The 121896-nt window shown below is 36.3% G+C and overlaps 1 protein-coding gene and 1 pseudogene across 1 annotated transcript; both read right to left on the bottom strand.

Annotated features, from left to right (window-relative positions):
- Positions 1–3815: 3815 nt before the first annotated feature.
- Positions 3816–77669, bottom strand: MTDH (metadherin). Its single transcript, XM_074200457.1, is given in 14 exon segments — positions 3816–5588; positions 6466–6622; positions 8631–8771; positions 10545–10664; positions 26031–26152; positions 32661–32756; positions 33225–33320; positions 34747–34989; positions 36136–36201; positions 37903–38079; positions 38798–38882; positions 58233–58397; positions 77200–77307; positions 77310–77669. Coding segments are annotated over 14 exon segments (1938 nt in total). The 5' UTR covers positions 77601–77669; the 3' UTR covers positions 3816–5517.
- LOC141497691 (cyclin-dependent kinase 2-associated protein 1 pseudogene) lies at positions 26159–32651 on the bottom strand (annotated as a pseudogene).
- Positions 77670–121896: the final 44227 nt, after the last annotated feature.

Here is a 121896-nt window from a genome sequence, read left to right as displayed (position 1 = left end):
CTCTATTAAACATAAAGGTCTTCCTGCTTGAATGAAATAAAAATGTCCAATGAGTTGTTCTTCAGATAGCTATATAGTAATTAAATAGTTGGCCCTTGAGCTCAGGTCATTAGGACCAAATGAGCTGTATGTTAAAAAAAAATTAACTGGCAGGTGAGCCACTGGTTGGTGATCCTTAAGATATAATGGAAGACTACAGAAAAGCTAATGTCCCAATTTAAAAAAATGTGAATGAATCTGCAAAGTATAGGCCAAAAAATGACTTCAATCTCTGGCAAAAATTCCACAACATATTATTAAAGGAATGGTTAGCCAAAATCTACAATGATTTATGGAAAACAGATTAATCGCATTTCCTTTGGTAGGATTACTCAAACTGGAAGATATTATTAGAATGACATAGATTATGTTGTTTTTCAGAGAATTTGACATTCTATGACATTATTCTCCTGGAAAAGATGGAAAGATGTAGGATAAATGACAGATAAATGTGTAAATATTTGAAAGAACAGTCTTTAGCAGTTTAATTTCAAAATTGAAGGTCCACAGTAGCCTAGGAGATCTGTTCTTTACCTGGTGCAGTTTAACATTTAAAACAATAATTTGTATAAAAGACAGTAAGACACTTATCAAATGTTGCAGGTAACAAAGCTGAGAGGAATATAGCTAACTTACTGGACTGCAGTTGGAATCCAAAAAGGTCTCAATAGAATAGAAAATTGAGTTTTCAAATAATATAAGTCTTTCCCTTAGATTTAAAAAAAAAATCAACTTCATAGGTCTAAGATGATAGCCAGGTCAAAAACAGAAAAATTATTTCAGGTAAAAATCTCTCCAAATATTAAGGGAAACCAGGAAAAAAAACAATCCGAATGCTAGGGGAATTCTTAACTCAAAGTTATAAAGAAAACTTTCAGTTGTTTTATGTTTAAAACATGACAGTGCTTCCTAGTTATCAAGATGAAGATTAAAGACTATCACTTTAGAGAACTATACAAAATATGGACTCATATTCATTTTTTAAACCTAAATAATTTCAAACCTAAAGAGCCTGTTATCTGTAACCTGCCTTTGAAAGTTGGAGGTAGAGTTCTGATTGCTTGTTAATGGAAAGTTATATTCCTAGGGATCTCTTTTGTGCATTTTCCAGATGGCTCTTAAAATCTTTATTTTTCTTGTATCCTTGCTGTTTGACAGCAATAATTAATAATTGGAAAAGGGAAGAAAAAATAAAGAATGCTATAAAAATACCACCCCCGGTAATTAATCCTAGAAGAATAATAAAGTTTCCCTTTTTCAATTGAAGCAGGATGCTGTTGTCCTTAATGCAATTTGATGCTTCAGATTTTTGAGCACTCCGAAGACATAGTTTTTGTCTTTGTCTTTGAAGTAAGAGATTTAGAAGTGTATGAAACTTCTGATTGAGGAAAATGGCTAACATATATTTTCTGAAATATCTATGTTCTTTTTTATATTTACCAAAAATTTTGTGTTCAATATAAAAAAAGACTAATCCAAAGTTGAATACTGTATATTCCTGGTACCTAAGTCAGTTTGGGGGAATAATGTATTAAATATTTTCAGAACCAACTACCTTGCTCTGATCACTGGTAAAAAGTTCAAGACTACAGCACTATAAATCAAAAGATGTAAAAAAGGAACAGTAAGATAGTAAATACTATTTTTTAAATTAGCATTAGGGTCAACTGAGTCAGTTAACATATTAAAATAGTTGCCCTTGACCTTCTAAAGGTAACTATAAATTGTATGCTGTACTAAAATTCTGGTCTAACAGGAGACAGATTCCATTTTTCTTCAATTTATTAAAAAAAGATCTTAGCTTCAGATAAAAAGTATTTACCAAAACAATCTACATCTTAAAAAGTACCCAATATTTAAATTCTTTTAAAATTGTTGTCTTCAGAAAGTCCTTTTTATTGACATTTTGAAAGAAGTATGCATAACTTACTCTACTGATTAAGAATTAACAATAAGAGGGGTGGCTAAATGGCCCTGGAGTCAGGGGTACCTGAGTTTAAATCTGGCCTCTAACCGGAATAATAATTACCTAGCTGTGTGGCCTTGGGCAAGTCATTTAACCCCATTGCCTTGCAAAAAATACAAACAAAAAAAGAATTAACAATAAGAGTATATACTTAAGGTTAATACTCTCTGGGTGGGTACAAGTTAATATGGTGCATAGGCTAACGATTTAAATCCTGCATAAAATTTAGATTCCAATCCATACTTACCATAGAGGATGAAGTCCACACCCCACTGCTGCTCTCTGTGAAAGCTGATAAGACATCAAGGTTTCCCTGAGCTCTCCTAGTTTCTGCTGATGAAAGCAAAGCTGACAGGTGGCAGAAATTCCCCAGCGCCTGTCTATTAGCACTGGGAGCTGGGGCATTTCTGCTGCCCATCACCTGCTACTCTGAACAGCAGCCAACAGGTAGGAATGGGGGCTGAGATGATCTCTGCTGGTCAGCAGTAGCTGGTGTGAGCAGATGGGGGATTTCTGGCACCTGTCAGCTGCCAATGTACCCACTGTAAATTAATTCCTATTTTGAAGATTTTCTTAATCTTAAAGGTCAACTTATAGTATGTTTTCTTTATGGTACTTAGCATAAACTGTGGTGGTGAAAAGGTCAAGTTTCTCAAAGAAGGTATGGAAACTAAAACTTGTCTCATAAGGACATTTTAGGAAAGCTCTGTATTTTACCTTTAACAAGTGGTACTTAAAAGCCCAGTAGCTCATTAGGCCTAAAGTTTGATCGCAAATTTTAGTGGTTTCATAGCCACTTTCTTCCTTGTTTGGCAGTTTAAACCCTGATCTCTAAGTCTGTGTATATAATTCATGTTTGAGCTGATGGACCATGAATCTTCCTAAATATCACCATTTTCATCAAGTCATTCCCTATTCAAGAATTATTCTATTGTTTCTGATGTACTACTTAAACTCTTAATTTTAATAATAAAATAATCCTGAATGCAAATATGGCTGAGAAAGCATATGTGTGTGTGTGTGTGTATGTATGTATATATGTAATTTCCCTCCTCATCAATAAAAGCAAACAAATTTCTGGCAGAAAATGCAACAAATATCACCCAGACTTTGGCATAACAATCCATGTCAAGGAGAACTGGACAATTTTTTTTTCTTTGAGAAAAGGTTTTTTAAAAAAAAGGAAAGGGGGAAAAAAGGAGGCTGCTTTATTGATAACAAGCAAAACATCTTACACAACACAGCATTCTTTAAGTCTCTTTGAAAAGTAGCTCTATGTATACACTGAATTTACACAAACTTTGAAACCATCAAACCATAATGAAACCAAATGGAAGTACTGGGTAAAAAAAATTTAGATTTTATAAAACATTTTATGCTGTATTAACAGATTTTTAATTAAGAAAATAAACAGTATGGACTTAAATATTGCTCTGCAGTATCTACATACAAACACAGAACCAATTAGACTATAAAGTAAAATTTTTCATTAGATAATAAGTGCCTAAAGAATGACACGTATTATTACCAAAAATGATAAATTTACATTTCAGTAACTGACACCCAAAATATTCCTTTAAACGAAGACCTTTTGGCACACTTCTTAATTACACAGGCTCTTTTACTTTCCCCATACTCCCCCTCGGGAAAAAAAAAAAACCTATGAGAAATTCTGGCAGATAAACCAGGATCCTTGAGTCTTTGAGGAAATATTAAGTTTAAAATTAACCAAAGAAAATAATTTTTGAACAATTCAGTATCACATTAGTTATCATTTACTCCCCAAAAGCAAAATAAAACAAAACAAAGCTATCATTTGCTCAATTTATTTAAACAAATCAACTTAGAAATGTCACTGAATTAAACAAAACTCTGAACATGTAAACATACTGCCATGTTCCTGAAACAGATGTTAACACCTGTATAAAAGTTAGCAATCACTACTAGGAAAGCAGATCATTGATAAAAGCCAATCTTCAGCAAAACTAAAGTAATTTTGTTTCTCCACTCTTCCTAGCATTCATAAGTCAATACTAACAAACTGCAGTCAAGTAAAATAAGACAATATTGGATGGTTGGATCAGTACCATTGGTTACAGCTGTTACAAACAATTTCTCTGAGCACATAAAAACAACTAAGCCAGTCTCATCAAATAATTCATGGCTTTTTTTTTCTTGATCACAATTCACTAAGGGATGTTAATTATGGTCCTTGTCAAACACATTTGGTAAAGGCTATTTACAGTGTACATGGCTGAGCATGCACTATTTATAGATACAAAGATAGATACCTGCCAGTTCATTACAATATAATTACACAGTGCCTGAAAATGGAACATTTCACACATCATTTTAATCAATACATTTTCAAGTGGGAAATGTTCCTTATTTAACTACAACTGTAATACTTACATGAAAATTCTTATAAAAACACTAATTCCCCCCTCAAGAAATTTAGATGCATATTCTACACACTACAGGTTAAGGCAGTAAAAAAATGTATTCCTGATAACTGGAGTTCTTGACAATGTCAATTAAAGCTGTCTGATTTTAGTCTTCCATCCTCCATCAAAACTTTGATGTCTTGTGTAACTAGTGTGTGAATGATTTCAATTTTAAAGTCAAAAAACATTTTAGCAACAAAGAAAACAGAATTGAAGCTGGTAAAAATAATTGCTTGGGAAAGGGAAAAGGTGAATTAAGAGTTTGACTAAAAGAGTTCACATCATTAAAAACGAGCAATTAAACATGAGAATGAAATTCTAAAAAGAAACAGAAACAAGACCATATACACATAGTTGAGTTTTTGTAATAATTAAAAATATACTGCACTTTGAAGAATTCAAGTAATTTAAGACTATCAAAAATAACTTCATGAACCATACTCAAGTCAATTGCATTTCTGATCTTTTAATTTGAAAGCATTTTTTCTTTTAACTGTTAACTAAACCATAAAGGCTCAGTGAATCAAATGACAAAAAATGATTTTGTATTTGCACTTGTGACTCCTTTAAAACACACTGCTACCAAAAAATATGTAAAATGTGGAAGATTATGCAATTAATCAAAGCACTTTGATTTACATGTGAAGCAAATTCAAATGGTAGACAATCTGTGAATCAAAGATGCAAGAAATACCCACTATTTTATAGCCAATCGTTTCTCTAAACACTCTAGTCCTCAGCTGCAGATGAGACAGAACACAATCTGTTGTAAACAGGGCACTGTTGTAAAACCAGGAGATCTATATTCTTAAATTAAGATAGTTCATAAAATTGAAAGAAACTCCTAAATGTCTTCCAGCAATGTAGCATGTTCTGCTGAGCTCTTAATTTTGCAAATTAACTTTCCTTTGATTCCATTTTAATGTTGGTTGCATTCACAGCAGTTTTGTCTTTAAAAATCAGTTGAAATTTATATAAAATTCTGTACATGTTCACAAATTATTGCATAAACAGCATAATCTTCAAGACAGTGTCTGCGCAACACATGTCCAATTCAGGATAAAACATTCACGTTTCTCGTCTAGCTTTTTTCTTCTTTTTTACTTGTTTGGGAGATTCCCAGCTAGCTTCAGACTTGGCTAAAAGAGTAGGCAAAACATAAAAGAAAAAACTTAGATAAAACACCTCTCCATGCTTTATAAGAGTTACAACAATATAAAATACAATAAAATCCTCTTTTAAAAATTCTCTTTTGTGATATTTTACCAAATCTATGTTCAATTTTTGGGTGCTATGTTTTCAATATTCTATTTTCCCTATGATATGTTTTTGATATTAGAGATTTTTCAGGTTGCCCTTTTAAAAGAAAAAGTATAGTAATTGGTTCCAGTCCAATAGAAATAAGCAGTGCAAATTTTAATACTGAAACCATTTTGGGGAATTCAGTATTCACTGAAATAAGAAAACCTGTACTTCTCTTGTAACATTATTCATACTTATCTGTCCACCAATATGCAGAGAAAGCAAGAGTAAGGGATGTGCTCATCACTATGAAATTTACTTTAATAATCTTACTCTCACCTCTGTCTTTACCAAGAACTGCCCCAAATTATCATCAATCTTTGGGAAGACTGGGCATTCACTCAAGAAAAAAAAATGGGTTAATGCCCCATGTGTGCCAGTAAACTATTATTAGGGAATCTTTAAGAAGTTCACAGAATAATTTTAGAGCTGGAGGGACATTAAAATGAGGTGCAATTTACTGTGCCTAACAGCACCAGGATTGTCAGTAAGAATCCCATAAATCTGGTCAGCTCGTCTACTAAAATTAAGAACAAGGGAAACTAGGGTTGATGTGTTCTGAATCTGATTGATAATCTAATTTTTCCTACCTAGTTTTCAAAACTATAAACCTTTGAAAATGTTACTGAAATCCTGGCAATACAAAGGAGCACCCAACCCCTCCAATTGCTTGTCCCCGTTTCCCACCTCCCCCCTTTCATAAGGATTACTCACTCTGAGAAGGAGGCACACTATTCTGCTTAAGATTAGGCTTGGAAACAGCTGTCTCTTGTAGAGTCTGGGGCACTTGGGAAGGGATCTTATCTGATTCATTTTGTGATAAAATTACAGATGGCTCGGTAGAAACAGCAAGTGGAAGAGTTTTAACAGGCTATTTTGAAATACAAAGTTAAAAAAAAGATTTATTGGGTATTACAAAATTAAACACTCAATTTTCAGAGAATTTTCTTAGTAATGCATGCTAGCAACTGATCTTAACAAAGCTATAGTGATGACTTCATCAATAGAAGCGCAAGCAAAATTATTTTTGTCCTTTAAGTGAAACAAATGAAAATTAGATCTTATTCAAAGATCCAACTGGCTGAAATTTAAATTTAAAGATCTTTATAACATACAGGTATGATGAATTTAGTCAAGAACAGAAATTTTCCTTAATTTTTATTAACTTTAAATTTTAGTTAATTTATATTCTCTCCTCCCATTGGCATAAAGTTCCCTCAGCACTGCATACTATATTTACATCTCCAGCCTCTCAAGTGAAAGGAGGAAGATGTGTTTCACTGACTTATACTCTAGGATCAAGATCAGTTATATAGTTAAGAATTCAACTTGGTTTCGGTGAAATGTTTATTGTTTGTTTTTGTATATAATGTCTCTTGCTTCTGTTTACTTCACTTTGCTTTATGTTCATAGAAGTCTTCCCATTTCTCTAAATTCTTTCCATTGGTCAATTCCCAATCAATTTGTTTTCTGATTTTTGCAACCATCAAGCAGTAAGACCTGTTAGCAAATTCTAACTTTGACTCCTTCCACCTCCTTTTCCAGTTTTTTACCTCTAGGCATTACCTCCTGGGTGGAAAGGAAGGAGGAAATATCTGTCTGGTCAGTGACAAGCAACACCACCAAGGCATGGTTAACCCTTTATTTTATGCTAATCCCTCCTAAGAGATGAACTCAAGGAATAGCAGTACTTCTTGTCATTTACTGACTGAGAAAAACTACATACAAAAGTAGATGCTGTTGTGGCTCTAGCTCTTTTAGCAATTTTACAACAAATAAACTCTATTAGAGAAAATTCTGAAGCCACACTGCATGTACAGTCTGACCATTTGCTCAGCAGGCTGAGCATGAGTGAGCTCTGTTGTCCTTTCTTTGAGGGAGGCCTGGTAAGCAAGAAGGAAATTGGTCTGGTTAGTTGTGCCATGGAGATGTAACCTAAGGGTCACGACAAAAGGAGTAGCAATATCTGTAACCCTTCTCTGCTATTTATCTGACATGATTCTCAGAGAAAGAAAGGCAAGGAGGGAAAACATTATCCCCATTTGTTTACAGCATGGTGTTTGAAAAGAAAACAAGAGCTCGGCAAAGAAAATAACTGAAGCAATTAATTGCTTCAGTCAAGCAGCAGGGCAAAAAATGAGCTCATAAAATCTATGAACAATCTATGAAAAGGAAAAAAGAAAAAAGAAAATTCATTCAAAATAACTATAAAGTGCACACAATATCTGAGGGTTAAGCTACTATAAAGAAATAAGGAATTTAAATAACTGAAGTGATATTAAACAATCAAGAATGTGTATACAAATACATATTTTTACAAAACAGCAATTTCTTTGACAGTGAGTTGCTGATAAAAAACACTGGTGTATCTTGGTTGATAAAAGCTAAACCTACAGATGTTGGAATTATTTCCTTCTAATTCAAAACATGTAGAATTTGGAAAGAAAACAGAGAAACAAAAAAATCCCTAAACGTTTACTATTTTTAATAGTTTTAAATCAGTCTTCACTCTTAGGTGTAGCGCTGACTTTATAAAAGGCCATGTGGGGACCAAGTACTATTGTCTCAATGTGATGGACTCATTCTTTTCCTCTAATGAAATGCCCCTCTCTTGCTCCTGCTTTGCTACATTACCAGCTACGTTATCAATACCTTCTATAAAATACAAACATCTCTAAAGCCCAATTTAAAATATATTTATATTTCCTAAAAATAGAACTTCCAGCTAGACAGAATTTGATATAGTTTTTGAAAACTGGCCATGCTAACCAACATCTACATCCTTAGAGAGGTTGCAAGTGAGACTCCCTCTGAATCACCATGGCTCACCTCTCACAACAAATGTTGAGTCTGTTAGTTCATAAATAACAGAAAATTACCTGGCTACTTTTGATGAGTACTTCAGGTGGATCACTAGTGCTCATGGTCTTCAAAGAAAGAGCTTTTTTCTGTTTTGGATGAACCTGAGAAATCTCCTTTGGGAAATCTTCTCTAAACTCTTTCTCTAATTCTTCTGTATCCTGTGGAGGGGAAAAAAATGTTCAAATGGTTTACATAGAATACTGATAGTATTAATGGAATTTATAAAACTGATAATAAATGACTGGCTTTCTAGATAGTATTTTAAGGTTTCAAAGTCTTTTACACTTTTTATCCTCACAACCTCCTGGGGACATAGGTACTATTATTACCACCTCCCTATTACAGATAAAAACTGAGGCAGAGGTAAATGACTTGTCTAGGGTCACATATCTAGGAAGCATTTGAGAATAAATCTGAACTGAGATCTTCCTAAGCCACTTAATAACTACTGTGCTACCTGGTAGCCTGAGATCTATAGTTCATAAGGTAACTGATAATTTCTGCTTTAGAGAAGAGTAAATCTGTAAGCTTAGGGATAGTTATTTTTCCTTTTACTTCACTAGGTTTTAGCCATTCCAGACAACTGAGATTAGTAAAAATAGTGCTTTCCAAAACTATTAAATAGAAATGAAGCTGAAATCACATTTCATATTATTATTTCATTCAGTCCAAGTCTTCCTAAATCAATTATATTACCTTAAGTACTAAACTTGCTTAATTATTACTGGCAAAATTGTATATGATTACTTTGAGGTCACATAAAATTTCCATTATAATCGAACTATATATATATATATATGTATTGCACCAGTGCATAAGATAATGTCCGAGGGAGAGGATGTGCATTGAAAGAGAATCAGAACTGTTACTTCATTGATGGAGGAAGTTTCTTTAATTAATACAAAGAAACAACTCAGTTTCAAAGTCAGGGGCACACAGAAATCATGAACACGCAGGTCTTTCTGATTTCAAGGCTAGTTTGTTATCCACTATCCCATGGGGTTGTTCCAGTGCACATGCAAATATTTATTTACTTGTTTGTCTATTCATTTATTTGTTCATTTAATAAAAGGCACAGACAATATATTTCCAAATAACAGATGGTCTGTTCTGCTATGTTGGACAATAAATTGCACACAGCAACAAATATAAGTGCAGCTATGGATTAAAAAAACAAACAAAACCCCAAAACCAAAATGCAAAGAGGGCAATACAGTATGCCATTTTGTTTCTCTGTATATAAAATAGCTAATTAACTTCATAATACTATAGGAGCTGAGCTATTTTTATTAACAATAAAAAACATTCAAACATATTTCGAAATACCATACTAATTACGCTTTGGGGAGTTTACTGGAACTATGGGGCAAAAAAAGACTAAAGGGAGAGATTATAGTGTTATTTTTGCTTTGTGAATTTATTTTGCCAATAAACTGAAACAAAAAGCAAACTGGATGAGAAAGTAATGCCCAACACCTAAAGGCAATTTGTCTCTTAAAAAAGTCTGAGAACAGGGCAGGTAGGTGGTACAGTGGACAAAGCACTGGCACTGGAGTCAGGAAGTACCTGAGTTCAAATCCAGACACTTAATAATTACCTAGCTGTGTGGCCTTGGGCAAGTCAGTTAACCCCATTGCCTAGAACCCCCCCCCAAAAAAAACTTTAAAAAGTCTGAGAACATGAGATGGCAACAAAGTGCTTGCTTTTTTCCACCCTTAGTTCAGTCCCTTGAATTTATGACCTCTACCAGAGTAGATGTCAACAAGTAAGAGCAACTTTATTAAAATAAAGTAAATGATCAAATATTAATGGCCAATGCTTTATGGTTTCTGCCCTTCTGGGTTCGGTTCTTCATTGTTATTCTAGTCACCTTTGAGCTATTGCTTTATATTAGAAGAATTCATAAACAAAATAGGAAATACTCTAGTTACCTGTGCAGGAGAATTAGTCTCTTCACCTTGCTTCTTCTTTTTCTTTTTCTTCTTTTTAGATTTACCAGATGCAGAACTCTGTAAGGGCACATCTTCCTTTTCTTTATCATCATCTGAAAACTAATTTTAAAAATAAGAATTAATGAGAAACAATGAGATTAAATTATATTTAAATCTTCAAAAAAATCAACTAGGGATACTCCTTCACAGTAAAAGCATTTCCTCACCATAATCTTTTTTTAAGGATTTCTGGGACAAGATAGTATAAAGAGGACTAGACGTCTTCTTTGATCCCTATATAATAATCTTTCTAGATTTTCCAAAACAGAAATTGTGCACCCAAGATAAAGGTACTTTGGTTATCTCCATGGTCCAGAGAACTCAGAATTCAAATGAAGATTAAAAACAACCTCCTGCCACCCCACAAACCATGAAAGCACACTGACCCTGAGGAGTAAAATCCTGCTCTAAGTCATAGCTTCAAAGCACCACCACTACTGTTCAGCAGTCCTGACAGTGCTAGCCCCAATGAAGCTGCCACAAGAGAGCCCAAGAAAGGAGAGCCTGGCTGTTTGGTGGGGAGGGGAAGCAGAGAAACATCCACCAGGTCTGAGTAAAAGAACTTGACATTTGACTGGGGCCAGGTCCAACCAACCAAATGACAGTGCCAAGGCTGGTAAACTGAAAAGTTTCAGAAGTCTATGAGGAGAGGGGTGGCTAGGCGGTGCAGTTGATAAAGCACTGGCCCTGGAGTCAGGAGTACTTGGGTTCAAATCTGGTCTCAGACACTTAATAATTACCTAGCTGTGTGGCCTTGGGCAAGTCACTTAACCCCATTTGCCTTGCAAAAAAAAAACCCTAAAAAAAAAGTCTATGAGGAGGCTGAAAAACATTGAAGTCCGGCTCCCAAGGAAATCACTATTAGAGGAATTAAGAGTCAGAAAATGAATAGGAGAAAAATCAAGGTGGGGGGGGCGGGGCGGGTGCGACTTAAATTTCCAAAGATCTCAGTACGAAGAAAAGTCAAAATCTTTGAATAAGTAGAAAAATCAACAGGGAAAACATTAACAGAAGGAAATATGGTTCTAGATCCAGGAATAAATGCTGCCAGCAAAGGAAAATGATTTTGACATTTGATAAAATAGAAAATCCTGGAATATGAAGAGTACATGGAACCACAACACATTATTCCAGAGTCAAATAAAAGAGAAATAAGAATTATGATATCATAATTTAAAGCAAGTAGAGTAAAATTAATGAAAAGAATAGAAAAACAGAAATCTTGAATGACAAGTTTCACCAAATAAACAAAAGAGAGGAAAAATAGATTGAAAATGTAACCACATAAAACTGAAGGACAACTTAAAAAAGAGAAGCAAAATACAATAACATTAAAAGAAAATATCCTCATTATTCAAGCAAAACATTGATTCTGAAGCTAGAAACACAGAGAACTCTAAGGATCTCTATCAGAAAAAAGGGGGGACAGGATAGAACTTAATACCATAATACCCCCTTCTTATGGTTCTTTTTTAAAAAAAGTTTTTAATTTGTTTTTTTTTTTTGCAAGGCAATAGGGCTAAGTGGCTTGCCCAAGGCCACACAGCTAGGTAATTATTAAATGTCTGAGGCTGCATTTGAACTCAGGTACTCCTGACTCCAGGGCCAGTGCTCTATCGACTGTACCACCTAGCCACCTCTCCCGCCCCCTGTGGTTCTTAATACTGTAAGAACTGCCTAGGATTTCTGGTCATAGAAAGTGAAATACCAATTCAAAGAATTCAACTCAGAAAAAAAGCAAAAACAAACAAATAAAACTACCATGCCTGCAAACTCCAAGACACACAGTGGTAACATTTAATAATACATTTCATAAATAATGGAAAATTGCCCTCAATACAAAGGAAGACGAATTCAAATAATGCAAAACCATTCTTCCCACACTAGAAAATATAGAAATGTTTAGAATAATGTAGTCTGAAAAACAATGGAATTCAGAATGCAGCCAACGTTGACATACTGTGCAAAGCTAAGCTTAACCATAAATGAAAAAATATGTTCATGTTCAATTATAGAGAAGTATTTGAAACATTTTTACAAAGAAAATTAGAACTGGGGCAGCTAGGTGGCAGTGGATAGCACCAGCTCTGGAGTCAGGAGGACCTAGTTCAAAGGAGAAATCCAGTGGAAGTAATATTGAAGAGGAAAGAATTGGACAGAATCTGGCACTATCTTCCCTAGAAACAATGTCTGAGTTTGTTTATTTTTGGTATTACTACATCACAACATGAGACAGTGTGTGAAAGAAGGTAGGAATAGGGGAATGAAGAGGAATGTGTGATATGCTAGAGTCAAATCTAGGTCTAGCAATGAAGGTTAAAATGATCCTATTGTATTTGAAAGATAAGAGCCTATAGGATATTGAGGAGGGAGGATGGATGAGGAAAAGGAAGCCTTGCTTTGGTAGTAGGTTCTACTGATAAATATTCTTATCAGTGAAAGAGATTGTCTATGGTGTTTTTTTTTTTTGCAACAAAATGGGGTTAAGTGGCTTGTCCAAGGCCATACAGCTAGGTAATTACTAAGTGTCTGAGGCCGGATTTGAACTCAGGTACTCCTGATTCCAGGGTTGGTGCTCCATCCACTGCGCCACCCAGATGGGACATTGATTATGGTTTGCAGGATTTGGTGGTGTTTAAAAAAATCTACAGGGAAATTTCCAATCAAATGTAGAAAAAAAAAGCTCAATAAAATAAAAGAAGGTACAGATTACAAGTGGGGCTATAGATAGCCTACAATGAGGCAAATGATCCCTCTGACTTCTGCAGTAAATGGCACTATTCTAGAACTGAGGCACAATTTGTCTAAAAGGGAGAGCAGCCTTGAATGGACAACTTTAAGTTTTGATTGAATGAAGAATACAAAGAAAAGTGAAAAACTAATTATTATAAAGGTTATGAGTCAGAACATGAAGATTTCTAGTAGACAAAAAAGATAATGAAGAGAAAGAAACCTTTTTTTGGAAAGGAGTGAAGAGAAATTTTTTTTTCCTTAACTTATGGACAAGTTAATGAAAGGGAGGTGAGGAACCTATTTAAATGGGGGTGGTGGGGGAAAGATTATACAATTTGCTAAAAGCAGAGAAGGAAAAGGAATTAATAAGCAAAACCCTAAAAGGGAAAGAATTAACAAATGAGAAAGCAATGGGGCAAGGGGAAGAGAGAAAGATAAAAAGGAACACTTGAAGAGGGATAAAGTAAATGAAAAAATATAGTGCTATGCAAAAGAGTGGGAAAACGAGAAATTGAAACAATACAATAAAACAAAAGTAACAAAATACAAAAGAAAAATCTTACATTCTGTCGTTTATAAGAAACATATATAAAAAAAAGCAAAAAAACCTCACAAAACAAACCTAAAGGAATGGGAAAAATTTGCTATGCATTAAGTGAATGTAAAAAAGCAGGAGTTGACATCATGCTCTCTGATAAAGAAATATTCAAAAAATAAAAAGGGAGGAAGAAGGAAATTATGCTAAAAGGAACCTTAGACAGCAAAACTACACCAAAAATTAATACATACTTCAAATGCCTTAGCACTGTGGTGGGAAAAGGTGAAATGATTGAGGAAACACAAGTTCAAGCTTCCAAGTCTATTGATTCATTAAAGCAATGCATGCTAGTAGCATAACAAATTGGAACCAGATAACCTGAGCTTGGACAGAACACTGAAAACTGAAGGAGACATATTTATACAGTAAAACAATCAAACAGACCAATATTTAAAAGGGAAAAATACATCAGCTGTACAGTTGTGAATTTGTGCACCAATCTTGGGATGCCTCTGGTTAACATTACCAAGTTCATTTAAGGTTCTCTAGGCAGCAGGCAAAGTTTCCCAGCCACACAAGTCTAAATTCATACATAATTGTTTCCTCCTAATTCCAAAACTGAGTGAGTTTCTAACAAGACAGACTCTGGACTAGACCCATAATTGAATAGAAAAGGGACTAAGTCACAGGCTAGAGTAAGTCTGTTTCACTCAGTCTTCACAAGTAACCAGCTTGCTGTGCTAATCCACTCAATTCCCTTAGCATTCAAATTCTTAAAAAAAAAAATTTCCTGAGCTACAAGAAGACATAAACAGTAACAGAATAGGACAGGGAGCCCTCTTCCTATCATGTGTTAAGTCTTTACCAAAGGAAAACAAAAGGGAAAATATAGAACTGAACAAATTCTTGGAAAAGCTAAGAGTAAGATTAATAAAGACTTAAGGTAGCTTCTAAATGGGGCTGTAAAATAAAATGAATTGTTCTAAGCACCACCTGGAAGTTCTACAAAAGCTGATCATGAAGAGTTTACAAATATAATGCAAATAAATGTAAAAAAGGAAGAAATAGCTAAGATTTCCTCCACAAATTATAGTGCAACAAAATGCGATCACAAAAGATAAAATCCAAATAGAGACTTAACAAAGAAATTCTAAATAATCAGAGTTGAATAAATTACAGAAACAATAAACATGTTAAAGAATGATATGAAACTACAGGGTAAAATTTCTGGGACACAACTAAAGTACTCCTCAGGGTAAAAATTATATCCTTAAAAATATACATTAACAATATAGAAAAAAGAAAGGATTAATGAACTGAAGATGCATTAGAAAGCCAATAAAGAAAATGCCTAAAATAAGTGCAAAAAAGTATTTAAAAAATTTAGTAAGAGGGAAGCTAGGTGGCGCAGTGGATAGAGCACCAGCTGTGGAATCAGGAGTACCTGAGTTCAAACACTTAATAATTACCTAGCTGTGTGGTCTTGGGCAAACCACTTAACCCCATTGCCTTGCAAAAAAAAAAATTTAGTAAGATAGCAGGTGAACAAGTGAAATCACAGTAAAACTCAAAAGAAATAAAAATAATCAGGACATTTTATGCAAAGTTAGCTGACATACAGAGAATAGAAAAGAAATAAAAGAAACCTTTGGGAATGTAAGTAATTCAATCTCAGAAAAAGGGAGCCAATCTAGCTATAAAGAAAGTACTGGAGGAAAAAAAATCTCCTGGTCTTTAGAAGTCTTTTTAGCAGTTAGTACCCAGACTTTGCAAATTATTATCAAAAACTGAGAAAGAAAACAACCTCACAGAATTATTTTTTATGACAAATATAATTAACAGAGAAAGATAAAAATACAGAAAAAATTATATAGGCCCTTATCTTTAATGAAGTTTAAGCAAAAACCCAATTAGAAAGAAATCAATTCATTATGACCAAGTGGGATCTATACCAAAGCTACAAAAATGATTCAATATTAGGAAAATAATCGCCATAATTAATCATGTTAAAAACCAAAATATTTGAAATCACATGATTATCTCAGTTGATGAAATAAACCTTTGACAAATATAAATTTTTATGATTAAAAAGGGGTGAAATGATCAAAAGAAATAGGGCTGAAAGGGAAGTAGCATTTCCTGATCTTAGAACATTTTCAAAACCATCTGGGATAGATTAAGTGATGGAAGTTCTGTAACAATAGCATTTTTAATCCAGTGTTTGATAAATGGGAACATAAATATTTGACAAAAACTGCTTGGAAAACTGGAAAGAAATTTGACAGAAATTAGTTTCAGAAAAATACCTTACACCATATACCATAGTACATTCTAATAAATATGACATTATATTAAAAATCATGTAATTAAAAAACTTAAAAGAGAAGGAACAAAGACCTCTCAGTTTTGGGGAGGAGGTATATTCTTAAGTAAAGAAATAAAGGCAAATATAAAAAATAGATAACATGAAAAGGAAAATCTGCAAAAACAAATTTTATGTACCTAGGAGATAAGAAAGGAAGTGGTTAGAAGGGAGTCAAGGAAAGCAAAAACCATGAAAAATTTAAAAATTTAAAAAATGATAAGCAAACTCTCCAAAGAAAAATAAATTAATTGTATAAATAGCCTATATTGTAAAATACACATAATAATTGAAGAGGCAGAACATGAACAAAGTCTTGTCATTTAGTAATTGGTTTAAAATTTAAAGAGGATGACTGGGGGAAAAGGAAAACATATATTTTTAAATGTCTATCTTTTGCTGTAGTGACAAAGAACTGGAAATTGCAGGAATGTATCTATCAATTGAGGAATGGCTGAAAAAGTGGTATATTTCTGTGATGGATTGCTACTATACTATAAGAAATGACCTTAGAAAACATGAGGACTTTCATGAAATAATGAAGAGTGAAATGACTAGAATCAAAGAACACTGTATATAGTAATAGCAATAGCAATATTATTTTAAGAACAACTTTGAGAAAATAAGTAATTTTGATGATTAGAAATACCCAAATTAACTATAAAAGATATATGAAGGCACAATCTGTAACAAGAGAAAGAAATGATTTAAAAAAATGTACATTACAATTTTACATCTACATATATACCTATTTGTGTCAAATGATAGCCATTGCTATCAGGGAAGGAAAAGGAGGAAAGAAAAGAGAAATTTGCTTGAAAATTTTTAATTTATATCAAGAATATCAAATTTTACATAACATGTTTGCAGTTTCACGTACAATCATCTTTATTGTACTATATTGTGAAAGTGCTAGTTTTAGTCCATAAAATAAAAACAAATTTAACCTAAAAAGTCTAAAAAATGGTGATTATACTCTTCCAGCATTTACATTAGAAATGAGATTCTAAACATAAGATCATGGCATCAATAACTAATTAAGAAATCTAAGAAGAGACAATAGTAAGTCTTTTTTGATAACTCAACTCTTCACAAAGAGATAACCTAGGGGTACTAGGAAAAAGGGGTCTAGAAAAACAGCCTAGTCTAGAAGCTCATGGAAGCCTTTCAGTTCAGGGACCTGGGACAAGTGAGGGCCAAGGAGATTGGAGCCCAGACCAGAATCTAAGTTAGAACACCTGGAGCTGGTAGCTGTGCCCTTTTGATCCTGAATACAGGCTTAAAAAAGAAAATGGAAAAATAAGTAAAAGGAAAAAATGCTCAAGAAAGAAATTCAAAAGAAAATAACTTTACATCATCTGCAGCTGAACATCAAGAAAATTACAGAACTGTCCCTGAGAGTTACAAAATTTCATGGAAGAAATAAAGCAACAAATTAAAAGTGCTACAAATAAAATATCTTGGAAGGAAAAATGGGAAAGGAATTTGAGAGTTCTAGAGGAAAGAATTGGATGGAGAAGAAACAGTGTAGTTTAGAAAGTACAAAACTTTACTCAAATAAAAGGTTCACTGAAAAGGGACAGCTAGGTAGCACAGTGGATACAGAACCAAATCTAGACTCAGGAAGATCTGAGTTCAGAAACTATTTTCTTTCCCTTTAGTTTACCACATCTGAAAAATGATCTGGAGAAGGAAATGGTAAAGCTCTAGGATCTTTGCCAAGAAAATGCCCAATGGAGTCACAAAGAGTCAGACATGACTAAAAACAACTGAACAGCATTGAAAGGTCTATTGGACTAAATGAAGATCAAGGATTATATGAGACAGGAAGAAAGACAATCTGAAGCAATCAGTCAGAATCACATAAAATCTGGCATGCAGAGAGAAGCTTGAAATAAATCTCATCAGAAAACTTACAACCAAGAATTTAGCCCCCAAAATAAATATAGTCTTACAAGGAAAAAATAAATACAAAAAATAGATCACTATGGTTAAGGAGATTTCCAGGTACACCTGATGAAAAGATGTAATTGAGTTGATACACTGAAATGGAATCAAAGGAGTCAATGAAAAAACAGAAAAGTAAACTACCAGAAGAGATTATATGATGAAATAATTACATTCAAATAGTATAAGAAGAAACAAGTGTCTCCTCAGAACCCTAATTTCTAGGCCTGAAATTAGTTTTACTATATGTTAATGATCTTAATAGAAAAAAGGAAAAGAGCAGGCAAAGGAATACAATAGGATGGTTGTAGGTGGAATATATTGATCTTGCAAAATAATGGGAAGAGAGATTACAGAAACATAAAGGAAAGGGTTGGGGGGGATGGACTATACATGAACTTCCTTTCGTGTAAACTGGACAAAAGTGGGTTAGACATACATATGTGCATACATATAACACAAAGAATGTGTCCAAGAAAAATACTAACTTCCAAAGGTATCCAGTGGGAATGGGAAAAAGCTGTGGGAGGTTAAGAGGAAAAGTAAATTTGGTGAGGGATGCTGTGTGTGTGTATGTGTGTGTGTGTGTGTGTGTGTGTGTGTGTGTGTGAGAGAGAGAGAGAGAGAATGGAATAAAATGGTAAAAAAGGATAAGAATCTGTGGTAAGGTACTAAGCTAGGACAAAGGAAAAGAAGTAATGGAATGGAACGATTAAAATACAAATCACTTCTATTAACAAGCACACATTTTTCTTATTTTCTTTGTAAACTAGGAAACATGGCAAAGAGAAGGAAAAGTTTGAGATAGAAGTGAGGTAAACTGCAGGATCAATAATCATAGCTGTGAATATAAAGCAGAATCACCATTTACAGGAAACACTTGAAACAAAAAATTGATAAAAGATGTCTCAGACAAGGCAACATTAAAAACAGACTAAGATAAACTACAATACACTTAATGACATTGCGGTGAATTAATATAGAGATTTAATATATAAGCATCAAATGACATATCACTTAAATACTTAATGGAAAAGTTAATGGATTTGTAGGAAGAAACAGAGTAAAGGTATAAATTTGAAGATTTCAATGTAATCCTCTCAGACCTGGAAAAATTTACTCAAAAGAATAAAGGGTTAAAGAGTTAAGAAGTATTTTACAGAAGTTAGATATGCTAGATTTCTGGAGATAAATGAGACCAAAAAAAGAAGAACATTAACTATGTGTCTCTGCTGGATAGTGCATTTTATACATTACCCATCTTTTGCAGATCACAACACAATAAAAATTAAACTCATTAATGGACTTTTGAAAAAGGATTAAAAATTAAAGCCTAACTTTTAAAGACTGATGGATCAAAGAAGAAAGATAAGATAGTTTTGAAGACAGTAATAATTAAACAATATACTATATAACTTTTCAGATCCTGATAAGCAGTTCCCATATAGAGTTAGAAAAAATAACAAAATTCATCTGGAGCAAAGACAAGGTCAAGCTCCTAAAGGAGAGATAATGTAAAAGAAAAAAAAAGACAGAAGGAAGGGAGTCTTGACTTGATGTTTTTCCCTTCCAGGTCTATAAAGTGGCTTAACTGATATGGCAATGAATAATTACATCAATTTAGGTAGTATCCTTTGGATTATATTGGTAGGAGTAACAGATAGCTACACTTATTTAGGTCTGCATTTATTTTTGTCACCTTTGACAATTGTTGGGAGAGGCTAAGCTATAATTAAAAAGGCACACAGATGCATAGGTGATTCAATCATTCTGGAAAATATCCTAGAACTATGCCCCTAAAGTCACTGAACTACAAAGCTTATACCCTTAAAGATATCAAAGAAAAATGAAAATGTATGTTTATGTATAAAAATATTTACACAGCATTGTAAAGAAAACTATGAAAGAATTAAGAAATGATCCATGCAGTGACAAAGCTCAATTCCAAGGTACTAGTGATGAAGCATACACTCCTTTCTTCTGACAGAAGTATGATGAACTCAAGGTAAAGAATGTTTTTAAATACTAAAAATGTTAGATTTCTTTTACAACGAAAGGGTGGTAGCTAGGTGGTGCAATGGATAGAGCTCAGGCCCTGGAATCAGGAGGACATGAGTTCAAATTCAGCCAGAGACATTTAACAATTACCTGGCTGTGTGACCTTGGGCAAGTCACTCAACTCCACTGCCTTTCAAAAACAAACAAAAAACCCCCCACCAACCAAAAAAACAGGTTTCTTGATCTCTGTTCTCCAATCCATCTAGTTACCAAAGTAATTTCTCTTAAGAACAGCTCTGATCACAAATTCCAACAGCTTCCCATTTCATCTAAGAAAAAAATCTAAAGTCCCCCATTACCTGATCCCAATCTATCTTTCCAATGTCTCACTCCCTTTCTTCCACTTCATAGTCCAGTCAAACAAGACTTCTCCATTCCTCCATAGTACTCTAAAACTTGGGTCTCCATGCCTTTGCACCAGATATCCCCTAAGATTCGGATATACTCCTTCCTCAGAATTGCCTCATAAAATTTCTTACTTCCTTCAAGATATAATTCCAACAACATATTTTCAGGTAATCCAGTCTAGCTGAAGCAGCAAAGCATTTTGAAGGAAAGACAGGAGGTAGCATGTGCCAGGCTAAGTTAAACCACTACAACTACTTTAATGATCATCTTCCCTTTGACAAATGAAGGAAGGAAGAAAGGAAAAAGAAAAAATCGGGAATAGTAAATTCTTCCAGCCCAACATCCTCAGCCATCACCTTGGGAAGCAATCCCTGTGTAGATGTGGCCTAGGCAACTACTCCTACAGGTACTACAGTCACAGCTAATAAAAACTGGAACATTCTTGGCAGTAAAGTCCTTAATCTTGTGAAATGATTCAATAGAAAGTGTTATCATTTTATCAGTGGACATTACTATTTGCTTTGCTACTGTATGCTAAGTCCCATGCGACATTTCCATCTGACGTGCAGTTGAAACCTTCTATATGTATCATCCCACTCATTAGAATGTAAGCTTCTTGAGAGCAAGAACTATCTTATTTTTCTATTTACCTCCAGTACTTTGACATGTTATATTCATTCATTGATATTTGAAGCCTTACAGGTCCTCCTAAGTGCCACAACCTCTACCTCACTACCTTAAATTTTCTATGTGTCCTATGCAAAATCTAAATTGAAAGTGAAATTAGGCACAAATGATAAGGGCCTCCAGATGCTATTTTATGGATGACACTGTACAGACTGCACAGAGCCTCAAGATACTAGAGAGTCTCCAAAAATGAGTCAAGTAAAAAAGAGATCACTAACAATTCAAAGAAAAGTCAAATGAGGAGGGGGCAGAGCCAAGATGGCGACAAGAATGGATTGTGTCTTAGGCGCTCTCTCAGAATCCTTAGCTTATAAGTTTTATAACTAAATTTTTGAGAGACAGAACCCACAGAGGGACCCAGTGAGGCAGTTCTATTCAAGGTAACCTGGAAAAGAGCAGAAAGACTCTGCTCCCCAGGGTTGGAGGGGGTTGGAGGGGTGGCCCACCAGAGGGGCAGCCTCCCAGAGGCAGCCCCAGGGTGCTGGGAGCCGCTAAGCTGCGGGGGAGTTTACTGAGCTACACCCCGGGGAGCACCAGGTACAAAGTGGGGGAACAGCGGGGGACCTCTGCCAGAGTAAGCACGTGGAGCCCAGCCCTCAGGGCACACAGCAAGGAAACAGAAGCAGGCAGAGCCGGTAAGCAGGAGCCCCCAGGGCATGAGCCCATTCAACCTAGGGAGGGGAGTGAAGAGAGACTGCTGAGTTCTATCCTCTGCCCCAGGAACAGGACTCTGGGGTTCTGACCACATTCAGATCCTGATGGCAGTCTAGCCCCCCCCCCCCCATAGAACAGCAGGACCCCCACACACACCTCAGGCAGAGGGGGGTGCTTAATGGTCATTCACAGACCAGGAGGGAGGACAGAGCCTCAGACACTGAGACCCTTGTTGGAGTGTCCCAAAAGCTCAGGAAGCACCCCAAAACCAGGATCAGGCTGGAAAAATGAGCAGAGAAATAAGACCACTGAGAAATATTTTGCATAGCAGCCCAAGGATCAAAATACTCAGTCTGAAGATGAGGAAGCACAAGCTCTTCCATCTAAAGACTCCAAGAAAAACAGAAATTGGGCTCAGGCTAGGACAGAGCTCAAAAAACACTTTAAAAATCAAATGAGGGAGTTAGAAGAAAAACTGGGAAAAGAAAGGAGAGAGATGCAGGAAAAACATGATAATGAAATCAGCAGCCTAATCAAGGAAATCCAAAACAATGCTGAAGAAAATAGCATGCTAAAACCCAGCTTAGGTTAAATGGATAAAACAGTTCAAAAAGTTATTGAGGAGAATGCTTTAAAAAAGCAAAATTGGCCAGATGGAAAAAGAGATAAGAAAACTCTCTGAGGAGAACAAATCCTTCAGACAAAGAATAGAACTCAGGAGATGGATGAATTTGAGAAACCAGGATTCAATACTTCAAAACCAAAAAAATGAAAAATTAGAAGAAAATGTGAAACATCTCATTGACATCATTTTCAAAGAATTACTACAGGAAAATTACCCTGATATTCTAGAAGCAAAGGGCAAAATAGAAATGGAGAATGCACAGATCCCCCGAGAAAGAGATCCCAAAAAACCAACCCCCAGGAATATTATAGCCAAATTCCAGAACTCCCAAGTCAAAGAGAAAATATTATAAGCAGCCAGAAGGACACAGTTCAAATACCGTGGATCTGCAGTCAGGATCACACAGGACTTAGCAGCAACTACATCGGAAGCTCATAGGGCTTGGAATATAATATACTGGAAGGCAAAAGAGCTTAGAATGCAACTGAGAATCAACTACCCAGCAAAACTGAATGTCCTCTTCCAGGAAAACAGATGGACTTTCAATGAACCAGGGGAATTTGAAATGTTCCTGTTGGAATGGCCAGAGCTGAACAGAAGGCTTGATCTTCAGATACAGGACTCAGGTGAAGCATGGAGATTGGAGGAGAGGGGGGGAAATATGAGGGACTTGATGATGATGATGATGATGAACTGCATGTATTCCTGCATAGAAAACTGACACTGATAATACTCATATGAACCTTCTCAGTTAATAGAGTAGGTAGAGGGAGCTGTTATAGTTGAAGCACAGGAGAAAGCTGAATTTGAAGATATTTCATATAATAAGATTTCTTTATTACAATGAGCTATTGCAATGATATGGAAAGGGGGGGAGGCAAGGGGGAATGGCAAGGGGGAATGAAGGAACCTTTGCTCTCATCAGGTGTCTAGGAGAGGAAACAGCATATATATTCAATGGGGTATAGGCATCTGGAGTAAGAAGGGGGGGACAGGGGGAAGTGGGGGGGGGGGGGGGTGTGTGAGTGATGGAGGAGAGGATGGACCATGGGGGGAGAGTGGTCAGATATAACATTTTCTTTTTTTACTTCTTGCAAGGGGCTGGGATTGGAAGGCCTGTCCGGGACCATAGGGCCAGGTGGATGCTGGGTAAGGGGTAATGTGGGGGGGCTCGGGGCCTCTTGGCCCCAGAGCTGGGGATCTGTGTGCTGCGCCACTCAGCTACCCTACAGTAGAGTCAGAGTGAAAGGAGAGAGAAAATATAGTACATGGTAGTGGAGAAATACGAAAGGAGGGAGTTGCGATCGGCAATGGCAATGGTGGATAAATATGGAAGTAACTTTTGCAATGAACTTATCATAAAGAATGTGATCCACCCAGGACAGAGTTGTTGGTGTTGGAACAAAGACTCAAGCACATTTTTTATTATTATTATTATTGTTATTTTGGGGGGGGGGTGCAGGGCAAATGGGGCTGGGTGGCCTGCCTGGGGCTGCATAGCAGGGTGATCATTGGGTGTCTGAGGCCAGATTTGGACTTGGGTGCTCCTGGCTCAAGGGCCAGTGCTCTGTCCACCACCCAGCCACCCCTACTATTATTACTATTTTATTTGATTTTGGGTCTTTTTTTCCTTCTTTTTTTTTGTTTTTTTTTTGCAGGGCAGTGGGGTTCGGGTGACTTGCATGTCACATGGCTGGGTGATGTTGGGTGTACAGGGCCAGATGTGGGCTCAGGTGCTCATGGCTCCAGTGCTGGTGCTTCATCCATTGCGCCACCTAGCCATACCTACAATTATTACTAGTATTTTTTGAAATATTAATTTTTTTCTCTCCCCTTTATTGCTCGAGTGAGTCTATATTTATGGGGGGAGGGGGTATTTCGTTTACTCTTAAACAAGAACATTTTATTAATGTATAAAAAACTTAATTTGTACAAAATGAGAATAAATATTAAATAAAAAATAAAAAACCAATAAATTAAAAAACAAAAACAAAAAAAAGAATAAAAGTGAATCTTTTGGGTGTTTTGGCTGAAGAATTTGAGTTTTCATAAAATGCATAATTGATGCTGCATTCTTTTCCTCCTTATGCTACCTGTCTGCCAAAATGTAGTTTTAGAATTTGGTCCAATAGCTTAGTAATGATTGAAATAAATATCATCCTTCAAAAAAAAAAAGTCAAATGAATGAACATAGATATATAGTTTGATGAGTAAATTCATCAAGGCAGATATCCTGGATAGACATCCAGATTCCAGACTGAAATGCATTATCCTAAAACAAAACCCATCTGTTATCTGATGAGGCAATAAAAAAAATCACAAGACAGCATAATAATTATTATAAGTGCTCACTACATACACTGTTGGAACCAGGTTACTCACACTGGAGAAGAAAGCCAAAAGTTCAAGTAGTTTACAATGAAAGGGAGGATTGACAAATGGAATCTATGCACAAAAAAAGCTATATTCCATACAAAAGACACCAGCAATGAGGAGGACTGGGAAAGGCTTCTTGTAGAAGGAGATGAAGCTGCAAGCTGAAGCCAGGGAAGCTGGGAAGGGGGATGTGTGTGTGTGTGTGTGTGTGTGTGTGTTGGGGGGGGGGGGTTAACGAAGATAAGGGAATCGATAGAGGGAGTTGAAGGACAAGAAAGAGAATTCCAGACATGGAAGAGTTAGAAATATTTAGTGAGAATGCCTGGAGTCAGGAAATGGAACATCTCCATAATCTTCAAAAATAAAAAATGTGTCTGATAAAGCAATCGAGAGATGTATGATTGGTGGAGTGTAGGAAACAGCACACTGTCAATGAAAATGTGCTGGGAAAGTAGTGTGAAAATTATCATCCAGGAATCTGTCTAGAAATGGATGTGAAGATATGTAGCAAGAGCAAAGGATAGTATATGGAGCAACTGGATGTAACACTTAGATCCAGTAATGTTTAAAAAAAAAAAACTAAACTAAAGAAAGTCTATCAAATCCAACCTCAGACACATAATAATTACCTAGCCGTGTGGCCTTGGGCAAGCCACTTGACCCCATTGCCTTGAAAAATCTAAAAAAACGAAAGAAAATTCTATAGTATGTGGGATTGATATTCTAGGAGATGTGATCAAGAACTGCACAGAATAACAAAGTGTAGATAATCTACAATCTCTGCCATTGGAAAGAGCACACAATGATCAATGAATCATGGAATAAGAGCAATTTTCTAATCCATTTCCTATATTTATTAAAAAGCTGTCAAAGCAGGTACCATGGTTGGCACATAGAAGCAAAGTCTTCCTTCATGACATGTGTCTCATGCCTCAAAAATTAAGGATACAGAGTACTGAAAATGTGAATTAATGTAATAATCTCCTACTGGATTACAAAATTATATAAAAAAATGATAGCAAGTCCCTTTACTTGGTAAATATGAAGTTTAATTAGCTAAAGGAACAAAAAAAAAAACCTAACAATTTTTTTACTTACTTTCTCATCATGGACTAACTCTTGAGATTTCAGAAATGAAGCCTTTTCTTCATCTACCCAGTTCCCCCACTCTTCAGCTGGAGCATTCCAATCTGAGCTGGGATCAGCAGAAGAAAGCCCATCTATAAATTGAAAACACCATAAAAATGTCAACTTTTCCTACTATAAACGTAATAGTAAAATACTCCAGCTTATAAAGGCTTCGGTCCCATCAGTTACAAAATTGTTTAGCAATAATTATAATGTGGCAAAAACTTCTCTCTCTCTCTCTCTCTCTCTCTCTCTCTTTCTCACACACACACACACACACACAAGATATAAGGAATTAGTTGAACCTGTCATCTCACCAGGACATAGAACTTTTAGTGAGAAAACTACAAAAGCAGGTAAGCAGGTGAGAGCGTGTTTGTAACAAATTCCTACAAAGTTTCTTTGGGACACACTGAAAGCCTGTAGCCAGGGTCACAAAGCCTGCATAAGTCATAGTTGGGATTTAAGTTTTCCTGATTCCAAGGACAACTCTATACCACAGTACTTTTCAAAACAACATACTAGTAAAAACATTTTTTTCTCAAATAATGCATTGAACTAGATTTCTGAGTAAATAACTAGACAAGTTATTCTACTATCTAGTCATTCAGTGTTCTCATTTTCCTTTTATTTCCTGAATATCATAATGCTACATCAAGGTAGATTCTATAACTTGGTACTTTTTTGCCCTAGAATGTTTTACCTCTTAAAATTCTTGACTTCCTTCAAAAGTCAGCTTGAAAGTTTCATTCTTTAAAGTCTTTTTCTATTAAGTGTCTTCGAAAAGCTTCTTCACTTACGATAGTTGTCTAGCAAGTAAACATAACTTTTCTCCTGTCTCTTCTTTTTATAATACATCACCCACCCCCATCTTTCTCCACTAAGGTTCCCTTCGACCTGTCTGTTCAACAGTGATCACTGGACAGATGACTAATATTCTGGAAAAAATGATTCTTGAATACTATCTACCAAGGAATATATATGATCTTTGCTAATAAATATTAACAAAATCAGAGTTCCCTATAATATGGAAGAAGTCCCATTTCAATAAGTCTACAACCATTTGTGTGCCAACTATCTAAGTTCCTTTCTTCATATCTACAATGAATCTATTTCTCTATCTTGCTTCACTCAAGTTATTAAAATTCTACACTCATGGCACCATTCCTAGCTAACCTGAAGTAATGAAATCTCTTATTCATCCAATCAAAATGGGTAACTCTCTTTAAATAGCCTTTCAAAAGACAAGAAATTATGACATGCCCAATGTCTACTAAATGTTGAAGACACAAAGACCAAAAAAAAAAAAAAAAAAAATTCCTGCCTTCAAGAAATTTAACACTGTAATTAATATTGGTCTAGAGAAAGAATATAAATAGTTAAATGCAACAGCTTTATAGAGTAGATGGAAGGGAATCTCATGGCAAGCTAGGTGTACTAGTAAAGACATTTTAAAGAATGTAACTTTCAAGCTGACTTTTGAAGGAAGTCAAGAACTTTAAGAGGTAGAACATTCTAGGCTAAGAAGTAGGTTGGTTCAAAAGGCACAGAGCCAGGAGATGGAATGCTATGTGAAGAACAGCAAGCACATCAATAGCTGGATCAAAATGTGTATGAATGAGAGTAAAATGTAAAAAATAAGAGACAACTACAACAAAATTTAAAACTAGAAAAATAGGAAGAGGTCAGGATATAAAGAGTTATAAATGTCAAATAAGGACTTTTGTTGAGTAGAGGCACTTCAGGAAAATGACTTTAGTGTCAATGTGGTGGATGGCTTGGAATTTGGGAGAGACTTGAAGCAGACATAATTTCTTGTTTATAAATTAATGGCTCTGGAGATTTCCTTCAGAATATTCCCTGTTTTATCTATCAGATTTTACTAACATTACTAACATTTCTTTAACATTATAGATATTAATTTGAGAACATTTTGAACAATGACCATTTAGTTTTAAGACAGCAGACCGACTTCCACCCAGCCCCTCCAAACTTCAGGTATATCTTAATTCCCATTAGTAATAAGTCATTTTTAGCCTGAGTCAATTCTTCTTAAAATTATTAGAGAACAAGCCTCACCCTATGGGTCATATAATCCAATTATTATTCCTCTTTTAAAGATGAAGAAACTAAGGCTTAAAGAATTTAAGTGACTTTGTACAAGCTTATACAAGTAAATAAAGGTGAGACTTGAACAGCAATCTTCTAACTGAATCCAATGTTGTTCTCTAATATCACAGTTAAATAGCAATATCATAGTTAAAACACGTTAGATTTATGTCACTTGATAAAACTTAAAGCTAATGAAAAGTAAAGATAAGTAAGATAAGCACTATCTTTCCAACTATATAATAATCTACATAACTGGAGTTACTGTTTTTCAAATGTTAAGAGGAAAGCATATTTCTAGTTTCCTTTACTGTACTAAAATACCAGGTTTCTATACTGTTACAAGAACAAATAAAGTCTAGGAATAAGTCAATGGCAGAAAAATGAGTATTTGTGAAGAGAAAGGCAAATAGCTTACTTGGGAGACCTTAAATTAAGTTCTCACAACTATAAAAAGATTGACTGCCTTGCATGCTGCTACACATGAAAGACCGGTAATGAAAATAATCTTTCTTTTTTTTGGATACAAATTGTTAATGAAAATAAGCTTTATTACATCAAGTAATAAATACATACAAAGATGCACATAACAGTTTTAGTCATTTATCCAGATTTTTTAAATCATTCTATGGCAAACTCAAGACCTGAAATCTACAGTCTGTCTGAAAAGTAACTCTGGGTTCTTCATTTTTTAGTAGACTGATCAATCATCTGTATTTGTAACTCATGCATTTTAAATTGACTTCAAAGCACGAACAATCATGCAAAAGCTCACACACCAAAAACAAAACAAAAACAAGCCCACATTCTTTATTTTTTAAAGCAGGGATCATCATGTAGCCCTAACTGGGAGATACCCAACTGTTAGGGTATGTCAATGCAGCTGGCATTGATTTGTGAAAAAAATCTTTAAAGAGTTATTGGAGATTCTGGAAAAGGTGCAAAGATTTAGGTGGGTGGTTTTAAGTGTATTCAAAGGAAGAAAATCCAAGATTGGGGTTAAGTTAGCAGGGCAGTAAACTAGAGTTGGCAGCAACAGAAGCAGAATTTTCTACATGTGTGGTCTGGACTCAATATTTTTAAGAAAAGTGACCTAGGTTGCTAACTACATATAATGGAAATCTTAACTGCAAAATGACCTATTCTTACAGACTGTGGTGGGGATGGGAAGAAGAAAAGGGGAAAGAACCCAAACTTTTGGACCATTAAACAGAAGAGATTGATATGAATGTTTTGAAAGTCATCAGAGGAATAAGTGTTAGTCTTTCTTCTTCACAAAGAAATGGAAAATTTTGGAAGTGAAGTGGGAGGCTAGGATCTTGCACTGTGTTCAGTCTCTGCCAGGCATTCCCGGAATAATCCTTGAGCATGAATGATGCCTCGTTTTAGCCTCTCCATGGCACTTTTGCTCCCTGCATATGTGGGTATGATCTCTTTCCCTAGCTCTTCGATGATAGCTAGAAGTTCTGCATATTTACTTTGAGGTACCTGGCTGCTCCCTGAACCCTGGGTATAGCCCAGAGATAGGGGTCCATAGTCATTGATCAGCTGCCGATACTGGGTAGATGCCACCATGCTGGCGAAAACAGAGTGGACACTCCCAGCTGGGGGCAAGGGGGCGCCCGAGTTGGGCTTGTAGGACATGCCGGCAGCTTGGTGGCCCCGGCAAAGATGGCCATCACTCGGTGGGACCCCCACGATATGGCCCAGAGGCCACCCCACCACGAACTCTAATCTTAATTTATTTCTCTGTATCTTCCTATTCTCCAACAAATCCAAAATGAAAGATGTTCAGATGCCAGGAATTTAAAAAAAAAAAAAAAACTGGAGAAAAACCCTGAAGTTTAGGGCTGAAAATTTTCAATGAATAGCCCTTATAGGGAGGCAAAGAAAAAAATATATTACAGTCTTGAGAGATAAATATGAAGAGGCAAAATTAATCCAAAGTATTAGTGAAGTTGCCTACAGTATTTTTCCCATACCACTCCTTAATTCCCATTTAGGCAGTGACAAATTTAGTCCATAGAAAATGAAATTTGAGCCTTAAAGTACCAGCTACTTAACTAGGAGTATCTTTGGCCTATGTTTTAAACAGCTTATCACCTTCACGAGTTCAGTCAGTTTGGGGTTTTCTTGGCAAAAATACTGGAGTGATTTGCCATTTCTTTCTCCACTTCATTTTACAAATGAGCAAAATGAGGCAAAATTAATGACTTGCCCAGGGTCATATAGCCAGCAAGTCACTGAGGCTGCATCTGACCTCAGGAAGAGGAGTCTTCCTGATCCCAAGCACAGAGCTCTATCCATTTCATCACCTAGCTTTCCTCATTCTACTAGTGTTTGATGGTCCATGATTAGGGTAGCTACTTTTCTTTTTTTCTTTGGCTTTTGAATTAAAAGAACATATTCAGAAGCAAAAGCTAGGCAAAGACTTATAACTGAGGCCAAAAGTAGATCATTGTTCAGTTGTAGATAATGGGTTTAGTGAAACAAAATCTGGAAGGAACAGGACCAATGGGAAACATGATGCCTTCCCTCCCAGAATTTAGCAGCCTTACAATGTAACATGATTTGTCCTTCTGATCTTATTGCTTGATCACCTATTTCCTATGGGTGTGTGCCCTTCCACCAATATATCATGGCCATATGAGTTTCCTACATGTACCCTTCCACCTAGATTTCTCACTTAAATGTGCATTTGTAGGAAAATTTCCCCCAAATTCAAGCAAGAAATGTTTTACTGCTACCTTTCTTAGTGTGCCATTAGTTTATTAAATGACCTTGCTTTCAACAAACTGTTTCTTATGAAGGCTTAATAAAGATAAACACATCAATGGGGATCACTAGCTAGGGTTTGTGCGGATGCAGGCCCAAGTTCAAAGCAGATGTTGAACTTGGAATAGCTGTCTCTAGGAAACCTGTGGATTGGATAGTGCTTTTAAGTGATACATACATAAATAAACATATAGAACACATTTCCAATGGACATATGAATTTCAAACTCCTGATAATTTCCTATTATACAAGAAAAAATCCTTAATCTTATGAAAGTTTATTATCATAGATGGTCATTTACTCCAATCCTCCCCCATTATCTATCCACCAGTCAAATATATTTCTATGCCTTTGAAAGACAAAATAACCAAGTATAATTACTTTGCTGCAGCTGACTACTTTTAGATGGGCACAATATTAGAGTAACAGTTGAGAGGACATAGGTCAGACTCCCACAGGTTCTAAAAGCATGAAAGACTCTGATGCTGCATAGCTTGTCATCCAGCTCATCTCAGTAACACCCATAACCACAAAGATGTTCAAGTGACATACATTTGGGCTGTAGCAAATAATGTATATTATTACCTAGAAATATTTAGATTTTCACCTAATGTAGAGAGAATCCATAATGATATCATGGTCTTTGTGTTAAGAAAGAACAGAGACAATTAAGAATGGGTCACCCAGTATGCTTACCTTTACAATTGTATATTTTAACCCTAGAAAAATGATACTTGTGGGTACAGTACATGATAAAAGGCCAAAAAAGAAAAATAAGCAAGAATTGGGAGGCAGTAATGGTTATTTTGTGCTTGAGTGGCCAAAGGACAAAGGTAATCAAGATTTGGAGTAAATCAAGACTCTGAACCTAAGGAGCATCCCCGATTCCCTGTACTTGGTAGGCAATATTCAGAGTCAGGGTTCTGGATGCAATGTTTCTGTTAATCTGGTCACAGGGTTGGCTTCTGCTACAGTGTGTCATACTGCTCTATCAACCTTCACAAATAAATCATGACTTTCATATATCTGCTACATACTAGCAGGGACCAGAGGATTCAAAGAGAGTATAAGATTCATAAAGGAGGTAGAAGATAACTGCCAATATGAAAAAAAAAGTAGCTATGTTCTTCACTTTCCTTTGATCTTTTCTGACAAGCTTACCTTTTAATTATGGCCCAGCTCTCTACAACGTTGAGAATTATTGGACAGTAGTGGTTTAAAGGAAAATCCATTTCAGATTTGGCTCTGCCATATTATATGAGTTTGTTCAAACTACTAATGTTTGCAAGGAAAATGCTTTGTAGAATGAAATGCTATATAAATGAGTTACTAGTAACAATTTCTTTCACTGGGCACAAAAACTTGCTGACTGCATAGTCTAAAAATTCAAAGTCACTTTATGTTTTGTGTCCTTGATCCATTGTGTGCTATGCTGAGATTTAATAGTAGAAACATAAGGCTATCATTTTGTCCTTGAATTCCCAAGGTAGCTTTAGAATAGAAACAGCAATTTGTGTTTAAATATTATTTCAAGTATGGAGTTAGCTTAAGTATGGCATTATATTAATCAGTTTTCAAGTAGGGCATGACATTAAACTCTTCTGAACTAAAGTTGAAAAGAAGATATAAAATTAAAGGCAAAGACACAAAATAGTAAGGTTATTTAAAAGCAAGCTGCTGAGAAAAAGCTTTGTTGTAATTTTTAAAAGGACATACTTAACCCAGACCATTCATCATCGATATGGGGTTGATTACGGCTTACATCCCACTGAAAATCAGAAGCAGTAGACTGAGAAACCTCAGTGGTAGACCCTTAAGTGAAAAAATGAACGCAAAAAAAATTAAAAAACAATTTTATAATGAAGTTTTTCACAATAATTTATTCCTTTTTTTTTGGGGGGGGGGGGCTTGTGACTTAATTGATGTAATTTCTTCCAAAGAAAGAGAAAAGTTTAATGTTGGTGGCAATGAAATGGTTAAAGAAAAGAGCAACTACTAACAATTTGGGGCCATATCAGATGGAAGTAAATAAATACCTTGGTTTCTAAGCACAGATGGGAAGGGTCTCTCTGGTAGGAGAGAGGGAAGGGGTCAAGCACTATTGTTTTGAAATATGTTAGTATCACCTTGAAGAGTAATTTCATACTGATGACAGTAATTGGAAATTTTTGCTTCCAAAAATTCCAAGAAATTTTTTAAAAAAATTTAAAATAAAATGTATTTATAAAAAAGATAAGAATTTAATCTTGTTTCAATCAGTTTAAATTGATTTTTACATACCAGAAACTGCAGTGGTGAGTGCCATAGATGGAAAGGGAGCAGAATTCTGCTCAGTGGCATTATTTACCCTTCTGTCCACATTGCCAGACCAAGAAGCTGTCAAAACAAAGGTTACTTAGAACTTTTCAATTTTCAGTGACAGTGTTAATATGTATACAGTTTTGAAAAGATATTTTTAAAAGACATTTTCAAATCATAAATATATACATATATATTCCAACATTTTTGAAAAGAATCCTACTTTATACCTAGATTCTAAAGGAACATTTTAAAATTACAATCCACCATGTGCTGCATATCCCCTCCTCCCCATCTTAGCATAGCACATGGTATATAGTAGGAACTTGACAAATATTGACTGGTCCCTTACCACTCTGCAGAGCAAGCAGTTTGGATTCCTCCATGAGAAATGAAGAAAACGATAAAGTGGATATTAAGAACATCCACATGGGATTTAAAGAATACCCATGTTCCCCTAACACTAGGAGAAAACTAAAACCCATTTTATAAGAAATTCTAATAATAGAAAAATATTTTAATAGCATTTTTAAAAAATCTAAAAGCTATTAACTCTGTGCCAACCTCTGTGTCATATTGGTAAATGAATGAGATCTCTGTAAGGACCCTTAGTCAGACAAGATTATTTCCCTGTCCTTGTCCCTCTCCTTTCATCCTCAACTCAAAGTCATAATATATCATAATCCTAAAAAAAAAATAATAATAATCTCAAAAAGTAGGGGGCTACCTATTCCACAAAGCAACCAAGAGAAATCTCAGCATTCCATAAACAGACAGTTATCTACCAGAAATATTAAGCTGGGTTCTAGAGGGAGCATCTAGACTGCTAATAAATCCTATGAGGATTTGATTTAATGAAGTTTTACATTTCCTGTTTCTGTTTTTTAATTTTAAAAGCACACTTTATGTTTTCTAAAAAATAAACAAACTTCTCAAAATATCAAATCTCAATTTATTTTTTATTTTCTAGGCCCATCAAATAAATGGATTTTCTTAGTGGAACTCAAGACAAAAACCTCCTCACTACTTTAAGAATGGCAAAATGTATTGTCAATGGTGTTTTGCTGAGGTTACTAAATACTGATACATACAACTATATCTAATTTATTTCTATTTTATATACATACTGGGGGCAGCTAGGTGGCACAGTGGACAGAGCACTGGCCCTGGAGTCAGGAGTACCTGACTTTAGATCCAGCCTCAGACACTTATTAATTATCTAGCTGTGTGGCCTTGGGCAAGCCACTTAACCCCACTGCCTTGGGAGTGGGGGTGGGTGGGGAGAAGAACCAAACCTATTTTATATATATACTGAATTTTTATTTAATTTCTTTTTATATTATATAGCCTGAATTTCTATTTTACTCTGTTAATGAAGCTACAGGAATTTTTTGAAACTCTTAAACAATTTACTACCTGAGGATTTTTTAAAGGCTGGAAAACCCCAAATTTTCCAGTTATACAAAGTTAGTAAATTGAATTAACATGATTTAGTAGCTCTTACCAATGCCAGGGAATAATGAACGTTCACCCCAGGTCCTTCCCACCAGGGACACACCCCAGTCTTTTCCATTTGCACTAGTATCTCCAGTATCCTGACCCCAAATAGATGGCTCAATCTTCCTCTTTCCAGCTGAAGCAGATGAGACAGATGTCCATTTCTCCTCACCTGCACTGATCTGTGAAGGGATTTTTATTGACTTTTCATTCCAGCTGCCTCCATTTACAGTAGGGTTTTCATTCAATCCTGAAGAAACAGAGCAATGGGTGAAAATTACAGAGAAATAAATTTAAGGTGACATTTCCTAACAATTAGACCTCCCTAAAAGTGGAATAAGTTGCCAGAAGAAGATGCTTAAGTACAAGTTGATCTAGGTATCATCTGAGAACCCCTCTGGCTTTTAGATTCTATGGATTCTGGTATAGAATTGGAAATACTTTGTGAAATGAATGCAATCTAATTCTTTAGTAGCATTCTGATATTAAAGGAAGCATTACATACCTTATACACGGATACATGTAGATATGATATACCTGGATGAGAACATGAGGGTCTTTACTATTAATTAAAGAATCAATCTTTATTTCTCAATTGACAACTATACTAGCATCAAAGTTGCACAGTGGACCGAGGGCTGAACTTGGAGTTCAAAACACCTGAGTTCCCTGCCTTACATCATACTAGTTGTGTGACCCTGGGCAAGTCATTTCACCTCTTTCAGCCTTGGTTTGATCATCTGTAAAATGGAGATAATATAATTTACCTCACAAAGTTGTGCAGACCAATAAGATAAAGAGATATGAAGTACAATCTTTAAAGCTACTGTTGTTGTCATCATTGTGCCAAATGCTGGGGATAGACATACAAATACTGCCCTTGAGAAATTTATACTACTTCACTTCTCTCCTTTGTTGACATAATCATGCATATGAATGTCAATTAGATGATAATGGTAGTTAGATATGAAGATGACACCTGAAAATGCTGTCTCATGAGTTTTAACAAATTCAATCTTTTTAGAGATAAAGGAGTATAGCATATGGAACATTCAATTTAGGGTCAGGAAGACCTAGGTTCAAAATCTGACACTGATATTTAGCTCTAAGACCATTAGCAAATCCCTTTAATTTCTTTGGGCCTTGATTTCCTCCTCAGTAAAATGTGAATAACAGCTTAGTAGCTCTCCCACAAGGCTGAAGTGAGAATGGATGCAAAGGGTTTTGCAAACCTTACATATGTCAGTTCTGCAAACCTGTGTATAAAATTAAAGCACACTGGTATTATCTATTTACTTTTAAATCAATACTGTGGGATGGAGAGGAAGGAAGGAGAAAAGCCTTAATTCCTATGTGAAGGTATTTATTAAAAATACTTGATTGCCTAACTCCTTACCCTGCAGGGTGAGATCTCCTTTTCCAGACTTAAAGTTGCTACCTTGAGCATTGAGAAGAGAATCACCTGGTTGAAACAGAAATAAATTTCACATAATATTAAGCAGGGAACTATATAGGTCAATTTCACTTAGAAACAATATGATTTCAATTCTACTGAACAGCTGTATTGAGTTATTCTTCTTTTGTTTAGATTTGATGTCAGAAAGGAAAGTCAGGTATACAACAGTTATTTCATGTTGACTTTTAGGGAACTGAAGTTTCTTAAATTATTAAACCACCAATTAATAAAGAAAAAATAAAAGGTTTGAGAAGTACTTAAATGCCTAAACTTAGAATATGCTTTGAAAGTAAATTCTGTAACAGTGTAACTTAAGATCTGTCAAATGAAAACTAAAGAACTGGTTCAGTGGAACTGTATTTAACTTTGCCATTTTATAAGCAAAATATTTTAAAATTAGAAATTTGTGCCTGATTCCTTTCTATTTGACTCTCTCCCCTCCTTTCCTACTATTCTTGACAAGAAATTTAATCTTTATTAAAGAATAAGATGATGACAGAAGTAAATAACTAAAAAAGTACTAATGGGATTGGAAGTCTGGAAACCTTGGCTTTGCCGCTAATTAGCTATATAATCTTAAGTGGTAACAGCACTTAGTGTTAGTTTTCTCATCTGTAAAATAGATTACATAATCTATGATACCTAAGAACTATAAATCTAAAAGTTTAGTTGTCTTTTGAATACCAGATACCTTTTCAACAATCCCAGCAGAAGCAACACTGTGACTTTGGAAAAGGCTACATAATACAATTAGGACCAGAAAACTTGAGGTGGGGGAGGAGGGGGAATAATTTGGAGTCCCTAGACATTTGTTCTTTGGTAACTAAGAACAGAATAATCACAATGTTTTCTCTTCCCAAAACAGCATTTACAGGATTGTACTAAAGAGGCTGGTAAAAAGGACATGCATATGACAGTGAAAAAAGGATATAAACTAAAAAATTACTAAGGAGTGAAACAGGGGAAATTCAACAAAAATGAGTCACTGCTGCATTTTGCTGATAAATTCCACTAAGCATACAGGCAGCAAAGGGAAAGAAAAGGAAGCAAGTGAAGACAATGATGAGGTCAAGGAAAAGACAACTCAAAAAACTAAAGCAAACTCAACATGATCACTCTGAGCCTGTCCTGGATGAAAATGATGACAATATGTAGTTTCTAGATAACTTGATAATTTGAGCATTAAAATGCTAGGTGGCACAGAACTAGTCCATGACTGCTGAGGGTTCCTTTTAGTTCTATCATTTTAACATCTGCAAAACACTCAAATGATTTATCAGTTGTTGTTGTAAAGGGAGGATCTACACTTCTCCAGAAATGCTTGCTTCAGAATGTTCAAGGAAGACACTAAAACACGCAAGCTGTTGACAAAAAGCTTGAATGTACTAAATGTCTACATCATGATGACAAATGAGGATGACAGAAAGTATACTTCATTTTAGGGGCAAAGGAAATACAGATGAGGGAAGCAGGCTGTTTCTTTTTCTCCTCTTAGGCTATGAATTTTTAGTTAAGGCTATGCAGTTTTTGCTTTGCTGGGCCTTATTTTTAAAGGTATTGTATATAACAAGCAATGTTGCTAGTATTGGCTAAATCATGGCTCATAATACAAATTCTGCGATTGTCAAGTTCTGAACTCATGATACTATGTTGTAGCTCAGAAAAGAGTTCATCTTTGATGTGTTCCTCTTATGCTCCACTAAGTACCTTTATTCTTCCTGGAACCAACGGGAAACGAAGGTGTAATAAGCTGCTCAGTGGTTACTGTATAGGCACTTTCTATCCCCGAGACAGCCGGATCCAAGGGACCAGTATCAGGCTGCACCTTGTCGCGCTTACGCTGCTGCCGTTTCTCTCTGTTACTGACTTTAGTTTCCCAGGCTCCTGACATAGCCCCAGGGAGAAAAAAAAAGGTATTTAGTAAGGACAAACCAAAAGGGTGGCGTTGAAAAAAAACAGAAACAAAACAAATGGAACAGGGCATCATGACAAATTTAGGTCGTAGAATAAAAATCAGAACAATGCTGGTTACATGAAATAAGAGTCTGAACTAACATTTTCTCTGGCAATGAACTACAAGGGAGAGACCAACTATCCTCATGCTGTCCTCCAGACACCTTGTCAAACTTATCATGGAAGCTGAGGGATAAGGGACAACATCCTGTGTCTTTAACTTTGTTGGGGACAGAGCCTAACAAAGTTATGTAAAAACATACTGGAGTATGTTTTAGATTGGGGGGGGGGTCCTAAATAAAGATACTCATCTTCCTCTAATGAAGTGGGAGGTGTTAAGGGGATAATGTTATCTTTAAGAAGGAAAAATCTAGCTGTTTATGTTTAATGTAGTCAGTTAAACCTCAGAAACTTAGAAAAGGCTCCCCACCAACCCCCCCCACCCCTAAACATGACAAGTTTTTTCCACTAAGAGAAATCATTGGCAAGATTTCAGTGTTTCACAAATTCCAATTACAAAAGTGTATTTTAGTAAAGTCAAAGATTTGTATAAGATACAGGTTATGAACAAGAGTAGTTAGACGATACATCATTAAACAAATACAACTCAGAAAAATAGATGACTGTGTTCCCTTCCCTGCTCAGGTACCTTCATCAACTTCCTTTCCATCATGGCGTGAACTGTTCTGCACTGCTTTAACCTCTGACTTTGATTTCTTCTTATTTTTCTTTAACTGAAAGGAAAATAAAGTGTTAACTTATTCCTAGGACACTGAAATTGGGTAGAGATATGATCTCTAGGCATATTATAACTATTTCACTAGGTTTTTTTATGGCTTTAAAGAAGTAAAAATAATGTGATATGATAGATATGACACTGTTTTGTGTATGTGTGTCTTCTGAGAGTAAGAGGGAAAGACAGACACTATTTTTAACAAACCTGACTATATTAAAATTGTTACGTTGTATCACAACATCAATAAGATGATGTTTCCTCATCGCTTTCTTCTTTCCTTTATGGCAAATATTTGTAATACACTGTATCAGCAAAGCACAAGCTGTTGGAGTATGGGGATAGTTTGCTTATTTCTACTTGTTCCTTCTCTTGTAATTATATTTGAACTTTGAAATACTGTTAATAAAATGTGATAACACAAAAATTGATGTGAATTTCTTAGCATTCCTGGCTTAGACAATAGCTAAGTGATAGACCACTTGGGGCAGATGCAAAGACTTGAGTTGCTGTTAATCTGTTAATATTTATTAGGAGGATAGTTTTGATTTTTACTGGTGTGAAACCCTTCACCAATGCTACATCTTAAAGTTCTCTGGATTATAAATTCCTCTATCATAGAAAAAATGGCAATATGCTCATCAAGTAATTCATAGTACTTTTTTTGATGCTTTGACAGTTATGTCTGCAGTCTATCCCTGTCAGGAAGGAAAAGAACTCACTTGCCAGGTCATGAAAATCCAAACAAATTCCTTTCTTTGCAGCTAGGCCATACAATGAAGGATAATGGGCCTGGAGTCAAAAAGACTCAAGTTCAAATCCATCCTCAAACATTTAAAAGCTTGGGTGCCTTTGGACAAATCATTTAGTGTCTCTGCTTTGGTTTCTTCAACTATAAAATGTAGATAATAAATACCAGCACCTACATCCCAAGGTTGTTGTCAAGTAAGATATTTCTAAGGCAATTAGCACACAGTGCCTGACAAATAATAGGTGCTTAATAAATTGGTATTCTTTTCCCCTCTTCAATGTGAGACTCTTTCCTATCCCTCATTTCCAATCTATTGGATCCTCAAAGTTCTTGACCTAATGTATAAATCAGTCTTTAATATTTTTCCATTTACTACTACCCTTTCAAGGTTTGAGATCTCTATCCTAAACTTGCAATCTTGTAGTTCCTCTCTCCACCTTCTCACCTGAGAACTGGCACTAAAATTTTAAGAACTCAGTCTTGAGACTCTACCACTGGAATTTGATTTCTAAGAAAAGTCAGCAGTAGCAAAAGTGACCACACTAATTATCAAATAAAGACTGTAAGCAAGATTACCAAAAATACAAATTAAAATACTTTTACTATATTAAAATGAGGAAGCAAGGCATAGTGGAAAAAGTAGCTTGTCTAGGAACCAAAAAGACTGGAATTCAAGTTTTAACTCTGACACACAGCTGTGTGATTCTGACTAAATCCACTCAGTGTTCTAGGCAACTTTCTAAAATTATGATCACAAAGAAGATATCAATCTCTACTGATAGAGGGAGTTTCTCAATGAAATCAAAGGTCTAGTATCTATCAAGGACTCACATGATCAAGTCTCACTTAAGAAAGGGAATTGCCATTTTTCAAAATGACACCCTATCTAAGATGAGTAATTACAAATTTCCTGTCTTCCAAGGAAAGGAACTAAAAAAAAAATTCTCATTACTTCATTTATCCCTGAAAAAACTAAGAAGTAAGAAAACTAGCTTCCTATGATCTGAGAAGCTCTAAAAGATATTAACATTCCATGCTAAAACATCAAGGATAAGAGAGTGTATAATTAAGGAAGGAACAAAGTAAAATTTTGGGATGAAGGGAAGATGATAACATAAAGGAAAAAGATCAAGCAGAGACTGAGGAAATCATTTATTTTAAGGAATTAAAGTGCTAAATAAACTTTAAATAAGCAAGTATTTGTTTTCTCATAAGAATGGCAGTTAAGAGGTATGCTAGATAGAGTGTAGACCTAGTGTCAGGAGGACCTGAGTTCAAATCTTGCCTCAGACACTTACTAGCTGTGGCAAGTCATTTCACCCTGTTTGCCTCAGTTTCTTTATAAAATGAGTTGGAGAAAGAAATGGAAAACCGTTTAGTTCCTTTGCTAAGAAAGACCCCAAATAGTCATAAAGAGTTAAGACACAACTGAAAAAATTACTTCCATTACATAGTAACAGTACACTATAATAACAATTGTATAATTCATTATAAGCAATAAATATTTACTCTAAGTATCTCTTCTTGAGTTTCAAGTTACTTGTAGATAGAACCCACTGTTATACCTGCAACTAACATCCTACAATTGAATAACAAACTGACATTCACCATAAACACATTTTTGTCGACTCATGTAGCTATACTCAACTCTGAAATGAATTCTTATACAAATGGAGAATTCAACAGTACCTACCTGGTTCGTAGAGGGTTGGTAAAGCACAATGTGAACTCTGTATGTACTAAGTCCCTCTTTTAACTCAAAAACTTGCTAAATCTCATCTAAAAACCTTTTGAAGTATTTTATCAGGGGTCAGTCTAAATGCATTATTCTCTGACAATTTCAGCATAGTCAAGCAGAGACATTACATTATTAATAACTCCTTGGACTTAAATGCTCAAGCAGTCATAGCGTTAGGCCCCTCTTTCAAAGTTTAGTTCACTGACTGAAGTTACAAAAAAGCAATGATCTTCAATAAAACTGCTTATTAACTCCAATATAAAACGTCCTCTATGATTCCCTAGCAGACCAGCAATAAACTTCCAATGTAATATAAAGAGTGGCTCACTCTTTTATTTTCGGGAATCAAGAATGCTGGATCCAAAGTCTAGTTTCAACATGGAGTTGGTCATATGTTAACTATTAGGAAGTCACCTGCCTTCTCTCTTCCCAGTTCTGTTATCTGCAAAATGGAAAGATGCTATGCTACCTGCTTTTTAGCACTGTTTATAAAGAAAACACCTTGTCAACTTTCATACAAGTATGCACTATTATATATTTTATAAAATGAATAAATGTTAAACTTTTTAGTAAAGTGAGACCGACTGCATAAGACCAGAATCATGAATAGAAATGAGTAAAGAGCACAGTAAGTAAAATGGTTGTCACACATGGTTGGCAATTCCTTGAAAGAGTAATATTGGGTTGGGTTTTTTTTTTTTAGGTTTTTCCAAGGCTTGCCCAAGGCCACACAGCTAGGTAATTATTAAGTGTCTGAGGCCAGATTTGAACCCAGGTACTCCTGACTCCAAGGCCGGCGCTCTATCCACTTCGCCACCTAGCCGCCCCTTAAAAGAATAATATAAAGCATAACTCATTGTAAAATTCTATTTCCCAAACATAAGAGAACCAAGATGAATATTTATTTAAAATTATATTCCTATACTTAATGAGTATGCTCAAGATTCTACACCTTTAAGATCAGAAGTAAGTTGTCCTCATTACTTCTTTCTAATAGAAAATATGCAGGAATCAGGACTTGATTGTAAAGATATATTTAATATTTCCTCTTTCTTCTAAAAAAATCTATCACAACAGTAAGTGACATCATTTATTAGAATGTCAGGAGGTACAGCTTGACAGCATTAAATAGAAGCACTGTCTTAACAAAAGGTTCAATTCTAAATGACTGTAGTTCAAACCACAGAAGTTCCTGGAAGATCTTGACTTCAGCTGAAAGACTACCTCAGACCTGGTAAGTATGCTTTAAGTCTGTCATCTAAGAGTTCTTTTCTAATTCTGACACTGTCTAATTAATTCCTAAAATTCATGGTGCCTCAAGACTATGCAACTAACCAAATGATTAACATCATTTTATTCATTTAAGGCAAAATATGGGGGCTGGGGAGGGGAAGGAGAAGAGATTTAATGGAGTGAAGGGTGGGTAATCATTTGATACTGGTAAAGTTTCCTGAAGTACAAACAACTAAAAAATGAACTAGAGAAGAACTTGGGCTTTGCAGTTGGTAACTTACTGCCAGAGGAAGTATTAGTTTATGCCAGTGAAGATCTCAATAAGAATCCAAAAATTTTAACAATATTGGCTCCCCCTCAAAAAACAAACAAAATTGACAGGCTTCAGTATTTATTTATTTCTTAATCTTCAGTGTTTATGATTTCAAGGACAGATGGAGATCATACTAATATTAGCAGAAATACAAGTTAAGGGGTGGCTGAAAGGACACAGTTTCGTATCAAGAATAAGGGCAGCTAGGTGGCACAATGGATAGAGCACAGGCCCTGGAGTCAGTACCTGAGTTCAAATCCGGCCTCAGATGCTTAAAATTTCCTAGCTGTGTGGCCTTGGGCAACAAGCCACTTAACCCCATTTGCCTTGCCAAAAAACCTAAAAAAAAAGGGGGGGGGGGACAGCTAGGTGGTGCAGTGGATAAAGCACCAGCCCTGGAGTCAGGAGTACCTGGGTTCGAATCCGGTCTCAGACACTTAATAATTACCTAGCTGTGTGGCCTTGGGCAAGCTACTTGACCCCATTTGCCTTGCAAAAAAAAATAAGAATAAGGGGCAAACCCTGGAATTAGGAGGACCTGAGTTCAAATCCTATCTCAGACACATTACTTAGCTGTGTGTGAGCTTGGACAAGTCACTTATTAACCCCATTACTTTGCAACCTCCCTCAATAAAATATTAATATATAACTTGAATGTTATTTCAAACAACACAAAAAGGGCACTACTTGCATAACAATGAAAAATGTCACTTCAAACTGGCTGAAACCTGTTAATCATCTGTCAATCAATTAATGACTGGCACTTTAAACATCAATAATCATTCAGGGATCAAGGGAAGATGTCACAATGGAGTCTGGCCAGAAGCACACCATTGACTTGACTCTTCTCTTGACCCCTGCTTTCTCTCATCTGGTGAGATTCTTCAAAAAGTGATATCTGATAGAACATAACTCACATGAAATACAATTTTATAAAGAAACCTCACAAAAGAAAACCTTGCAAACACAAAAAAGACAAAGACATCAAATGCATAAGCACAGGTAAAGAAGGAACAAATTTTCCCTGCTGATGACAGGGGAAAGCAAGAATAAACAAAAGAAACTAATGGAAACAATGAAAAACTTCAGTAAAATAGCAGGAATACAATATAAATTCATAAAACCAAAAATATTTCTTTTTCAATAGCAAAATCCAGAAGCAAATAATAGATAAGTTCAATTCAAAAGAACAAAATACAACTTTCAAGACAACCTTGAGATTTTCATAAATAAAATTATAAAACATTCTTCAGCAAAGGGACACTTTCTTTATAAACCTACATAATATACACCAAAACTCATTTGGAGGGATAAAAAAAAATTTAGAATCTCCAAAAAGTAATTAAAGCCAAGAATTTAATGAAGGAAAAAAGATAGAAACAAAAAGGGGAACAAGAAGTTCCAAAACTCAAATTATAATTAGCTATTAGAACTTGAAAATGCACTAAGACTTTTTTTTGGAATTGCATTATAAAGCAACAATTATCAAAATTCTTTATCACTGCTTAAAAATTTAAAAATAGTTTATCAGAACAAATTGAGTAGGAAAGACAAGAGCCAACTAAATCCAACAGCCCAATGTTCCATAAAACTGGGGATGTAAATTATTTGAGGGATGGCTTTCTATTTAACAAGGATGATGAGAAAACTGGAAAATTGTGTGGATGAAATTAAGTTTGACATTTTATTATCATATAACACAAAAGGTTAAAATGGTTATACAACCTGAATTTCCGGCTACTTAGCAAAAGAAAAAAATCTTAGAGAACCAGATGAGTGGATAACTATGGCTACGGGTAAGTTTTTATCCAAACAAGGATTAAAAACAGTAACAAAGGATAAAAATAATTTCAAATGCATGTGTATATATATACATGAAATTGAAAGGCAAAAGTCAATGCATCACAAATAAAGCATAGCTGACTAGGAAAAAAAGCTACAAGTCAAATAAACATGATAAAGGTCTGATATTCAAGTTAAGAGAAACTTTTTTCATTTGCCAATAAGTGGTCAAAAGATATGAATGGTTCTCAAAAAACTTGCAGAGTGATAACAATATGAAAGACTGAACCAAGAAACTAGTAATAAGTCAAACAATTCCAAGGATTTAAATCATATTCAGAAAAGTGGCAAACATAACAAAAGATGTATAGTTTGGGGGGTGGTGGTGGTGATAAAAAATGAACACCTTAATGCATTCCTAGTGGAGCTGTGTATTAGCACCATCATTCTTTAAAAAAATTTCAAATTATGCATTAAAAAAGTGACTAAATGTTCCTATTCTTTAGATTCCATTGCTAGTTGTATTATCAACAGATGTCAGATAGAAAGATTTCACAGTTACCAAAACATTCATGGCTATATTCACCAAAAAAAACTCACAATGGTAGTTTTTGAAAAAGCAAAGAACTGGAAACTGGATGCCACTGATTTGAGGAATAGCTAAACAAATTGTGATACAGGTATGTAACTACCAAACTCTAACAAATAATAAAATATGAAGAACTCAGAGAAGCAATGGTAAAGTAGAACAAGGAAATAACATACTCAGTGATCATTTATAAACAGAAAGATCAATAAAATTAAAGTGAATTTTACATATTTAAAAAACCATGATGGTCCTGAAAATGCATATTCCCTCTTCCACTTACTGCAGAAGTTAGGGGGCTATAATGTGTGTATCAATAACCATTTGTTACGCACCTACTATGTGCTGGGGGATCTGCTAGCCAGTAGGGACACAAATGCAAAGAATGAAAGACCCTGGGCAAGTCAAATTATTTCTCAGTTTCAATTTCTTCATCTTATCAGATGGGAATAACTTACTTCATAGATTGTTGTATAGATAAAATTGTAATAAAATGTGTAAAATGACTGGCAAGCCCTAAAAACATTACACAAATAACAGTATTATTACTATTATTACTTAATCTTTGCTACAAGGGATGTCTTGCTGAGAAAGAATATTCAATAATGAGTATGATGAATAAATAAAAATATTAGTTAAAATACAATGAAATTTCAAGAAAAAAAATCTCAGGAATGTGAAAGCACAGAAAGAGCTAAAGGTGGTAATGAAAGGACAAATGAAAAAGATTTTTTTCCTCTTTAGGCTATACTGGAGTAAGCAGAAGATTTTACTTCTGCTTTCTCATTCCAAAGAGAATGATCCTAGTACTGGGAAGAAAAAAAAAAAGTATTATCTTTGGTTAATTAAGCTATTTTGAACTTCTCAGAGGTAAACAGTATATTCTATCTTCACTTTGATTTCTAATAGATATGGGCAGTTTTTATGATTTTTCTTGAAATGTAAGGCCCAGTGGCGGAGGTGGCGTAGTGGATAAAGCACAGGTTCAGGAATCATAAGTGCCTGGGTTCAAATCCAGTCTCAGACACTTAATAATTACCTAGCTGTGTGGCCTTGGGCAAGCCACTTAACCCCGTTTGCCTTGCAAAAAAAAAACTTAAAAAAAAAAAAAGAAACCAGGTTTTTTTTAAGTCCATGATTCTTAAAAACACTCTCCTTTAATGTGCTTTCTAAGTCAAATGTTTTTGACATCAGGTTTCTTACATTTTCTTTTGATTTTTGTTCTACTATTTCTTAATGTCTTAATGTCTCACCATTTATTTGGTCTAGTCTCAGTTTTCAAGAGTCAACCACTTCTCTTTTAAGCCATGTTATTTCAATTCTTTTATTCAGAGTTTAAAAATATCTTTTTTGTTTGTTTTTGCAAGGCAAAGGGGTTAAGTGATTTGCCCAAGGTCAAATAGTTAAGTAAGTATTAAGCATCTTAGTCTGGATTTGAACTCAAGTCTTTCTGACTCCAGGGCCAATGCTCTATTCACCTAGCTACTCCTTAAAGATCAATTTTAAAAGATCTTTTGCTTCATTCCTCGTAGGTTATTATGTACTGCTTGTGAATTTTTTCCTCTAATTACAATTGTTCTGGAGTTACTTTTCCAATGAGATATTCTACATTTTCTTCTAATTTTTGGTTTTTTTGGAAGTTTTATTTCTTCCTGATTTCTTGCAAAGTCATCAGCTTCCTTTAGTTCCATTTTGCATTTGAAGGAGTTACTTTCTTCAGAGAGATTTTTTATCTCCTTTTCCAGCTGGCCAATTCTGCTTTTTAAGGCATTCTTCTCCTCATTTGTCTTTTATTTTGCTTTTTCCATTAGGCCTGAACTGGTTTTTAACACATTATTTTCTTCAGTATTTTTTTGTATTTCTTTCACCAAGTTTTTGATTTGGTTTTCATGATTTTCCCACATTGCTCTCATTCCTCCTCCCAATTTTTCCTCCACCTTCCTGAATTGCTTTTCAAAGTCTCTTTTGAGCTCATCCATAGTTTGTGCCCATTTTCTATTTCTCTTGGAGGTTTTGGATACAGAAGCTTCAATTTTGTCATCATCAGAGTATGTGTTTTGACCTTCCATAGGACTGAAGTAATTCTCTATGGTCAGAACCTTCTTTTTCTGTTGTTTACTCATTTCCTCAGCCCAAGGCTAATTTACAGCACTTCCAAGGCTTTGGGGTTGTTTTTTTGGGAGGGGCACCCCACTGGGACCTTTATTCTTCCAAGGTCTTAAGCTCTCTAGCCTGTGCTTTGATATGTAGATGACCACAGCACTGCCCTCTGCCCTGAGGCTATAAGGCCTGATCCAGCTATCTTAGTAAGGAAGCCCAAGCTGCACCCAGAGTCTGAGTGTAGGCAAATAGCAGAGTCCTGCCCCAGGGAGAGCAGAGATCTCTGCAGAGTTCCCTTACCTTCTCTGGGGGTGCAGGCTGCTTTCTCCTGATAATCGCTGTAGGTTCTGTGGTCGGTGCTCCTCACTCCACACTCACCCACTTGCAGCAGAGTTCTCTCCTCTCCCCTTCAAGCTGTTGTGGGTGACCTCTGGGGTGGACTGGGCTTTGCTGAGCTGGGCTGGGCTGAGCAGTGGCTTTTTTTCCCACCCCAGGTCCTGGTGAAGCACACCTTTCCTGTGGAGGTTCTAAGTTTTCTTAGACTGGGAAAATGTATCACTCAGTCTTTCTATGGGTTCTGCCCCTCTAAATTTTGGCTAGAGCCCTCATTTGTTTGTTTTTTTTGGGGGGGGTCAGAGTTGTTGGGGGATGCTGCCTTCACACCATTATCTTGGCTCCGCCCCTGGAGTTACTTTTCTCTAGTAACTAATTCTCTCCAATGTATAGTATAATTTTTTTTATCCTGGTTGGTGTTTTCATCAATTTACTCATCCTTCCAGACTTAGTTCCTGAACTGGGATTTGTGCCAGAGCCAGGCTCCACTGCCTGTTGTGATGCTGGGTTGGCTAGTTGGTCCTTGTAGGTATCATCCTAGGTTCCTTTCTATGCTGACTTCCACCCCTACAAGTCAGGTTCTCCCTAGATCTTTGATGTTCAGATCAGTTGGATCTTCAAAGTTCTTTGTGATGTGTAACTCAAATCAAAAGTGCAGACACTAAATTGTACCTAAAGAATCCTGCAGGCTGTATTAATGACTTAGTTTTAAATTTTAATATTATTGGGATTTTTAAAATTTTAATTTGGTATAAGTTTCTAATTACATTTTAATCTGGTTTGAGTCATTGATTTGACACTTCTGCTCTGTGACATTTGAGTACAGAATGGTAAGAATGTCCTAGTCTGACTGCTGCAGTACCACTCTGGGAACTAAAACTCCTCAGGTCACCCAAGGTCCTGAGCCTGGGGCTTACTCTAAGAGAGCCTACAATCTTGTTATCTCTGCACGCAGAGCTACAAAAGGTCTGTTTGCCTTGGTTTTACTGGTAGCTTTCTTCCTTATTTCCTGCTGGTTTCTGGATTTTTTTTTTGTGTGGGGGGGGAGCAGCTCTGAAATAGAAGAAATTACTCACTTGTTATGTTATTTCCCATTGAATTTCTTAATCATTATTTGATCTACTGTGAACTTTGGGTTTTTGCTGAAATAAGCCTTTCACAGTGAAGTGGTCTAGCTCCATTCTCAGGCAGTCATCCTGGCCAGAATTCTAGAGTTTAACTCAAGATAACTGACAATGTCAGAGAGCATTTTCAATAAATTCAAATCACCTGGTCAAAGAACTAAATCCTAGGGTAGTCTTTTTGTTTGTTTTGTTTTAGTAAGGCAATGGGGCTAGTCCAGAGGTGGAGGCTGTGCCCCAGTGAAGAGCAAATAATTCCAGGCAGACTCCTCTGAATCAACAAACAACAAATCCTGGGGACAGCTGGGTGAGAAGGATCATTTGACAGAGTAGCTGGGTAAGATTGAAGGACCTCTCCTGTCTGGGGATGCCAGGCCCTGTTGTGCTGACCTCTTGTCCTGGTGGGAAGGAATTAACACATGACTGATAACTGCTTTAACAGGGAGCCTGTTAACTAAAGACACTTGTAGAATGGAATCCCTGATTTCAGGGGAAGAGGGGAAACAAGTGTGCTTACCAAACCGAAGTATAGGACTATGGCTTGGACTTTCCAAGGATGGGCCACTAGATAAAGCTCTAAAAAATAATAAGGATGTGAGCACTGGAGCACAATTCTCCACATTCCAGGACTAGAGTTGACTACAATAAGCTACTAAAATAAAATAAAATTGAATTCGCAAAGTAGAAAGAACTCAACCATGGACAACTGTAATAAGGATAGAGAAGATCTGGGTTCAAATTCAAAGGAATATATTAGTAAAAAGCTACTCCTAAAAGAGAAATGTCAAATGTCACAAGTCCAAAAAGAGTTCTTGGAAGAACTTTAAAAAAAAAAAAGAGCAATCCAATCATGAAAATTGAGTCAGTTAATTGGAAAAAGAGGAGAAAAAGCTTAAAAAATGAAAATAACTCCTTGAAAACTTGAACTGGGCAGGGAGAAGCTAATGATGTTATAAGACACCAAGAAATAAAACAAAAAGAATAAAAAACAAAAAATAGAAAAGATCATGAGACATCTTATTAGAAAAACAAAGGATCTGGAGAACACATTGAACAGCGATTAATTTAAGACTTGTTGGACTACCTGAAAGTTATAACCGCAAAAATTAGTCTTGATAAAATATTACAATAAAACATTAAGGATAAAACTGGCCTGAAGTTTTAGAATGAGAGTAAGATAGAAATAAAAAAAAAAATCCACTCTATGAAGGAGATCCTAGGCTGAAAACCTACAGGAAAATCATAGCCAAGTTTCAAAACTCCCAGACTAAGGAGAAAACTTTACAATCAGGATCACACAAGACTTAAAAACTTCTATGTTGAAAGATCAGAGGTCTTGGAAAACAGTATTTCTAAGAGTAAAAGAGCTGGATTTGTAACTAAAAATAAAAAAATCCAGCAAAGTTGAATATAATCCTGAATGGAAAAAAGTGAACTTTCGATGAACTGAAAGATATTTGTGACAAAAAAACTCAAAAGAAAATTTAACATAAGATTCATGAGAAACACAAGGTAAACATTAACAATCAGTTTTAAGGAACTTAAGATCAAACTGCTACTTCCTAAATGTTAGTACTCTGTCATCAGACAGTCATCATTACTTGGGTAGTTTGAAAAAAAGACTTGGGCTGAACTGAATAAGATCTAAAAAAATAAAAATGGATAGGGAGTGGTAAAAAGGAGAAAGTGTCTTATACAAAGGAAGAAGTGATAGAAAATAAACAAGTGGGGGTGAAGGGCTGTTAGTGCAGGAACTTTACTCTCTTCAGAACTGGATTAATTTATCTAAAAGGGTATAAAAGTATAAGATAAGGGAGGGACTTTTAGAAAGATATATAGAAATAGAAAGGTGGCATAGGTAGTGGAGAAAAGAGGGATACAGAGTGAGGGAGAGGATAAGGGACTCTTGGAGGGTAGGTAGATTAAGGAATAGGAAGGAATAGTAAATTAGGAAGGATAGGATAAATGAGGCAGGAAAGGATAAATGGCGGGGGGAGTGGAATGAAGGGAAATATAAAACTAGTAATTAAAACTTTGAACATGAATGGGATGAATTTACCATAAAACAAAAATAGCAGAAAGGATTAAAAACCAGAATATGCCAATTTACAAGAGACATAATTAAGAATGAAAGAATCACATTGTGCTAAAATAAAGGGCTGGGGAAGTTATTATGCAGAGGTAACAAATATGAACTTAGAAAAAGTTAAAGCTAAAATTAATTTAATTAAAAGAGAATCAGGGAAACCTCACTATGAGTCAGCCACATTATTCAATATTGTTTTAGATATGCTAGCAATTATCAATAAGAGAAAAAACTGAAGAAATCAAAATGGAAAATGAGGTAATAAACTTATCTCTTTTGCAAAGGATACACTGATCTATTAGGAAAATTTTAAAGATTCAAAAAAATTACTCTATTTCAAATAACTAGAAATATAAAATACAATACCTGAAAGCCTATCTGCCAAAACAGAGCCAAGAACTATATGAACATATTTATAAATATAGGTAGATTAAAATTACATTATTTGTTCATGAGTAGAGCCAATATACTAAAATTGACTATTTTACCTAACTAATCTATTTTATTATGCCATTCAAATTAAATTACTTTAAAAATGATTTAACTGAGCTAGGGGGAAAAAAAATCACAAAATTCATTTGGAAGAACATAGGATCAAGAATTTCAAAGATGTTAAAAAAAATGTAAAGGAAGAAAAGGCTTGGCAGTACCAGATTTCAAGCTATAAGGCAAAAAATACTAAAAAAAAATTTGGTATTGGCTAAGAAATAGAGCAAGATCAGTGAAAATGAACAGACAGACAAGGAACAGCAGTAAAGGAGTACAGTAACCTTGTGTCTGACAAATGTAAAGATTTAAATTTTGGGGGAAAAGAATCATTATTTGGTTTAAAAAACTGGGAAAACCTAGAAAAGTTTTGCAAAATTTGGGCACAGACCAGTACCTTAAAACATTTACCAGGATAAGTTCAAAATGGATACATAATCTAGATGTAAAGGGAGATTTCAAGGAAATTAGAAAAACACGGGACATATTACCTATCAGACTAAGAGAAATTTATGAATAAACAAGAAAAAAATTATTTTGAAGTATAAAATGGCCAATTCTTATTATATTAAAGAAAAGTTCTTATACAAATAAAACTAACAAAGCCAAGATTAGAAGGAAAGCAGAAAATTAGAACAAATTTTTCTTAAAAGGGTTCAATTTCTCAAGCAGAGCCAAGATGGCAGAACAGCCTCTCTTATGGTGCTCTCTCCAAAATATTTCAAAAACCTTTAAAATATGACTCTAAATTTTCAAGAGACAGAACCCACAGAAAGATCCAGCGAGACAATTCTCCAACCCAAGATAACCTGGGAAATGGTGGGAAGGCTCTGTTCCACGAGGCTGGAGAGACAGCAGCAAGCTTCAACCTTCCAGGAACAGCCCCAGGGTGCCTTGGAGCACTAGCTCCTGGCAGAAGAAGCAGTTTCCTGACCTGCCATCGCAGGGAGCACCAAGCACAACTTGGAAGATCAGCAGGGAGACCTCTGCCAGAGCTAGAATGAAGCCCAGGCCTCCACACAGCCCAGATTCCAGGAAAAGGAAGCAGGCCTTCGGAGCCATCTAGCAGCTGCTCCCCAAGTGCTCAGCCCAAAGGTAAGGGAGTGGAGGGAGACTGCAGGTCTGTCCTCTGCCTGAGACAGGTCTCTGGGGCTTTGACCATATTCAGACACTAGTCACAGTATGGGCCCCCCGCCATAGAGCAGGGACCCCCCTCCCCCACAGCCCCAGGGCAGAGGGGTGAGCTTGTGGTTGTTCACCGACCAGAAGAGCAGTCTGAGTCTCACATACTAAGGTCCTTGAGGGAAGTGTCCCAATAATTTTCAAAAGCTCAGGAAGCACCCCCCAAAACAGGCACAGACTGGGGAAATGAGTAAACAGTAAAAAAAGGAACCTGAACACAGACAATTACTTTGGTCCCATGGAGGACCAAAACACTCAACCTGAAGATGAAAAAGTTTTTGCATCTAAGGACTTCAAGAAATATAGAAATTGGGCTCAGGCTATGATAGTTAAAAAAAAAAAAAAAGATTTTCGGGAAGTAGAAAAAAATGGGAAAAGAAATAAGAGATTGCAGGAAAAACACGAAAACAAAGTCAACAGCTTAGTCAAAGAGATCCAAAAAAATGCTGAAGAAAATAACGTATTAAAAACAAATTTAGGGGCGGCTAGGTGGCGTAGTGGATAAAGCACCGGCCTTGGAGTCAGGAGTACCTGGGTTCAAATCCGGTCTCAGACACTTAATAATTACCTAGCTGTGTGGCCTTGGCAAGCCACTTAACCCCATTTGCCTTGCAAAAACTAAAACAAACAAACAAACAAAAAAAAACAAAAAAACACCCCAAACAACCCCCCCCCCCACAAATTTAGGTCAAATGAATAAAGCAGTTCAAAAAGTTATTAAGAATGCCTTTAAACAGCAGAATTAGCCAGATGGAAAAGGAGATAAGAAAGCTCTCTGGGGAAAACAAATATTTCAGATGTAAAATGGAGCTAAAGGAGGCTGATGACTTTCCAAGAAATCAAGACAAATAATTCAACATCAAATGTATTAAGGGTTCATAGGGCTTGGAATATAATATTCTGGAAGGCAAAAGAACTTGGAATGCAACCGACAATCAACTACCCAACAAAACTGAACATCGTCTTCCAGGGGAAAAGACGAACTTTCAATGACATGGGAATTTCAAATGTTTCTGTTGCAACAACCAGAGCTGAACAGAAAGTTTTATCTACAAGTACAGGACTCAGGTGGGCGCATAGAGAGGGTGAATGAGAAGGGTAAATTATGAGGGACTTAATGATGATGAATTGTGTGTATTCCTGCACGGAAAGATGATACTGATAATACTCATATGAACCTTCTCATTTAATAGAGTAAGTAAAGGAGCTTTTATAGATGAGGCATAGGACAGAGCTGAATTTGAAGATATAATGTATGTAATATATGGTTAAAATGGAGTCAATGGGGGAAAAGGGAAATGTACTGGGAGGGTAAGAGAAAGGAGAGGCAGAATAGGCTAAGATATCTCATGTAAAAGATATTTCATGTAGCTTTTGCAATGATATGGAAGTGGGGGAAGGCGAGGGGGAATGAGGGAGCCTTCATACACACTCAATAGGATATAGACATATAGAAGAAAAAGGAGACAAGGGGGACAGGAGAGGGGAGGGGTGATGTGGGTGATAGAAGAGAGGGCAGATTATAGGAGTGCAAAGTCAGATATAACACATTTCCTTTTTTTTTTACTTTTTGCAAGGTGGTGGGATTGGATGGCCTGTCCAGGACTAAGGGGCTGGGTGGTTGCTGGGTCTCTGAGGTGTAATATAGGCTTGGGGCCTCCGGGCCTCAGGGCCAGTGCTGTCTGCTATACCACTCAGCTGCCCCACAGTACATTTTTGAAGAGAGACAGAGTGAAAAGAGAGAGAAAATATAATAGATGGTAATGGGGAGGAATGGATGGAGGTGATTACAATCAGCAATAGTTCTATGATGGACTTATGATAAAGAATGTGATCCACCCGAGCTGATGGTATCAGAACACAGACTTGAATGCTTTTTTCTCTTTCTTTCACTTTATTTCTCATGAAGTTTTATATTTTTTGTGAGGGAGGAGGTATTATGTTTACTCTTAAACAAGAATATTTTAGTAATGTGTAAATAAATTTTAAATTCAGAATAAAAAAGGTTTCATTTCTCAATTATATAAAGAATTTTCTCAAATTTATAAGAATATAAGTCATTCACCAATTAATAAATAGGCAAAGGACATGAACAGGTATCTTTGATAAGTAAATCAAAGCTATATAGTTATATAAAATAATAAAACTTGGAGAAACCTTACGCCTATCAGATCATATCTAAAATGACAGAAGCCTTCAATTAGAGAATGTTTAAACAAACTGATTTAGGGATTGTGGTGGAATACTATTGCACTATAAGAAATGATGAACGAATTGATATTAGAAAACATGGAAAGACTTGGAGCTATGAAAGAAAATGCTATCCACTTTCAGAGAAAAAACTCAATAATATGCAGTTATGGCTTTACATATATGTATATATGTGAGTGTATATTCACACACATAAAAAACTGTTTAATTTATAGCTCACTTTTTGAAAGAATGAGGAGAAAAGAAGAACAGAAAAGCTAGGTAGCTTTGAAAACTATAGTATTTACTATAATGGTTAAAAAAGTATAAACAGTCTGAAATGGAAACTTATTTTTTTTTATTAATCCTCTATGTTATACTATGTAAATGGAAATATTCTATCCTCATTTTGGAGTCAGGTTTAAGATGAATTAAAAAAAAACACACAGCAGAACAGCAGAATCCAAGGAATGGTCATTAATTTATAGCTTGAGGTCAAAATAACCTCTTGACATCCTGCCCAAGGCCCAACCTCTTTCCTTCTTCCTACCCCTCTTAAAATGCAGCATTTATCGTATTTCCTGCTTAGACTGGCATTCAAGGTCTTACATGCTTTAGCTCTACTTTTCTACCTTTATCTTGTTACTCCTCTAAACTTTCTACACTCCAGCTAAATCGGAATAAATCTGCTCCAGATCTCCTGCTTCTGTCTTTGACCAATTTCCTTTAGCAAAAATAATAGCATTATAACAAGGAATAACATTCGCATTTCAAGATTTATAAATAATTTTCATGACATACCTGATAGTTGCTATATTAGTGATATTTTTTACAGATAAATAAATGGAGGAAAAAGTTAAAAACAACCTTGAAGTTTCAACTCGTACCCTACAAATTGGCAAAAAAAAAAAAAAAAAAAAAGGCACTAATGTTAGAGAAGTTGTGGTGTTGATCATCCTTCATTTCTGAAGAGGACCAAGGACATAAATTGTGATGAGTGATCAACTTGCAGTCAGACTCACTCTCTTTTCCAGGAACATCCAAGTCCAGTGGCAGGAAAAATTCAACAAGTTTGGGAATGGTCTGGCATGCCATTTTTGATGTTTGAGCAAGAACTAAGAAATCCTCAGCAATCTGTTTCAGTCACCTTCAAGATCAGTGGAATAAATTGTTCTTACTTATCTATTCTGGTGGAGTAGACATACCCCTAATTTAGTTCAAGATGGTTTTACCAAGGTGTGACTGCTATATATCCTAAAGCTTCTTGAAGTCACAGGTGGAAAGTTGGTTGACAAGTGGACATCAAAAATGGATAAGCAGGGCTTACCAAGCAAACCTATGAAATGGTATGATCATTTTGGAAATCTGAAATTATGCAAACAAAGTGACTAATGTTTGTATCCTTTGAACCCAAGACTCCGATACTGGGTTTATATTACAAAGAAGCCACTAATAAAAATAAAGTCCCCCACACATATTCCAAAATATTTATGAGTGGTCCTTTTTTGCAATTTGGTAAGAAAAATGGGAAACAAAGTAAATGTCCCTCATTGAAGCATGGATAAACAGGCTGTAGTATAAGGAAGGTAATGGAATATTACTATACTGTAAGAAATGTTTTGTGTGACGAATACAAGAAGCAAAAAAGATCTATTTGAATTGATGAAAAATGAAGTAAGCAGAACCAAGGAATCAATAAGCATAGTAACTACAACAATGTAAATGAAAAGAACAATGCACCAAAAACCAAATGCAAGCAAATGCAACAAAATTCCCAAGATCCAGGCTGGACTTGAAAGAAGAGATATAAAAAGATACTTCTGTTAATAGGATTCAAAAGCTATTATACATTGCACCATTTTCAGATGTTTTCAGTGTACTGATCAGTTGTGCTGATTCTTCTACCCTTCCAAAAAAAAATACTATTTGTCACATGGGATGGTTCTCTGTAGAGCTATGGGGAGGGATGCTTAGGATAAATATGGTAATGAAAGAAATAGGAAAAATAAAAACATTTTAAAAAATGACTTGCCCACAGTCACATAGCTAGTAAGTGTCTGAGGTTGAATTTGAATTGAGATCTTCCTGATTCCAAATCCAATGAGTTTCTAAAACATAATGACTAATTGCACCACAGCAAATTTTTCAGCAGTACAATTTTGCCAAGTAAATGTGAAGAGTGCAAGAAAACAATCTGTGAAGAGCAAATGAAATACTTCAAGTATTATAGTAGTAAGCTGTCTTATGGGAGACTTGTCTTATACCTTTTGGATTCTCTTTTTATGTCCAGCAAAAAACCACATACATAATAGGTGCTCAATAAATATTTTTAAGAAATTAGAAAAACTCAGTCAAAGAAATGGAGTTATTGGTACTCAAGCAGTGTAGTATTGACAAAGCATTGTTTTGGGGAGTTTAAAAATCTATATGAAGATAAAAATAAGAGTAGCAGTTTCATATATTCCATTTAATGACCCGAAAAGCTACCATTCGTATCATATATAAATTCTAAATAATTCTTCCTATAAAGTATATAAAGTTTATATCAAATGACTTCAGTAACGACTGTATGGATGTTAAATGACCTATCCAAATGTTAATCATAATAGATTTATCCTCCTTTAGATGGTGATAAATCCAAATTTCAAGTACAACCAATTATATTGTAAAGATACATGTAATTATACCAGACTTTTACAATTACCAAGTCCAAAGCAGTACTACCAATGTCACACTGTTAAAAAGTAGAGACAAAGATGCTGAGCTAAAATGGAGTTTTATTCCATCTGAATCAGAACACTCTAAGGTGTAAAGCATAAATCAAGATGCAGGGTAACCAAAGTCTTCTTCATAAGTAGTTGCAAATGTCATGGTCAGATAAATGTCCAGAAAACAGGTAATAGCATGGAACAGGATATATATCCCTTTCATAAGAAAAGTAGGTTTTACCAGAATATATCAGATATCAGTAGTGTAGTCATAAATGCTTTGGCTGGTGCCTTACATGATAGAGAAATCCAATTGCTTTTGATATATTTATTGCTATTTCTGGAGATAAATTATCAGAAGTTGACTCTTTACCAAACTGTTTTAGCTACAAATCTGAGAGTTAATTTTGGAATATCACAAGAGAAGTAGGTTGTAAACTTTGTTGAATAAATAGATGGTTATTATGCCTTAATTACAACAAAACCCTGATTCAATGAGTCATAGATCATAAAATTAAAGCTCTAAAACCTTAAGAGATTATCTAGTCCAGACCCCAAATTTTAAAAATAACAAAACTGAAGGTTATGTAAACTCTAAGATGCTGTTCCTCTGTTGGCTAGGCTATTCACATTTTGTACTGGACAATAGGATGCCCCCCCACCCTCACAATAGATTCTATTTTCATTTATGAAGACCTAAGTGATTAAATGGAGTAGGGGGAATTCTATAATTTCAACTAACCTTTTCATTTTTCTTTTCTGCATCAAGCTGCTGCTGCTGCTGCTGCTGCTGCTGTTGCTGCTGTTGCTGCTGCTGCTGCTGTTGCTGCTGCTGCTTTGTTGTTTCTCTTCGGGGAGTTGTAATAACTTCCTCCTCTGGTACCTCAAGCACAGTCCGTCCATTTGGCTGCAAATACAATCAAAAATGTTTACAAAGTTATAAAGATAAATCAGGATAAATCATATTAATTCATCAAATATAGTAAGTACTACAAAAATGTTAAAAGGTTTTTTTAGGTATCGTATTTTTTAAAAATTTATTTAGTATTTTATTTTTCCCCAGTTACATGTTAAAAACAATTTTTTAACATTTGTTTTTAAAACTTCAAATTCCACATTTTCTTTCTTCCCCTCTCCCCACCATCCCTCCTTGAGAAAGTAAACAATTTAATATAGGTTAGTAATGTGTAGTCATGCAAAACATTTCCATTATAGTTGTCATGAAAGAAAAACATAGCCCCCCCCCCAAGAAACTAAAAAAAAAGTATGTTTCAGTTGTACACCATCAGCTCTGTTCTTTGGGTTGGATAGCTTTCTTCATCAGAAGTCTTTCAGAGGGGTGGCTAGGTGGCATAGTGGATAAAGCACTGGCCTTGGAGTCAGGAGCACCTGGGCTCAAATCCGGTCTCAGACACTCAATAATTACCTAGCTGTGTGGCCCTGGGCAAGCCACCCAACCCCACTTGCCTTACAAAAAAAAAAAAAAGTCTTTCAGAGTTGTCTTGGGTCACTGTATTTCTGAGAAAATCTAAGTTCATTGCTGATCATCCTACAGTATTGCTGTTACTGTATATAAAGTGCCATATTTCCCCATGTATAAGACGATATACATCCCTTTTTGAAAATTTGGGGTCTAAAAACTGGGAGCAACTTGTACATTGGTTGTAGATTGTTAAAAGTTTTAATTATAAAACTTATTTAAAAACAAGTTTCCACCAAGTTTTATTTATAACATACAAATATTCCAAAAAGAAATCACTGTAGAATTTTAAAAAAATCCTAGGATCATAGATTTAGAATTGGAAGGGAACCTTGGAGATAATCTAGTCTAATTCCCATAGTTAAAAGATAATGAAATTAACTCAAGGTGATAGATAATAACTTCACCAGGTCACTAGATGGCTTAAGTGCTGGACTTAAGGAAGATCAGAATTCAAATCCTGCTTCAGACATTACTGGTGTGACACTGGGCATATCTCTTAATCTCTCTTCAGTTTCCTCATTTGTAAAATGGGGATCAAAAAAAAGTATCTACAACACTTCAAGCTGTGTTGAGTAAATAAATTAGCATGTTAAGCACTTTGCAAAACCTTAAATAGCTTATCCTCAGTACAAGGAATGAGGATGAATCTAGTTTCTTCCAAATTGCTACCCTTTTTTCCAAGTAGTTTTTGTCAAACAGACCAATAGCTGGGTCTTTTTATTTATAAAATATTAGATTATTTATTAGACATAATTGTTTCTATATACTATTTGGCTAATATGTTCCACTGACATATCTGTTTCTTTAATGAGCACCTAATTGTTTTGAAAATTAATTTGCAATCTAGTTTGAGATTAGCACTGATGGGTCTTTTTTTGCTCTCCTTTACTGTTATCTCATTTTGAAATTCTTAAATATTTAATTTTTTTATTAATTATTTTTGCCTTCAAATTCTTCATTGTCAAGAATGTTTTCATTAATCAGGAACAAAAGTTGGAGGTTGGAAGATCAGATACCGTTATAGTTTCAACAATAAACAATACTGATTAATGATCCAGCAGTGTTATTCCCATGACCTGCCAGATACCTTCCAGGGAAACCAAAGTCTTTGGGTTGGAGGGGGTAGAGGGGATGGAGAAGTATGGTTGAAGGTGGAAGATCTGAGAGCAAAGACCATACTGATGATCAGTCCATCGAGAAACAGTTTGGATGTCTGAGTTATCACATTCTTTCACCAGATACCCCTGATATTGATGGTGGGCTAAAATGTTTCGCTGACATAGGAGGAAGAGAAAACAGTTCAAAGGCCAAGACATTCCCACAAGCAACCAGACCATCATCAGCAGTCCTGTTTCCCCATCAAGTGAGAGATGGGGTGAAATGGAAATATGTCTTTTGCCACTGTTAATCTGACAGGTGTGACTCTTTTCAAAATCGAAGGATAACTATTCTTCTAGTTCTATAAAAACAATTTATCATTTTTATTATATTGTCTCCTTCCAATAAGAACAATATTTTTCTATAACTATATTGTATTTATATAGTTTTGTATATCTTGGCATGAAGTCTCAAGTATTTTATATATTCTATAGTTGTTTTAAATGGAATTTCTTTGAGTTTTAATGATATTATATAGAAATGCTAATGATTTGTTTATATCCTGAAAGTTTTCTTATTATTACAATTAATTTTTCAGTTGACTCTAGAATTCTTTTAAGTATACCATCACAGGGGGCGGCTAGGTGGCACAGTGGACAGAGCACCAGCCCTGGAGTCATGAGTACCTGAGTTCAAATCCGGCCTCAGACACTTAATAATTATCTAGCTGTGTGGCCTTGGGCAAGCCATTTATCCCCTTGCAAAAGACAAACAAACAAACAAACAAAAAAACCCCCCAAGTATACCATCATATTGGTCACAAAAAAATGCTATTTGTTACTTCATTACCTATGCCGATTCCTGATCCTTTTTTTCTTATTGCTTTTGCCAGAATTTCTAGTACTATTTCAAATAGAAGGGTGACAATGTACCCCTATTTCTCTACAGATTTTATTGCAAAGGATTCTAGCTTATCTCTATTACATATAATGGTAATTTAAGAGTTTATCATTTCACTACTAAACATTACTATGTTTCTGATATTTTTTAACGAACACAAATGGATACTGTATTTGTCAGAGGCTAACTGCATCAATTGATATTATTTTTTGTTATAAAAGATTAAATTAAGTTTATAGTTTTTCTAATATTAAAGCAATCCTAAATTTGTAATATGAATCCAACCTGACTACTGTCTCAGAGACTATACTAATATTTTCAATTTTTTATTAATATTTTATTGGGGAGAATGGTCTCTAGTTTTCTTTTTTTGGTTTTGACTCTTCCTGATATATATCAACATCTTATCTGTATCATGAAAGGATTTGGCAGGATCTCTTCTTTTGCTATTTTTGCAAATATCTTAAATAGAATTGGAACTGTTCTTTGAATGAACATATGATCTAAATATTAAGAGTCACATCATGAACAAATTAGAGAAGCATGGAAAACATTACTTATCAGACTAATAGACAAAAAAAAAGTTCATGACCAACAACAACAAAAAAACGAAAAACAGGATCACTGATGATAAAATGGTTAATCTCAGTTACATAAGATTAAAGAGTGCTACACAAAGCAATTCAATAAAGTGAAGGATAAAAAGCATACAGTTAACTGGGGAAAAAAATCTTTGCAAAAAATTTATCTAAAATAAAAATTTCATTTCTAAGATAGGTAAAGAACAAATCATATTTATGAGAAAGAGACATCATTCAGTTAATAAATGGTCTAAGGAAAGAAACCGAGACAAATACAGTCATATGAAAATTATGTTCCAAATCACTAATTAAATAAATGCAAATTAAACTAAATTTGATATTCTACCTCAATCCTGCAGATTGGCAAAGATGATAAATAATTATTTCATAAAATAGTAATAATAATAAGAAAATTAATAAGTATAGTGGGCAAATAGGCATTAATGATTTACAGCTGGTGAATCTATGAATGGGTACAATCATTTTGGAAAACAATTTGGAATTATATTCAAAAAGATCTTATACAATATATAGCATACCCAGCTATACTACTGCAAGACCTATACTGCAAATTGATTAAAAAAAGAAAAGTAGGGAAAAGTTCTAAATCAGAAACCATAAAGAAACCTATCAACTGAGGACTTACTGAATAAATTGTGTTATGGGAATGTGATGGAATATTATTGTACCATAAGAAATGAGAAAATTGATGACCTCAAAGAGACACGAATTGCTGTAAAGTAATCAGAGACAGAAGAACAATTAAAACTTTAATATCAGTAATAGAAAAACAATTGAGGCCTTTTGTAAAATAATGAAATGAGTAGAACTAAGAACAATCTGAATAACAAAGACAAAAAACTTTGTTGTACATATTATGATTAACACAAAAACCATCTAAGATTCCAAAGAGTCATTTTTGATAAATATTATGCATCCCCAAACACAGAAGTAACAGATTTTGAGAGCAGAGAGAGTATATGCATAAGTGTATTTGCATACAGCTAGGAGATGCATTGGATAGAGCACCTATACTAGAGTAAGGAGGACCCAGAGTTCAAATCTAAACTCAGATACTTACTAGACCTTGGACAAGTCAATTAACCCTGATTCTCTCACATCCAGGGCCATCTCCAATTATCCTGACTCATATCGCTGATTGCTGGTCCCAGTTGACTCTGGAGTGAAGTTGGTGACCCTCTCATTCAAATCAATTCATGTACATGCCTTCCTGATGCCATGGTCTTCTTCAAGAAAGGACAAACAACAACAGCAACGTGTGTGTGTGTGTGTGTGTGTGTGTGTGTGTGTGTGTGTGTGTGTGTATTTATAGACAGCCAAAGAGAGAATTGGTTTTGCTTGCCTATGCAAATCTGTTACAAGGAATGTCATTTTTTTTTACTTTTCCTCAATGATAGAGAGGGAGAAACAATAGATTTCTATTGATCAAAAAAATTCAAAATAGAGAGGGGTATTTGATCAGGAAAAAAATAAAAAATTGTAAAGGTATTACAAGATATGGAATATTGCATGTACTATTAGATGAGGTCACTCATTAGTTTCGTTTGATTGTTTTACTTTAGATTGTTTCAAGAAATCTCTGCAGAGTGAGGGCAGTTTGTAAATGTCTGTAATATAAAATAATCACATCAACAAAACTTTTGTAAAAATCCTAAAGCAAGGTCACAAAGCTGCTAAGTATTAGGCCAAATTTAAATTCAGGAAGGAGTGTTCCTGACTCCAAGGCCTATCTAGACTCTATCCACTATCTTACCAACTACCTGTACTAGTGCTGTTGTTGCTATTAGTACTGCCAGTTAGTAGAATCAGTCAATAATACATTAAGCAACTACTAGGTACCATGTGTCAAGACACTCTACTATGCTAAGGGGTTAGAATATGAAGACAAAAATCAAAAAGTCCCTTCTCTCATGGAGCTAAAATTCTAAAGGAGAAGATAACATGCAAAGTATTGGCTACAAAAATAGATGAAAGGGTCCCATGGACAAAGGAAGCAAAGGAGATGGTAATGTCTCTAATTTTCATTTCAGTTTCCGATATTGACCTATTTCACTTTGGTGACAAGAACTTTCTGTTTTGGCTCCTCAGTCACTGGTGCTGTAGCACTCAAAGAGGCTATTTCACCCAGACAGTGTGATGGCTGACGGCACTGGCTGGGAACAATGCTAGACCCAAGGCTCTTAGGCTGACTCCATAATGGTCTAAAGGGAAATGGTCTGGCACAGGCTGCCTCCTTTCTGCCCTTCAAGGTGCCTCAATGCTTCAGTAAGTCTGACATGCCCACTCTGAGTGTGGGAGTTGACATTAAATGGCTGTAAGGGCTGAGCTAGAAGCCATACTGATAATCTCAGAGATATCAACCTATTAGTGGTCAGCAGCTATAACTGGTAGTGATGAATATGGGCTCATTCACAATGCCCTCTTCTCTCAATGATAGCTATGAGGGCTGTGCTGGAAGATCTCGTGGTTTGGGGAATAGCGTTATTCTCCAGGTTGTTGAATCTACTCCCAAAAGAAATGGTGGTCAACAAAGTGGTGGTAGCCTGACTTGACCAGTACATGAAACCTCCAATTTCTCCCCCAGGCTACTGTACTGCATCAACTAAGCTGACTTGCCCTTTTTGTGGGTGGCAGTTGGTGTGATAATGAATATCCATGCAAAAATATTTAATAAAATATTAACATCAAGACTGTTGACTCTTAAGACCTACAGAGGCTAAATTTAAAATTTAACATATGGGGCAGCTAGGTGGCATAGTGGGTAGAGCACCGGCCCTGTAGTCAGGAGTACCTGAGTTCAAATGTGGCCTCAGACACTTAATAATTACCTAGCTGTGTGGCCTTGGGCGAGCCACCTAACCTCATTGCCTTGCAAAAACTAAAAAAGAAAAAAACTATAATAAAAAAGTTTACATATTATTTTTACCAGAAAAATAAGGTTGGCACAATGAGGTAAGATAACAATAATAATCACAAGGAGAAAAAAACCCAAGATTATAACAATGCATAAAGTTTGACAAAATACAACCCTGTTTTATGTCTAAAACAAAACAGCAGAAAATACAGAAATAAATGAGAAATCCCTAATATAGTAAATAGTATCTTTAGAAACCTAAGAGCTAGCATCTTCTATAAATAGAGAAACACTAGAGGTCTTTCTAAGACCAAGGGGTAAACAAGGATGTCTACTGTTAATTTTATGACACAGAAATACAGCAAAAAAAAAAGTACAGGAAATGAAAAAAAAATGTTTTGAAAATGGTGGTTTTAGAGATTCAATGCAAAATAGGAAAAAGTCACTTTAATAAAATAGCAAGATATAAATTAATGCCACAAAAAAGTAAATGCCTTTCTGTACATTACCAGTAAAACCCAACAAAAAAAAATTTCATTCAAAATTACTAGAGATTTTATAAACTCTTTGGGAATCCAATTACAAAGATACAAAAAGAACTATATGGATTATACCACTATGGTCTTTACCAAAATGGGCCATACTAATAAAATTATACTACCAAAATTAATTTACATATTCAGTGTTATGCTATCAAAGGATTATTTTCTAAACTTAGAAAAATTAATGACAATATAACATGTAAATCAGGGATTCTTAATGCTTATTTTGACAATGGATGCCTTTGGCAATCTGGTGAGACCTATAATAGATTCCTTCTCTGAATAATTCATAAATTCTTAAGATTCAAGAATTAACAAAGGAAACCAATAATACTGAAATAATTATTAAAAGACTTATAAAAAACAAGTTCATGGATTCTAAGTTAAGAACCTCTGATAAAGGGGAGGCTAGGTGGATAAAGCACCAGCCCTGGAGTTAGGAGTACCTGGTTCAAATCCAGTCTCAGACACTTAATAATTACCTAGCTGTGTGGCCTTGGGCAAGCCACTTAACCCCATTGCCTTGCAAACACCAAAAACCAAAGAACCTCTGATAAAGACCAAAAAAAGGGAAAGGACCAGGATATACAAAAAATATTTATAAAGCACTTTTTAGGAATATAGAACTGGAAACAAAGTGAGTAACCCCTAAATTAGGGAAAGATTTAACACATTACATATATAGATAAAAGAATATTAATTGCATTGTGAGAAATAAGAAACTTAGACCTAGATGAACTAGACAAGACTTGTTTTATACAATAACCTCAATATTATAAAGGAAAACAATTTCAAAAGATGTAAATCTCTGATAATTCTAAGAACCATGATGATTCCAGGATACTGATGGTTGAAAGCATTCCTCCCACATTTTGGTGGAAAGGTGAGGGATGCTGATACAGAATGGGACACGCATTCCCAAACAGGACCAAATCTGTTTTGTTTAAGTATGCTTATTCAATAAAGTTAGGCTTTGATTCGGGGGAAATAGGTAATTGGTTAGTACTGACAGTGATGAAAGAACAAGAAAGCCTCCAAAAGAAGTTTTATAAAATAAATATATATATATATATATAAAGAAGTCCAAAGTGAAGTCAAGGAGACAAACTGAATTATAGACTTAGAACTAGGAGACCTTAAGTTATCAAGTCCAACCTCTTTATTTAATAAATGAAGAAAAGAAGGCATTGTTAAGTGACTTACTCAGTAACACAGAGCTAAAAACGGAGGCAAAATCTGGCCAGGTCTTCAAGGTTAGCACTATTACACCATGTTCTTTCCATAAGCAGGGCAATTTGAGCTCTAAATTTAATGTTATTAAAAGGACCAATCTATATGACATTTGTTTTATATATAATTCTTATTTTCTGTTCATATATATAAATATTCATTTTGTTAATGGTTTTCTAATTCATTTTTTAAAATTTCCACAATAAAAATCTGGATATTTTATAATTACAGATAAGACTTCACCTGTAGTTGTTAAAAACTGTTGGCAAAGTATATAGATGAGAAAACTGGTGTTCTATAATTCAATTTGCAGATTCTCCAAAGACTATGCAGTTCAGAGCAGGCAATACAACTCTCCACCAACAGAAACTTCAGTTTCTAGGTCTGGCTACTTCTTCATAACATTTTGTTTTGATGACTAATATCTAGGTAGACTTTTCAACTGAGATGAAGAAGGGGATGTGGGATGGGAAGAGAAGAGAAGAAAGTGGGACAGGGGCTGGTAGGTGAGAGGCAATACTTCACAATAAGAGAACTTGAAGATCTGTCAAGTGCTCAAGGGCAGTTCAGAACTCCCTTCCTCCCTGACTTCAATCTGATGCTTGTTATAAGGAAGGCCTGCAGGAAACACCAAGTACAGAGCACAATTCCTCCACACCTTAGCAGATAGACCATTTTTAGGAATAACTTTTGGTCCCTAAGTATGTAGCACATAAGACACTCAGAATTTAATTTGTCTGATCTATGTAGAAGTCTGTCAGCAAGCTTATTACAGAAAAACTTTTCAGATTGGTGGTACCTGCCAGAGACCACACTTTATTACTTTATAATCTGAGAAGCTGAGATGAAAAAATTCATCATTGTCTGTCTGTGGCCAATTCTGTAATGAGTCTTTCAAAACTAATATGCTAAATTAGAGACAATAGACATAAAGTCTTTATCATTAGCTCCATTCTTTAAGATCTTCTAGTTTGCCAAGACCTGTCACAGACCTCGTGTTCCGATTGGCAAAGCCTTTAAGAAGATAGCCTCATCTGCATGCCATGAGAAGGTATCAGAGAAGGAACTTTAGTGAACTTCCTTTAATTACTTATGTTAACTATATTCATCTGGCATATAGTGCATAACATTGTAGATACTAATTGATTTTGAATTGCTTATAACCCCCCCCCCCCATAAACCGCTTGGGAGTAGCCTTGGAGATCATCTAATCCAGGGATTCCTGGTGAAGTCTATGGACTCCTTAAAGTAAAGTTTTACAATACATGAAACTTAAAAATACATAGGATTAAAACAAATTATAATGCAGTCGTTATTTTTTTAAAATTCACTGACCACAAAAATCTGAGTTACACCTAAACCTGACATCTGATTCTAACTCAATTCTTCTTGTTTTAAAAGTACAATCACCACTCATTCAACCTTTCTGGAGCAATTTGGAGTTGCACCCAAAGGGCAACAAAAATGTGCATACCCTTTGATCCAGCCAATACCACTCCTGGGTCTATATCCTGAAAAGATTATGAAAAAGGGTAAAAACATCACTTGTAGAAATATTCATAGCAGCCCTGTTTGTGATGGCAAAGAATTAGAAATTAAGTGAATGTCCTTCAATTGGGGAATGGCTTAACAAACTGTGGTATACGTTTGTCATGGAACACTACTGTTCTATTAGAAACCAGGAGGGATGGGAATTCAAGGAAGACTGGAAGGATTTGCATGAACTGATGCTGAGCGAGATGAGCAGAACCAGAAAAACGTTGTACACCCTAACAGCAACATGGGGGGTGATGATCAACCTTGATGGACTTGTTCATTCCATCAGTGCAACAACCAGTGACAATTTTGGACTATCTGCAATGGAGAATACCATCTGTATCCAGAGAAAGAATTGTGGAGTTTGAACAAAAACCAAAGACTATTACCTTCAATTCAGGAAAAAAAAAAACTTATTATGTAATGTTGCTATCTCTTATACTTTATTTTTCTTCCTTAAGGATATGTTTTCTCTCTCATCACATTCAACTGAGATCAATGGATAGTGGGGTGATTAGGTGGATAGCATGCAAAGAAAGAGTTCTGAAGATTCTGGTTCAAATCCTGTGAAGAACATTTACTAGTTTTGTGACCCCGGCACGTGATAGAACCTCTCTCAGTTTCAATGTCCCCCATCAGCATCTACCTTATTGGATTCTGTGAGGAATCAAATGAAATGATGTAGAAAGAATCCTAAAAAATAGAAAAGCAATTTTAATTATTATTATATAAAGAATTTTGGCTTAAATTGCAGGACTGTTCCAATTCCCCCCTTCCACTGGGTTTTTCCTGTTCCATGAGCCTGTGGGTCTGTGTGTTGTTCTCTCATAAAATGTTGACTGCTGCCATCATGATTAGAAGTTTCTAAGAAGCCTGAGTTCCTAGATACTATGCCAGAAATGCAAATTCCAACAGATACTACTCTGCTAAGAAGGCTCCTAGTCATTTAAACTCTCTCATCAGTCCCTTTAACTTGATAACACAGGTGTTGGACAAGATGATTTAAGGGAGGCTCAATTTAGTTGAAATAAAAGAACATTTCCAGGACAGCAACAAAAATACAGTAGTTCACTCCTTTAATGTCTGGTAGTAGTAGCAATTAACTAGAAAACAGGAAGCAAAAAACTTAATTGATAGTTGGATAAATGGTGTAAGGAGTTTCATTATTGTCTTATAATCTAGACTAGCAGTTTTGATTATACTTGTTCTATTCAAATCTACAAAATAAACTGCTTAAAATGAAATTTTATTATATTTGAGCAATCTAAACCATAGCATTCATGCTCAGAACCTAGAATACATAATATTAAGTACATTTATTTATTTGTTTTTAGGTTTTTGCAAGGCAAATGGGGTTAAGTGGCTTGCCCAAGGCCACACAGCTAGGTAATTATTAAGTGTCTGAGACCTGATTTGAACCCAGGTACTCTTGACTCCAGGGCTGGTGCTGTATCCACTGCACCACCTAGCCACCCCATATTAAGTACATTTAGAGATTAACATTTGACTTCTAGAGTGGTTTAGGGCCTCATTTAACTTGTGTTGCAAGCCAAGAAGTAGAAAAACGACCTCAAATTATGTCAAAATACATTAAATACAGAAATTACAAAGTTCAACTTTCTATTAAAATGACACAAGCACTACCATTCTTTGACCAGGGTGTCTGTCTGGTACAATGCAAAGAGTTAGATTTGGAAGGGGGGTGGGAGGGTAAGAAGGAGAGGGAGTTGATTTTAAACCCTCTAGGTGTGATTTTGAAACCACTTTTCTCGTCTTTAAATAGAAGCCTGGGTGGCTTCTTCTAGCTTCTAAATTTATCATTCTTTTCCTCTAATAATATATGTCTACACTTTGAACTATAGCTTAGAGATGGAGAAGAGTTCAATGTACATTCTTGTACTATTTTGGACAACCACTTTTCTACCTTTCAAGGGGCTAAAAGGAAAAATACACTGGCTTTAGTGTCTGGATTTCCAGGATTCAACATTACAATATTCAGTCATTCACTGGTTTATTGATCATGGAACTTAAGACCTTGTTCGAGACTTTATACTGCCTAAATTCCTAAAATACAGTTCCTGTCCTTAAGCTTACATGACAAGTTCACAAATAATTATGATCTGAGAAAGAATGTGATAAATGCCAAGAGGTATGAGAAAAGTACTATGAAGGGGAATAAAATTAATATAAAGGAGGGAATGAAACCTAGTCCTGAATAAGACTTCAAATGTGATGAGTATACCCAGTACGTCAGACAAAATAAATTATTGTTCTTGTCAAATCTATATTCACAGAACAATGCTTTAGTCAGTAGTCTCAAAATTTTGCTTTAGTTCAAATTTACACAAAATGGAATCTCTCATGAAAATCTTGCTAATATTCCAACAGTACCCTTTGGTACACTCACAACTTTCCAGCTACCTAAAAAAGCTGGTTTGGATCAAAAATCAAAGACTTACGAACTAGAAGGGGTCCTAAATCAATAAATCAAAGTTCTTCATTTCATATATTAGGAAACTGAGGCCCAAAGAAGTTCATGGGAACTCTAAATTACTTTGGAGTGTTGTGAACTAGCTTATTTGGTCCTTTTATAGCATTAGAGAGGATAGTTTCTTTCATGTAGCAAGGAATAAATACTTGATGAACTAAACTCACAGGAGTTAGGAATCAAGGTGATCACTACCCATCAGCTCTTACATGGCTAATGGAAAGAGCAGAGGCCTAGAAGGAACATGAATTTGAATAATGACTAGATTTGAATAATGTCTAGGACTAAGGGAAGCAATGACTTCTTTCCATCTCAGTTACTTTCTGCATAAAATATAAGTTAATAAGTATCATCTTATGGTCAATTATATGAATAACTGATCTCTGCCCAAATGAATAGCCTATACAAGCATTACTTTTTTTTTGACATTTTAATGTATAGTTTTTTCACCAGCCTTTTCTGAAATGTCCTCCCTCTTACTTCCAACTCTAGTCCTACAAAAAAAAAGCCAAGAAAAACACTCAACCAGGTAACTTCAATTTTGACTGTATACAGTTATATATACATTGTGATCCTCTAAGTCCCCTACTTTTCTGCTGAAAGGAAGGAGTTGAATTTCTATTCTCCAGGATGATTACTCAAGCTGTTTCCTTTTATCGATATTTTAATTTCCATTGAAGCAGCTGGTTGGTGCCTCAGTTAGAGGGTTATTAGCTGGATCTCAAGTCAGGAAAAACCTGAGTTCATCTAATCTTAGATGCTTTTGGTTGCAAGTCATCTAATCACTCAGTTTCTTAAAACTGTAGAAAGGAGGTAATAGTATCTACTTCCCTTTGTTTTGAGGATCCAATGAGTTATCTATAAAGTGCTTAATTAGCACAGTGCTTGGCATACACTAAGCATTAAATAAATGCTTATTTCTGGTGTGCATTTATAGTTTTTCTGATTTTGTTTATTTCACTCTGCATGAATTCATATAACTCTTCCCTAAGTTTTAGAGCACTGACTTTCAAGCTGTAGAATCCTTAGGAACATTCCATGCCTTGGATGATCAGAAAGGTACTAAGATGCAGGTCCAGGTGATGGAAGAAACAAACATCTATTATAACTATCCTTTGATGAATATAAATGGAAAACTGAGATTCTGAAGAAAAGTTTGAAATTATGCTATAAAAAATAGTTTAGAAAGCTGGGTTCACTTAAATTTTAGTTTTAAATATCACTTTGGATTATTCCACAAATTTTAGTAGAACACGATAGTAACACTTATACACTATCCTTTTATAGGTTTGCAAATTGCTTTACTTATTATATCCCATTTGATCCTCACAATGATTGTGCACTCAATGAAGCCTCTGAAATTGAGATGGAACAAAGTAAGAATTGATTGCTGTTTGTGCCAATTTTGGCTTAACAATTAGCACCAAGAGAGTACAGGTGCTCCTCAGCCACTGGAATCATCCATTACAGCAAATATTGAAGTTTTGAATCCTGTGAATCAGTTAGTTACCTTGGCAGTATACTTTCAAGGGATGTACACATTGATAATGAAGTTGATGCAAGCATTGCCAGGGCTAACTGAGGGAGGGTTAAGTGATATGCTATAGTCAGATGTCAGAAGAAATCTATGGACTCAAATAGTCTGACTCCCAAACCATGGAATTTTCAATAACCAGGCTCTCTCTTGGAAAACACATTTTCAAGACTTCAATGCCCTCAAGCAGGATAGACCTAATTTTTAGAAAACTGGCATAAGAAAATGTACAAACCATTTGTCTAAGATGACACAAGGAAGGGGGCAGCTAGGTGGCATAGTGGATAGAGCACTGGCCCTGGAGTCAGGAGTACCTGAGTTCAAATGTGACCTCAGACACTTAGTAATTATCTAACTGTGTGGCCTTGGGCAAGCCACTTAACCCTGTTTGCCTTGCAAAAAAAATCCGAAAAATTAAAAAAAAAGACACAAGGAAAAAGTTATCAAATACAAACAGAGGTACGTACTAAGTGCAGATTGCAGTCATTGGCAAAGCATCTACTATAATTTCTAGTACACTGATTATCTAAGAAATGCTTGCTGAAATTTTATTTTAAGTTCATTGTGATTATCTCCTTTCATATGAAATTCAAAATTTTGATTTACAAAAGTTTTGTGTTTTAGTATTTGGATTTTGGTATGCAAAAAAAAAATCAAAACCAATACCAACAAGAACTACTGAATGTTGCTAAAGAAGAAATTCCTTTGGATCTGTGGAATGTCACACCTTTGGTTCTTAAGGCAGCAGCTGGTTTGAATCTGTTACCAGGTGAAAAAGGCTCAAAACTCTGGTATCCCAAGAAATGAAAAAAAGCATTAAGAAATTGTAATGGAAACATGAAGATATCAAAAACTGCTTATCCATTGGGACTGCTTGTTCATATATGTTGCTTATGTAAAGTGGTGGTGGGCCTTTGCTATTCAAACATAAGAGACTGCTATGGGGACAGGAAAAAAAATCAATACCATGGAGAAATGGGTAGTAACTAATTGTGCAGTGTTCCATGAAATTATGTTTGATGCTGGAAGCATTAGAATCTCAATATATCTTTCAATTTATATCCAGACAGCAAAAGAAACTCCCATTTTTGACTCAAAGCCCTGAAGCTGGGACTTTCTGCTTATGTTGATGATGTTGATAAGAGCTCTCAGGAATACAAAACCAATACCAAAAACCTTTCCTCTAAAGTTTATTCAAGAAACATTTAAAAAATTTATATTCCCAGAACAAAATGAAACAAACAAAATGACCATTAGAAGACCACAGAAGTCAGGAAGAGCAGGATTAAAAGTCCCCTTTATTAAATATTATTGACCTTGACAAATCACAATCTTTCATTCCACTCTGGCGAATTTCTAGTGCTATGAATTGCAGAATAGATACCTTGGAAATCTACGTGGATAGGGGAAATTTCATCACTTGGAGTTTCCTATACAAATCACTCCTTGCAGCCTCCTCCCAATGGCAAGTTCATCCCAGAAGTTCTTCCCATTTTGAGGAAGGGCTTATCCTTCTTCATACCAGCTACATTTCACACTATAGCCTTTGCCACCAACCTTCAGTTGCCTTCTTTCTCAACTCTGTTGCCTTTCTTCCATTGTTTTGTTCCTCCTACAAGCTCCATTTTGAGAACAGACCTAAACCAGGCATCCTCCACCTGAACTTCTTTCACTATTTACCTAAATAGGAAGTTCTCCATACTTTTCAGCTCTTTTAAAAGTTATCTTCTCTCATTAGAATGAAAACTCCTTGAGGAAAGAGACTGACCTTTTTGCTTATATTTGTACTCAAGTATTTTAGCTAAGTGTCAGGCACAAATAAATTCTTTTTTTTTTAATTTTAGGGGGTTTTTTTGCAAGACAATGGGGGTTAAGTGGCTTGCCCAAGGCCACACAGCTAGGTTAATTACTAAATGTCTGAGGTCGGATTTGAACCCAGGTACTCCTGACTCCAAGGCCGGTGCTCTATCCACTGCGCCACCTAGTCGCCCCCAACAAATAAATTCTTAATAAATGCTTCTTGCTTTTGTTAGACATCACTGGTATGGAAGTTACATACACATGACATATTGTCTCCTATCTACATACATACATCGATAGATTTCCCTCTTCTAGCACTTTGGTAGGCATTGGTGATGAGAATAAGGGGAAAGACAGCACACAGCAGGAGAGATCCACATTTTCTCACTTTCTGCCAGGGGCACTATCAACCAGATTCACTATTGATTGATCTTAACAGATTCTTCCTCACCCCTAAAACAATCATCAAAACTTGACAGCACTACCTACACAATATCTCGACCAATGTCCTCCTTCTCTCCACCCACATTCCTTCCATTTATACCCTCTCCCTCAAATAATAGTTTCCTAGGTGGTCTTATTTCCCCTTAGCCCTCTCTAAATCTATCATCTACATAACTGTCAAAATGATATTCTCAGTCTGACTTCTATTGCTAAATAAACTCCATTAGGCCCCATTTACTTCTAAGATGAAATACAAATGCTCATTTCTTATTTAGAATTCTTAACCTGGTCCTCCTCTCCATATCATACATTATTCTCCTCCATGCACTCTCTCCCTGGTAAACTGACCTATTTTGTACCTTCATATGTAATATTCTGTACCTTCTCCTTGCCTAGAAGGAGTATACCCTCTGTACCCCTGCCTCTCTGAATTCCTAGTTTCCTTCAAAGTTCAGCTCTAATATTTCTTTTACATAAGATCCTTTTGGATCTCTTTCCAACTCTAGTGATTCCCTCCAAAATCACCTTGTATTTATTTGTTTTTGATAGACAATGTCTAGATTGTTTTATTTCTCATCTTTGTAACACAGTTTCTATCACATGTTAAGCATTTTTTTCACTGACTGTCCCCCCACCCCCATCCCTGGAATTCTCTGCTTCCTCATATCTCTTCCTTCAAGTTCCTGCTAAAATCCTACCTTGGTGGGGCAGTGGATAGAGAGCATGGAACCTGGAGTCAGGATGTCTTGAGTTCAAATTTTACCTCAGACACTACTTAGCTGTGTAACCTTGGATAAGTCACTTAACCCCATTGCCTTGGTAAAAGAAAAAAAAGAGAAAAGAAGTCCTCTCAACCTTCTATAAGAGGCCTTTCCCAATCAAGAGCTTTCTGTCAATGATATCCAATCTATCCCATTTAGATCTTGTTTGAATATAATTGTTTACATTTGTTTCCTCTCTTACATTTTAAGTTCCTAAAGAGCCTGGACTGTCTTTGCCCTATCTTTGTAATCCCAGACTTTACAAAGTGTTTGCCATATATAGTAGGCACTTGATAAATGCTTGTTGGTTTTATTTTATAGGAGTTTGGTGATGGAAGAAATGTCTAAACTATTTAGTTTAAACTATTAGTGAATTACTACTTCCAGCACAGACCCAACAGCCATCGGCCAGAACAGTAACCAATGGAGAAGAGGCCAGCCAGGCCCATCAACTTCCAACCAATTGCAATCCACAGGGCAGGAAAATCAGCTTAAGGAGAAGCAGCAAAATACACTGAAAGAGAAAGAGTAAGTGGTATATGCCAGGCAAATCAAGCTCCCATCTTGAACACCATTTGCTCAGATTCTAAAGGAAAGAACTGAGAAATCTGAACCCAAAATCCCTCCACAGCACCAGCCCTGTTTTCTGTCAGTAAGAACTCAACATTCAATCCTTGTAGAGAATCTGTCAACTGCTTCTGCAGACAGAGCTATAGTTGACCACCCAAAAAAGTACTTGCCAACAAAGTCTTTGGCATTTTTAAAATAGTTCAACATCAAAAATAGCTATTGGTTTGCAAGTGTGGGGAAAAAAAATTAAAGATGCAATATCTTCTGCTATGAGGCCTTCCCATCTGCCTTGAAGCAGTGATTTTTGCACAAAGGAAGCTCTAAATTCATGGTTTTTTAATACATATAGTTTAGAAGAATTCATCTCATTTGAAAGCTGAACAATCTGAAATTCAATATCTTTCTTGTTTTTTTTAGGTTTTTTTTTTCTTTTTGCAAGGCAAATGGGGTTAAGTGGATTCCCCAAGGCCAAACAGCTAGGTAAATTATTAAGTGTCTGAGGTTGGATTTGAACCCAGGTACTCCTGACTCCAAGACCGGTGCTCTATCCACTGTGCCACCTAGCCACCCCTATCTTTCTTGTTTTGATAAAAGTATAGAATATTTCAGGCATGAACTCTAGTTAGTTTTTCTTCACTTAAAATGGAGTGACATCAAGTTGTGGACCTTTATTCCCAATGAGACTACAATTTGATATTTTAGAAAATTCTTACTAACACGTCATAATAAAAACATGCCATAAAAAACCCCAATATTTCCATCTCAACACACTACGGTAAAATTTTCAATTTTCCGGGAGTATGCTCAGGTAAAATATACAAATTTTAAAAATTGTAGTAGTCCAACTGAGCTAAATCAAACAAAAATGAGACATTAGAAACAATTTTGAAAGGACCTTGTATAAATTATTTAATTAATATGAGCTTGTTTCCTCACGTGTAAAATGAAGGGATTGGACATATACTCTACCTAGCATGCAAGATCCATCTATGAATATTATACTGGTTCGTCTCATTACAAGTCAATACGTGGTACTGACTTTATCTGAGGTGACGGCTAGGTGGCGCAATGGATGAAGTGTCAGGCCTGAAGTCTCATTAGCTGTGAGACTCTGGCTAAGTCACGTAACCCCGCTTGCCAGATTATTTACAGGTAAAAGTAGCTGGTGGAAAGAAAGGGTGAACTACTCACAGTATCTTTTCTAAAAAAAAAAAATGTCAAAGAGGATTAGTCTCACAGGAAAAAAAATCGAGACAACAAATTCTTCCCCATCCCCTTTATCTCCCATATCCTTTGAAGGCAAAGAGGAAATTAAAATTTATTTTATCTATTTCTCTCTGGCAACTTTTAAATAAGACTCAAAGATGAAAAATTTGTCTTTCTATTCCAACAACAAAAAAATGAGTTCACTTGAGGCCAATTTTTGTCTTTCCCAGTACTTAGAATCTTCAAACATACTAAAGTTACTGAAAAGTCCATTTAAAGCTCGATTAAACCCAGCCTGGAAATATTTATTGAACGACGACACTTTTTTATCTTGTTTCTTAATCTCTGTGTGTGTAATCCGCTACAAGTACACAGTTACATAATTTTTTTTTTAGGTTTTTGCAAGGCAAATGGGGTTAAGCGGCCACACAGCCAGGCCATTCGTGAGTGTCCGAGGCCGGATCCGGCCGCGGCCCCGGCCCCGGCTGCGGGGCCGCCCCAGAAGTTATTCGCTACCTGACCCAAAACGAAGGCTTTCCTCCCCGCAGTCCCCGAGCCGCGGCCGGCCCCCCGGCCCCCGCGGCCACGCTGCGCCGCCCCGGGCCGCGGGGGTCTCCCCTTCCGGCGCGGCCTGGCACGTGTCCGCCTCCTCCGCGCTCACCTTGGGCTTCTCGGCCAGTCTCTTGCGGCTCCTCTTCCTGGCGTCCTCGCTCCTGAGCGGCTTCAGCAGGGCCCCGTCCTCGGGGGCCGGGGCCGGGGCCGGGGCGCGGCCGCCGCCGCCTCCTCCCGCCGCCGGGCCGGGCTCCGCCGCCTCTGGCGGGCCCCGCCGCACGCCGCGGCCCAGCCCAGCCCGAGCAGCAGCAGCAGCAGCAGCCCGAGCGCGGCCGTGCCCAGCAGGATCACCCAGGCCGGGTAGCTGTGCGGCTCCAGCCCCAGGTCCAGGCCCAGCTCGGTCCGCAGCAGGGAGAGGCCGGCCGACAGCAGCTCCCGCAGCGGGGCCGAGCCCTCCTCGGCCTGCTGGGCCAGCACGTCCTGCCAGCTCCGCGCCGCCGCCGCGGCCATCTTCCCTCGGGGTGCGGGCCCCGCGCCGCGAGCCGCCGGGGAGCGAGGGCGCGCGGGGCGGCCGAGGGGCTGCGCGGGGCGGGCGGGGGCGAGAGGCGGCGCGGCGCGGGGCTCAGGCCGACCTCATCGCGGCCCGAGCCGCGGGGGAGGGGCGCGGGGCAGGGCTGCTCCGGGGGCCCGGCGGCCAGGCTCACCCGGAGGAGGAGGAGGGCCGGGGGGCGGCCGCTCGGGGGCCACCGCTAAGCGGCGTGTCGGCGCCGGCGCGGGGACCGGCCTCCTCCCGCGGCTCAACAATGGCGGCTCGGGCGAGCGGGCGGGCGCGCCGTGCGGGCCGGGGGGCGGGGCCGGCGGTCACGTGGCGGGGCGGGGCCGGGCGTCCGGGCGCGAGCGCGCGTCCGCCCGCCCCTCCCTCGGACGCTCCCGGGGGGCGGGGCATGCGGCCGGACGCTCGGGGTGCAGGCGCGCCAAGCCCCGAGGGGACCCTCCCCACGCCCACTTTTTAAAAAAATTAAAATAAAAAAATGGTCTTTAATCTACTTGCGGCCTCAGATTTGTGACACCAGCCCTCCCCCACCCAGCTACGGGTCCGGAGGCCCGTGTTTTTTCCCTTTTTTTAGGTTTTTCCCCGAGGCCATGGGGTTAATGGCTTACCCAGGGCCACACAGCTAGGTCATTATTAAGTGTCTGAGGTGCAACTTGAACTCAGGTCCTCCTGACTCCGCTGCGCCACCCAGCCACCCCCCCCCCCCCAGCCGTCCCATGTTTTACAAACTGGAAAATGGGCCGACAATTATTTTAAGTTTAAAAAAAAAAAGTAATTTTTTTTACCGTCCTTGACTATTTCAGGCTGTTCTGCAACCGGATTGTTGATCCGTATCCTGCTGCTCTTCTCCCAATCCTGAGGATTCAGAAGTGGGAAGACCTGTGCTGCACACTGATGAAGATCAAGAACAGGCTTCAGATGTTATCCCTAACCTCCCATGGTCCTTTCAATTCAAAAGCAAACAGCAAGGATTGAGAAGTAGCAGGGACCTGATGGGGAATCCAGTTTATTCCTCTCCTCCATTTTATACAGACCAGGGAGCTGAAGATTGGAGAAAATATGATGATTTGTCCATAGGAATGTGTCATTGTCCTCATAAAAATCACTTTAAAAAAAAAGACTTAACCAAGTCACTTAACCTTCCCAATTTCTTCATCTTTACAATGAGGAAGTTGGACAAGAAGGCCTCTGACTCTCTCTTCCAAGCTGATCTATGACACAAAACCAATATAGAAAGGCAGCCACAGAATCAGCAAGATGTACAAGAAACATTTTTCTAATCATCTAAGGAACTTTTAAAGCTAAAAACTTGAACAGCTGGTTAAAAGGAAACATTTATCAAGTGCCTATGTAGTATTATAAAGCTTTGTGCTTAGTACTGTGGATATTGAGAAAAAAAACTCTCTTCAAAGAGCCTACAATAAAAAAAAAGGAAGAAAACACAAAAAGGAGGTAGGGAGGAAGAGGGAAATGGCAATTTACAATTCTCCACACCAATGAAATCACAGATCTCCAAAAAATAATTATATATATAATTAATTTCAAATGATTTTCATTTATTTGAATTACTCTAGTAATTCTGTCCCTACTTGCTATAAATTATCTAAAATATTTTTACCATTATCATCAGTATGAGAGCTAAAATGAATGAATGAATGAATGAATGAACATTAATGATCATTAGGTACAAAATGCTGGGGAGGGGAGGAGAGAGGGGGATTACAAACAGAAAAGATATAATGGAAACAATATATATGGAAGCTATAGCTGCAAGTCTGATGGAAAAAGTTTTGTGGTCCTTAGGGTACAGATGTTAATGCCTCTTCTTTAATGTTATTTTACTGTCACTATTCCTAGAACTCATCAGGGTCCTGGACTGTCCTTAAAAGGGTCTGAAGGTAGACCTACTATTTAATTTTCATGGCATATCCTAAATGCATTAATGAACATTGAGTAACAAGTATTTAGGAATATATTGACTTCACAAAATGTTCTGATGGATATTTGTGATTAATAAATGGAAGGAAGTAGGATGAAATGATAAATAATAAAAACAAAGCAGAGTTTTAGTTACCCTATAATGAAAGGAAACAAAGTACAAGGCAAAAATTTACATGTTATTGAAGATTGCTGCTTCAATTCTAAATTCTTTCATTCTAAAATGTAAATTCCATAAATTCTAGCTTTGTATTTGAGGAATATATGAGATTGAATAGGCATTGATACTAGAGCTAGCACTTCTGCTTCAAGTCTTAACTCTTAATGATCCATCTGCTTTGAAAATAACATTTCAAATGCACTAGTCAAAGGCTCTTAGATCTAGAGCCAGATCCTGGAGTAGTTAGCCAGTTCCTTTTCCAGCTCATTTTACAGATGAGGAAAATGAGTCAAATAGAGTAGGGACTTTCCTAAGTTCACACCACTCATAAATATCTGAGGTCACATTTGAACTCAGGGCTTCAGATTCAGTGTTCTTTCCATTGTACCACCTATTTTATACCCATTTTACAGATAAAGAATCCAAGGCACAGAGAAATTAAGTGTGTTGCCTAGGCCCATATAGCTCTTATTGGTGGAGGCAGAATTTGAGCTCAGGTCTTTCTAACTCTATATCGAGTACTTTATTTTACTACCTACCTAGCAAAGGAGGAAAAAACGTATCAAAGGGAACACATTTATAAAGTGCCTAATACATGACAGGAAAAATATGCCAAGTGCTTTCCAAATAATAGCTCATTTGATCCTCACAACAACCATAGAAGGTAGGTACTTTTATCACCTATATTTTACAATGGAGGAAATTAAGGCAGACAAAAGTTAAATGACTTGCCTAAGGTCATTCCAGTCTTCTTTATCACAGATGCAGCACTCTTGATTACACCAACTGACTTGTCTCTATTGAGAGAAGATTGGGTGACCCGAGACAGGAAACTGAAAAGGAATAATTAGGGAAATATGATCACAGAGAAGGAGCAATGTCACAAAAATCAAGAATGGTGACTATAAGGAAAAACTACTTACGACATAGAGATGAAGAGATCTTCAATAACTTTGATGGTCCGTTCAATTCAAAAGCAAACATCAAGGATTTAGAAGAGAGAGCAGACTTGAGAAACTACAAAGCAGAAAGTTTATTGATGATATTTGTCCTTTGTTCTCGAAGAAGATTATCAGGGAGATGATGCCATGACAAGCAAGTGAATTGGAACTGAGTAAAGGGATGCTGTGCTAAGTCACTAATCTCACTTTCTCCATCTGGGTTCAGTGACCAGATATAAATCAGGGCAACTGGAGAGAGTGAAAGGAGAGCCTAAACCTAACTCCCCAATATTTCCACATATACTCCAACTGACCATCTGTTCCTTGTAGACTCCTCATATCCTCTAGGTTTAATAGCAACTCATATTTATATAGCTATTTAAGACTAGAAAAACTTTCCTCACCACAACTTCATGCAGTAGATAGTATAAATATTGTTGTCCCTCTTTTACAGATGAAGAAACAGGTTTTATGAAGAATTAAGGAAGATTTGATATTGTATAGGAAAAGACTTTAATTCAAAGCACTATTCCTGTGTGATTTGGGGGAAATTGCTTATCTGCTCTGGACCTCTCCTTCCTTATCTGTGAAATGGGGAGGGGAGAAATTGTAGAACTAGATGACCTTTAAAGTTTTATACAGTGATGTTGTATCTGAAGTAGAATTACCAGATAAGAATCCAGGTCTTTTGCCTAAAAAAGACAATGTTCTGCTACACAGTACTGCCACCTAAAATGATCTTTCTTTGATTGGCATGAGGCTGGAATTATTGAATGTGAAGCTATTTGCAAACTTTAAAGCCCTATATAAATGTCATTGCTCATCTCCTTTATTAAAAAAATTCCATTTTTAAACACATCTCCCTATGCCTTTGCAGAGGTAGGAGGTCCACAGGTTTGGGACATTGAATATATATACAGATTTTTTCTAAGAGTTGATTGGTTTTGTTAGTTTTTTTTCTTTAAAAAATTTTATTTGTTATCTTAGATGGCTTTGGGTGGGGGAAGAAGGAATAGTAGAGAAGATAGGTGATGTTTTTACTGATAAAAGATATCAATAAAAGTATATTTTTTAATTCTAGTTTTATGTTTTAAAAATAAAAGGGATACTTAAGTATAATTCCTCTTTTACAATCTGACCAATGTGGAAATATGTTAAACATAACTGTACATGTACAACTTTTACTAGATTGTTCATCACCATTGGGAGTAGGGAGGCAAAAGAGAGCCATAGAAAAATGTGGAATTCATAAACTTGCAAATGGATGAATGTTGAAAATTACCTTTACATGTAATTGGAAGAATAAAATGATAATGAAAATAAATGAGTAAAAGGGATAATTGAGTGAGAAAGTAGGGAATTTTATTAACCACACCTAACTGTATTATCATCCAGCCTATCTCTTTTGTCTTTAAGGATATTTTCTTTTTAGTTTTTGCAAGTGACTTGCCCAAGGTCACATAACTAGGCAATAATTTATTATTATTATTATTATTATGTTTTTGCAAGGCAATAGGGTTAAGTGGCTTGCCCAAGGCCACACAGCTAGGTAATTATTAAGTTTCTGAGACCAGATTTGAACTTAGGTCCTCCTGACTCCAGGGGCTAACTGCCCCTCTGCAAGGATATTCTGAGAGACTTTGTTAAATCTCTAGCTGAAATCCAGATATATAATCAGTCTTGCTTCTGATTTACCAAGAAATGGTGTTAATCTGGCATGCCTTGTTTTTAAAGAACCTAGTTCATGATATTTATCTCTTCACCTTCTAAGTATTTGCAAATAAGCATTTCTAGAATTTCAACAGAAATTGAAGTCAAAACTTCTAAGTGTGAAGACTCATCTTTTTCCATTTTTTTTGAAATATCAGGATAATATTTGTCCCTGAACCTGTGGCACCTCTGCCATTTGCCACACTTCTGTGTAGCATTTACTACCTTTGCTATTTGGTTCATCACTTTTATATGAAATCTTCTTTACTGCAAAGGTTGGTTACCTAGGGTGATGAATTAGTGTCCAGATCATTGATTTTCAGTATTTTGTGTAGAGAGATCCTCTGATGAACTTTATATAGCTGCCTTGTATTCAGTTATTGTAACTACCTACCCAAGTCGTTCTGGAAGTGACCTACCTTCTTCTCTCTTACTACTCTGCCACTGGAGATAGCAGACAACAGGGAGGAGACTCCAGCCAGAGATCAGTGATGACTTGGCACTGATGGAATTATCTTGGTGGGTAGAGCAGTTGTGAATGTTTTCCTTTGGCATTAAAAACAGAGTTGCTGCTATTTGAGTCTATAATTCTGGAACACAGTATGCACTAGACTTTAAAGGAGTAACAGGCCATGTGTCTGGATGCTATTTGAAGGGTATATGGATACCCCGCCAGCCCCAGAATATCTCTTGCATTCACCTCATGACACTTGTCAAGAATATGAATATTATAACTAAAAAAAATTTTTTTAAAAGAAAGGAAACGAGAACCTTGCACACAGATGCCCCACAATAACAAAATCTAGCTACATTTGTCCATAAACTGCCATGTCATTCCAAGCATCTGAGCCTGCTAGTACTGAATAGAGAGACTGGGGGGGGGGGGGGAGCAGCAAGAAAGCTGCAGGAGCCTTTCTCATTAGCTGCCAAACCTGTCAGCCTGGGCCTATAAATATCAGCATCAGAAACTTCTCTGATGTTGCTCCTTTTTTCTGTCATCCCAAAGGAGATTCTTACAGAATTCCACATCCCCCAGAGAACTCCCTTCAGGAAGTGTATGGGATCTCTTCCCCAATAAATAGGCATTTTTGATATACTAGAAATAATACTGACTCTGTACTCAAAGGGCCAGAGTTCGAATCTGATTCTTACTACTTGTGTGATTTTGTTCCTGTCACAGCTTCCCTGGGTTTCAGTTTCCATAGCTAAAAAAATGAGGGAGTTGAACTAATGACCTCTGCATCCCTGCCAGCTTAAGATCTAGGTGCCTATCAAAAGGTTTGAATTAGGATGCTGCTCTCTATTCCTTTCACTTTGGACCTTTATCTGAGTACTCTGTACCTGTCTCCTCACCTGAAAAATGAGTGAAGTGTATTAGTAGTTGAAGGGTTTTTATGGAGAATCTCTTCTTGGCCATAGAGGATTGAATTAGGAGCAGTGGGTAGAAGTTGCAAAAAAGAAAATTTATGTGTTGCTATCAGGAAAAACTTTCAAAGAATTGGAGTGGTTCCAAAGTGGAAAGGATTGCTTTGAGAGATGGTGCTTTTGGGGTGGCTAGGTGGCGTAGTGGATAAAGCACTGGCCCTGAAGTCAGGAGTACCTGGGTTCAAATCCGGTCTCAGACACTTAATAATTACCTAGATGTGTGGCCTTGGGCAAGCCACTTAACTCCATTTGCCTTGCAAAAACCTAAAACAAAAGAGAGAGAGAGAGAGAGAGATGGTGCTTTCTCTCTCATAGATAGTTCTCAAGCAGAGGCAGGATGACCATTTGTGGTTATGATATACCAAAGATTCCTTTTGTGTATGGTTTGGACTAGTGAGCCACTGATCTCAGCTCTCAGATCTTGTGATTTTGTGACTAGATAGATCATTGTTAATATTTCTTACTACTCTGAGTCCTATAATCTTGCAGACATCCCTAAGTTTGAGAGACTTTCTCTGGATTAGTCCACTCAGAATTGGCATAAAGAAAAGATGAACTTTGTCAAAGAAAACAACCACAATATAGATTGTGAGATATCAGAAGGTCTTCCAGACTGTGAGCCCAGTACTTTATCTGCTATACCTTTGTTATCTCTAGAGAAGAAAAAAAGAATCAAAGGCAGAACCTTAGGGAATACCCAAACAACAGGGAAGAAAGAAGGAAGGAAACATTTATTAAATGTCTAAGAAGATGAAGATCCTGGAAAAAATAAAAAAGATGGTTAAGTTTAAAAAGTAGGTAGAGAACCAGGATAATGTGATTTCTGGATGAATCTGAGAGAAAAGATCCAGAAAGAAGGGATGAAGTGGTAGATGCTTCAAAGAGGTTCCAGAGATTGACAACTGAAAGAGGGCACTGAATTTGTTGATTATCAGATCTTTGAAAGTAGTTTCAGTAGGATGATGATAAGGAAATTCCAGGGCTGAAGAGAGATAGAGGTAAGGAAATGGAAACATTAAATGAAAACCTTTTCAAGAAATTTAGCTCTATTTTTTGTAGTGGCAAAGAATTGGAAATTGGAGGGGATGCCATCAGTTGGGGAATGACTAAACAAGTTATGGCATATGAATGTTATGAAATACTATTGTTTTTGTAAGAATCCATGAATGATCATACTCTAGAGAAGCATGAAAGGAATGAAAGGAACTGATGCTGATCAAAGAAAGCAGAGCAAATTTAACAAGTACATTATGAGTTGATGGATGCAGCTCTTTTTAGCACCTCAGAGATCAAGGAAAACCTTGGGAGACCTGTTATGGACAATACCATCTACATCCAAAGAGAAAAAAAGCTAAAAAAAAAAGCAACTTAGAATCTGAATGTATACTATGTTCACTTTTAAAAAACCTTCTCTTATTCTTTTCCTTCCTATCTCATGGTTTTCTTTTTTTTCCCCCTTAGTCTTAATTCCTGTTACACAAAATGACTTATATATAAATATATTAAACACAAATGTACATGTCCAACTTTTTACCAGACTCCCAAGGGGGGGCGGGGAGGGAAGGGAGGGTGGTAGAAAACTGTGTAAAGTAAATTTGCAGATGGATGAATGTTGAATGTAATTGGAAAAATAAAATAAAATATCTATAAAAAAAGAAGCTTAACTCTAAATTAGAAGAGAGATGGAATGGTAGCTGGATGGGATAAAAAGGCTAAGGAATTCTTTTTTTTTAAATGGATTGAGAAGACCTGAACATATCTACAGAAATATAGTAATGAACCAGTGGGAAAAGAGTGATTAGAGATGAGACTGAGTCAGACAGAGGAAGGAATAAAATTTCTTGAAAAGAGGTTCCAGAGGAGGTAAGAGGAAATAGAATCAAGTGCATTGGTAGAGGAATTACCTTGAAGAATTACCTAGGTTTTGGAACTGGAGGACATAATTTCAGAATTGAACAGAGAATAGATTTGCAACCTTTACTATGGAGGAAAAGACAAACACTAATATGATTTTATAGAAGAATTTGGAGAGCTTGCTGAAGTCATGCCACATACATTTAGTAGTGGAAAAAATAATTTTAACATACCTTAATAAAGGTTGAAAACAATGCTCTGTTACAGTTTTGGAAACTAGTTAATATAGTCAATCTTTTCTCTTCTAAAGACTCTGCTGGATGCATGATGAAATTTTACCTTGAATCTATGTAGCACTACATTTTCCATAATATGATATTTAATGGCACACATTATGATTTTTAAATTTAGTTTCAATTTGTAATAGTAATAGAGATGGATAATGGCAGACCTTTAATGAACCAGGTACATCTATACTGAAGACGTACATTTCATAAGGCAAGCTCATCTTTAATGCTGCCACATCATTTCACTAAAAAAGGACACTTAAAAGCCCAGGCAGAGGTTTTTTGCCTATAAATCTTTTCACAGGCTTTCTATGGGCTTACTCATGGTTCCTAATAAAATTCTCTATATTAAATATGCCTTATAGAACAGTGAGGCAGTTAAAAAAAGTTTCTAGCGTCAGAAGCTCTTGGTTTCAAAGAGATTATTTTCCACTAATTAGCTGTGTAACCTGGGGCAAGTCATTTAACCTCTTTGGGACTATTTCCTCATCTGTAATGGACTTGGAATAGATATTTTTGAGTTCCCTTTGAGTTGTAAAAATTATATGTTTCATAAGCCATGATTGTCAAAAAATTATAGACTGTCTACAAACATTAATTTAACTGTTGTTAGTCTTAATAGACAAGGCTTGTCCAATAGCCCATGAGTTCAAATATAACATGAGGAGCTGAGCCACATCTATATTGGCCTTCTCACCTAAAAAGGTAAAAGCTTAGAGCTCAGAGGTAAAATATCAGACAAAAGATGGCCTTGTTTAACTATTGCAATGGCCCATAAGAGTAATGGAAAAAACCCAGGTTAGATATAAACTGGCTATTACTGAGATTACTTATTTATAAGAAGTGTCATTTAAAAAAAACACATCATAGGCACAAATGAGAAAAGTTGTCATAAAGCAAGTGTGAACAACAATGGAAAGTCAAAGTGTTGCATTGGCATGCTCATAATATTAAAAGATTTTACAGAGATATATGAACAAAACAAGAATTATGCAGTTTGAGATGGTATGAATGTGTAATCATCTATACCAGTCCATGGTGATTATATCACAGATAAGGTAAAGTATTGAAACATTTAACTAATGATGCTAGATTGTGTTGAATCAGGGTAACCCACATTTTAGGATAACCAAAATGGAAATGGAAAGACACATAGTGAGTAAAAATAGTCTGTTGCATATGTACACGTGACTTGTGTCTAAGAAGTGGTATCAACAATGTCATCAAACAGATATAGAAATGGAAAGGGAAGTGGAGTAGATATATGAAATGTAAAACAAGTCAAAACAAAGCAAAAATCCAGAGGAAGACCTCTAACACAGTGAGGAGATTCTGGAAAATTTACTAAAAAACATAGAGAAGAATTGTATATAATGAGAAGGCAGAGAAGGATTACGGTCTGCACTGTTGGAAGGGGTATTTACATGGATGAAATTAGTTTCAAAATATGATTCATGGGGTGGCTAGGTGGGGAATGGCTTAGCAAACTGTGGTATATATATATATGTCATGGAACACTACTGTTCTATTAGAAACCAGGAGGGATGGAAAGCCTGGAGAGATTTGCATGAACTGATGCTGAGCAAGATGAACAGAACCAGAATAACACTGTACACCCTAACAGCAACATGGGGGCGATGATCAACCTTGATGGACTTGCTCATTCCATGAGCACAACAATCAGGGACAATTTGGGGCTCTGTGCAATGGAGAATACCATTTGTATCCAGAGAAAGAACTGTGGAGTTTGAACAAAGACCAAGGACTATTACCTTTAACTTAGAAAAAAAGCCTGGTATCTTATTGTCTGATCTTGCTATCTCTTATACTTTATGTTTCTTCCTTAAGGATATGATTTCTCTCTCATCACATTCAATTTGGATCAATGTATACCATGGAAACAATGTAAAGACTGACAAATTGCCTTCTGTGGGAGGTGGGGGGAGGGAAGTAAGATTAGGGGGAAAATTGTAAAACTCAAAATAAATAAAATCTTTAAGTTAAAAAAAAAGATCTCTGGGGGCAGCTAGGTGGCACAGTGGCTAGAGCACCAGCCCTGGAGTCAGGAGGACCGAAGTTCAAATCCAACCTCAGATGCTTAATAATGGCCTAGGTGTGTGACCTTGGGAAAGTCATTTAACCCTACTGTCTTGCAAAAAAAAAAACTTCAAGAAGTAGTTTTTAATATTATCCCCATTTTTACAGATGAAGAAACTGAGGCACGGAGAAGTTATGCAACTTATTCATTGTCAAGTCATGAAACAGAACTTGATTTGGGTCTTCCTGATTCTGTGCCACCTAGGATTTGTGATTTCACTGGTAGAGAGAATTCCCAGGTAAGGAAACTTCCTCTACCATTTTAGTAAACTCCTCTGTAACATATTCTTCTGGAGTACCGAGAGATTATGTAATCTGCCTAGGGTCACACAAATAATATGTATCAGACTGAGGACTTCAACCCAAGTCTTCCTGACTTCAAGGTCAGTTTTTAGTCCACTATACTATGCTGTCTTTTTTTGAAACAAAGTATTTTCCCATAATCTTAGGGCATACTTTCCTATAAATAAATATACCATCAGTGAGCAGGGGACACATGTAGAGAGTATACATGGAGAAGCACACACATAGGAAATATGTAAGACCTAGCATTTGTGTAGAGGGACAATTCACAACTCAAATGCTACAGGGCCATTGATACCATTGCCAGTTTGGAAGCTATGTTTCCTGCAGACCTCTAGACCTATGGTCAATTCTGTTCACTGTCAGACAGGTGGTTGGGTATCTTTTCTCTGCTCACATCTTCTGACTTTGGCTTGAATCCTTGGCTAAAATGTTCTTTCTCCTGTCTAGAGTGGGTTCCACCAAGTTTTTTTATTTGAAAGCCAAGAGGTTTTCTACTTCTCCTTTAGAAAAACAATACTTAATGACGCTCAGTCATTTGACTTTAGTTTTTCGGAGATTTTTCCCTTAAGATGTGGTCTATTCTTTTTTTTTAAATTTATTTAAGGCAATGGGGTTAAATGACTTGCCCAAGATCACACAGCTAGTGAACTCAGGTCCTCTTGACTCCAGGGCTGGTGCTTTATCTACTGTGCCACCTTACTGCCTAGTCTATTCTTAAAAAAAAAGTAGTGGTCTATTTCTCAGTCTTGTCTAAAAGAGGCTTCTCATCTCCTCAAAGGGACTTTTTCCCCCCCCCTAAGTACTAAAAGTGTCACCAGCCTCCAATCTGTCCTATGGAACTGAACTTCCTATTTACCAGAGCTAGCTCTCCATTGAAGATCTGATGTTAGCTTAGGATGCATATTCCTCCCAGTTTTAGAGCTGCAACATACCTAATTATTATCTGTCATAGAAACTGATAGACAATCAATAAATATTACATACCTAATATGTGCCAGATACTGTAATAAACACTGGGGAGACAAAAAAACTGGGGTCCCTCAGTTTCTAAATCCCAAACCTTTTCTATTCTCCCAAGCAGATGAGGGAGGGGAAACAAAGGAGGAACAGAGGTTGGACAGATTGAAATAAACTCTGAGACCAAGGTCTTTAATTTCCCCTACCCAGGCCACATTCTTTCGCAAAAATACACACACACACACACACACACACAGAGAAATCCAATACATAGATATTGTACTTAGTATCTAAATCGGATAAATTGTTGAATAGTTTCTAGTTAGGCTGAGCAACAAAGTGATTATAGGATTCTCACAAATTCTCTGAGCATTTATCCAACAAATACTTATTGAGCATATTATTACTGTGCAAAATCCTGGGGGGACCAAAAACAAGAAAAAAGAAAGATAGTCCCTTGCCCTCAGGGAGCTTAAGTTTGAATGGGGAAGATCATTCATAAAAGTGAGCTGAAGTGTAAAGGGAGGAGGAAAGTACCCATCATGTCTTGACCAGGTGGATAATGAATGATAGTTACTCTGGGCCCTCCTCACCTACCCAATATATAATTATAGAGATGTGTCTCTGTCATTGCAGCTGTTGGAATCACTGTTCCTTATTCTGAGATAAATAATTATTAAAAACCAATGACCAAAATGGAGGATTCAGGGTTTTTTCCTTTCATATTTTTCTTCTTTTAGAAACTAGTGCCTGTAGATCAAGGCAGGCTCTGAAGGAGAGGGTTGAGATTGGTTTCAATCTTAGATGAGACCCCACTCAACTGGGAAAGTTGAATTCTAATTAAAGGGTAAAGACTATCTTTTCTGGGTAAATTCTGGCCTATTGTAGAATACTCAGGAAGGGTGGTCTCAACAGAAATGAGTCTTTTGGACATTTTTTCCAAGAGTAATATAATCAAAGTAGTGTCCCCTCATTAGAATCAGATCATTATAATATTCACTCTCTCATGGCAAAGTGGATAAAGCAATGGTCTTGGAGTCAAGAGGACAGGAGTTTGAATCCAGCCTCTAACACTTGCTACTTACTATCTGTGTAACTTTGGGCAAATAACTTGACCTTTATTGCCTTGCATCCAGGGCCATCTCCAGTTATCCTGATTCATATCTGGTCACTGAACCTAGAGGACACTGGAGGAGAAAGTGAGGTTGGTGACTTAGCAAAACATCCCCCCCCCCATTCAATCTCTGTTCTTGGCCTGGGGTCACCTCCTCTGATGAGGAGAATGAAGGACAAACAAAAAATTGCTAATCAGTCAGAATTGATTTCAGACTGTCAGTAATACCTAATCTTCCAAGGGCAACCTGCAAGATTCAGCTTTAGTTTAGGAGAGAAAACTATTTACTACAATTTGTTAATTATTTGCTAGCCGTAATAAGTTTAAAACTAATTATATCTCTCAGACTTTTCATTAATCGCCATGCTGGGGTTGATAGGCTTCTGGATCCAACTTGTCTAAGCACCCAAAGAGATCTCTGGAAAACAGAACTTGCAAACGTGTTTATTGTGTTTAGAAGCACATCCTAGGGAACCTGCTCCTACTTACAGTGCCTTATTCTATTTAAAGGCCTAAGGGTAGGAGCTTCTGCTACCGGTCAGCTATTTCGTGTTGCCTGTCATCCTCTATTGGAATAAGGTTTTGTAGACTGAAATGGAGCCAAAATAAACAGCTGGTGGGCTGTAAGGGATCTCCTGGAAGCTTTGGCAGCAGAAGTGATTTCCAAAAGCAGTTCTGGCAGCATGGGCATGTCTGATAATGACGCTGATGATTTCAAAAAGAGGAACAGTTGATTGACAGCAGAAGGGTTGTCACTACAGCAGAATTTTGTAGGTGAAAGAATCATACACTGCAAAAGGAAAAATCATATAAACACTACACATGTTTCATTAGCTAATGGCCTTTAAATTCAAAGCAAATGATAATAATTGAATTTAAGATAAACCATCAACAAAGATACTAAAATTAAACTGTTTACATTTTGGGTAAACAAAAAAACTACTAAACTACAAGAGGTAACATATAATGCATATACTTTTGGATAAACAAAAAAACTAGTAAAATACAGGAGGTAACATATGATGCATATACATAAAAATATATCATATATTTACATATACATGTGTATATGAGTTACATACTATATATTATACATTTTATAATGTATATAACCTTGTTGATACTATCTCTGGAATATTTATTGCAAATTGCCTTTCTCTGTTCATCCAACTGCAACTTTAGTTCAGTGCCCTTGACCATTCACCTGAACTATTGCAATTGACTCCTAATTGATTTGACCTACCTTTGCATCTTCTTCCTAGTTACCAATGGAATTTTTCCAAAACAGAAATCTGACTATGTCACCTCCCTACTTCCAGTGGCTCCCTGTTATTAGATCAAATAGAAATTCCTGGGTTTTGCATTAAAATCCACATTTAGTATTAAACTTTACATCCTTTCCAGTACAATATTTTTCCTAATAAATTTTTTATTTTTATTTTAGACATTTATTTTTGCCATTTAAAGCCCTTTTATCTTTGTATAATCAAAGCTAATGCTTTTGTCTTCAATGCTTTGTTCTATTTCTTTAATATTTTTTCCTTCTCCGGTTAAAATAAATCTATTACTTCAGTTTCTTCCAGTTTAAAAATAATTCTTTAAATATTTAGATCATTGATTTAGTTAGAACTACTTGTAGTGGGTAGTACAAGGAATTGATCTAAACTCTTTTTTCACCATGTCACTAACCATATTTCTTTAAAGTTTATTTAATGATTTCTATTCCCAGTGTTTTTTAGACATTGGTTTATGAAGTAGCAACCACATATAAACATTGGGTTCTTTGGAAGATTTCTTTATTCTATTTCATTAATTTCTTTCTTTCCTCTCTCTCTTTTTTTTGGCAGTATTAAGCAGTTTGGGAATATATTTTGAAATCTGGTGGGACACTAATCTTCTTATCTGTCTATTTTATCATGTGAGTTTCATTATGACTTTAATTCTATGAAGTATTATTGGATTGGTATTGCATTCAACCACTTATTATAGACCTTTGCCCAAAGGAAAACCTTTCTTCTATGGCAACAGGCAATCCATATAACTGCATGGAAATTCATGTTTCAAAGAGTTTTACCTAAGGTCAAAGACCTACTGGTATTTTTCTTTATTTTCTTTATTATTATCTAATAATATTGATAAACTAATATCTATGTAGTGCTTTAAGGTTTTCAAAGCACTTTACAAATATTTCACTTGATGGCATAATCTCATGTTGTTTATTTATTTTGTAAGGCAATCCACGTTAATTTACTTGGTCACTTGACTAATAAATATCAAGTCATTGAGGCAGAATTTGAACTCAGGTCCTTCAGTCTGAAAGGCCATTATGCTATCCACTGAGTCACCCTTCCTGTCCTCAATCTGCTATTATAATGAATTCAACTTCTGAATCCACCAATCTACTGAAATTTAAAGTCAATGGTGACTTCCTAATCATTAAATTCATGACTTTTTAGTTATTTGACTTGCCTGGGGAAATTGATTACAGCCTAGAGAAAAACATCCCTGGAATCATCTATTCTCTTTCTCTGAAGAAATAAAATCTACATTAACTTAACACAGGGATCATAGTTAGGATAGGTTCTTAGGATCTATAGTTAGAAGTAACTTTTGTGACCATTTATTGCCTATTTCCTTTATAGGCTTATAATTCTCTATCTCCTTATTCCTTTAATTTCTTTTCTGTGCATTTTTACAATGACTAACATTTCTAAGAAAGTGTTTAACATTGTTACAAATGCATGAACCCTGCTTTACTAATGTTTTTAGAGAGAATACTATTAATACTTTTCCATTTCGATATCAGCTTCAGGCTTTAAATAAATGTATTTTTTTTTACCTTTTTAAATCAGTCAATAAACACTTATTAAACACCTATGTTAACTTAACCATGGTAATAAGAAAGGCATAAGACTTTCCCTGAACTCAAGGAGTTCCCCAAACCCAAGATATTGTTGCAAACAACTATATATAAAACAAGTTATATACAGGATATATTAGAGATACCATATTTCCCCATGTATAAGACTCACCTTTTTTGAAAAATTTGGGGTCTAAGGACTGGGAGCATCTTATACAGTGGTTGTAGATTTTTTTACTTGCATTTCCTGCTTTTTCATACTTTCTGTCTTTGCTCTCATTATTTCAAATGTGTTACGGGTATATTAGATTATGTTTTGTCACATTCTGCTCAGAAATAGCTCAGAAAAGATTTTTGTACAGTGCCGAATTCAAGTTCCATGTGATCCAGTTTGCAAGAGTGAATGGAAACCATGCTGCTGAATGTAAGTTTAGTTCTCCTCCAACTGAGAAAAAAATCCAAGACTGGCTATGGGAAGAAGAAACCCTATTAAAAACACCACAGCAGAAAGTGGCCATGAGAGGCAAGTCAGCAAAATGACCTGAGTTAGAGAGGGAATTGAAGAGATGGATTGAAGAGCAAGGGGCAATTGGAATTCCTGTGTCCACAAAGATAGTTCAGCATGAGGCAAGAAGAATTGCTGATGAAAAAGAAGTGATTGACTTCAAAGGAGGGTACAGGTGGTGCTCAGGTTCATGAAATGGAATGGTCTAAGCATGTGTCCACACACCAGACTTGCCCAAGGAGGGCTTGTCATCAATCCCAGAGCACAGGCAGGAGAGCAGTCAGAGCCCTCCTAAGACAGCCATTCATCATCAAACACAGATGAGGAAAAGCTAATGACTAGGATTTTTGACAGTGATGAGGAGATGTATGAATTTTATGATGAATAAGATGAGTTCAATAATGTTATGTAATACATTTTTTTTTCAAATTTCAGGCCCCCCAAATTTGGGAGTATCTTATACAAGGGTAAATGATAATCAAGATAGGGAAGGCACTAGAATTTAGGGGTATGGAGAAGGCTTTCTATAGATGGAAAATTAAATAGTTTTCTATCACATATATATATATTATATATATTTATAATTCTAATTTCCAACTTTATTTCTCTTTTTTTGTTTTGTTTTTTAGGTTTTTGCAAGGCAATGGGGTTAAGTGGCTTGCCCAAGGCCACACAGCTAGGTAATTATTAAGTTTCTGAGGCTGGATTTGAACCCAGGCACTCCTGACTCCAGGGCTGGTGCTCTATCCACTGCACCACCTAGCCACCTCCATCCTATATTTTTAAAATAAAAATGGACATTGTATTTGATCAAAGGCATTCTAGTACAAGGATATGTAATTATACATATATACATATACATACATACATACATACATACATACATACATACATATGTATATGTAAAAGATTCTAGAATTAGAGCTTCAAGGGACTCAAAAGCCATTCTAGGCCTCCAAGGTTGTGTATGGGTAAGAAAACTGGATGTGCCAAAATCATACAGTTACTGAGTGCCAAAGCAAATATACTGAGATCTATGAGAAATTCATATTTGTTAGTTATATTTATTAATTACTCAGGGGTGGTTGACTGGCCTAGATTCTTCCTACCAATCAAAAGTTCCCTTTGGAAAACCCCTCTAAAATGGGTTGGGGAGGTGTGTACCCAATTGTATGACTTCTAGAAAACTAAAACAATTATCTCAATTATAAAATTAAATTTATAAATCAAGGAGAGGGTATTTAATAGAAAGGGAAAATAAATCAAAGATAGATTTGTGTTGTTAATGGTAATATCAATAACAAAGAAATAATTTTTTTGATTCCAGGATGAAATAAAGGTATTAGAAATCCTCAATCCAAATAAGCCATTATGAAAATAAAGCATGATTGTATCTGTTCAACTTTCCAAAGATTGGTACCTAGCTAAGACTTCTTAAACTCTTTTTTTTTTTAGGTTTTTGAAAGGCAAATGGGGTTAAGTGGCTTGCCCAAGGCCACACAGCTAGGTAATTAATTATTAAGTGTCTGAGACTGGATTTGAACCCAGGTACTCCTAACTCCAGGGCGGGTGCTTTATCCACTGTGCCACCTAGATGCCCCAGAGAATTAAATTAAAAAAATTTTCTCATCAAAATCTTGTGAATTTTTTTAAATTGTAAATTGTTACTTGTTTCTTTTGCTTCTAGAAAATTCCTTTGAATAATTTCCTGGAATAAGATATTTATCTGTTTTTTTCCCTATCCTTTCCAGGATGTCAAAAGCCAAATATTTTCATATTATGACCTTTTCTCCAGATTTATTATTTATCGAGATCTTATGTGTTTGTATACAGGTAAGTCATTTCTGAATATTTTCTTCCTCTGCAAGTAGGTTATCTACAATTTTGTTTTTAGTTCTAATAAATCTAATTCTGATTACTTCTATTGATTGTTTAGAGTTTTCTCAACATTCTCCATATTTTATGTTTTATCTGCATCTCAGTTTCAGTGAGTTAAAACTTGTTATTTACCATCCTGATCTTCTTCTTCCTCCTGGCTTCCCTTTCTGTATACAAATATCTTTTCCAGTACAATCAGTTCTGCTATGATACTGCTTTGAAAAAAGTAAATTTGATATTAGAGGACATTTTGAATATAACTTGAATTTTGAATATATTTATGTACAATTTCCTTCCTGAAAAACAGTGGGAGAACACTTCACAATAACACAAGCTGCTACTCTTCCTATGCCTATATCCATAAACAAAGTTTAGATATTTTTCACAGTAAAATACAGTCTTTACCGTATATTTTTGATGCAGAAGGAACTGTGGAATGATGAAGGATAATCAAACCCTCCCCTCCTCCACTATCTTCTACCATGTTTCAGCTCATGAAATTTTATCCTTTAACCCAGTCAGTGGGAATCAGGGGGCAAGGCACCATGTACTTCTTAACCATTTAATATTATAAAACCATGTCCTGTCTTTATTAAGTTGTTATCTTTTTTATATGTCACTAATGAAATTTTTGAGCATTATGCCCCTAAACCAAAATTTCCCATAAGGCTTGTGGTTTTTTTTATTGCTTGATATTTGCTTAGTGATATGCTTTGGGGGAACATATAAGTCATTATAGCAGGACTGACTGTATGTTTTATGTAAATCACTTTAAAACAAGAAAGTATCTTGTTTTGTGCTGCTGGAAGAATAATTTCACACTTGCAAATTTACAAGGAAAGTTAAAACTGCAGGTAAGAAAGTGTAACAGAATTTTAGCTCATTTTCTCTGTTCAAGTTCAATTAATATTCACTTTTATTCACACATCCCTACCTCAAATATAACAAGCAACACCCACTCAAGAAGATTCAGCAGCAGGGATAAGAACAGAATGGGTAGAAAGATATATACCTGAAGCCTCCCTTTCTTTTGTTTTAATAGTGATTGTAAAACTTCATTCTACCCACTCCAGGCTCCATTTGAGAATCTAGAGTCATTTCTTGTCCACCACTAGTCAAAAAAGAAGGACTTTTGTGGAAGGGTTAGTCATTTAAAAAGAACTAAATTAGCTTCTTTTCATATTATTTTATACAATCTGTAATTTCAGGACCTCTTCCCTTTTCAAAAAAATGTTAGACCTCCTGCTTATTGATGTCTGAAATTCCTTTAACAAGACCAATAGGTTGACTGGCTTATATTACAGGAAAGAAAATGATAAATATTGAAGGCATGGGGAAAAAATTGAGACCTAATATATTCTGTGGGTGGAATTGTGAAGTGATCCCATCCCTTCTAGAGATCAATTTGTGGCTATACCCAAAGGATTATAAAACTGTACCTACCCTTTAATCCAGCAATACCACTATTAGTTCTATATCACAAAGAGTTTTTAAAGTGTTTGTTTGTCTGTGTGTGTGTGTGTGTGTGTGTGTTTGTGTGTGTGTGTGGAGTGGGGATAGGAAGATTCTTACTACTTGTACAAAAATATTTATTGCAGCTTTTTTTGTAGTGGTAAAGAATTGGAAACTGAGGGGATGGAGAATGGCTAAACAAGTTATGGTACATGAATACTATGGAATACTATTATGCTATAAGAAATGAGAGGCAGATATCAAAAAAACCTGGCAAGACTTAAGTGAACTGAATCAAAGTGAAGTGAACAGGATCAGGAGAACACTAAACACAATAACAGTAGCATTGTATGATGATCAATTATGAATGACTTAGCCATTATCAGTAATACAATGACCTAGGATATGAGGAAAAAGCTATTCAGGCTCAGAAAAAGCACTAAATGGTGTCTGAATGCAGACTGAATGCAAGACTGAAGCATACTACAGTATTTTTGCTTTTTTTTTGTATTTTCTTTTCTTGTGTTCTGTTTTTTATTTCACAACATGACTAATAAGGAAATAGGTTTTATATGATTACACATATATAGCCTATCAAATTGCTTACCATTTTAGTGAAGGGGAGGTGAGGGAAGGAGGAAGAAAGTTTGGAACTCAAAACTTTTTAAAAAAAATCAATGTTGGTGGGGCAGCTAGGTGGCTCAATGGATAGAGCACCAGCCCTGGAGTCAGGTAGTACCTGAGTTCAAATCTGGCCTCAGACACTTAATAATTACCTAGCTGTGTGGCCTTGGGCGCTTGCCACTCAATCCCATTTGCCTAAAGAAAAATGTTGAAAATTTCCTTTACATGTCATTGGAAAAATTAAAATATTACTTAAGAAATAGGACTGATAGATTTTCATTCCCCAAAGTTTAAACTGTAAATTCTTGGTTCAGATTTCTGGATTTGGAGGTGTGGATTCAAATATTAATTCTTTTATTTACTACTCATGTGACCTTTGATAGGTTTATCTTTATGGGCCTTAGTTTCTTATCTTCTATTTTTTTCCCTTATCTTCATAATTATAGAATTAGACTATAGGGTGTCTATATGGGCCCTTCTATTGATGCAGGGAGTTATGGACACAGGAATATTGTAATTGGAAACAAATATTGTAATCTTTTACACTGTTAAATTCTGGCTGAGTGGGGTATATGTAGAAGGAGAAACATAGAAGAATATCTGTCTAGTAAGAAATGTTATCTGTGCTAGTGATGTAAATTGACTCCTATTCTTCCATTGCTAAATGTAAATTCACAACCCATCTCATTTCTACCACCCCCCTCACCCAACTTCCAACCTTTTACCTTGAGTGGAATATTCCCTCTTAAGAGTTAATATTCTGGGGCGGCTAGGTGGCGTAGTGGATAGAGCATTGGCCCTGGAGTCAGGAGTACCTGGGTTCAAATCTGGTCTCAGACACCTAATAATTACCTAGCTGTGTGGCCTTGGGCAAGCCACTTAACACCATTTGCCTTGCAAAAAGCTTTTTAAAAAAAGTTAATATTCTTAGTGAAGTCCTCTCAGGGTTAAAAATCATTAAAACAAAGACAGACTATTACTCTTAGACTATTCTTAGAAGAAAGAGGGAGAGAGGCCTTGCATTCCCAGTCAGACACCCTCCTGATTCTGTTAGGGAGTGAAACATTGAATACTTCCAGAGAAGAGACCTTTCAGTCTTAGTTAGCCACCTGTTTGACTGTGAGATCAGTAGCCTGTCTTTTCTTATTTGATAAGTGCTGGTAGAGTCCCTTTAGAAGGCTTTGCATACTCAGACATTAACAGAAGGTCATCTTCTGATACCCTTGCCATCTGGATGGTGAGGTAATATTTTTATATTTTTATGAAAACCTTTTATTCTTCTCTTTGTTGATGGGTAGATTTTTCATGTAAAGATTGTAACTCTGAAAACTCTAACCAATCAGGTTGGAAGAGAGGGGGTTGGGGAGGGGGGAATCTTACTAGGCCATATAACCTTGCTTGACTGTCACTTTGGGGCAGCTCCTTGAACTTCACAACCTTTGTGAGACTTGGGAGTGCCCTTTTCTTGAGAAAAGCCAAAAAATCTTTTCTTTTTGCTCAGAGGAGTCTCTATTTTTTTTAAAGTGTATTTTTATCCCACACAGCCTGATTTCAATCACATTAGAGGTGGAGGGATTTCCCCCTTTGCCCATATTCTCCTGAAGCTTTTATAAAGTCTGGCCTGGACTCCCTTCTGTCATGTAGTCAGTTATCCTGGTTGTCCCTGTCTCGGGCTCTCAAACCTTGCCTAGCCTTTTGTTATTCACCCCCTCAAGTCGCTTACCTGACTCCCCAGGAGGCAAAAAAGGTTTTAATCTGTAAACTTTGCAGGCTTGTATGTTAAATACTGAGCAAGTGGCTTTAAAACTCTGGGGCTAAATATGAATTCTTTCACTTTCAAGATCTCTCAGTCTTTAATTGGCGATACCAATCCTCTGGCAACACAATCTCTCAATGTTATAGGCTTAGGTAGGGTCCTGGGAGATCATTCACAAGTCAGCATTTGAATGCTATCATATATTCAAGATACATTGTGTCTATATATACTCAAAAGCAGGGGTCACAAGCCCCCCCCCCCCCCCCCCCCCCCCCCGCTGATAAGTCTCATTCATTAAACTAGGTAGATCTAGACTGTGAGGAATATGAGTGTTTGGGGTTCCACAAGAATGTCAAGGAAGGATTTTAGTTTACATTACAAAGGCTGGTGTCTGCCTATATTGTTGCCTAAGAGCTGGTACTGAGTTAAGATAAAAGATTTTCCTCCTTTAGAGAAAAACTGTCCCACCTGTTTTTAAATTAATCTAGTCTTGACCTTCTCCTTTGCACGTGCTCAAGGAGATCTAGCTGTTCTTGCTTATTAGTATAATGAGCGGGGAGATGTATAGGAACCAATGTATCAATTAGATTTGTGGACCCAGTCTATGATTGGCATGGGGACAGGAACAAAGCCTTTTAAACTGCACAAAAGACCTTCCTTCTCTAGGATTTCTTGCCCCTCTCTCCCATCTTGAGAGGTGTGCCATTTTGTTAGGACTGAGTTTTCACAAGCCACTTATAATAATGATACATTGTTTCAAAAAATACATTTAATTAAACATTATAGCAAAATAAGTGAAAAGAAAGTTCCTTTTCTATACAACAAGGAGTACAGTCTTCCATAGATTACTATATAAATAGTGGTAGAGGAATGCATACAGGGAAAATGTTTGGCCAGTTATATAATTTTTCTAGAATTATAAAAAATCAGAAAAATTTAATATCAAGATAAATTAATCAGGATCTCAATGCTTCTAAAATGTCTCTCTTCCTTGCAGTCATCAGTGGTCTCTGTTGATAATGTTGGTTCACTTCTGTTGCATCTCCACCAGAACTCAAGTCTAATGCTATCTCCTTTCCAATCTACAATGACCTACATTTTAACTATCATCTGACTTTTCTATTCTCTTAAGGAAGAGTTTTACAATTCTTTTTAGCACTCAGCCTCTGGAACTATCTAGTTGTTTAGTGGTTTAATCCCAGAACCATAGCCAGCTAGTAGAATTCCTCAGGTTTAGGACAAATTTGTCTTTTGAATTTAAGGCTGATACTTAAGATTCTCAATCTAAATTCTTATCTAAAAAAATATGGTGAGAGATTCCTTTGAACCTCAATTATTTTCCTAATTGCTAGCCTGAGTCCCTAAAAATGATCGCAGTAGCAAGACTGAAAAGGACTGGATAAAGTAGTTAAATCTAGTAACTTTGGCCTTACTTATTTGATCTCCTTTCCTCTCTACTAAAGGAGTTTGTGACCTTTGTTCTACTTCCCTCCAGGAACTGGGAAGTAAATCATGGTACTGTCTACCTGGGAAACCACACCTGAAATTCATTCATAATAAAATATTATTATTCCATCAGACTACAAGGATAAGAAATTCTGGCTTGGTATACTGAAATTAAGTGTTGCCAAGGTGCACATTTTTACTTATAAATAGACCTATTTGCTTTCAATTTATACATGGAAGCATTGTCATGTTTCATGACTGTATTGTGCCTGATACCTTGGTACCCTTTATCCCAACCCTCATTTTTGTTCCTGACTCAAGACAAGCCTCATGTATGTAAGTCTGTGACTGAGAAGAACCCATTATGCTAAATGAACCCCCATTTGGTTTGAGAATAGAGTGGGTTGCAGCTGAGAATTTTTTGAAAAAATGAGGCCTCAACAATTCAAAATTAGGGACTGAGTAGAATGATGCTAGAATTAAAAAGTCAAAGACCATAGTTGGAGGAAAATCAGGATGAAAAACAGAAGTTACCAAAAGGTTGGGGGTTAGGGTGCTAATGAGGTAAGGGTCAGTTCAGGTTGCAGTTTTGGCAAGGATCCTGAGTTAGACAAAGAATTACTGTCAAGTCCTGAAATAAATCAAAACCAGGAGATGAGAAATAAAGCATCTTTAATTGAGAAAACAGGGTAGGAAACTTGGATTTCCTAACCACAGAGACTCATGAAAAAGTTTTTATAGTTTTAAGAGGAAAGGGGGTAGAGACAGTATGACATAGCATGGCTTGGTCATGAGAACCCAGTGGCCTGTGGCAATCCAGGCAAGGAAATCCATTTAATTCTGGCAGTTTTCCCATACAAGCCCTGAATCTTAGTGGAAAGGGGCAATTATATCAAAGGCCTAGATCCCCCTTGAGCTGGGTTTCCCCACAAGGCAAGATCCAGAATGGAGGAATCTAGGGCGTGCCTCAGTTTAACCTAATCAACAGGAAATATCCTACCAAAAGTCTGACCTGGCATTTTGGTCATTATATTAATTTTTATCACATCTCAAGTTACTATACTCAGGTTATAGGGGAATTAGGTTGCTGTCTCCTTCTGTGTCACAATTTATTATCCTACGTACCACTTAAACTGGTATGTTAGACCCTTGGAGGTAATTTCTTTTTTCCTTAAGGTTCTAGTGGTTACCCTGAGGAGTTGGGGATTCCAATACCAATGCTTATGAGATTCCTCATATAATGGCTCTTCCCAGTATCTATTAACAATTAACTTTTACAAAAAAACAAAGGAATATTAACTGAAAACATAAAGAACAGAAATGCAAAATCTCCTCCCTATTAGGGGGCTCACTCTCATATGGGGAGAAAGGTCTCAAGCTTAAAGTAGCTGGTACAAACATTACTTTCTTTCCATACCCTAGTTTGTATATTTATAAGGGGCAGCTACATGACTCAGTGAGTAGAACATAGGCCCTGAAGTAAGGAGGACCTGAATTCAGATCTAATCTCAGACACTAGCTGTGTGACTTGGGCAAGTCACTTAACCCTGGTTGCCTCCCCATCCAGAGCTAACTGCAATTGTCCTGATACATATCTGGCTACTGGACTCTGATGGCTCCAGAGGAAAAAGTGAGACTGGTGACTTAGAAAAGCAACCCCCCCCCCACTCAAATCCAAATCACTTGTCATAATATCACCTCCTTGATATCATGATTCCCCCCCCCCCCCCCAGAATGAAGGGCAAACAACAAGCTGATGCCTTTTCTGGCTCTGAAGAGGCAGAATGGGGAATCTAGGGTGTGGTTCAATTATAAAACTCTTTATTATCCCATAGAACCAGTTCCTCAATCACTTATGGCCCCAAACTAACTCCCTAAAGTGCCACCTTAGAGTGGCAGCAGGAAGAGATTATTTGACATGCTCTATGGAACCAAGAAGGCATATCTGTACTTCATTTAAGGACTTGACCCTTGGTCTCCTATTATAACTGACAAGTACTTGGAGGCCTGTCATATGACAATCTTTCTTTTGGCCCTAGATGACCAAACCAGAAGTAGTAAGTAATCCAGGGTGATTAAAATGGTTATTAAGATAGCTTAACAAAGTGGCAGACCTCTCTCAAGGTGGGAGAGAGGGGCAGGCAAAATACAAGCTCTTTTATGCACTTTGAAAGGCTTTGTTCCTGCCCCCTCATGCCAATCATAGGCTGGAATTACAAATCTAATCTATTGGTTCCTATACATCCTCCCCCAATTATACTAATGAGCAAGAATGACTGGATCTCCTTGAGCATGTGCAAAGGAGAAGGTCAAGACTATGTTGACTTAAACAGATGGGGCAGTTTTTCATCTAATGGAGGTAAAATTTTTTATCTTAACTCAGTAACTGCCCATAGGCAATAATATAGGCAGACCCTAGTCTTTGTAATGTAAACTAACAATCCTCCCTTTACATTCTTGTGGAGCCCAAACACCCACATTTTCCTCACAATTTCTCCCTTTTCTTTTATAATAAGAATTTGGGGTTTCACACCTTATTAGTGATTTTTTGCTTGAATCATAATCACAGAACTACTGACTTTCTTCTATCAAGATTTTTGCTTCCTCATTATCAGAGACATGGACCTGTCCTATTTTCCAGGTTTATGCAGGAGCACATATCATCTTTCTGATGTCTTTTACTACTTGCCTATTGTTATCTATCTTGATAGAGTTGATCTACCACAAACCCCTCCTTCTCCAATCAACACATTTGTTTGCATGGCTTAGTCAGTCATTAAATCAAGTCCCTAGTCAGCTAAGCATCTAATCTATAAATTGGGGTTCCATAGCCTCAACTCCCATCCAGGCCCTTAAGTCTAGGTTACAATTCCCTGACCAAACCTTTGGACAAATAGGTATAGGCAGTAGTTCCACAAATCCAATAATGTCTCTTTTAGTGCTGGTTAGTCTTCCAGGAATATCGTTTCCGGTTTCTAACAAATGGATAATATTGTTCATTCTTACTTCCAAGGGGCCCTCCTAAATAAGCCATATAATCATCATGATAATAGGTACATTTCCAAAGTTGTTGTACCTCCTTCCACTGGCAAATTTTTATAACAAGACCTTTAGATACTCTTCCTGGCTCCAAAATAGATAAAAATAAATCCCTGATTTTGTGCCATTGGACCAACTCCAAGAATAACTAATATATCTAGTGATGTTCCTTAAATTATTTTTCTTACAAAGACCACTTCCATACTTTCTTTACAAGTCCAAACTAACTCATAATCACAACTTCCCTTAACAAGTTCCCCAGTTTGCATATCTTTACAAGGTGTCCAGGTACCATCATTATATCTCACATGAGTCTCAGTCTATCTATGTCTAAGTTGTACAGTCCAGAATATATGTACCCTACTTCTGGACATGTCCAGATATGCTATTCCCCAGGAAAACATCCTGGACAGACTGATGTAAATGATAGTCACCTTGAACTGACTCAGTCATATGCCACTGGTATTTCTCTCCTCTGGATCAGAACCCTGTGCCACAGTGCATCTCTGATGAGAGACAGAATCTAGGCCAGACTCAGGGAAACTGGCACCCAAGGCCAATTATCAAACTGCTGTGGACTACCAAAAGTCTAACAGTTAGCCACACCAATGTTGAGTCCCTTTCTGGACTCCTTCAATCTTCCCCCGGGGAGCATTGAAGGGGCAGGAGACAAGGATGACAAGGATGACAAGTTCTCCAAGATCCCCAAGTACTCCAAGGTCTCCATTTATTGAACCAAATACCAATGCTTAAATGCCTCCCCAGTCTCTAATCCACTCCCACTTCCATGGCACTTAGTAAGATAAGGCTCTGGTGCTCAAGGACACCAGGTGAAGATAATTTACAGTGCTCCCATACACAACAGTTCCTAATACACTAAAAGATTGAATATTGACTTCTGTCAGCTAGATTCTCCTCCCACTATTACTAATACCTCTTTGTCTAAATTAGAATTGGGACTCTCCCTAGATGGGATATACAGACTCATGAAGGATATAATCATGCCACCCAATAATCTCCCTCTTTTTCTCTCAATGGAGAACATCTTCACCCTGCCTCTCCTCCTTTTCATAAGGAGAGGGGCAAATAGGGGTAGCAAACCTACAGAATCAAGGGGAAGTTATAGATACAGGTCCCCTGACTATACAATGTACACATAGGTAAGAGATGATAGAGATGAACTGGTCCAATGTCTCTCCTCTTTTCTCTTCTCCCCTGGAGACATCCTATGTCCTTCTACATCCTCTGAATCTGTTCCAAAAAATCCTCTCCAGCTCAGGTGACTAGTTGAGTCTTTCTGGCAAAGAAATTGTTTAGCATTTTACTCAAATGAAAACACATGTTTTCATCACAAAACAATGAGATTCTGGAGTTTATTACAATTTACATTTTGCCTTATTGCCATATTGAGGCACCTACTTCACATTAATTTTTTACTGCATGAGCAAACTCCAAATGAGAATTATCACATTGACTTAAGTTTGTGACATATATATTCAATAATCATCTTAGTTCAAAGAGTATCCAGCATATGGTTTAAAAAGAAAACAGTCTTAACCTTTGCTCTCATTACAATAATGATTCAAACATCCTTAACCAAAAGATTTTTTTTCCAAAATATTCCAATATTTAGAGTTCAAGTCTTAACAAGATGGCAGATGGGATCAAGACTACCACATGTCCAACCCACCACTCCCTTCCCCCAACCCAGGAAGAAAGCATTGGATCTTTCCCAGACACTCATAAGGATAAGAAATATTCCTTCCTATAACTTCTCACTCTTTCCCTTAAAAGTTTTTTCTCAAAAAAAAAAGTTCTTTCTTTCTTTTGAATTCTCCCCAAACCACAGCTTTTTCTCTAAGAAAAAGCTTTTCTCTTTAACTCCACATACCAGCACAGGTGTGGGAGGAGCTGATCTCCATGTAGGGGTTGCTGCACACCTGCTTCCTTCTCCCCCTCCTCCTGAAAATCCTCTGCCCAACGCCCAGCTCCCCCAGTTTAAAACTTAAACTGAGTCCCCAGACCCAGAAATGACTAACACAGACACACAAGACAGGACATAGAACAAATGTACACATTCTCACAGCACTGGATCCAATTGACTTTCTTGGCTTCCAGCTACCAGCCATGTGGAAATTCCCAGAGAGGGAATCACCCTCCTTTGGGGTACCCTATTATCCTCTGGCCTTTCCTTTGGGACAGATCTCCCACATGGAGGAATTCTCATCCAGTCCAAGGTGGTTCATCTGTTCATCCATGCCATCCTGGAAATCAGCCCTTTACCTCTTCAAAACCCTGGGCCAATCTCCCCAGGCATCTGAGATATTTCTGCAGCAAAAAAAAATCAAGAAAGTGGGTTTGAAAATCAAGCCATTTGTGTGCATTATTTTCTTGTGTTCTTACTGGAAAAATACCAGGAAAAGAGATTTACATTAATATCTCAAGACAAGCCCCCCAAATAGTTATAAATGGCTCAAGAATACTTAGTCCAGAGTGATTAAAATGGTTTTTTATTAAGATAGCTTAACAAAGTGGCATACCTCTCTCAAGGTGGGAGAGAGGGGCAGGGAAATCCCAAAATACAAGCTCTTTTATGCACTTTGAAAGGCTTTGTGCCTGCTCCCTCATGCCAATCATAGGCTGGGATTACAAATCTAATTGATACATTGGTTCCTATACATTTCTCTCCACCCCCCCATTATACTAATGAGCAAGAATAACTGGACCTCCTTGAGCATGTGCAAAGGAGAAGGTCAAGATTAGGTTAATTTAAACTGGTAGGGCAGTTTTTGATCTAAAGGAAGCAAAATCTTTTATCCTAACTCAGTATCTGCCCTCAGGCAACAATATAGGCAGACCCTCAGCTTTATAATGTAAACTTACAATCCTCCCCTTCACATTCTTATGGAACCCAAACACCCACATTTTCCTCACACCAAGAGAGGCAGATTTCATCTCAAATACTTCTAAACAAGTAGAACTGCCCTTAAGTGGAATACACTTCTTTTAGAGAGATAAAAGGTTCTAACCTGTTAAGTTCTTTTGAGATTTTTATTCTTTCTTTGTGATAGTTCTAGGGAAGAGAGAATTCACTTTGTGAAAATTTTAAAGTGATTAATATATCTCCATGAAATTACAGTGAAAATCATACAGTAAGAAGTAAGAGGAAAAAAATTCAAGGTAGATAGATTACAAGAACCCTATAAGAAAAAGATGTTAAAAGAACCAATCAGTTCAATAAATTTTATGAAAGCATTTATAATGTAGGCTTTACCCTATTTCATGACATTTTGATAACTTATTATATATGTACATGTAAATATATATATATACATATATATGATTTTTGTCTTGGTATATATTCAAGGAATGAATGATGGTGTGTTCTTTGCATTTTATGAAAAGATGAGGTAGAAACATTTTGTGTTTTTTTTCCCCCTACATGAATTAAATTAATCTGAATATATAGCACAAAAGTAACTAAGTACTTTAGTTGTTTGGAAAGTGAATTTGGCAGTTATTTAAAAACTCAAGACTTGATATTGTTTTAAATTTGCTTTTGGTGGCTTTTAATTAAATTAATAGAATTTAGCTTTTTTTTTAGGTAGCATTTGATTATGAGAGGTAATGTGAATTTCTATATTAGCTAGTCTTACCTGCTTTATATCATCTGCAAATTTGAGAGGCAACATGGAATGAAAGACCAGAGTTGAAGCCTGACCTTTGACATTCATTGGCTATTATGACTACAGCAATTCAGTTTATCTCCCAGATACCTCTCTAAGACTAGAAATCCCATAGGTTTTATTAATCTGTATTGGTAAAGTGAGTTTCCACATGGAGATATCCCTACTACAATGATCTTGCACATCTAGTTGAAAAATAAAAGAAAGAAAACTACTCTATGTCTTCATCCAAAGACATTGATCAGGGGCGGCTAGGTGGCTTAGTGGATAAAGCACCGGCCTTGGAGTCAGGAGTACCTGGGTTCACATCTGGTCTCAGACACTTAATAATTATGTAGCTGTGTGGCCTTGGGCAAGCCACTTAACCCCATTTGCCTTGCAAAAACCTAAAAAAAAAAGAGAGAAATGCAAAAACATTGATCAAATGGGTGAACAAAAAAAAATCATCAAGATACTATAAGATCCATTTCTTTATGATAACCACAAATTTAAAAAAATGTGTTTCCTTTAAAAACAAGACTCATTTTTTTTAGGTTAAGCTAGTCTTGAATAAATATAACTGTACTGTCATCTAGTCTTGTTTACAACAATATCATGAAAGACTTCTTCAAATGCCTTACTAAAATCCAGTTATAGTCTGCAACATTTCTTTGAGGTGCCCTGTCAAAAACAGAAAATAGCTGTCAGAACATGGCTCTTTCTTGTTGAACTTGTGCTGTTCCTTCATGATTGCAGCTTTCTTTTATAAATATTAATAAGCAAATTTTTAATATGTCCTATAATTTTTCTACTAATCAGAGTCAAACTTGCTTTGACATAGTTTGAAAAACCTGCTTTCTTTCCTTCTCTGAAAATTGGGACAATGTTCTCCCATCTCCAGGCCTGTTGGACCACTTCTATTTTAAATGATTTTTCAAAAATCACCAATGGAAATTCAGCAATCATATCTGCCAAGTGTTCCAGTAACCTAGAATGAAATTTCTTCTAGACCATGTGACTTGAACTAAGAAAAGTTAGGCATTGTTTTACCAGTTCCTCAGGGGAATTTCATATTAACCATTTTTGTATTCTATTTTCCAGCATAAAACTACACAATTATGCGCAAATAGTTTATATATAGAATAAATTGGAAAGAGGAAGCTATTTCAGAGGGAAGGTCCTAGCATTAAAGAAGTTTGGTAAAGACTTCTTGCAAAAAAAAAAAAGATAGTATTTAGCTATTACTTGAAAGAAGTCAGAGGGTAGCGAGGAGGAATAACATTTCAGCCATGTGGGAGATCCATTGAGAATACTGAGAGAGATAGCATGTATTATGAGAGACCATAAAGACATTGGTGTAACTGAATGACATAATTTGTGAATGAAGAGTAGAGGGTAAGTAGATTGGAAAAGTAGGAAGGGTCTATGTCAGAAAATTCTTTAAAAACCAAACAGCAATAAAAATGTTAATTACCTTTAACCCAGCAGTTCTAATTCTAGGCCTATATCCAGAAGAAATCATAAAAAATGGGAAAAGTCCCATATGTTCCAGAATATTTATAGCAGCTTTTTTTTTTTGTAGTGGCAAAGAAATGATAATTGAGAGGATGCCCATCGATTGGAGAATGACTAAAGAAATCATGGTACGTGATAAAGCACCAGCCTTGGAGTCAGGAGTACCTGGGTTCAAATCTGGTCTCAGACACTTAATAGTTACCTAGCTGTGTGGCCTTGGGCAAGCCACTTAACCCCATTTGCCTTGCAAAAAAAAAAAAACCTAACAAATCGTGGTACGTGAATAATATGGAATATTATTGTTCTTATAAGAAAACATACATGGTCAGACTCTAGAGAAGCATGGAATGAGTTATAGGATCTAATACTTAGAGAAGGGAGCAGAACTAACTAAACAATGTACACATTAACAACAACATTGTGAGATGATCAATTTTGATGGAAGCAGCTCCTCTTAGCATTTCAGAGAGCTAGACCAACTGTATTAGATGGATATAGACAATGTTATCCCCATCCAGAGGAAGAAAAACAAAAATAAAACAAAACAAAATAACAAAAAAGCAACTCTTTAGAATCTGCTGAATACTTTATAAAGATTATCTCTTATATATCTCTTTCCCCTAATCCTAATTCCTTATACTGAAAATGACTAATCTGTAAATATGTTTATCAAAAATATCTATGTACAATATTAACCAGACTGTTTGCCACTGAGGGGAGAGGGGTAGGATGGGATGGTAGAAGGAAATTTTATAACTTAAAAATATACATGTGTATATGGATGAAAAAAATTTAAATAAAAAAATCCAAACAGAATTTTATATTTGATTCTAGAGGTAATAGGGAGCCACTGGAATTTATTGAAAAAGGGAATGACATAGTCAGATTAATTTTTTTTTTTAGGTTTTTTTTGCAAGGCAATGGGGTTAAGTGGCTTGCCCAAGGCCACACAGCTAGGTAATCATTAAGTGTCTGAGGTCAGATTTGAACTCAGGTACTCTTGACTCCAGGGCCAGCACTCTATCCACTGCGCAGCCTAGCCACCCCCAGATTAATTTTTTAAGATCATTGTGCTAGGAAGGTAATGAAGGGATTAAGGTAGCTAGTGGGAATTGAGCAATTAAAGTAATTGAGCAAACCACACTGAGTCCATCTTGTGACTCAATTCTGTCCCATTCTATTCAATTATGGCTCTAGTTCAATTTATGCCAACATTATTAGAGAAAATCTTATTGTTTGAATTTAGCTCTGTGCATCTGGAAAGCTGGACCACTTGTATCTGCTACTTAGAGACCTTTAACTAAAGATCTAGGTTATGTTAATCAAAAACCTTGTCAGATCCAAAGATTGATACAAGTTTTCTCACAACTGAACAACTCAAGCAACATAAATGTCTGGTCTGAAAACTGGTCTCAAATGAATCAGTTGTTTCCTTGTTTCTTTGATGGTTCACAGATATTTGAAGGGAGTGGGATACCTCTTTTTCTAAAGTCAGGGAATTATACTTCTTCACTCTCCCCTCCAAACTTGGAAATTCCTTAATCTTTTTTTCCCTAATATTGTATACTGGTTAATTGTATCCTCTTATTTAATTGCTCTTAACTAATAAATTGCTTTTAATGTTTAAAAATCTGTCTCCCTTAAAGCTGAAGAATGATTCTGGTCCCAATTTTTTAGGCCATTACATATGTGCTTAGTAAATCAATTTTCTTGGGAACTCGAACCTTTGCTTACTCAGTCATTTTATCTTTTATCCTCCACAATAACTGACTGGAGGATGTATTGGGATTAAGAAGGGCTTCAGACCGAGAGATTAGCTCTGTGAGGTGATGATGGCTTGCACCATGGTGGTGATGGCAGAATGAGAGAATAAAAGAGGATTATTATGAGAGATGTTGTGGAGGTAGAATCAAGACTTGACAGCAGGTGGAATATGGGGTAGGAGAGAGAGTAAGAAGTTGGGGATGACAACTTAGTTGTGAGCCTGTATGACTGGAAGGGTGCTATTACCATTAAAAGTAATAAGGAGGGACAGCTAGGTGGTGCAATGGATAGAGCACTGGCCCTGGAGTCAGCAGTACCTGAGTTCAAATCTGACCTCAGACACTTCATAATTACCTAGCTGTGTGGCCTTGGGTGAGCTGCTTAACCCCATTGCCTTGGGGAAAAAATCCTAAAACAAAAAAACCTTAAAAGTAATAAGGAATATTTTTTTAAGAAAGATTTCATTTATTTTGAGTTTTACAATTTCCACCCCATTCTTGCTTCCCTCCCCCACCTCCCACAGAAGGCAGTCTGTTAGTCTTTACATTGTTTCCATGGTATACATTGATCTAAGTTGAATGTGATGAGAGAGAAAAATCATATCATAAAGAATTTTTTTGTGCAAAAATATTCATAGCAAAAGCTATTTCTTGACTTTTTTACATGAAATATCTTAACCTATTCTATCTCTCCTTTCTCTTTCTCCCAGTATATTTCCCTTTTACCCATTGACTCCATTTTTACAATATATTATACTTTCAAATTCAGCTCTTTCCTCTGCCTTGACTACATATGTTCCTTCTAACTGCTCTAATAATTGAGAAGGTTCATATGAGTATTATCTGTATCATCTTCTCATTCAAGATTATATGCAGTTCATCATCATTAAATCCCTCATAACTTACCCTTCTCATTCACCCTCTCTATGCTTCATCTGAGTCCTATACTTGAAGACCAAATTTTCTGTTCAGCTCTGGTCATTTCAACAGGAACATTTCAAATTCCCCTCTTTCATTGAAAGTTCATCTTTTGCCCGGAAGAGGATATTCAGTTTTGCTGGGTGGTTGATTCTTGGTTGCATTTCAAACTCTTTTGCCTTCTGGAATATTATATTTCAAGCCCTAAGAGCCCTTAATATGGATGCTGCTAAGTCCTCCCACTTTGCCACTCAGCTGCCCCACAGCATTTTTGGAGAGGGACATAGTGAAAGGAGAGAGAGAAAATATAATAAATGATAGTGGGAAGGAATGGATGGAGGGAATTACAATCAGCAACAGCAACTGTGGAAAAATATGGAAGTAACTTTTATGATGGACTTATAATAAAGAATATTATTCACCCCAAAGACAGAGCTGATATCTGAATACAAACTGAGGCACATTTTTTTCTCTTTCACTTTATTTCTCATGAGGTTTTATATTTTTGTGGGGGGAAGGGAGGTTATGTTTACTCTTACAACAAAAATATTTTAGTAATGTGTAAATAAATAAAGACCAAAAAAAGAAAAAAATATTCATAGCAGTTCTGTTTGTAGTGGCAAAGAATTAGAAATCGAGAGGATACCCATCAATTGGGTAATGGCTAAACAAACTGTGGTATATATAGGTGATGGAACAATATTGTTCTATTAGAAATCAGGAGGGATGGGATTTCAGAGAAGCTTGGAAAAACTTGCATGAATGATGCTGAGTGAGATGAGCAGAAACAAAAGAACATTGTACACCCTAACAACAACATGGGGGTGATGATCAACCTTAATGGACTTGCTCATTCCATCAGTGCAATAATCAGGGACAATTTTAAGGTATCTGTGATGGAGAATGCCATCTGTATCCAGAGAAAGAACTGTGGAGTTTTAACAAAGACCAAAGATTATTACCTTCAATTTTTTAAAAAAAGTTGTCATGTGCTACATAATTTTACTATCTCTAATATTTTATTTCTTCCTTGAGGATATTTTTTTCCTATCAACGCATTCAGGTTTGATCAATGCATATCATGGAAACAATGTAGATTATCTAATTGCCTTCTATTTGGGGGAGAGTAGAAGGAAGGGAGGGTCAGGAAAAATTGTAAAATTCAAAACCTTAAAAAAAGATTGGTAGAAACTATTATTTTAAATATTTGGAAAACAAATAAAATATTTATATAATTTTAAAAAGTAATAGGGAAGTTAGGAAGATGGGTGAGTTTTGAAAAAAATTAATGAGCTCAGTTTTGTACATGCTGAGTATAAGATGTTTATAGGACATCTAGTTCTATCTATCTAATAAGCAGTTGGAGATGCATTAAAAGGTCAGCTGAGAGGTTAAAGCTGGACAAATAAACCTGAGAATCATCTGCATTGAGATGATAATTTAACCCATGAATGCTGATGAGATCAGCAAACCAAATAGTATAGAGAAATAAATGGAACCTTGAGGAATACCCATAATTAGTGGGAGAGACCAGGATGAATATCCAGATTGAGGTAGAAAAACAGATAGGAGAATTATTTCTTTTGTTGCTTAATAAAATGGATTTTTTTCAATCTTTATTCATCTTGACTTCTTCACAGCATTTAACCCTATTGACTGTTTGATCTTTTTTATATACGCTCTCTTCTCCCTGTCTTTTTTGGTATACTAATTTTTTCTGTTCTTCTCCTATCTTCTGACTGCTTTCTTCTAGGGAAGGGTCCTCAAACACAACTCACTCCTTATGTGTGGGAGTATTCATGGGATTCTATCCTATGTCCTTTTCTTTCCTTTCCTCTCTATACTCTATTGACAATCTTATCAGTATCCTTACTTCAACAGCTCTTATTTGTTGTTCATCCTTTATTCTTGAAGGGGCCCAATGACATCACGAGGGTGATGTCTTGTCTTGCTGGTGGATTGGATTTAAGTGAGGGAGAACTGTGCAAAGTCATCAGCCTCACTCTGTCCTCCAAAATGACCTGAATTCAGTGGAAAATCATAAGTCAAGACAACTGGCAATGGCCCAGGATGCAGTGGAAGACTTTGGTATCTTTGATATCTGGTTAAGTTCTAAACACTCCATAGTGCCCACTTAAGCCACCTTCATAGCTATTTGCCTATTCTACCAGAAGAAGTCTTCATATACTTGGAGGAGACATCCCCTTTACTCACCAACAGGTTTGAGGTCCACTGATTAATCTTGACCTGATTTAGTTCATCTGCCAGGATTATACTGGGATATGACTGAATCCTGTAAACTTCTTAGAACCACTGGTGTGATTTGGATGAATTATGTAGGCACCAAAGCTGGATGATCAGCACTCACACCAGAAGAGTTAGACCTTCCTGGACACTCCATACACTTCAATGATCTTAGTGGTGATTGCAAGTTTCTCCTTCCACTAGTGCAGTTTGCCACCCATTGATAACTTTTCATTTCATTTGATTCTTGTTTTTGTCCTTCCATATGCTCTGGAGATGGTATACCCAATGTATGAGAGTTCTCTTTGGTTCTATTAACTAAATTGAATGAAAAAAAAAACAATAATCAATACCTTACTTAATGGAAAAAAGTAAATCTTTTCTCAGTTATTCTGACTTTTGACATAAAGGCTTATGTAATTTTGTGATGGGGTCAATGAACTTCAGTGAAGTACCTTATTGGTGAGGTCAATGAACTTTACCAGTGCAATATTTGGGACCCTGACAAAGGCCAGGCAAAACCCTGTTCCCAGGCACAAGATAAGCCCCTATCAACAAAACTGTCCTAGCCTGAAAGGATTAAGTATTTGAGCTAAACCCAAAACATAGGTACTCCTTTAGCCAGTACCATAGCATTTATATATGGAACCATGGATTACAGCAAATGGAGAAGTTTGGAATACTGTGGTTAAGTTCACTTACCTTGTCAGTGTCTTTTTTAGGGAGGCACAAATTGATAATGAGGTTGACACATGCATTGCCAGATCTTGCTCAGTATTTGGGAGACTACAAAAATGTGGGAGAGAAGAGGTATTAGAATGACTACCAAACTGAAGGTCTACAGAGCCCTTGTGTTGACCTCATTGCTGAATGCCTGAGAAACCTGGACAGTCTACCAGCATCATGTCAGGGAACTGAATTGCTTTCACTTCAATTGTTTTAGGAATATTCTGAAGATCTGGTAGGAAAAGATACCAGACACTGAGGTCCTTTCATGAGCTAAACTGTCAAGAATTCAAACATTATTACAGATGCTGCAACTACAATGGGCTGACCACATTGTTAGAATGCCATCTTTACAATTGTCAAAAAAACTATTTTATGGAGAACCCCCATAGGGCAAGCACTCACAAGGGGTCAGAAGAAATGATACTGCGTTGCTCTGAAGGCACTTTAAGAACTTAAGAATTGATTATGTAGAATAGGAGAGATTGGCATAGGACTGCTCAGCATGATGTACCCTCATTAAAAAGGCTGCTGTGTTAATGAGCAGGGCATAATTGAAGCAGTTCAAAGGAAACATGAGGTATGTAAATTTAAAGTAAATACCTCAGGTGGTCACATGGACTATTTGTGCTTGACCTGGGATAGAGCATTCTGAGCTTGTATTGGTCTGAGCAGCCACAGTGGGACACACTGTTATTTGTCTTACATACAATGATATTATTTTGGTTTTCTTCAATCCATCTACATATCCCTTATTACCTTGTCTCTGCTTTCTGAGTTACTATCAATGTCTACCTAATTATCTCATCTTTCTACCACTTTAAAAGTTCATGTTCTTCTCAATTGAATTGCTTGTCTTCCTTTGGGAAAGTAGCCTGCTCTTGGGGAGTGTCATACCCCAAATAAACTCTCCTGTCTCTAGATCCTTTCTTACTTCTTACAAGTCTAATGACTTGTCTTCCTTTCAAAAACATGCGTGCTCTGGAGGATTGTGATCCCCCAAATAACCTCTCATGCATGCCCTTATACCCTTCTTTATTTTATAACCTGATGTCATGTCCTCCTTTGGAAAACCAGTCTGCTGTTGGAGAGCATGATACTCCAAATAATCTCTCATGCTCCTGTAACTTTTCTTACTGCTTATTGTCTCATGGCAGATGCTGCTGCTGATGTTGCTGCTCCTAATCTTTCTTCCCTTAGCTTTTGCTAAACCCAACAATACCTAAATAAATTTTTTTTTATCCCTATGTTCTTCTGGGTCAGAGTCGATCTTTTAAATTCTTTCACTTTTGCTTGAACCTGTGAAACCACTAGCTGGTCACATTTTCTGGCCACTTATTTCTCTTAAAAGACCAATATTCCCTCTTTTTAAAAAAAATAAAAACTTGAGTTATAGTAAGATCATTTACAGTGATTATTATTCATGCTTCTCATGCCAGGTATCATTAACAAAGCTGTGTTACTGCCAGTTAAACACTTAAGCACAGCACCAACTGAAGAAATGTATTCTTACTTGTTTCTCATGAGAGAAGATAGAATCTTTCCAATGTATTCTCCAATTTCCCAGAATATATATTAACTAAGATTCAGTAATCTTTGCAGAATTGCAGTTATGTATATAGAATTCCCAAGTTTTTAGGTAGAAGTAGTATAATTGCTAATTTGAAGTTGATAGAAGTTAAGGATCCTAAGAAGAGTGAGGAGGGAGTGAATTTTTAGACATGCCAAATAACCTGTACAAAGACATGAAGAATGTCTTTGAAATGTAATATATGAGGATTTGCAAGTAGGATGATTGTGCTGGAATATAGAAAGTATGAAAAGGAGTGATATTTCATACATATTATCCCCTAAACTTCTATTATTGTGTCTTTAAATACTCATTGTAATAAATACAACACATCCAAAACTGAGCTCAAGATCTTTCCTTCTAAACCCCATATTACCTCCTAACTTCTCCTTTTCTGTCAGGGACACCACTATATTTTCCATTCACCCCAGGGTTGACTTCGGGGTCATCCTTGACTTCATTTTCACCTGTTTTCCTAAGCCAATCAGTTGCCAAGATTTGTAGGTTCTATCCCAAAAACAATTTGTGGCATCTGTCTCTAGTTCTGGTCCCCATCATTTGTTACTTAGAATATTGCAATAACTTCCTAATAATTCTTGCCATCCTCCTTGCTGCTTCCAAAGTGATGTTCCTAAAGCACAAATCTGACAATGTCATTATGTTCCTTCTCCCCACCTCAATAAGTCTCCAAGACTCCCTTTTGCCCTGGGATAAGATTTAAATTCCTCTGTCATTTAAAGCCTTTTAAAATTAAACTTCAAACTAACTTTCTAAATTGATTTTTATGGTTATTCCTTCTCTCTTCCCCTAAACAGTCCACAATCCAGTCAAAGCAAAGGCCAACTTGCTTTTCCTCATTCATTACATACCTTTACATAAGCCTGGAATGCTCTCCCTCATGATCTCTGCCTCTTAGAACACTATTTCCCTTCAAGGTTGCAATTAATTGCCACCTCCCACAAACACCTTTCTTGATTTCCCCCTCAATCTTTTCACTTTTTCCTCTCCTAAAACTTTATTTTATATTTATCTTCTATATATTTGGGGCTTACTTATTTGTTGTCAATTCCCCCTTCTCCAGAAGAATATAAACTCTTTGATAATTAATAATTGATAGCATTTATATAAAACTTTAAGATTTGCAAAGCAATTTACAAATGTTATCTAATTTGATCCTCACAACAACCCTGGGAAGTAGTCCTTATGGTTGTCATTTTATAGTTAAGGAAACTAAGATATAAGGACTGAAAACACATATTTAGGCAGTGTCTGAGCCTGGATTTGAATTTTGGTCTTTCTGACCCAGTTCTATCCACTGTACTCTAGCTGTTTATCACTGCCTAGCTGAATATCACTTTGGCAGCTATGTGTAGGATGGGAAAAAGGAAGAGGAAGAGAATTAGCATTCAGATTGTGTCTACTACAAGCTTTTCATTGTGTTAAGTACTTTTCCCAAATACTAGCTCACTTGAGATTATAGTATCATATTTGGAATGGAGATGGAAGAGATTAGAAGTAGGAGAAAAAAAATTAATACGGGGTTAGAGGTGATGAGAACTTGAACTTGGATGATGGTCATGTGAGTGGAAAAGAGAGATTGAATGTGGAACACATAGCAATTGATTATGTAGGATGAAGGAGAAAGAGAAGTCATGTTCACTCTCTAGTTCTCAGTAGAATCAATCAATATATCAGTGAGCATTTATTAAATACTTACTATGGGCTGTGGTGCTAGGGGCTAGGGATATAAAGGATAAAATAATCCTTACTCTCAAAGGGACAAAGAGGACCTTGTCTTTAGAATGCATTTGATCTTGTCTTTTATTTTGGTTGTATTCTGTTCCTTGCCTGTTTCCAATCCAGCATGTGTAACTTTGAGTATCCAATTTCCAAACATAAATGACTAAAGGGCTGGTACCCTGCAGGGATGAAAAACCTTTTAATTGACTTTGGAGTCAGACATGCTGATGACTCAGGAGAGTCTGGGTTAGAACCCAGACTGATGATCCTTCTCTCTCTTCTCTGGAAGGAGGAAAATTGCTTTGAGTCACTGGGAATGGGGGAGCTGGCTATTTTTCCCTACCCAGCTGAATGCACATCTATTTCTCTTGTGTTTATTCTTTCCTCATCTTAGGTGTACTGAGTGTACTGAGATGGGAGTGTCAAAATTAACTGGTAGGTTTGAGAGGTTCATCAGAATCATCATCAGAAAAGTTTCACAAATAATTGACGTCAGGAACAGAATTTCCTAAAGTGGAAATATCTGACAATAGAGGAAGTACCTGCAAATGGAGGGGGGAAAGATAGTTTCCTGAAGATATCATCAGTTTTATAGATTAAGAACCTTTGTGACAGTGATAAATTCTGACTGGATTCTAGAAAGGTACCAATTCACTGAGACCAGTGAATATTTGCAACTAAAGAGATCTTCCACAAAGGGAGAAAAGAATTTCTGGGGCTAGGAGACATGGGTGGGGATGGGAAAAGTACTCCTTGGCTACATAAGCTCTCTCCAAACAGACTTCACTTGCTTTTTAGATTTGAACCATTTTCCCAAGGAATCTTGTGTCTTTTTATAAATATAAGGGGAGAATGTGCCTCTGGGTCAGGTGAATGTAATGTTCTTGTAACATTTTCTCAATAAGTATCCTTTTCCAGAAACTAACAGAATTCTATAGGTTGATTGATCCTGGGAAGCATACCGGGTGGGGGCTTGTGACTGTATTAGAAATAAACTGTCACTGTGAGTGACAGTATTAGAAATAAAAACTCTTGGATTATCCCTAGAATTCTGAGGAGTAGTTCTCCTTTGGGAACCTAACATGCTTTAACAGTATAGTTGATTTAATAACCCATAAGCAATAGAATAAATTCAAAAATAAATATATTGTAGTTAAATATAGATAATTAGGGAGGGGAACACTAGTGCTTAAAAGCCTGAAGAAAGGCTTGGAGTATAAGGTGCTGGTTGAGTTGCATGTGGAGAATGCATCAGAGAGGAATTATATAAAGCAAAAGTGAGAGGGGTGTGATTTCCAAACATATAGGAGGAACCAATGCATAGACACAGATCAAAAAAAGGAGTGTCACATATTAGAAGAAGAGCGCAGACAAATTTGATTGGATTGTAGAAAGGGACATTATTTATAATTAATTTAGAAAGATTAAGTTGGAGACAGGTTATAAAGGGCTTTAAAAGTCAAATGGAGTTTATATTTTTTATTAGAAGGCAACAAACATCCCATGGGGTTTATTGAGTAGGGGAGAATAATGATCAGATCTGCACTTTAAAAAAAAGTTACTTTAGTAGCAATGAGAAGAATGGATTGGAGTAGGAGAGATCCAAGGAAGGGAAATCAATTTGGAAGCTAAGATAAAAGCAATGAGTCCCTGAACATAGAAGTGGGCATATGAGTACAGAGAAGGGAATGAATGGGAATGATGCTGTCTAATAGACCAAAATGATAAAATGGAGCAACTGATTGGATATTGATCAGCATGAGGTAGAGAGAAAAGTCAAAAATAATGCTGTTTATCAACTGGAGAGACTGGAAGAATGATAGTATCTTCAACAGAAATAGGGAAGTTTAGATGAAAGGTAGATTTTTTTGGGGGGAAAACTTAATGAGTCCAATATTAGACATATTGAGTTTGAGATGTCCTTTGTATTATAGGCCTTTTTGACAATTGTATAAGTCTATGAATCCTTCCTCAGAATAATATTTTTCAATGCATAAAATAAGATAAATGGATTTGTAATGGGAAACCAATTATATTGAAATTCACTTATCACAATATTTTTTAAAAACCAAGTTCATGTGCCCCAAGAAAAGAATCCTTTTCTAATTTAACTTCCTCCACTCTAAATTCACTCACTTAGCCTTGAATTGATTTCCTCTCCACCCTGAACTTGCACATGTCTTTCTTGCTAATCTCTAGATCACCCTGTCCCCAAATCTCCACTGTGGGACATAACTAGGTCATAAAATTTTTAAAGTGATTTCATTGTCTCCAAATTTATAGTGCACCACCTTGACTTGACCCTCTCAAGACTCTAGAGTTGTGTTGTGCTCTCACTAACTTCCTTTTTCATTCTTTTGACCATTCCAAACATTTCTTTCTCTCCTTAAGCACCTGCCCACACTGGTAGTGTGGTAATAAACTCCTTTACTGAGAAGATCACGGTTCAACCCCCTGATAACAGATTCTGAAAGGTCTCTTCTGTACTCCTTGAAAAACTTCTCAGCATCATCACTCACATTATTACTCTTCTCCTGTCTCAGAATAGTCTATCTCTTTGTCTTGATAAATTTGGTCACTTGACTTATGATTTTTATTCCAGAAACTTCAGTTTTTTACAGGACCTTGCTTTAACGGTTATACCCTTATTTTCATGTACAGATATTTCTCACTTTGCATTAATTTGCATTATGCAAAAAAATAAAGAATTCTGAAAGAAATCTTCATTCCAAAAAAATAACTATGTTAACTTTATTGTACAGTACTGTGCTCTCTCTCTCTTTCCCAGAGTCACATATCTACCTCTCTTGGTATCTTACTCAGTTACTAATGATGCTTCTCTTCTCATATATCTATAGAACTTAAAAAAAAGAACTTCTTATAATATATACTCTGTGTATTATCTTCCACTGTAGATATTTTTCTTTATGTTATATATCCCAAATGGAGCATAAATTCTTTGAAGGCAAAGATTTATGTCTCTTATTTGTCTGATATCTTAGGATGTATCCCCATGCCTCCTATATTATTTCAAGCTCTGGTGAGAAAATTTTTGACAATATAACATGTAACAAGAAGTTTTTTTTTCATTATTCATAGGACTATTATTTCATAGAATGATTTTTATTATGCATTCTAGTGAAAATAGCACATGACTACTTTTTTGGGGGAATAATGTCCTAATTGTATCATAAATGACTGGCCAAAGTGGGCAACTAACTTTTTTTCACTACTTCTATTTCTCCAGCTCTAAAATCAAATGTGTGGGATTTACACATCTTGTGTAAAAGTTATTTGAAAGAATAAGCACCTAACATATCATATATAAAATATGTGTATGTATGTATACACACATACACACATACACTATTCAACATCTAAATTCCTTTGGACAGAATCCCATATAGAACTACATGTAGAAAATTATGAGTGAATAATTGTCAGCGATAGAAATAATGACTGGTATATAAATTATATTCTAATATTTCATGAGAACTCTCCCTTGTTTCACTCCAAGCTCGACTCACTCTTCGTGTTTCTATCTCTTTATCCACAAACTTGTTTCTCCTTTCTAACTTTCCTTTATGTGTAGTTTTCCCCTCTTGTTCAGGCATTTCAATTGTGAGCAACTCTCTTCATGACCCTATTTGGGATTTTCTTGGCAAAGATACTGGAATGGTTTGCCATTTCCTTTTCCATTTTATTTTACAGATGAGGAAACTGAGTCAAATAGGGTTAAGTGACTTGCCCAGGGTCACCCAGA

The sequence above is a fragment of the Macrotis lagotis genome, chromosome X, assembly GCF_037893015.1.
Source record: "Macrotis lagotis isolate mMagLag1 chromosome X, bilby.v1.9.chrom.fasta, whole genome shotgun sequence".
Lineage (NCBI taxonomy): Eukaryota > Metazoa > Chordata > Mammalia > Peramelemorphia > Peramelidae > Macrotis > Macrotis lagotis.
This window is presented reverse-complemented; position numbering and strand designations above follow the sequence as displayed.